The sequence below is a fragment of the Microtus oregoni genome, unplaced genomic scaffold, assembly GCF_018167655.1.
Source record: "Microtus oregoni isolate MIOR12 unplaced genomic scaffold, Mior012 000005F_ref0000423, whole genome shotgun sequence".
NCBI lineage: Eukaryota > Metazoa > Chordata > Mammalia > Rodentia > Cricetidae > Microtus > Microtus oregoni.
The window spans coordinates 23,621,774-23,745,211 of record NW_024543064.1 but is presented as its reverse complement, the minus strand read 5'-3'; the positions used below and the strand labels follow the sequence as shown (position 1 = coordinate 23,745,211).

The window sequence follows — 123,438 nt, the reverse complement described above, 5'->3', positions numbered from 1 at the left end:
TTCTACCCACTTCTCTGTAACAAGATGAATGGAAGGTTTGAGACACCATCATTTCAGAAAATTCTGAAACTTTCGGAGTCTAGGATAGAAACTGATACACAGATGAACAGGAAATAATTACCAGAAGGCGCTCTACACTTGACAGGAATAATGCACACTGAGATAAGGGTACAAATAGCTAAATGCTTATCACATTTCTGTGCAGTCTTTTGCCTTGTGTAAGACTGGTTTTGTCTAGAATACACACATAGACAAATTTTAGATAGAACTTGGCACAGCAGCACTTGCTTGTAATCTCCTTCTTTTCAGGAGATGAGGCCAGTGTGGTTTCCTAGTGAGATTCTGTCTCCAAAACACCCCCAATGGGTTGGGCGAGATGGCTGAGTGGTAAAGAGCACTGGCTGTTCTTCCAGAGGACCTATGTTCAATTCCCAGTACTCACATAGCAGCTCACAACTGTCTGTCCAAGGATCTAACAACCTCAGACAGACAGACAGACAGACATGCAGACAAAACACCAATTCACATAAATAAAAATAAATCCTTAAAAAATGTTAAAAAAAAAAAAAAACCCAGGGGGCTGGAGAGATGGCTCAGAGGTTAAGAGCATTGCCTGCTCTTCCAAAGGTCCTGAGTTCAATTCCCAGCAACCACATGGTGGCTCACAACCATATGTAGAGGGGTCTGGTGCCCTCTTCTGGCCTGCAGGCATACACACAGACAGAATATTGTATACATAATAATAATAATAATAAAAAACCCAAAATGTAAAGAACAGCAGGTTAAGGAGCCTGTCCAAGTATGTTTCTTCTTTCCTAAAAGAAGAATTTTCAGAGCACTAGCTAAAGTAGGTGACAATCTATTATTGTTGCTCTTGTGTCCTTGCTCCTAGGGGTAAATGTAGGAAGCCCACGTTCATAAACAGAATCTAAAGAATGCTGTTTCTCCATTATCTACCCACATCTGTCCAATCTTCATGCTAGATTCTTGAGCAACAATTTCTGGAGAAGTTGGGCTAAGAACAACCACCAATTTCAAATGGCTGAGTCTGGTTTCTCCTATCTTCAGAGGGAGAATGCCCTGGAATAGCATGGCTTCCTCCTCAGTCAGCGCTAAGCAGACACAGTGGCCAACCAGGGAGCCATGGGAAGGAATGCAAGGAACCGCATGCCCAATGGTGCTGCGTGGTCTTCTCCCTCTGCAAAAACAGCAGCACAGTGGTATTTCAGGCTCTGCCAATGTCAGGCTCCTGACATGCACCATATGTAGCTGCAAATCCCAATCAATCTCAACATTTCTCAGCTGCCGGAACGCCTTCCTCAACACTGTAATTTACCCTCAAAAGAGCAGGGAGCAAGCACCTCCTTCTCAGAACCATGTTCTTCTACTAAGTACTGCCACCCTCCCATATCCTACTGAACGACCTACGCAGAGGAAGGCACAGAACCCTCCTCCAAAGCCCAAAACAGACGGCCACAGTACATATGCCACTGACAAGAACTTTTATTTCTTTTTAATGACATTAAACACAACTGCTACAAGGGGAAAAACATGATAAAAAAAAAAAAAGGAGGCACCAAACTTCAGTTTCATAATTGATCCTAACAACAAGACAAGTACAGAGGCCATATCAGATGCCAAAATACTGGCTACTCAGGCTCCTTACTTACAAGTGAACTATCTAAATAGCAAATTTTTACTTTGCTTTGTCAAGACCCCTGTGATAGAAATGTCATCATGGATGATAAAAGCTAGGTAGAGTTAAATGCACATAACCCTTACTCAAATTTAAAAATACAGCATGAATTTAATCTGTAATACAAAACTTAGAGGCCAATACCAAATCTAATGTAAGAGATATGCAGAGATTAAAGTCTGGACTCTGCCCATTACCATCTTTAAGGCCAATATGCCAGATAACGAGTTTTCTTTGGCTTTGTTTTTCGCCTTAAAGAATGCCATGTTAACCAGCAGAGAACAGCTCTCCTCCCCCAGTCCAACAGATTCAATTAGGCTGCTAACACTGTGAAAAAACAGAATTATCTGAGCTAGAGGAAATGTGATTGTCACATTTTTCTAGTTAACCTGTCACTCATCTGATTTGGCAAAGGCAATGCTCCCATTATACATTCAGTCTTTAACCCCACAGTCCCAGGAGAAGAATAGCATCTCAGATTTCTCCTAAGCAAATGTTGTATTTCACTCCCTGGGCTATCTGTGGGGGCTACTACTTCAGCTAAATTAAATTTTAACTTTGTTTTGGTCCCAAAGGTGGACTACTATTTGGCATATCTCATCCTATCAGGCTAATTTACAGCATCTTGGCCAAGTAAACAATAATTATGCCAATTGAGAGGAGATTAGACTACTGCCTTTGAAGGGCTAGTCACGGGATCTAAACCAACAAATAGAAAATAGTTGCTGGGGAAAAAAAAGTCAAAAGCTGGGCATGGTAGCCCACATCTTTAGTCCCAGTACTTGAGGCAGAGGCAGGCAGATCTCTGAGTTTGAGGTCAGCCTGGTCTACAGAGCGAATTCCAGGACAGCCAGGACTCCACAGAGAAACTCTGCCTTGGGGTTTAAAAAAAAAAGAAAATTCTTGCTGGACATAGTGATACACACCTGTAATCCCAGTACTTGAGAGGTGGGGCAGGAAGATTGGAAGTTTAAGACCATCTTGGGCTAAATAGTGCATTGAAGGCCAATCTAGGCTATATAAGAGACCCAGTCTCAAAAATAAAACAACCCCCCCGACCAACACATATAAAAAGAATTAGTAAGAAAGAAAATCCTTGACTGGATAAAACCAATAAACACTTGGGAACATTTATCCAAACCCACTGAAGACTTGGGGAAAAAAAAAAATCAAGATCTTCCTAAATCAAAGTTACTTTTCTAGCCAAATGGTGGTGGCACACATTTTTAATCCCAGCACTCGGGAGGCAGAGGCAGGCGGATATGAGTGAGGTCAACCTGGTCTACAGAGCGAGTTCTAGGACAGCCAGGGCTGCACAGAGAAACCCTGTCTCAAACTTCCTTCCCCAAATCACTTTTCTAAAGTGGAGTAGAATATTTAGGATGGGTTATCCACATAAAAAAAAAAAAATGAGACTGACGAAAGAAACCCAGAGAGCAGCTGCAGAACTCTGAGTAACCTTCACAAAGGGAATGATAGCAGCATGACGTCATACTGTAAAACTTCCCAAAATGATGTCTGGAGCTGCCTGTAAGACATCCACTGATACAGACACACAAAGCCTTCAGCTTTGGTTAGAATATCAGGCAACACTGTGATGCATGGGCTCAATCCTAACTTCCCTAGATGTTCTTGAGTACTGATGTGAAATGGTAAGGGTCGGACCAAATCCTAACATCCAGAGTGTAAAGCTAGAGAGGGAAAGAGGGCCTCTCCAAAGGCTTCCCAGGAAGGAGGCCCCTGAATAACATCAACACATAAACTTGGGGTTCTGCTCATGAAACTGAAGATTCCCAGACATCTAGATTCTGGTAAAAGCTCTTCAGTAAACAGAGGGTATCTGAAAGGTGTGTCTACATCTAACAGGACACAACAACACCTCTGTAAAAACCCAGGAGCAGAGTGGTCACTGGGAGTGAGAGAAAAAAAAAAAATCCCTGAAGGGACAGAGAAACCAACTAGTCACAAGACTATGGAGTATTCAACAAGGGTTAGTCAGCTGTCTTTTGTCAGTTAAAATGTGTAAGGTTGACAAACACTGTGAGGAAGATATAGTTAACAGAGAATGAAAAAAGCCAATAATTCAAAACCATAAAGGCAGCTAACAGGTACAGAAAGGAGAGGATTGACATTTGAATCTATCCTTTCAACAGGACTTTTCTCCTACTCCATCTTATTTTAAATGTCCTGAATTACCAACCTTAAAATACTGACAAGTACTCAAGAGACTCAAATTTAAAAAGAGGAGTTGTTAAAAGTGCTCTCTCCCCATTCACGAGTCATCAACAGTAACACTGGCTTATAGCCTGCAGAACAATCCCTCCTTACAGCAGACTGGAAGATGATTTCCTTGGGATAGTACAAGTAGACTGTGCTTAGAGCTGGTATTTTACTTAAGACTGGATGTTCTGACTTAATGCAGGCCTTCAAAAGGGAGCTACCTTCATCTTAAATTCAAAAAAAAAAAAAAGAAGAAGAAAAAAAAAACCCAAAAAACTACATTGCTGAAGTTGAAACATGTATAGACAGACACAAATCAGGAGGATTCTCATTAAAAAAAAAAAAAAGAAAAAGAAAAAGACAGTTAACGGGCATTTTCAAACATCTCCAAAAGGTGACAAATTCTTTAAATAGAAATCTTGTGAAAAATAAAACTCAAAATATACAAACAAAAACAGCAGAGGAAAATAAGATGCTACTCTGGACTGGACCCTGTGTAAGGACTGTCACTGTTGATGGGATGAAACATATGGACTGTATGAGAAGTCAGGGAGACGCTGGAAACGGTGGTGGCTCCGCTTGTTTCTGTCAACCCACTGACTCAGGCTGTATCTTTGTAGAGGTTTCTGTCGGAACCGGGCGTAATTTCTATTGAGAAGAGAATAAAAACAGGAAGGATTTTCAGTTGGAATGGTCATTTGTATACAAAACAGTTACTATAACTAATCTTTTTGTCTGTTTGTTTGATCTTGTTTTTCAAGACAGGGCTTCTCTGTGTAATAGTCCTGGCTGTCCTGGAACTCGCATTGTAGACCAGGCTAGCCTTTAACTCACAGAGATCCTCTGCCTCCCAAGTGCTGGGACTAAAGGCGTGCACTACCATGCCTGGCTGCTATCACAACCATTTTTTTAAAAATATTTATTTATTTATTTATTTATTTATTTATTTATTATGTATACAATGTTCTGTCTGTATGCCTGCAGGCCAGAAGAGGGCACCAGACCTCATTACAGATGGTTGTGAGCCACCATGTGGTTGCTGGGAATTGAACTCAGGACCTTTGGAAGAGCAGGCAATGCTCTTAACCACTGAGCCATCTCTCCAGCCCTATCACAACCATTTTTAAAGATATTTTTATTCCTAGAAATCAGTTTATATGTTGCCTTTTGTTTATTTGAGACAGGATCTCTCTACATAGCCTTAGCTTTCCTGGAACTCACCAGAGTAGACCAGGCTAGCCTCAAATTCATAGTGATCTACCTGATTTTGACTCCTGAGTATTGAGAGTATTTGCCACCATGCAGGACTAATATTATATTTTGATGTTACAATTTTAGAAATTTATACTATTTTAATTATATGAAAGCCATCTCATAAATGCTATTTCTTTCCAACTCTCAAAGTCACCTCATTCCTAGAGGTACTGTTCTAAGGAAAATCAATGTGCAATGTTTAAGAGCCAGGAATGGTAGTATATCCCTGTAATCCCCAGCACCGTGAGGTAAAGGCATCCTCAGCTACACAGAGGCCAGTGTGAGCTTTAAGTAAGGCTCTGTCTCAAAAAGCCAAGAATAAAGTAGAATTGTTTTTTCTCCCCCTAGCAGTGTTCAGAGCAGGATGTGTATCTCATTGATTCACCAGAACTAGACCTCCAACAGGACTGCACTGTACACAGATCAAGGGTGCTTAGGCCGCATCGGTTAAAATCAGATAAAAAGAGAGTCCCAGAGAAAATAGGTCATCATGTGAGTGTCATAGGCTAAGTTTAGAGACAGAATAACTAACAACATAGACCTATAGTAAGATTTGAGGGTCACCTGTTCTGGGTGTGGGTTCTAAGAAAGATCCTTAAGAATGTGACCCAATCTTAATTCCAAAAATGCTGCCAAAGAACCACGTAGGAAGCTTGCCAAAGATACTGATTCTAGCTGGGCGTAGTGGGATCACACATGGAATCCCAGTATTGGGGAGGCCAAGGCAGAGGCGTTCAACAAGACAGCCCCATGGCTAAAAGTACCTGTAAGTAAACCTAACAAAGCTGAACTCAACCCCCAGGATTGACATGAGGGAAGAGGGTTGCTGTGGTACAAGTATTCAGCCAGACTTTACAATAATACTGACTCAAAAAAGGATTCTTAGACCCTTTGTCCCCTGGAGTTAAGGCCGGGACATCACACAGCTGGTTGTGAGAATCAGCCAAGGGTCAAAATAATTTTAGCAGTATTTGACCCCCCCCCTTTTTTATAAAGATCTATTTATTTATCATATATACAGTGTTCTACCTGAAGGCCAGAAGAGGGCACCAGATCTCATTACAGATGGTCGTGAGCCATCATGTGGTTGCTGGGAATTGAACTCAGAACCTCTGGATGGGCAGCCAGTGCTCTTAACCACTAAGCCATCTCTCCAGCCCAGTATCTGACTTTTATCTATCACTATATGAGACTATCTGCTGAATCCTTTAACCACCCCATCTAAGTTAATATTAGTGAAATCCTACTAGGGAAGTACTGACATTAACTTCTACACTAGCAAGGAAATTAAGCCTCAGATTAAGTAACTTTCCCAATGCCACATAGAGGAGTAGGGAGAAAAGTGTGGATTATAATTCATTTATCTGACTCCAAAATGTATTTAGTAACAATTATGTTACACTGCCCCTTCTTTAGTGAGAGGTGTGTGTGTGTGTGTGTGTGTGTGTGTGCGCGCGCGCTTACAACTGAGCTACCTTCCCATCCCCACACCATCTGAGAACTGCTTGTTTTCTTGTTGATTTTGCTTTACTTATTTGAGAGTCTTGCTATGTAGTCTGGAATTTGCTATGTGCCACAAGATAGCTTAGAATTTATAGCAATTATCCTGCTTCTGCCTCCAGGGTGCTGGGATTAAGTGCTGTGGTTCTGATAGAAGCCAGCATAACTAGAACAGAGTAAGCAGTAACAGTATAGATGAGATTGGTGAGCCCAGCAAAGCACACAGACATTCTTAGAGGACTGAGGATGGCCAGCTGGTTGGAAGCCAGTGGAAAGAGTGAAAAAGAAAGGAACCTAACTTGTGCTTTAAAAGAATCTCTCTGGCTTCCAAGGTAAGAAAAGTAAGCAAGTAATGACACATAGGATACTTGTAAGAATCCAGGTAAAATGGTAAGATATGGTCAGCTTTGGGTGTATATGTAAAGTATATATGATTTCCTGATGCCCTAATATGGAAGGTGAGAAAAAAATGTTACAGTAACACCAAGGTTTGAATGTTTTATGTTTTTGTTTCTTTAAAGACAGGATCTCACTATGTACACTTGGCTGGCCTGGAACTATGTAGACAGGAGTGACCTTGAATTCACAGAGATCTGCCTGCCTACCCAGCTTCAGTATCTGGGATCCTACTCTAGGTAGGGTAGTACACATCTTTAATCATAGCAGAGACCAATGGATCTCTGAGTTTGGGGCCAGTCTGATCTACAGAACAAGTTACATAGCAAGTTTTAGGTCAGCCAGGGTTGTATACTGAGAGTCTGTCTCAAACAAACAAACAAACAAACAAATAAAATAAAATCTAGAGTTCTGTGTTTGTTAAAATCATGATCCTTCTGTTTCTACTTGCTGGGTGGGAAGATTAATTACGGGCATGTACTATCACATGTAAACTAAACTAAAACCTGGGTTCTTAAGCTGGCAACATTGCTCAATGAGTATAGGCAACTGGTGCCATGCTTATCTATCAACTTGTGTTCAACCCTAGAACCCACGTGGTAGAAGAGAGAACCACATAAGACTTAGGAAGCTGAGACTGGCCTGAATAGCAAGACCTTGTCATGTTGGAGGAGGAAAAGAGGAGGAAGAGGAGGTGATTCCTGACTCTGGAGCCAGCAAGATGGCTCAGTGGGCAAAAGCACTTCCTGCAAAAACCCAACAACCTGAATTAAATCCCTGGAACTCATATAAAGGAAGAAGGAGAACTGACTCCACTACACATACCACACATGCAGGCTTTTCCCCCATACACATCACATGTACCAAACATGCAGGCATTTCCCCCATACATTACACATGTACCACACATGCAGGCGTTCCCCATACACATCACATGTACCACACATGCAGGCGTTCCCCATACACATCACATGTACCACACATGCAGGCGTTCCCCATACACATCACATGCACACAGTAATAAACTAGAAACCAGATTTTTATTTTTATTTTTTTTTATTTTTTATTTTTTTTGTTTTTTCGAGACAGGGTTTCTCTGTGGCTTTGGAGCCTGTCCTGGAACTAGCTCTCTAGACCAGGCTGGTCTCGAACTCACAGAGATCCGCCTACCTCTGCCTCCCGAGTGCTGGGATTAAAGGCGTGCGCCACCATTGCCCGGCTGGTAGAAACCAGATTTTTAGAACCAGAAATTTTACTGATAACCATAGAATTGAAGTAAATCAATCATAATCATAGAGCTAGTTAGTTAAACATTGTGTGTGCATCTAGTACTAAAACCTGAACTTTGGTTCAATCCTTAGCTCATTCTAAGACCATGTTTCTTCTTCTGGAAATAAGCAACTCATATTTTCCTTGCAACCAAACTCCGGCCTTCCCTCCTTTAGAAGGAAGGAGATCCACTTACCGTGTAGTGAGATCCGAAGGATGCTGCCAGTCTGGGTTCTGCATATGCACTTGATCCATCAGGGTATCTAACTCTCCCAAGGGACCTGTGATAGAGGGATTAGTGCTTAGTAAGCAGCAGAGTATACTATGTTCGCCTCAATCAAAGCCAAACACATGCTTCAGAGGAAAAGAAAGAGGCACTTGACCTTACAATACCCGCTATGACTAACACAAGCAACCAGCACAGAACTTCCTACGTCAGACCGAGGCACTGCTTTTGGAAAATGATGGGGAAACAACATGGCAACGATCATTTCCTACCACTTATCCTATAAGGTACGACACACTTCACAGGTACCTAAGAATGTGGCGGTGAACAAGACATTATGTCTATCCCTGCCCTCATTTAATGTGGGAGATAAGTAGTTTTTATAAGGGTTATAAGGAGATAAGCGGCTACTGGGATTGGGGTATGGGAACTAGGAGACTAGTCAGGGATGGAAAAGATGCATAGAAATTAGTAAGTTAACAGGCTGTAGGAGGCTTGTTTAAGAACAGTAACTAAGGGCTGGAGAGATGGCTCAGAGGTTAAGAGAACTAACTGCTGTTCCGGAGGTCCTGAGTTCAATTCCCAGCAACCACATGGTGACACACACCCATCTATAATGAGATCTGGTGCCCAGAACACTATATACATAATAAATAAATTTAAAAAAAAAAGAACAGTAGCCAATACAAAGGCTCAGAGACAAAGGACAGTAAAATAGGAGTTTAGAACAGATGGAGACAAGCAATCTTTGCTAACAAGAAAAATTGTTAAAGATAATTTTCCACAATCTTTGAGAACCTAACAATGTACTAAGTACTTCTACATACTTCATGTTACAAAATCAAAAACTATATATGTTCAAACAGATATTCTAACTTGTCTTAGGCAATAGTATTCTGTTGCTGTGTAGAGACACAATGACCAAGGCAACTCTTATAAAAGAAAGCATGTGCGGCCGGGCGGTGGTGGCGCACGCCTTTAATCCCAGCACTCGGGAGGCAGAGGCAGGCGGATCTCTGTGAGTTCGAGACCAGCCTGGTCTACAGAGCTAGTTCCAGGACAGGCTCCAAAGCCACAGAGAAACCCTGTCTTGAAAAACCAAAAAAAAAAAAGAAAGCATGTAACTGATGGGTTGTTTAGTTTTAGAGGGTTTTTAGAGGGTTAGTCCATGATCAGCATGGCAGGAAGCAGATAGGGATGGCACTAGAGCAGTAGCTGAGAGCTTTAGATCCTAATTTGCAGAGAGACTGGGCCTGGCATCGACTTAGGAAAACTCAAAGTCCACCCTTAGTGACTCGCTCCACCCAACAAGGCCACACCTCCTAATCATTCTAAAACAGTTCCACTAACTGGGAGGGGGACCAACTAGTCAAACATATGAGTGTAGTGATATTTTATCTGTATTTTATATTTTAATAAATAAAGTTTGGGGGCTGGAGAGATGGCTCAGAGGTTGAGAGCATTGCCTGCTCTTCCAAAGATCCTGAGTTCAATTCCCAGCAACCACATGGTGGCTCACAACCATCTGTAATGGGGTCTGGTGCCCTCTTCTGGCCTGCAGGTATACACACAGACAGAATATTGTATACATAATAAATAAATATAAAAAAAGAATTAAAAAAAAATAAAGTTTGCCTGAAAATCAGAGTGCAAAACTAAGCCAATAGTCACGCAGGAGACCGGGGTTCGATTCCCCGAGACAGAGGTGATGGATCCCTGTGAGTTCAAGGCTACCCTGAGCTACACAAGATAGATCCAAAACAGATTCAAGGGGTGGTGATTCACACACCTTTAACCCCAGCACTGGAGAGATGGAGACTGGAGCAATATGACTCAGCAGAGAGAGAGGGATATAAAGGGGAAGAAAAAGGAACTCAGTGGAGTATGGAGTTTGAGGAATTGTAGAGACTGGATCTTGCCCTTTCGGGCTGAAGATTTGGTAGAGGTAAAAGGTCTCTGTAGTGGCTGGCTGCTTTGCTTTTCTGACCTTCATCTTGAACCCCAATATCTGTCTCTGGGTTTTTAATTATTCATACTGTATATGAGCTTATGGAGGCCTTCTCATTCAAACTACTACATAATTTTGCAGAGGTTCTCTGAAATATAACTTCACTGCGTGGGTTTTTATCTGTAAGTTCTTGTTATTAAGATTTTATTAAAAATCATATGAAGATAAATGTTCTTAATATCACTTGAAAGATAAAAAATTACAGGTGAAAAAAGTAAACTTGTTTTAACTGTTTAATAACCCAATTCAACTTGTTCTTTTTGTTTTGTTTTGTTTTTCAAGATAGGGCTTCTCTGTGCAAGTCCTAGCTGTCCTAGAACTTGCTTTGCAGACCAGGCTGCCCACGAACTCACCGAGATCCATTTGTCTCTGCCTCATAAGTGTGGGGATTCAAGGTGTATGCCACCACTGCCCAGCTTAAACTTATTCTTGTGTGAGCCGGGCGGTGGTGGCGCACGCCTTTAATCCCAGCACTCGGGAGGCAGAGGCAGGTGGATCTCTGTGAGTTCGAGACCAGCCTGGTCTACAAGAGCTAGTGCCAGGACAGGCTCCAAAGCCACAGAGAAACCCTGTCTCGAAAAACCAAAAAAAAAAAAAAAAAAAAAAACAAACTTATTCAAACTTATTCTTGTGTGACACCATGCTCTTGTCACTATGTGAACTGCTTTTTTAAAAAATGTATTTTATGCTGGGTGGTGGCACTGGATGTCATTGGCTTCCCTGAAACTGGAGTTATGGACAGTTGTTACCTACCCTACTAGTACTCATACTAGAAACAAGAGCAATTAAGTCCTAGTTTTAACAGGGCAAAAGTTCCTTCATCTTGTCTCAGCTGCAGCTGTCTTTTATTTAACCTGAAATTGACTCTGCCCCCTTTGCTACTCCCAAGCTCCCAGCTGTGAAAAGCCCCATAGGAAAACACCCAACCTGTTCTAGAAACTCAGGGTTGAAATGCCCCAGCTAATGGCATGTTTTGGCTTCTGTTAAACTGCTTGCTTGCTTTACTTCCTTCTGCAACTGCTGATCAGGATGTAGTCTTTCTGTGTTTTTTGCCTTTAAAAGCTCCCCATAAAATGCATTTAGGGATGCTCTACAAGAAGTGTTTCTCAGCTGGGTGGCAGCAGCACACACCTCTAATCCCAGCACTTGGGAGGCAGAAGCAGGCGGATTTCTGAGGTAGAGGCCATCCTGGTCTACAAGAGCTAGTTCCAGGATAGGCTCCAAAGATGTACAGAGAAACCCTGTCTTGAAAAAAAAAAATCCAAACCAAACCAAACCAAACCAAAAACCAAGCAAAAAAAGAAGTGCTTCTCTCCAGACAGTCTCCAGCTGGTCTGATACAGAACCTCAGTTCAGACTCTGGTCATGCCACCAACCACCAGCCTTGAAATGCTCGTAGTCTTAACCCTTGGGAAGGTGAGGCAGGAGGACCTACATGGGTTCAAGGCTACCCTGGGCGACAGAGGCCACACCTCAAAAATAAACAAACAAAAACCCAAAAATGAAAAATAAAGAAAACCAGTACCAGTAACACCACCACCACCACCACCCTGAAACCTGGGGCTGGAAAAGAGACTGCTCAGCGCTCACTTTCTTGCAGAGGACCTGGGTTTGGTTCCCAGTATCCACATAGCTAACAGCTATTTGTCACTCCAGTTTCAGAGAATCTGACACCCTCTTATGCTTTCCACGGGCACCATGCATGCATGCATGTGGTACAGACATATCCAGAGACAAAAAATACCCATGTACATAAAATCAAAATAAATCTTTTTTTTTTTTTTTTGTTTTTTTTTTTTAAATATTTATTTACTTATTATGTATACAATATTCAGTTTGTGTGTATGCCTGCAGGCCAGAAGAGGGCACCAGACCTCATTACAGATGGTTGTGAGCCACCATGTGGTTGCTGGGAATTGAACTCAGGACCTTTGGAAGAGCAGGCAGTGCTCTTAACCGCTGAGCCATCTCTCCAGCCCCAAAATAAATCTTAAAGAAAAAAAAAAAAACAAACCCCAAAACCTTAAACAAGCTAAAACTGCACAAAAACAGAAATAAAAATTAAACCCTAGTTTGGAAACAATTTCCCTAGACCAGCAGTTCTCAAATTTTAAGATGTATGTAATCAGATGGAGATTACAAAACAGAGTGCTGGTGGCTAACACCCCAGAGTTGTATAAGTCAGGGGTTTCTAACATTCTTAGTGCTGCTGATCTTGCTAAGAACTGCTTTTCTTTCTAATTACCTTAAAAATGTTAAAATCATCTTTATGTTATCATGTATATATAATATGTATGAAGTATATTAAAATACCTTTTCATAATTAAGAGAGCATTTTTAGGTATGGAAAACTGTAGTTCACTAAGTATATCAATCACACTCCAGGGTCCACGCCCAGGACTACACAAAACAGACTTCTGTGGGGTTTTCTGTGTGCTTTTTGTTGTTGTTATTTTTTATCATATTAGTTTTTTTGTTTGTCTTGATTTTCATTTTTTTTTTGTTTGGATTTGGGGAGGATTTTTTTTGAAAGAGAGAAAGAATATAAAGTTAGGTGGGGGACTGGGGGAAGGGAAAGTGTATGATCAAAATATACTGTATGAAAAAACCCTCAAAATTCTCAAAAAAAATATATACATATATATGCACATACAATTTCTTCTACATCTTTAACCATTACCTAGAACAAGGTAATGAACACAAATTGAAACTAAGGTGAATCCTGTTCATTTCTGAGACAGCAAAAAGATTCTTTTCCTAGTTTTCAAACATATTCCTATAACCAATTATACAAATCTAAACGGAAAACTCAACTTCAATAGGTTGCGACGGGGGAATATTCCCTATCTTTGTGAAAAGTTGAACATTACTAATTATATCCACTCCTCTTTAGAAAGGAAAAACAATGAAAGCTATTTTCTGCGGCAGGCTCACCACTTTTGTTGTTGTTTATTTGTTTGAGACAGGGCCTTACTATGTAGCCCCAGCTAAACTAGAACTCCCTATGTAGACCAGATTGGCCTCAAATAAAGATCTGTCTGCCTTTGTGCCCAGAGTGCTGGGATCAAAGGCATGTGTTACCACACTATATCTGGATTGGATTATGTTTTTAAATACTGTATTGTGCAGAGCTGAACAACTGAGGCAGAATGTGCAATGCCAATGGCAGTGGGCCTGACAGGCAGTCCTATCCCAGCTGTTTAACCACATAAAGGTAGGTTCTGTCATCATTTGTCCCATGATCATGGCAGGCTGGTGTCCCTTGGCACCTTCTTATATCTCAGACATGGAATTTGGGGTCAGGAACTGATTGGCAGCACTGGGAGAAACCATGATGCAGAGTGGCAGCACTTCGGGGACATTCACGGCCATCGGAATAGGTATGCAATGCTAGTCAAGACAGTAACTATGGTAACTAACATTACTAAGTATGTATGTATCAGGTTCCCCACTAGATGTTTGACAAGTATCATCGAATTCTAACAATTGCTAAGAGACAAATGTCATGATCTGTGTCATTCACAAGAAAACTGGAGTTTGGAGAAGACACTCAGCCATTATCTAGTATCTTAATTGGTGAGCCAGGATTCAATCCCAGGTGAGGCTAATAATCCAAAACCTTCTTTCAGGTCATAACTTCAATCTCTTCCTCCAGATTTAGAGATGCTAACAAGAACTGGAACATTTAGATGTTCTCTTCTCTTCACAGCCTCTAACAGATGGGCTTTCTTGGACCAACAGTCAGTATCATGATTTTATTTAAGTTGTGTCTAAAAGGTGGTGAAGATTGTCCTTTGTTCTGTGGCAAAATGGAACTCATTAAACAATAAAAATCCTCACACTTCAGTAGTTCAATGACTAATGTAAACCTTAACTTATAAATATAAAGCTGGTATTGGGGAAAATTCTATCTACTAAGTGGCCTTAAAATTTGAAAAGTGGAACTGCAAAGGCACTGGCTGCCCTTGCAGAGGACCTGAGTTCCATTCCCAGCACCTACATGGCAGCTCACAGTCATCTGCAACTTCAGTTCCATAGGATCCAATACCCTCTTTTTACGTCTGCTATCACCAGGTATATACCCAGTGCATGTACAAACATTTAGATAAAACACTCATACACATATAAAAAGAAATCTTTAAAAAAGCTAGAAAGTGAATTGTGGTATCAGAAGTGAAGAGATAGAGGCAGGTGGATCTCTGTGAGTTCAAGGCCAGCTGTGCTACAAGAGCTAGTGCCAGGACAGACTCCAAAGGTACAGAGAGACCCTGTCTCGGAAAACAAACAAACAAAAAATAGAAAACAAGAGTGAATTCAACCGAAAGCATGGAAAGAAAAGACCAGCAAGCTGAGGTACTTGTCACCGTGCCTGGTGACCTGAGTTAAATCCCTGGAACCTCACACAAGGAGAAAACTGACTCCAGCAAGCTGTCCTCTGACCACAAAGATGTTTCAGCACATGCATGCATATGTGCACACCATACACATAGACAAGTTCCTTTAAGACATAAGTTAAAGTTAGTGAGCCAGGTATAGCGGACACACCCAGCACTTGGGAGGCAGAAATAGGCAGAGCTCTGTGAGTTTGAGGCCAGCCTGGTCTACATAGTTCCAGGGCATTCAGAGTTACATATTGAGAACCCTGCCTTGAAAACAAGCAAACAAACAAACAAATAAAAAACAAACAAACAAAATGAGGTAAGCATTACCACGATCAAGAAAACTAAAGACAATACTTGTAAAAAAAAAAAAAAGTCCTCCACCCCACCCCGCCCCAGACAGGATTTTTCTATGTAGACCTGGCTATCCTGGAACTCACAGAGACTGCCTGTTTTTACCACTTGAGAGCTGGGATTAAAGAGATGCCCCAACACCACCCAGATAAAATCCTTTTAAAAGGAGATGGCAGGATGGCTGTGCTTGCTGTGTATGCCCGATGACGTGAGTTCAAGCCCTAGAACCCACAAAAAAGGGGAAGAAGAGAAGCGAGTGCAAGTTGTCCTATGATCTCCACAAGCAAGCCATGTCAGACATTCCACTTAACATCGCTGTCTACCTCACACATACACAATTTTAACAATCCTTTAAAATAAGAATGAGCAAACTGAGTAAAGGCGACTTAAGACTAAGAAAGTTTACGGAAGTTGGAGTTTTGCCTAGGAAGTGCAAGACCTTGAACTTAGTTTCTACGACCACAAAACTCAATCTATCAATAAATATAAGATAACATAATACAGAATAAAAGAAAAATACTATTAGAGTATTTGTAAATACTGTAAGTAAATGCAAAAAATGCATTTAACAAAATTTGCTAGTTGTTCATGATAAAAATTATCACTTATAATCAGAAGGATATTCCCTAACCAAGTAGGAGCGTCTATGATAAATCTGTATTATCTATAATAAACCTATATCAAATTTAATGTGCTAGAGGCCACAGGCAGTACAGTAAGGCAAGAGAAATATAAGGCTTATAAATTAAAAAGAAATTAACTTCCTTTATTTACAAATATTATAACAGCAAATTCTAAAGTATTAGAAAGTTCCCAAAAGTAACAGGAAAATTCAGCATAATTTACATGATATAGCCAAAATATATATATAAAAAAAAATCAGTGTGACCAAATAAATAGATATTGAAAAAATTGAAATATCATTTAACACAGCATAAATAAGCATTAAATACTTACAAATGAACTTAACAAAATGTGTACAAGACCTGTAATATAAAAGCCAAAACATTGTTGAGAGAAATTTATAAATACATTAATAAATGAAGAAATATATCACAGATGTTCATAGATGGAAGCTGAGGAGAATCAGCAGTCCAGGTCACCTCCAAATACATGAGTTCAAGGTCAGCCTAGGCTATAGGCCGATCCTGTCTCAAAAAACAGCCAGGTATGGTGGTGTACACTTTAGTTCCAGCACTTGGGAGGCAGAGGCAGGTGAACCTGAGTTAGAGGCCAGCTGGTCTACAGAGTGAGTTACAGGACAGTCAGTACTATACAGAGAAACTCAATACCAAACCAACTGAACAAAAAAACCAAGTAAAAATATATTTGCTAACAACAGAGCTATCTGTATAGACTTGTTAATAGCCTAGGCATGGTGGCACATGCATACATAGGCAGGCAGATCTCTATAGGCCTAGTCTACATGAGCCTATCTTTTAAAACAAAACAAAAACACCTGCTACAGAGTGGGGAAAAGAGAACCTGAGTTTGAACCCCCAGCAACTAAGCTGGGATCAGAGGTGGTAGTGCAGGCCTTTAATACCAGCATCTGGGAAGCAGAGGCAGGCAGATCTCCGAATGTACGACCCGCCTAGTCTACATTTAGCAATCCAGGACAGCCAGGGCTAAACAGAGAAACCCTATCTTGAAAAACAAAAACAAACAAAGGGTGTGTGTGTGTGGTTACGCGAACCTACAACCACAGACCTAGAGGCAGGGACAGATCTAGAGAGCTTGTTCAGCTAGCCTAATCTAACCTAGGGGCTTTAATTAGGTAAGAGACCAAAGTAAGATAGAGGAAGTAAGGCCAAGGATGATTAAAGGAGATCAGCAGTCTTCCTCAGGCCTCTGCACAGGTACCCCCCCCACACACACACACACTCAAAAGAAAGAAATTTTTTTCATTTTATTATTATTTTTGAGATATGGTCTTTTTACATATCCCCAGCTATCCAGGAACTCACTATGTAAACCAGGATAGCTTCAATCTACAGAGATCCATCGGCCTTTGCCTCCCTGGTGCTGGGATTAACTGTGTGTCACCACACACAGTTCCTTACTGAAATCTACCTAAAAACCTAGCAAGTGAGTTTTAATTAATATATAAGAATCAAATGAATTTTTATATACTACCACAGAACAGACAGGAATACACAAAGAAACCCTGTCTCAAAGACAGACAAAAAAGTTCAAGGCCAGTCTGGGCTACATAAAAGCTTGAAGACACTGAGGGTTACAAAATACTGCTGAAAAAAATTAAAGATTTGAATAAGTAAGGATCAAAACATTCAAGATACTCATTCTTGCTTAGTTTTATCCAATTTTCTTTTCGGGGGGGGGGGGTTGAGACAGGGTTTCTCTGTGTAGCCCTGGCTGTCCTAGAACTCGCTCTGTAGACTGGGCAGGCCTAGAATTCACTGAGATTTGCCTGCCTCTGCCTCCCAAATATAGGGATTAAAGGTGTGTGTCACCATTGCCCAGCAATTTTACCTAATTTCTATAAATACAATGCAATTTAAATAAAATCCCAGGAGACTTTTTAAATAAATTGACAGGCTGATTCTAAAATGTATACAACTGGGGATTGGAATAATGGCTCAGAGGTTAAGAGCACTGGCTGCTCTTACAGAGATCCTGGGTTCAATTCCCAGCACCCCTATGGCACCTCACAACCATCTGTAACTCCAGTCTTAGGGAATCTAATGCCCTCTTCTGGCTCCTATGATACTGCCCACACACAGTGCACAGACATATATGCAGGCAAAACACCCCTACACATAATAAAATAAAAAGTAAACATAAAATTTATGCATTAAAACAAAGAAAATATAATAGCCAAAATAACTACAAAGTAAAATTAATGGAACATACTAGACTTTTTTTTTCTGTTTTTCAACAAAGGTGCAAAAGGTAAATCAGTCAAAAATTAGTAGTCCTCACAATAAACAGTAAAGAAGCAACTAAAATTCCATCCACAAAAATAATACAAATTTAAAAAAGGAGGAGGAGGGGCTGACAAGACGGCTTGGAGGTGTTTAATCTCTGAGACAGACATGGTGAAGGGAGAATTGATTCCTGCAAGCTGTCCTCTGGTTTTCACCTTCATACTACGTACACATACACTCACACAAAATAATAAATGTAACTTTCAAAAATGAAAAGATAAAGGAAAAAGCAACAAGAAGCAACTTTGGTTTCTATCTTCTACTATGTACAAAGTAATTTCAGAGGGATAACAGAACAGATCTGACTCTAACAGCTAACATTCAAACATATTTGAGCCAGGCAAAGATTTCTTAGCACACAAAAATATAGAATTCATAAAATGAGAAGCTAGAAACAATAACAAAAATTAGATAAATGGTATGGAGATTCTTCAAAACATATAAAAATAAAACTAACCTTTGATCTACTTTAGATAAGTTTATATTATGTATCACAAAGAGCTAAGCATGGCAGCTCATATGTGTAATCCCCATTCAGGAAGAAGCAAAATTTAGGAGGAAAATCACCAATTTTAGGCTGGCCTATATAGTGAGTTTCAAGCCAGTCTGGATTACAGAGTGACATGACACCCCCATCACCCTCCAGACAAAACAAGGCTGTCCGGGAACTACCACAACCTAGAGAGAACCTATCTTAAACAAACAGACTACAAACAACCCAGAAATTCTCAAATGGAGATACTTACAGACCCATTTTTACAGCAGCACTATTCACATCACCCAGGCCAACTAGCTGCATACATACACAACACAATAGGTTAAAAAGGGTGTCTGTCACATGCCATAAAAGAGTCATGGATATATTAAATGAAAAAAGCCACTCCTAAGAAAACAAAGTCTAGGGCTGGAGAGATGGCTCAGAGGGTAAGAGCACTGGCTGCTCTTCCAGAGGCTCTGAGTTCAATTCCCAGCAACCACATGGTGGCACAACCATATATAATGGGATCTGATGTCCTCTTCTGGCATAAAAGTGTACACAGAGCATTCATATAGATAAAATACATAAATCTAAAAAAAGGAGAATCACATGACTAAATGACTCATGTGACACTTACAAATGGGTTAATATAGTGGGCTAATATAGTAAATTTTATACTTTTGAACAGTAATTAAAAAATAAAAAAGAAGCCCGGCAATGGTGGTGCACGCCTTTAATCCCAGCACTTCGGAGGCAGAGGCAGGCAAATCTCAGTGAGTTTGAGGTCAGCCTGGTCTACAAAGTGAGCCAGGATAGTTACACAGAGAAACCCTGCCTCAAAAGTCAGCAAATAAATAAACGAATGAATAACTAAATACATATTAATGGTGGTATGAGAATAGAAGCCAGTCTGAAGGAAATCCCAGTGGTCAAATTTGAAATAAACTGAGCATCAAAAAGAATAGGAGCTGGGGCTGGAAAGATGGCTCTCCAGTTAAGAGCAACTGCTGCTCATGTAGAGGACCTGGGTTCAATTCCCAGCACCCATATGGTAGCTCACAACCATCCATAATTCCAGTTCCAAGGGATCCAACCTTCTCTTTTGGCGTCTAAGTACACACACAATGCACAAAAATACACAAAAGCAGAGCAATTGCACATATAATTAATTTTTAAAAAAGAATAGAACTATAAATAATTACAACTTTAAAATCCATTAGGGCTGAAATACAGCTCACTGGGAGAAGAGGTATTTAAAACATGCAAGCACTTAGGATGGAGTTGTAGGTGGATATGATTGCCTACATGCATAAAATTGTCAAATTAAAAATATTCTAAAAACGAATAAAGATTATATTGAGGTGGAGGTAGGACTCTCTATGTTGTAGTGTAAGGTAATTCAGATGAAGATCATCAATGAATTCTTAAACCATTAGGTAAAGTAAGTTGCTGGGGAATAGGATATTCGTAAGATACTAAGACATCACCCCATAAATGACAGTAATTAGATGGTAAAAATGTACCTTACAATGAAAAAGTTATGTCCATGAACATCTTCACAAACTCGGCAACGTTAGTGTAACAGCCTGTCGCTGTGTCACATATGCCTCCAAGGGTTACGGAACACAAACACGAGACCCTCTAACCGTGGTACGCCCAGAATGCTCAATCTGAACCTAATTCTGCTTCTAGTTTACAGAAACACAGGATATTAATATCAAACTAAATGGCACTACAGAAACAATCAGGGGGCTGAAAAGATGACTCAGCGGTTAAGAGCACCGACTGCTCTTCCAGAGGACCAGGGTTCAATTCCTAGCAGCCACAGGGCAGCTCAGAACTGTCTGTATGCATATGTCCCCCCAGTTGCAGGGAACCCGATACCCTCACAGAGACATACAAGTAGGCAAAGTACTAAACTCAAAAAAAAAAAAAAAAAGGAAAAAAAAGGAAGGAAGGAAGGAAGGAAAAACAGTCAAAGTTTAGAATATGGACGTACCTCTGAAAGAAGTGACTTACACTAAAAGAGATTGAGACAATAACTAAAGATGTGAACCTTCATCAGATTCTGCCTCAAGTTACATTTGAAACACTTATGAAGTAATATTTAAGCCAGGCAGTGGTATGCACGCCTTTAATCCAGCACTCAGGAGGGAGAACCAGGCAGGTCTATATGAGTTCCAGGACAGCCAGGACTACACAAAGAAACCCGTCTCAAAAAACAAAAATAATAAATAAACATAAAAATCTAACCTTATTAATTGAAACATTAAATTTATCTATCATTATCAATGGCAATAAAAAATTTCAGTTTCTGATCAGGACAACTGGTAACATATAACAAGAGTTTTTAAAATGTTTATATACTTTACCTAGTAATTCCACTTCTAGGCATTCATCCTATAGAAATAAGAGTTGTACATAAACATTTATTGACTGAATGTTAACTACAACATTATTAATGAAAATACATATAACCTAATATTCAAAGACAGAATACTTTGTAATTAATACAGAATTTATTCTGATATTTGAGACAGGATTTCATGTAACACAGGCTGCCCTCAAACACTATTTTTTTTTTGTTTGTTTGTTTTTGTTTTTGTTTTTTTGTTTTTCGAGATAGGGTTTCTCTGTGGCTTTGGAGCCTGTCCTGGAACTAGCTCTATAGACCAGGCTGGTCTCAAACTCACAGAGATCCGCCTACCTCTGCCTCCCAAGTGCTGGGATTAAAGGCGTGCGCCACCATCGCCCGGCTCAAACACTATTTTTTAAAAACTATGTTTTTAATGGGGAAAGGGTGGCACTCAAACACAAAGTAAAGCTTTTTTTTTCTTCCACCATGTGGATTCTGCAAATCAAACTCAAGTCATCAAGTTCGGCTGACACAGACTTTTCTCACTGGGCCTCTTCACTGGCTCAGTGTTACTGCTTTATTTGGAGACAGGATATCTCATTCTGTTGTCCAGGCTCCTAAATTCTGGGATTACAGGTATGTACCACCACCCGCTCTTGACTATATATCTTTATTTACTTACTCATTTTTTTTATTTTACTTATTATTTAAAGACTTATTTTTATTTTATGTCTGTTTGCCTACAGTGATCCTCAATCCATGAGTTACAATCCTTTCATAGATCCTAAGATCACTAGGAAACACAGATATTTACATTATGATTCATAACAGTAGCAAAATTACAGTTATGAAGTAGCAACAAAAATAATTTTATGGTTGGGGATCACCAAAACATGAGGAACTGTACTAAAGGGTCACAGCTTTAGGAAGTCTGAGAACCACTGGTCTACATATGTGTACACTAGATGCATTCCTGGTGCTAGCAAAAGCACTGTCTACTACAGCACTGGATCCCTGAACTGGAGTTAAAAAAGATTGTGAGCTGCCAAGTGGGTACTGGGCATTAAACCTGGTCTTCAACAAAATAAGTTAAGTATACTTAATAACTGAGCCATCTCTTAAGATGTTTGTTTGTTTTGATGTTTTGAGACAGAAGGTTTCTCTGTATAGCTCTGGCTGTCCTAGAACTCACTCTGTAAACCAGGCTGGCCTCAAAATGAAAGATCCGCCTGCCTCTGCCTCCCAAGTGCTGGGATTAAAGGTGTGCACTGTCACTGCCTGGCAAGACCCTTGTGTTTAAATTACTGGATATGTGTGTGATATGTGTAGGTGCATGACCCATGACACATCAGTGGAGGTCAGTAGACTTTGATGGAGTCAGTTATCTCCTTCTACTTTGACACGACTCTGGGGATTAAACTCAGACCACCATGCTAATGCAGCAAGCACCTTTACTCACTGAGCTATCTAACTGGCCCTTGGCTAAAAAGATTAATGTGTAAATCAGACATGGTGATGTACCCATGTTATCCCAGCACTAGAGGATTATAAACTGGAAGATTAAGGACAGCCTGGGCCATACAGCAACATCTTGCCTCAAAAAAAAAAAATTAAAATATAGAATAACTAACATGGAAGAGTCCTTAAATAAATTGAGTACAGCTGGATAGTGGTGTACTAAAGATGCACACCTTTAATCCCAGCACTTGGGAGCTTGGGAGGCAGAGGTAGGTGGATCTCTCAGTTTGAGGCCAGCCTGGTCTACAGAGTTGAGTGCCAGGACAGTCAGGACTACAATCAATAAATAAACAAACAAACAAACAAACAAATAAATAAAATCCACAAAAAAGGGGGGGGGACAATTTACAAATTAAGATAGTCCCTTTATAGGCTCTACTTTATAGGAAAATACAATATCCAAATGTTAATTTTTATATTTCTAGGTGGCAGAGTGGATCGAGAGGTTGAAAGAATTGCTGTGAGTTCAAGAATGTCTAGGATGCACTATAAAACCGTATCTCAGAAAAGAAACAAACAAAAAGGGAAAGATGAAGACTATATCAGTACTGTCCTCATTTGTAATATGGAATACAAAATTCTCAAAACTTCAGTGGCTAGGTATGGTGGTTTGAATGAGAATGGCCCCTACAGATCTGTATGTTTGAATGCTTGACCTTCAGCCAGAGATAACCAGTAAGAAAGACTCTTGTCTAAAAAGTTCAAACTCATCTTCGGCTACAAAGTGGTAAGAGGCCAGCCTGGCATAGATGAAGCTCCATCTCAAAGAATCTCCAAAAAGCCTAAGATGGTGCGTTTATGTACACTGAATACTGTATAGGGAAAGAGACATAAAAACGTAGTACTAGGCTAGGGAGATGGCTCACTGGGTAAAGTGACTGGTGTAGAAGCATAAGGACCTCAATTTGGATCACTAATACCCATGTAAAAAGAGCTGAGAAAGACAGTAAATATCTGTAACTCCAGCATTGGCAAGACAGAAAAGTGGATCCCAAGGCTTTGCTGGCCAGCCAGTCTAACTAAAATGGCTGTCAGCTCCATGTTCAGTGAAAGAGCCTGTCTAGAAAAGTAAGGTACAGAATGAAAAGGAAGACATCAGATCACCAATTCCTAGGCTCCATATGCATATGTATGTGTGTGTGTGTGCATGCACACAAACACAGGAAAAAACTAAGGACTGGTGAAATGGTTTGGTGGGTAAAGGCACTTACTTAATCATCATTTATATAACAATTTATATATCTATATACAAATCCAGTTTACTTGAATTCAAAGCCCTGGAACCCACATTAAGGTGAAAGGAAAGAACTGACTCAAAAAAGCTGCCACTTGCCCAACACATGTATATAAACCCACATATCATGAACACCCACACAACAGTAATGAATACAATTTAAAAGCAATAACAACAAACTTTAATACCATTACTGAAAGGAAGACAGAAATATCAGAGACCCAAAAAAATTTTAGAATAACTATATGGGAAAATATTATTAGATGCCAAAAAAGAATTTCCTAAAAGTCAGTTTTTAAAAATCTCATTACAGAACTTTTTCAGTATATACAAAAGTTAAACAGGGAGTGGGGGATAACTTATATACTCCTATGTACTCATAACTCAGTGTAGTGGGAAATTTAGAAGAGTCACTGATTCTGGTTTAAACATCAGAATGAAGTCACTGTTTTTAGGTTTACTTAGGCTTTGAAAAAATCATTTGAGCTGGGCTGTGGTGGCGCACACCTTTAATCCCAGCACTCAGGAGGCAGAGGCAGGCGGATCTCTGTGAGTTCGAGGTCAGCCTGGTCTACAGGAGCTAGTTCCAGGACAGGCTCCAAAGCTACAGAGAAACCCTGTCTCGAAAAGCCAAAAAGAAAAAAAAAAAAAAAAAAGAGCACACCCAATGATATAGTTCAAAATTATGAATTTTGCTCTTCCAGTTCATTTACTATGAAAATTAAGCATTCATTTAAGCATTAATTAGATGATCAGGAAAAGAGAACATCCTCCATATATGAATACTAATACCTCCAGCAATTTAAAGTGTTGGCTTAGTACATTATGCCATGGCTGTGATTGTTTCTGCACTAGAAGTAGGGTTTAATTGTTTTCTCCTATGAAAGGACCGCTGACACTGATACAAGGGGGGAAAAACATTTCCCATAAAGGAACTTTTAATATTGAGTTATTCACACTACGAGGAAAAAACAAAAAACACTTAAAACGAAAACCAAACAAGAAAATTCTAAGTTCTGGGTCAGCTGTGCTAGCTCATGCTGCAGCAGTAGAGCCCCACCTATCACTCCTTGGAACTCAGATGTTGCCTCCTACACTGATGGGGCCCTAGGCAGAAAGGGTTGACAGGCAGCTAGCAGCCAGAGAGCTCCGAGTTTCCTCTGAATCTTTCAGAATTCTATTCTGGGTAGTCCAGTTATTTAAAATCTGTCTTACATAGGGTAAATGCATTTCCATATGCCACTGCTTCTTCTTCTTTTTTTTCCCCCAAGACAGGGTTTCTCTGCAGCTTTGGAGCTTGTTCTGGAACTAGCTCTTGTAGACCAGGCCAGACTTGAACTCACAGAGATCCGCCTGCCTCTGCCTCCCGACTGCTGGGATTAAAGGCGTGCGCCACTACCGCCTGGCTGGATTCCAGGATTTTGGCAGGGACTTGGGGAATTCCCCACATCAGGAGCAGCAGCAAGTGCAATTGTTAAATGTTTACTGCAAGGAAATGGAGTGAAAGTGAAGGAAAAACAGGTGACCCGGCTTTCTTCCGGCAACTCCTCATGTTGCAAGCTTAGAGAGAGGAGGCTATACCATTAAAGACTTGGTCTTTCTGTAACTTAATTCCCAATGTTCTAGAGCCGCTGCAGGATGAAAAGTCAGAAAAGGCTGGGTCAAATGTAGAAAATACACTTGTATTTGCACAAACTAAACTACATTACTCTCACTTGCAAACAGGTTCTTGGTGGCTCAAGTTCCATCTAGTCAACAGCAGTGCTAGGATATACCCAGAAGTCGCGCCAGTGGGATGGCTCATCAGGTGAAGGCACTTGCTGCTATGCCTAATGACCTGAGGTCAATATTTGGGACCCACATGGTAGAGAAAACTGACTCCTACAAGTTAAGTTGTCCTTCATACACGCATTGTGGCTGCACACCCCCACCTACATGCACACATATGTACAAAAGAGATCAAATGTAATAAAAATTAAATAAAAATAAGCCTAGACTTTTGTTTTTTCGGCCACTGAAGTGTTGCTTTCTCATTGCATCTCTAGCTAGTCTTTGCAAACAGGGCATAAATTGTAATTTTGAAGAGGGACTGCTGCATGAGAAAGATGCTAAAATGTGAGCAACTGCACATACCTCAAATGAAAAAGGAAACTATAACTAGATTACCAGTGCCAATTCCTAAGTCATAAAAGAAGGAGAAAAATAACAACTAGGGTTTTTGTTTGTTTGTTTTTTTAACAAGCTTGAAGATGCACAAATTTCTCTAAGGCCTGCCCTCCGACGATATGGGTAGGAAAATATCTTTATTTCCAACAGACCTAACAGTTCCAACAAAATAATTTCACAAGCAGAGAACTAAGAAATGAACACCAGTGATATCAAATTGCTTTATAAAATCTTGAGTAAAAAAAGAAAGGAACTTATTTTTTAATGATTTCTCCTGACGGATGTCAGCATTCTACCTTTCATGTGTAGCCTTAAAAACAGAAATTACTATTTAAGGTCTTTTCAAGAGAAAGAAGACTCCTCTCTGCAGAACATCCTCCAAATCTCTCACAGAACAGATCTGGAGTCCGATGATAGCTTATGCCTTTTCTATGGAACACACCTAGAACATCTTTCTCAATCATCTCCATTCTTCCCAAACACAAATCCCTCCTCGTTTCTACATTACTTTAAGTGTATTTCTTTAGAAAAATAAACATTTCGTTAGTGCAATGATCTTCTCTAGTCTAAGAATTCCCAGCAGGTCAAGCAAGACCCACTGCTACTATTCCTAATCTTCAAACTTAATACTTGTAGAAGTATTCCACAAAAGTCTGTTGAACAAGGAAAGAAGCTAAACATTTCAAAAGACAGAGTGACCTCTATGGGAAGAATTCTTTTATCAGTATAAAGCCTCCTAATATCCCATGCCTTCAATTCTGCTCCTTTCTCTTTAGGAATTTCCCATTAACCCTAGGTCAAACTGAATAAAACAGTATAGTAAGTATCCTGAGGGCTGGAGAAAGAATTTCTCCACTTTGACTTGCAACAGTTTCAGATGAAGTACCTGGAGATTATCTTGAAGGATCTAGGAAATAGTTCAGAATTATTTTAAGAGCTTGTACTGAGAAGCCATGACACAGGATGAGGCTTTAAATGCTCAGGTAACAGAGAAAATAATTCCACATTTTAAAGTCACAAAACTAGATGGGCGGCGGAGGCACATGCCTTTAATCCCAGCCCTCAGGAGGCAGAGGCAGGCGTATCTCTGAGTTTGAGGCCAGCATGATCTACAAGAGCTAGTTTCCAGGACAGGCTCCAAAACTATGGAGAAATCCTGTCTCAAAAGAACCAAAAGAAAAAAGAAAAAGTCCCCAAACAATAATTAGTAAAGAACATCACTTCATCTACTTCTACTAGTTAGCAGAGAAAATAATAACGACAACCTCCAGTTTAAAAAAAGCATTAAGATCTGTGTTATAGCCCTCAACTATAGGGGAGAAACTTGTTGGCCTTTGCACAATTATTTGCTTAAATAAACCTTAGAAGTAAATTCTGGGATAAAGATTTCTTCTTCATAATTTAAGAAAATTCAAAACATTCATGGAAAGAAAATACATGTTTTATAAGCCATTCATTGGTTACCATTACCTTGGTTGGATTCCCCTGGGTCTTCTATATGAGCAATGACTTTGCTGAGATAAATGTCCTTCTTTTTTTCTAGATCTGACTGTGAAAACATCCTTGAAAAAAGCAAACCAGGTGGAAAAGTAGTCCATTAGAGCCATGAGCACAGTGCTTTGTAGAAATGTCACAAACTGATGATTGTCAACCAACTTCCAGAGGCAATGTTAGTCAGTACAAAAGTGAAATCAAGTGTAGAATTTAGAAGTCAAGGAAGAAAAGAAATGTAACTCCTGATAACAAAGACTATCAGAAGGTAAAAATAAAGTAGCTCATAGAGAGAGAAAGCATTTGTTGAGTAATTCAAGTTTGGCCACACAGAAAAAGTTGAAGGAGATTAAGGCAATCATGGTCCTAGCAAGAGCAATTTCTGGTCCTCACTCATATTGACAGCTCTGCTTAAAAAGAATCAGTAGATGAAAATATTGACACTGTAAATTTATTAGTGTTCCAAGTGGCTTGGTTTATGTGTTTTGGTATAATTTCACTCTTAAATTCACAAAGTGGGGCTGGAGAGATGGTTTAGCAGTTAACCATGCTGGCTGCTCTTCTAAAGAATCTGTTCAATTCCTGCTACCCACAAAGCAGCTCACAACTGTAGCCCCAGTTCCAGAGGATCTGACACCCTCTTCTGGCTTCTTGTGGGCACTGTACACACATGATATACAAATATACACATAAGTAAAACACCTATACACAAAAAATAAAAATAAGATCTTGCCAGGCAATGGTAGCACATGCCTTTAATCCCAGTACTTGAAGGCAGAGACAGGCAGATCTAAGTGAGTTCAAGGCCAGCCTGATCAACAAAGCAAGTACCAGGACAGCCAAGAATGCTACACAGAGAAACACTGTCTTGAAAAAAGAAAAAACAAACCAAAAAGGACTGGAAAAAACAGAGTTTTCCTCAATTAAGTGGAAAAAGAAATAAAACAAAACCCATAAAACTAAAATTTAATGGCAAATAATCTTATTTGTCATTTTAAAAATGTTTAAGGCAGAATAAATATGCCGTAAGTGTATAACAAATTTTCTTTTTTCTCAATTGTACTTTAAGTAAAGGAATTGGATTCAATCTATAAAGTAGCTTCTCCAGTACATTCAACTGAAAATGGCCATGTATAGATACTGCCATCTCCTGGTAACAAAAAGGTAAACTAAAAAGATGCCTCAAATTTGCAACCCTAATATTTGCCTCCAGTTGTATGTAAGAAAAGAGAAATAAGACTAAACGGTCTAATAAGTAATTTTAGCCTTTTTGGTTAATATTCTGACTTCTCATCAAATATGTGATCAGGCCTCTTCATACATGAAAGAAATTTTGTATTTATATAATGTTTTACTAGCATGCCTTTTTTAGTTTCAAAATAACCTTGGGAGGTTGTAGAAAGGGCATCATTAGTTTCATTCTGACACAGAAACTAAACTGAAGTGAGGGATTATTTGATTTGCTCAAGATAACACAAATAGGTAGCTTCAGAATTTCAAGTTTGCTTATTCTTCCTGCAGGATTTCCTGCCCACCTCCCACCCCCATACTGAGAACATACTGGGAAGGGAAGAAAGAAATGAAAAGAGAACCACCAAAAACTCAAATGGGGAGGGGGCTGGAGAGATGGCTCAGTGGTTAAGAGCACTGACTGCTCTTCCAGAGGTCGTGGGTTCAGTTCCCAGCAACCATATGATGGCTCGCGACCATCTGTAATGAGATCTGGTGCCCTTTTCTGGTGTGTGGGTATACATGGAAGCAAAATGTTGTATACATAATAAATAAATCTTAAAAAAAAAAAAAAAAAACTCAAATGGTTCTATGTCACACTACCTGGTTCTGGTCTGCAGGACAGGAATGACTTTGCCCAATCTTCTCTCAGCTTTCACCTCCCCAGGGTCCTTGTCAGGGGCATGCTGATTTGTTGTTGTTGGTTTCCAGGGCAGAAGGGAGGAAAACAATAGGAAAGATAATTACCAGTTATAAGCAATTTATAATTTCAGCTGTATCAGATAGCTGAAAACATCATTATGAGAATATAATTTTTTTAGTTGCTTTGTTTTTCAAGACAGGGTTTCTCTGTGTAGCTCTGGCTGTACTACAATTCGCTCTGTAGACCAGGTTGGCCTCGAACTCACAGAGATGCGCCTACCTCTGCCTCCCAAGTGCTGGGATTAAAGGTGAGCACAACCACCACCCAGCAAAATTCTTTCCTTTTTTTGGTACTAGGGATTGATGCTAGCACATGCTAGTCAATACTCTACTGGGGAATTAAGTACATAGGAACTCTTTCTGAGTGAAAATAATAATTTCATGTCTACTGTGTTGAGAAAAATGTACTTACTCTGTTCGATGAACTGGACACAACTGGATTTCTCACTTCACACCCCGATTTATGTGATCCACTATTTTTCCAGGATGATCCCCTGTTAGGTACCTCTGAATGGTTGGAGATCTGAGAGAACACAGGGTTAGGTTTCTTACTTTCAGGTACATTTTTATCAGAGACAGTTTGTTCGATGTTATTGTTTGAAGGAGAAGAAAGCAGGGGCCCATCCCAAGCAGAGTTACTGGGACTGACCCCTTCAGGCTCAGTGCAACGTTTACTCTCATTAGGATGAAGGTCATCTTCTCTCGTCTGTTCCCCAAGGGAGGCAGGTTTTTCCGTATCTTTGGAGGAATCGATCTTGTTCTTATCAAGCACAGGATCACAAACTGTTGGATTAAACGGTGCAACAACAGTTACTTTTATAAGATTCTTTTCAAGTACAAAGTGTCTGTTCAATGATTTACTAGGAGTTGGTCCATGACCAATTGATGTACTTAATTGAGGTAGTTTGAAGAAACCAGGGGTCACAGCTGCTGGTCCCAAGCTGCGCAAAGGATTTTCTTGAGGAGTACCAGGTAGGGTCTGACACTTTCTGTCTCTACACTCATCATGCCCACCGTCATCCTTCAACAGCATCTCAATCTCTTCCTCTGTGAAACTGAAATGGCCATCGTCTTCCTCTCCATCGGAAAACTCCAACAAGGAGTCATCCAAGTCATCTTCAGCGAAGGAACCCCAAGGACATGAGGCACTTGCTTCAGGCAAGAAAGAGGAGCCAGAAGACTGTTCAGAGGGCAATAGTGAGCACGTCATATCTGAAAAAAAACGAGAAGGTTTTGTTAAACAACAACAAGAAGTAACTTAAACTAACCCAAACCCACTAAATATACAGAGGAAGCATCCTAGTATCTCAAATCCTGTGCTTGCACTGTGGTTTTTAACTTGAGAAATAATTAAGATATTATCCTTACCAGCATTATGGAAATAAAAAGTTTGAATAAGATACTTTTTTCTGATTATGACAAAATTAAGATGAATGATAATCAAGGTTAGTGAGGCTGTAGAGACAAGCACTCACTACTAGTAAGAGTATAAATTAATATAATACTTTGCAAAGAGTAACTTGGCAATACCATCTAATCTAGCAATCTCACTTCTGGAAATTTATCATATAAAACTACCTACTACAAACATACATAAAAACACATACGGATGGTCAAAGCAGTATTATTCAAAGTGGTCAAATATTAGAGGCAATCTAAATGCCCACCTCTAAAAGAAATGTTTAATAAAATCATTCATGTCAAATACATTCAACTATTTAAAAGCACATTAAAGCACATATGTACTACCATGGGATGACTATAATATACAAGCAATTTACATGTTTTTAAAAATGTTCAGATACCAAGTTTACACTTTTAAAAAAGAAAACACATATTACTTTCCTATTTTAGTGGCTAAACCTGGAGCCTCACACATGTAATTCAAGACCTCTACACTGAATTACATCCTAGACTATTTTTTACTTTTTAATTTTAGAAAGGGTACTACTAAGATGCTCAGACTGGACCTAACTTGCCCTATAGCAAAACCAAACTTTGAATTTGCAATCCTCCTGCCTCAGCCTCCATAGAAGCTGGGATTCCAGGCCTGTGATCCAACTGAAACATACTATTTTTTTTTTAAATAAAAAAAAAAAATCAGGAGGAAAGTGGGGGAAATAGATAAATGTTACTGGGTATAGCGGTACATGCCTTTAATCCCAGCACTCAGGAGGTAAAAGCAGGGGAATATTACAGGACAGACAGAGCTATACAGTGAGACCCTGCTTCAAAAAACAAAAATTAAAATGTCTTCCATACTGTGTGGAGCTGCTGGAGCAATCTCTGCCTCTGCCACGAGACCAAATGGAAAAAGGTTTCAACTCCTGCCGTTGTTCCTTTCAGGAGACTTGTCAAAGTGATTGACTCCCACCTTCCTGCAGGCACAAAGAAAATTAAAGGATCTTCTCATCACTTTCAACTTAGCTAATTACAAAGTCAACTGCATTATGCTTCAAGGTGTTCCATCTATTAATTTTGATCTTGATTTTTTTAAAAATACCAGCAAGTTGGATTATTTTCAGTAAAGAACACCAAAGAGAAATCTTTAGAAGAAAAAATTATGCAACTAAGAACTGGTTTAGTTCCTCCCAACAACTGTCACTTTCTTAAGATTATTGTCTGCTTTAGTGGGGTAAATAAGAACTGGGAGTCCTCAACCCTAAGACCTGGCACTGTCACTAACAAGCCCGATCCACTTGTCGCTAAGCCATTTGGTTTCTTTCCTTGTAAAACAGAAAAGCGTAGGAGAAAGAGGACGTCAAAGATTCTACCAAATTCTAAAAATTATGACTATACCAAAAACCAATAAACCCCTTTCCTACTTTTAATATATAAAAATACAAAGAAAAAGTCAACAAAGATATAAACACAAATATTGACTATTACAGGGTCAAGCATCAACATCGTTCTATTCTTTTTCTTCTTGGATGTTTACTTGTATAAATAAAATGTAACATGGGGGTAAGGGATATGGCTGAGTAGTTTAGTGCTTGCTTAGTATACATAAGGGAGCTGGGATTACAGACACACACCTTCACACCTACTTATGTGATACAGGAGATCCCGTAGAAGGCTTTGCTCATGCTAGGCAAGTGCTTGTTTTCCGAGAGTCTCACACAGCTCAGGCTGGCATCCAAATCGCTGTGTAGTAGAGGATGGCCTTGAACTGATCCTCCTCCCTCCAACTCCCAAGTGCTAGAATTAAAGAAATTACCTCTACACTGGTTTCCTTTACAGCTTTTTTGTTTTGTTTTGTTTTTCGAGACAGGGTTTCTCTATAGCTTTGGAGCCTGTCCTGGAACTAGCTCTTGTAGACCAGGCTGGCCTCAAACTCACAGAGATCCTCCTGCCTCTGCCACCACTGCCCTTTTTAAACTGTAAAGTTTCCTTCACTTTACTAGTCTCTATATCTTTGACTTTCAGCTTTAATTCATATATTCCTTCAGTAATAATTTTCCGAGCTACACAGTATGTCTCCATGATGTCCGAGCTACACAGTATGTCTGCCTGCATGCCAAAAGATGGCACCAGATTTCATTAAAGATGGTTGTGACCATGTGGTCACTGGGAATTGAATTCAGGACCTCTGGAAGAGCAGTCAGTGCTCTTAACTTCTGAGCCATCTTTCCAGCCCATCTCTATGATTTTTTAAAAAAAATATATATAATTCCCAAATTCCCAAAACATATAAGTCTTAAGGTTTTTGGTTGTTGTTTGTTTGTTTTTTGAAACAACAGTTTTCAGAACAGCCCTGGCTGTTCTAGAACTTAATCTGCTGACCAGGCTGTCCTCAGACTCAGAGATCCACCAGGTTCTACCTCCCAAGTACTGGGATTAAAGGTGTGCACCATCATGCCTGGCAACATATAATAATGTTAGCAAGGAAACACCAAATATTAAGTTCTAATATGAGATAATATAAAATGGTCTAGACAATAAAGCACTAAAGAAAAAAGAGGAGAAAATACAGTATTTTATAATTAGAAGGGATCTAGTTAACTCAGAGTGGTGGGCCATGCATGGTGGTGCATGCCTTTAATCCCAGCACTAAGGAGAAATGGGCAAACTCTGAGTTCTAAGTCAGCCTGGTCTTCATACAGATTCAGCCAAAGCTATAGAATCTCAAAACATCCTGCATCTAAATAAATAAATAAAAGTAAAATAAAATAAAATAGTGTGACTAGGGTAAAAAGTAAAAGTGTATTTTTGGTCTAGTGACTAAGTTGTTTTCTAGATTAAAATCATCTTTTTTGACAGCAGTAATAGTGCTCACTTTTAGAAAGCTGAAAGTACTGATAAATTTAAGAAACCTTGTGCCTAGGGTGGTGGTGGTTCATACCATTAATCCCAACGCTCAGGAGGCAGAGACAGGTAGATCTGAGTGAGGCCAGAGTGGACTACCAAGTGAGTTCCAGGACAGCCATGGCTGTTACACAAAGAAATCCTGTCTCAAAAATCCAAAAAGGAAAGGAAAGAAAAGAAAAGAGAAAAAGAAAACTTGTGCCAGCTGTAGTAGTGCACACTATAATCCCCTACTTGGAAACCAGAATGGGCTACAGCAAGGATCATTACTACCACCACCCCAAAAACCAACAATTTCAGATTATTAAACAGAAATATCAAGGCACTGAACTCAAGCAACTTTCTTGTGTTTTCGAGAATGGGTTTCTTTGTGTAACCCTAGCTGTTCTGGAACTTGCTCTATAACCAGGCTGGCCTTTAATTCAGAGATCCACCTCCCAATGGCTGTGATTAAAGGTGTGCACCATTACCACCTATTTGACAACTACATTTCTTAGAAACCCTTCCTGGGCCACTGCCCCCTCATCCCAATCACTCCAAAAAATATAGTTCAAGCACTTGTGTGGCCAAATGCACTGTTTACTAAGTTTTCATAGTGAAAGCTGGGAGAAATAAAGTAACTTAAGTTCACTAGAAAATAATGCCAGGACAAGAATCCAAACCAAAGACTAATTCCAAAGGCAATCTTTTCCTAACTCCTGTGACAGACTTACCTCCAGGGTCAGTTAGCAAATGGAAACATTAGAATTCAAATATTGGCTTCTAAATTTGGTATGCTTGCTAATAAACTATGGATATGTAGATATTGAAGGCAAATTTTTATTACTTGGAAAAATAATTTAGGATACCTTAAAATGAATCAGAAGCTGCTCTTGACCTCACAGATGTTGGCCATCATCCAAAGACACAAAACTGGCTCTTTCGAGCTTCTTTCATAATGTCCCAAATGGCAAAAGCATCCAAAACAACATCATAAAGAAAGACAGAAATAAATTTTAGCTCACACAAATCATTTTCTTTGCAAATTTCCTGAGTTTCAAAAATTTTTATTATCATTTAAAACAAGTAAGTAGTTGTTTGGTGGTGCGTGCCTTTAATTCCAGCACCCGGGAAGCAGAGGCAGGTGGATCTCTGTGAGTTCAAGGCCAGCTTGGTCTGCAGAGCTAGTTCCAGGACAGGCTCCAAAGCTACAGAAAAACCCTGTCTCGAAAAACCAAAAAAGACAAAATAACAATAAAACCTTGTAACATAATGAACCTTCACAGTAACCACTCAGCCACCTGAACTACAACCTACTGCCAACCTCTAACTCCATTCATTTCTTCCCTTTACTGGATTATTCTGAAACAAAGCTCAGGCACTACATCATTAGTTCAATGGCTAAAAGCACTGGCTGCTCTTCTAAAGGACCTGGGTACCATTCCCAGCACCCACATGGAGGCTCACAACTGTCTGTAACTCTGGTTTCAAGAGATTCCACAACCTCTTCTGATCGCTGCAGATACCAGACATACATATAGGCAAAGCATCTATACACAAACATACACACACAAAAACAATAAAAATCTTAAACTCCTAAACTCCTGTTCAAATTTCTAATTATCTTATTCATATTTTTCAGGCTCAAGGAAAAGCAAACACACTAGCATCTAAATAAGGCCTACAAAAATGCAACAGACTAATGTCTTCTAAAGATTTCCCACCTTTTCCCCACCGCAATTATCTATTAAAGGAAGTTTCTATGGACACATATACACATCATGAAATTATAAAATACACCAAATTCAGGATAGCAAGAACCAGTAGTGGCAAGAAAGTAAGAATAGCAGGAGATATAAAATCAGTCTTGTTATTTTTTTGTTTTGTTTTTTGAGACAAGGTCTCATATAGCCCAGGCTATTCTGAAACTTGCCAAGGATGTGGCCAAGGATGACCTAAATTTCCTGATTCTCCTTCCTTTTGTTGCCTCCATAGAACTATGGGAACCATACCAAGTTTTTTTAATCAGTAACAAGAAACTCAACAAATATAGAGATGAAAGATAAACCTGGACAGTAAGTATAATTATTATGCTACCTTGCTTAATTTTTTATATATTTGAAATATGTAATAAACATTACTTTTAGGGTAGGGGATGGCTGGATGGCTCAGTGAGGAAAGGTACTTGCCCCATAGGACTGGTGATCTGAATCCAATCTCTAGTGCCCAGGTAAAGACAGAAAGAACTGAATAGGTTTTTGGACCTCAACTCCCACACCACGCACAGAAATTCACAAACCACACACTACATAAATTAATAAAAAAAAAATGGAGCCAAGTGGTGGTAGCTCATGCCTTTAATCCCAGCACTTAGAAAGTAGAGGCAGGCAGATCTCTGAGTTCTGAGTTCAAGGCCAGCTTGGTCTACAGCAAGTTCCAAGACAGTCAGGTATAGAGAAACACTGTATTGAAAAATAAAAAACAAAACAAAAGAATTTGGTTTTGGCCTTTTTGAGACAGGGTCTCACTGTGTATCACTGGTTGGCTTGGTACTCACTATGTAGACAAGGCTAGTCTTAAAATTCTATATGGGTATGGTAGAATACACCTTTAGTCCCATTACTCAAGAGGCAGAAACAGGTGGATCTTTGTGAGTTCAATGCCAGCCTGGTCTACAATGTTAGTTCCGGGCCAACCAGGGCAGCGGAGACCCTGTCTCAGAAAAATAAAGCACAACACCAAAAACTATAAAGCCAGTGTAAAAAATACATCAAATATACCCCAAGTCTCAATATTTCTCCCTATAAAATAGGAAACTTCACAGCACATCAGTTTCACAAGGTTATTAACAAGAATTAAGAATTAGCACACTACAGATACAATTAAGTGGTGGCTACGGTTATTATCTCAACCCACAACCTACATCTCACATCGAAAAGCTTAAGCAAAGGGGGTGGTAGGAAAACAGCTAAACTGGTAAGAAACTTCCCCTAGACCCATTTTAGAAATTATTCAGCATAATCTACTGAGTGAAAAATTTAGCCATTGTCACCAAACCAAACTGGATGGATAACTGAAACATCAGATAAATTCTCCAAATTAATGACCCATGAAATATCTTGCATTAGAGGAACTGGGCTAAATTCCAAAGACCTCATTCATTTGAACTCTCTGAACTTCAATATAAATGAGCCCATTCATTGTATTCCTAGCATTTAGGAGGGTGAGTTCAGGGCTACCTGAGGCTCCACTTCCAATTTCAAACCAGTATGGGCTACACACGTGAAAGGAGGGAAGGGGAGGATCTCTGTAAGTTCGAGACCAGCCTGGTCTACAGAGGGGATGGGGGTTTTTGAGATAAAGTCAATTTGAACTTTCAAGGGAGGAAAACCTTCAATAAAGCTGAAGCTATAGCAAGGTATTGTGGCACACGCCTTTAACCCCAGCATCTGGGAGATAGAGGCAGGTGGGCTTCTGAATTCCACCCTAGCCTCATCTACGCAAGCGCAAGCGAGCTCCAGGCTAGCCAGTACATAATAAGGCCCTGTCTCGAAATATTAACAATAAACAACCGGAAGCTCTTAAGTTCCACAATCACTTCTCTCCCATCACCTGCACTTGGCACTTGCCTGGTAAATCCTTTAAATATGGTGGATTCTTTATTTTTAAGGGGGGAATATTCTCTTAGTCCCAAATTCTCCTAATTCTGCTCCCCATCTCTGCGTGACCCTATTCTGTCCTTCCACGTCTCTCACCTGTCCACCCCCTTCTCCACACGTTAGTGTACCGCCCCCTCTCTGTTCTCTAACCTCCTGGTTGCAACCTCAGAAACTGCTTCCCTATCTATTTTTATCTTACCTCAAAAAACCTACTGCCTTCGAGCACAAAGCCTCATTGTATTTAGGACAGTAAGACTCCCATGCCAGGTGTACACTACACATCCTCTTTCAAGACTCTTAAAACCAAAACCATTACCAAACTGGCTCTGAGACGCAGGGTCAAAAGCAAGGATCATTTTGCGGAGGGGGACTTCTCGCGGGCCTGTGAGTTCCAATCTCTCCAAAGCACAACACACGTTAAGCACACAGCACACCAAAAAAAAAAAAAAAAGCCTTATCACTGGAATGAAGCCAACTGTACAAACTAAAACAAAGTGAACTGGAATTATCAGAAAGAATTTTGCAACTCCCTCCGTGGAACGGCAAACGCTGTAAAACTCAAAGACAATCCGTTTGGAAATCTCTGCTTTGGGTAACAATTTCCAAGACTCCAGTGCCAAGAGTCCCACACCGGCCACAGGCAGCAGGATTCTTCTACCCTGAAGCAACAGGTCTCTTCTACGAGAATGGTCTATTTAAAAGCTTGGGGCCCCGAACAACCACGAAAAGAACAAAAATGAGGGCAGCCAGGGAACTAGGTCCCTCTTGGTGGCCTTCTTCCGGGCTCATCCTGAGATGTCTGGGGTCGTTCCCTAAGGCCCTGGATGGAAACGAGCGAGGGTGGCCCAGGGATGCCTTCGCTAAGCTCCCGCCTGGCCTCCCCTGAAGGAGCAGCACCGCCACCGCGCCCAGGGCCTTTGCACTTCCCTCCTCCCACTCGGGAGAGCGAGTACTCGCCTCCCTGCGGATAACGGGAGAAGCGCGGCTTTTTCCCGCGCCCCTCCCCCCCAGGGGGGAGACACAGGTCCCCGCCGGCATGGGCGGTGCACCCAACCTCCCGAGCACCGGCGTCGACAGCCACACCTCAGCGGGCTGCGACCCGCGGCGGCGGGGAATGGGTCGTCCTCCTCCCGCCCCGACGCGCCGCGGGAAGCCCGCCATCCTCGCTCTCCCTAGCAACACCCACCGCGGCACGAGCCCTGGGGCGAACTAGACCCCTTCCTTCCCCCACGGGCAGGGCCGGCGACCACGCTCGCGGCCCGAGGACCTGACAGCTCTTTCCCTCCTCGGGATGAGGGGCGTCACTCGCCCACGGAGGCGGAGGTGGGGGGCAGGGACAACCTCCCCGCCCGCCATCACCTCAGGAGCGAGAGCCAGCCCTTCCCTCAGCGAGGCGAGGACCTCCCTACTCCACGCGGGGGGGAGACGATGTTCGCGGCCCCGTGGAGAAGCAACAGGCGACCCCGACCCGCCGCCCAGACGACGAAAAGCCGTCCCTCCCGCTCTTCACCTTCGGAAGCCGGGCCAAAGCCTGGGCGAGCGGCTGCACCTCACTCCGCCCCCTGCGCCATTTTATCGCCCCCTTCTCGACCTCCCCCACCCCGAGGCAGCGAGGCCACCACCAGGGGGAGGGCAACTAAACAGTGATTGGCAGGAAACCGCCCCGCCCCCCGAGAGGGTTGCGTCCCGGGCAGTCTTCCCAACCCCGCCTTCCGCACCGCCTACCCGGACCGATGGCTCCGCCTCTTCCTGTTTCATCGATCCGTTCGACTCTCTGCTGCTCCTGACTCCGGGCTACTCCTAGGCGGAAGTGCAGCTAGGCCTAGCAAGCGGAGCTACGAGCTCAGCTGATGCAACCTGAAGGGACTAGCGTGACAGTTCCCGGCACGCGGCGGCGGCGGCGGGCGAGGAAAGGGCGCGGGTGCCAGCTGAGCGCGGGAAGCGGAGAAAGCGGAGCCATGGGGGATGCTCCTAGCCTTGAAGAGAAGCTGCACCTTATCACCCGGAACCTGCAGGTCGGGCCTTGGGATTGGAATGCGCCATTGGGTACTGGGGACTCCAGTCCAGTGATCCGGAGTCCAGCCCCGGGTCCTAAGTGTGTAGGGCCTCGGTCTCCGCGCCTGGGCGGCTTTAAGGTCCTCTGCTAATTGATCAGTAAGTCAATCAAGCAGCCATTCCCAGGATGCAAAAGAAACCACCACAACGGGCTCGCCTTTTGTGTGCACTTATCTTGTGCTGTAGCCATCCTGGGGCTAGGAACCACATTCCATCATCCTATTATATGCCGGGGGACTCTAGGGAGTCAGGGCCGCGTCCTCTCAGAGCTCTTGTGGAAAGAACTAGAAGTTTAAAACGACTCATAACTCCAAACACTAAAGATAAAGCAAGTCGTGAAAGTTCCTGTGGCTGGAATTCTGAAAAGAAATGGGGCCGGGTGGGCTGAAAGGATAGCTCAGAGGTTCAAAGCTCTTGCTTTTACCGAACCCCGATTCCGTTCCCAGCACCCATGTCAGGCAGCTCAACAAGGCTGCAGAGGACCTGGCATCCCCTTCAGGCCTCCATGTGTACACACACACGTTAGAAATAAAGAGCCGGGCGGTGGTGGCGCACGCCTTTAATCCCACCTCACAGGAGGCAGAGGCAGGTGGATCTGTGAGTTCGAAGCCAGCCTGGTAGCTACACACAGAGAAACCCTGTCTTGGGGGGAGGGGGAGGAAAGAGAGAAGAGAAAGAAAGAGAAAAAGAAGAGGATGAAGGAAGGCTTCCTCTGAGGATGTGTCCTCCAAACTGCCCAACAACATGTGTGTCTTCCGTTCAGTTCTCAGGTGCTTCTGTTGTCAGCAACTACAAGTGTAGGGGTTACCCAGAAAAATCCTGAACAGCAATTTCAGAGGGACCCAAGGGGAGCAAGAATCTTGTGGTTCAGAGAGAAGGCTAGGGGTGTGGCTCACTGGTCGAGCAACTGGGAGGCAGGCTCTGGGCTCGGTCCTCAGAGCCCTCACACACTCCTCCAAGAAGACATTTCTCTGGAGTAGGGCAAGGAGCGTGCTGCTCAGACAAACTCTCTGCCACAACGCCGTCTCCATCCTGCTCTTCCTCCCCAGAACTTACCACTGTCATTTGACTTGTCCGTTTAGGAGAGGCAGACAGGAGCCCAGTCATGAGCGTCTTGTAAAGTTTGTTTTACAGGCCAGATCAAGACTAGATCAGACTTACGCTAAGGGCAGGTGCAGTAATGAAGCGTCTTTCTGGCCTTTATTTTTTTATTTTATTTAAGCTATAAATCACAGTTCCTGGGTGTGATGTGGTACATGCTCCTGTAATTTCAGCACCTGAGAGGCAGAGACAGGAGACTCACTTCAACTTGGAGGCCAGCCTAGTTTACATAGCTCCCGGAGAGCTAGGGCTATTTATGGAGACCCTGTGTCTAAGAGTGCTCACCCCTTTAAAGGGGGAAGTTTAGTCAACGTCTGTATATCCACAGGGTTGGTTATTTCCCCCAGAGGAACCCACCTGAGCATGGTGGCACAGGCCTGTAGCCCCAGCATGTACTATACGGTGACTATGTTTCCGTTGTTTCAATGATAAAAAAAAAATGTGCTCAGAACACCTATATAAAGGTGACCCTAGGTGGTCCATCCCTGGGAAGCAGGAGAACATGTGTCCTAGACTACTGGGCAATACAGAAGGACCCTGTCTCAAAACAGGTGAACAAAAGATATGAAAAATGAACTATGGGGGCTGGAGAGATGGCTCAGGTGAGGATCAGGGGTTCAAGGCCACTTTCACTTACCTTGCTGAATTCAGGGTCAGCTTGGAGTGTCTCGAAGAAAAAGAAAAACCTGTAACATTAGCTAACCAGTACCCATTCCCCACCCCTAATCCCAGCCCTAGGGAAGCACTAATCGACTCTATGTCTCCTATGTATATACCTCTCTTGGACCCCTAATCCCAGCCCTAGGGAAGCACTAATCGACTCTATGTCTCCTATGTATATACCTCTCTTGGTCAGTTCTAGCCCTTTCCTAACATGTCCTCTCCCTCGTCCCCTTCCACGTTCTCTCCCCTCCCCAGACCTCTGTGTCCCTTACCTCATCCCACTGGCCTATTCTGACCTTTGATCTCTTTCAGGAAACTGCTTCCCCGTGGGAAAGGGCTCTGGTACGTAGGCGAGAATTAGGGGGAAACAGAAACCCAGAGACAAAGACACCCCAAAGAGAGAGTGAGAGCACACACTGACCAGGCATTTATAGAGACAGAAACATGGACAGAGACAACAAGAAGCAGATGCCTCTGCTCTTTATTTATTGTTTAAACCTTTTTTAAAAAAAGAAAATGGGGGGGGGGGCTGGAGAGATGGCTCAAAGGTTAAGAGCATTGCCTCCTCTTCCAAAGGTCCTGAGTTCAATTCCCAGCAACCATATGGTGGCTCACAACCATCTGTAATGGGGTCTGGTGCCTTCTTCTGGCCTGCAGGCATACACACAGAATATTGTATACATAATAAATAAATAAATAAATAAATAAATAAATTTTTTTTTTAGAAAAAAAAGAAAATGGGAGGCTAGAGAGCTGGCTCGAACTTTAAGAGCACTTGCCGTTCTTGCAGACAACCCAAGTTCTTCCCAACACCTACATCAGGTGTCTTGCAGCCACGTAAAACTCCAGTTCCAAGGGGTCTGATGCCTCTGGCTTCTGCAGGCACCTGCACTCATACACATATACTCAAACGCAGAGACACTTAATAAAAATAACTCTTTAAAAAGAAAAGAGCCGGGCGGTGGTGGCGTACGCCTTTAATCCCAGCACTCAGGAGGCAGGCGGATCTCTGTGAGTTCGAGGCCAGCCTGGTCTACAAGAGCTAGTTCCAGGACAGGAACCAAAAACTATGGAGAAACCTTATCTCGAAAAATCCAAAAAAGAAAAAAAAAGAAAAGAGCCGGGTGGTGGTGGCGCACGCCTTTAATCCCAGCACTCAGGAGGCAGAGACAGGTGGATCTCTGTGAGTTTGAGGCCAGCCTGATCTACAAGAGTTAGTTCCAGGACAGGCTCCAAAGCTTCAGAGAAACCCTGTCTTGAAAAACCAGAAAAAAAAAAAAAAAAGAAAAGAGAATGATTTCTACTACTTGCTGTCAAGGCTCAAGCTCAGACATCTCGGACCTGGGATCCCCTTGTCTCCTCTCTCTTAAGCCTCTGCCCAGGCTAACAGTAATTGGGTCTGATCTACCTTCAAAATAGATTCCCACACAGATCTGTAGTCTGCCTTTCTCTTTCCTTTTTGAGGCTAATATTCCATTATATGAACATACCATATTGTATTTATCCATCCATTAACTGATGGACATTGGAGTTGGAGTTATTCTACTCACAACTTGTTGGTCTTTTTTTTATCTTTTATTTTTTTGAGACAGAGCTTACATCAATGGTAGAATTAAAGAATTAAAGAAAGATAATTCCTCTTAGAATAGTTTAGAACAAGAGAGAAGCCAAAATCTGAATTCTTTACCTCTCTCCCTGTGTCTTCATTCTGTCTGTAGTTTGCGGTCTGTGGCCTGTCTGCTGTCTGGTTGTGTGTGTCTGATGTCTGTTCCTGTTGCCTGTCTCTAACAAAGGGGCTTGCTCTGAATCTACTCAACAGCACAGGAACGGAATGAGGAACACTTTCCTCCAGAGATCTTTAGCAGAGTTTTACAAAGGAAGAAGTTACGTCATTGACTCAGAATAGCGCTCAAAGCCTCACACAGGTGTTGGGTCTGCTTTCAGTAAATGACTAACACACAGATACACAGATTGTTCTGGGTCAGGGGAATGGGAAAGTATATAACTTAAAAGAGTAAAAAAAGCTCTGTATTTAGCTTGGATTGTAACAGCTGACCTCATGGGGAATCCAAGGGTAATAAGGCTGGTTACATTGTTTTCTTAAGGCAGGTTAAACTTACACAGAGTACACAGTAGGATAGCAGATTGAATACATGGTCTTCAGTGGTCTCAAGGCATATTAACTCCGCAGCTAGGTTCGGGAAAAGTTCTGTCTCTTTGCAAATGGGTTATTTTCAGAAGTGGATATTATCACATGGTCTCTCTATGTAGTTCAAGGCACCTGGCTTCGCTTGAAACTTACTTTGGTTTGCTAAACAGGCAGTTCAGCAATTAAGAGCATCTGCTGCTCTTGCATAGGACCCAAGTTCAGTTCCCAGCACCCACATCAGGTAGCTCACAACTACCTGTAACTCCAGCACCAAGGAGGCTGAATGGGCTTCAAAGACACTTGAATACACCGATATACATACATACATATACTTTTTGGCCAGACGGTGGTGGTGCATCTCTTTAATCCCAGCACTCAGGAGGCAGAGGCAGACGAATCTCTATAAGTTTGAGGCCAGCCTGGTCTACAGAGCAAGTTTCAGGACAGCCAAGGCTACTCTGAGAAGCTCTGTTTTGAAAAACAAAATAAAACAAACAAAAAAATCATTCAAAAATTGAAGATAATGCTCGTTTACCATTCCCCAAATACTAGGAATGATTGAATTAATAATTGTACTAAACATTTGTTTTTTCTTTTTTTTTTTTTTTTTTTCGAGACAGGGTTTCTCTGTGGCTTTGGAGCCTGTCCTGGAACTCACTCTGTAGACCAGGCTGGTCTCGAACCCACAGAGATCCACCTGCCTCTGCCTCCCGAGTGCTGGGATTAAAGGCGTACACCACCATCGCCCGGCACATTTGTTTTTTCTAACTTTTGGATTTTGAGCTGGTTTCTGATATAATCCAGGATGGCCTCCAGAAACTGCAAGTGTGTACCTTACCATCACACCTGGTTTTATCCGGTGCTGAGGATCAAACCTAGGGCTTTCTTCGTACTAGGCAAGCACTCTACCCCTCGAGCCACATCTCCAGCCATGTTTAAAACGTACAAAAGCCATACAGTAATGTAGACCTGTCATGCTTCAAAGCAGCTGAAGGGAGTAATTTAGGCTGAATATGAAATTAGGAACTAGATATGAAGTGCTTGCCTAGTGGGCTGGAGAGGTGGCTCAACAGTTAAGAGCGCTGGCTGCTCTTCCACAGGTTCTGAGTTCAATTCCCAGCACCCACATGGTAGCTCACAACCATCTGTAATGAGATCTGGTGCCTTCTCCTAGCTTGCAGGCAGAACACTATACATAATAAATAAATAAAATCTTTTAAAAAAAGTGTTTGCCAATGGCCAGTGGGCTGTGAAGCACTCGGCAATTAGGATGTCCACATGAGATTTACCTTCGAGTACACTCGGTTTATTCACATAAACATCTCCTTATGATGCTTTGCTGTTAGAAAGATTACAGTAGTTTCATGCTAATAGATCTCTCACGATCTGGAAACAGTAGGGCAGGAAATGCTGAGGCTTCCACTAGACTCCTGTGAGGGTACTTCAGGAGCAGGCTTGACCTGAGTCCTTCAGCTGTGGCAAGCTGGGAGGATGGCACTTCTGAAAATACTTTAGAGTTTCAGTCATCAGCTAGGGCTGAAGGTGGGTGGGTGTGAAGTCACCAATAACGCCAGGAACTCGATGGTCCCTGGAGACAGAGTCACAGTGGCCTGTCTCAAAGTTACCTTGCCTATGGGGCTCAGCACAGGGGGTGTTTTGGGAGCATGGTGATGCAATCCTGGGGTCCACTATCTGGTTTCAGGGGGGGTGGTTTCTGTTGTTATTTTTTAAGATTTATTTATGTGGGTGTGTGTGTATATGGGCGGGTGTTTTGTCTGCATGTATGTTTGCATTGCCGGAAGAGGGCATCAGCTCTCATGAGACTACAGTTATAGACAGTTGTGAGCCTGCAGGTGGGAACTGAACCCAGGACCTCTAGAAGAGCAGCCAGTACTCATAACCACTGAGCCATCTCTCCAGCCCGTTTGTAGTTCTTAAACTCTTTGGGTGTGCCAGCCCATAACTTTATCAGGCTCACCATTTTAACATATTATTTTTCTATATTAACAGTCAAAACTTTATGCTCACGTTGTTTGCTTACGGCAGCATCTTTTAAGTCAAAACATATTATATTCATTTTGTCAAAACAAATTTTCTGTTCAAAACAATATGTTTTCAACATAGTTTCCAGGTTACACAAGAATGGCTTTTCTCGCTGTAGCATACACAAAGGCCTGGGTTTGATGCATGACAAGGCATGGCCTGGAGTACACACCTGGACTCTAAGCACTTAGAAGTTAGAGGCTAGCCTGGGTTACATGAGACCCTGACTCAAAACAAAACAAAACAGAATGTAGGGTCAGAGGAGAATTGCTGACCCTTAATGATGGCAAGAGCAGTGGCAAAGATGCCTAAGCAGAAAGAGGAGGGAAGTAAGTGTTCAGCTGCTTCAGGGTCCTCTGTGAACCTCAGAGGAGTATGGAGTGCCGGGTCGTGATGGCATATGGGAGGCAGAGGCGTGGAGCTCGCTGAAGTGAGACTGAAGCAGATGACAGCAGAAGAGATGACTAAATTAAGGTGGCTCCAGGGTCTGATGAGATGGTCCAGTAGTTAAAATCACTGGCTGCTCTTCCGGACCTGGGCTTGGCTTTCATTCCTGGCTCCTTTCCTTTTTTGTTTTGTTTTCTTTGCTTTGTTTTTCAAGATAGAGTTTCTCTGCATAACTCTAGCTGTCCTGGAACTCACTCTGGCTGGCCTCGGAACTCAGAGGTCTACCTGTCTCTGCCTCCCAAGTTCTGAGATCAAAGGTGTGTGCCACCACTGCCAGCATGATTCCTACCTCCTATATGGAGGCTTACAACCATCTGTAATTCCCATTCCAGGGGATCTGACACCCCCTTCAAGCCTTCTGGGTCACTGCACACATATGGTGCACAGACATATATGCAGGAAAAACACCTATATACATAAAATTTAAAAAGGAAAAGTGTTTGTTGAGGTGACTACAAAAGGAGGGAGGGTAACTGGGGGGTAGAGGGTAGATGGGCAGATCTGTGCCTTCATACCCTAGCATCAGTGTCATTTCCTGGAAGAGGCACTAGCAGCAACAGGAACAGCTTAGGTTGACTCTCAGCACTGAGAACATGTTTGGACTCCAGTGACATTTGCCCACAGGCTCTGAGCCTGAAACCCCAGTGACACACGACTTTGTTTACAGGGTAAAGGATGAGCAAGATAAGGGATCAGCATTAAACCGGCTCTTCTGCTTCCACAACAGGAGGTTCTGGGGGAAGAGAAGCTGAAGGAGATACTGAAGGAGCGGGAACTCAAAGTTTACTGGGGCACGGCCACCACGGGGAAGCCACATGTGGCTTACTTTGTGCCCATGTCCAAGATTGCTGACTTCTTGAAGGCAGGGTGTGAGGTAAGAACGCTTGCTATGAACCAAGCTGTTGTCATTGTTAAATGACCAAAAGAGACCCTTAACAAGGGTGGGGGTGGGGAGGGAGTGGAAATCACTGGGGCCGATTTACATTTTGGTGGCTTCTTATTGTTTTTGTCAAGGTAACAATTCTGTTTGCGGACCTTCATGCTTATCTGGACAACATGAAAGCTCCCTGGGACCTTCTAGAACTTCGAACCAGTTACTATGAGAATGTGATCAAGGCAATGCTGGAGAGCATTGGCGTACCCTTGGAGAAGCTCAAGTTTGTCAAAGGCACCGACTACCAGCTCAGCAAGTAAGCACGTGATCGCTCCTTATGGATTTGGTATGCCTTTCTAATTACAGGGTGGTGCAGTCCAGGTACTCTTTAAATTTGGGTTGGGAGCTACTTGATACTACCTGTTAAGACCCATTAAACAAACAGTCTATACCCTTTGTTGGTTTAATTCACCCAGCAAAAATGTACTGGCTTGGAAACGCCTAGGTTCTATCCTGTTTGCTACAGATACAAATGTAACCCTAACCCTAACCAAGCCTCAGCCTTGGACCCATAGCCTGTGGCAAAGGGATGGGAAATGACCAGCCTCCCTTTCTCCTTCGGCCTCAGCAAATAATGATGAAAGAAATATGAGAGGAGGCAGCCATCTTCCAACAATTCTTACGTTGCATGGAGATGCTAAGCCACCTTATGTCAGGGACAGATGTGGGCATTGGTGGCCCTTGGTATAGATGGGGCATCCTGAGATGCGAGGGGGTGTCTATACCTCAAAATAACTGCTAAGTCATGGGCACAGCATTGCTTGTGAGAGCCGATTTTAAAGATGTTAAAGCATATGCTCTCAGGAGGTGTAGAGTACTGTCTCAGAAGCGGAGCACAGTTGACTGCTTGACCCTGGGAGAGTTAGAATCTCAGAGTCGGTCCAATGAGACAAGGTGCACCAAAGCACAGGAAAAGACTGAAAAATGAACTATATTAAAGTGGAGGCTTTGTAAGCCGGGTGGTGGTAGCACATGACTTTAATCCCAGCACTCAGCAGCAGAGGCAGAAGGATCTCTAAATTCGAGGACAGCCAGGGCTGCTACACAAGGAAACCCTGTCTCGAAAAACAGAGAGAGAGAGAGAGAGAGAGAGAGAGAGAGCGCTATTTTATGAAGTCCTGCATAGAGAGAGAGAGAGAGAGAGAGAGAGAGAGAGAGCTATTTTATGAAGTCCTGCATGGAACTCCCAGAAAACTCCCATATCAAATTAAGACCTCTACCACATCAAAAGTAAAATTAAAAAAATATCAAGTCACAGGCTGGGATGTGATTCTGTGGTAAAATAAATACTTAACACACATAAATTCTTGATCTCAAGCATACACACACACACAAATACAAATGCAAGTCCACAAATGACCCAAATCCTTGTGACACATATAACTTTATATCCAGTTTTTCAAAACTTACAGAATCAGAGGCATAGTGGTATATGCCTTTAATCCCAGCACTCAGGAGGCAGAAACAGGCAAATTTCTATGAGTTCAGGATTAGTCTGAGCTATATGGTTCTAGGCCAGCTAGGGATACATAGTGAAAGACTGCGTCAAAAAATAAATAAGCAAAAATGATGATTAATTTTTTTAGTGACTCAATCACATAAAAAAAGTTCAATTGAGTATTTCTTAGAATTCTCAAGTGATTAGTAATCATATGGAAAAGAATAATGGCCCCTGGTTGTTATTCAGAAAAATCGAGATTAAAATCATTGTGAAAAATCACAATGTAGTTAGTAAATGGAAAAAAATTTAAGAGGCAAAATAGATAATAAAATTCACAATAATTGGTCTGAAGAGATGGCTCTGTGGTTAAGAGCACCAGCTGCTCTTCTAAAGACCTAGGTTCAATTCCAGCACCAACATGGCAGTTCACGGCTGTCTGTAATTCCAGTTCCAGGGGATCCAACCCCCTCACACAGACAAAACACCAATGCCATAAAATAGAAATAAATAGATCTTTTTAAAAAAAAATTGACAAAATCACATTGGGAAATGGTTTGGCCTTATCTGCTGCAATTTGAGATGCAAATCCCCCATGACCCTGGGACTCCAGGCCAGTAGGGGGATTTGCCAGTGTATACCTGTATAGACGCTTGTTTCCCGGCAACTGCTTACAGAAACAAATGCAAAGCTGAAGAGCAGCAACAGGCTTAAGATAAGGTTCCTTGGGCTGGAGAGATGGCTCAGTGGTTAAGAGCATTGCCTGCTCTTCCAAAGGTCCTGAGTTCAATTCCCAGCAACCACATGGTGGCTCACAATCATCTGTAAAGACGTCTGGCGCCCTCAACTGGCCTTCAGGCATACAGACAGAATATTGTATACATAATAAGTAAATAAATATTAAAAAAAAAAGATAAGGTTCCTTTAGTGGGGGCAGAACTGGGTAGAATTAGGAGAGGACACTGGGTACTGCTGAGGTTTTCTTTATTTCTTTTTGAGGTTTTTGAGATAATTCTGTGTGTAGCTTTGGAGCCTGCCCTGGAACTCACTCTGTGAACCAGGCTGGCCTTGAACTCACAAAGATCTGCCTGCCTCTGCCCCTGAGTGCTGGGATTAAAGGTGTGTACCACCACGCCCGGCCCCCCAAGGGTGATATTTTTAAAATTTATTTATTTTATGTGTATGAGTGTTTTGTTTGTGTGCATATATTCACACCCCTTGGATGCCTGTGCCCCTGGAACTGGACTTATGTACAGTTGTGAGCTACTGTGTGGGTGCTGGGAACCAACCCAAGTCCTTTGCAAGAATAAGTGTTCTTAACCACTGAGCCACCTTGCCAGCCATATACCATATATTTAAAACTTTTTTTTTTTGATGGTATGGAAGAAAGATTGGAAAATTGTAGTATTTATTGATTAGGGATTCCAGAAGAGAGAAGGGGTTGGCAAAGACGCAGTGTGCCACGAGATAATAGTAGAACATTTTCAAGAACCAAAAGGAAAAACAGAAATTTATTTATTTTTTTTTTAAAAAACTTTATTTAACCTTATTTCATGCACATTGATATAACGATGTTAGATTCTCTGGAACAGGGGTTACAGATAGCTGCGAGCTGCCATGTGGTTGCTGGGAATTGAACCCAGGTCCTCCGGAAGAGCAGTCAGTGCTCTTAGCCACTGAGCCATCTCACCAGCCCAAAAAACAGAAATTTAAAGTAAGAGTTTGGATGAATGGATGGATCTCACGTTGTGGAAGTGATGGCAGTGCTATATTATTATTATTATTATTATTATTAATACAATAGTCTATCTGTGTATATGCCTGCAGGCCAGAAGAGGGCACCAGACCTCATTACAGATGGCTATGAGCCACCATGTGGTTGCTGGGAATTGAACACAGGTCCTCTGGAAGAGCAGTCAGTGCTCTTTACCACTGAGCCGTCTCTCCAGCCCCTTTTTTTCTGTTTTGTTTTGTTTTTGTTTTTGGAGACAGGGTTTCTCTGTAGCTTTGGTTCCTGTCCTGGAACTAGCTCTTGTAGACCAGGCTGGCCTCGAACTCACAGAGATCCGCATGCCTCTGCTTCCCCAGAGCTGGGATTAAAGGTGTGCGCCACCACCGCCCGGCAGTGCTGTCTTTAGGACATCCTAAGATTGGGGGGCTGTCCTGGGACACTGAGGCCTAGGCTCAGTCTTACAGCTGTCTCCTCTGCCTTTCTTCTTAAGAGAGTACACGCTGGATGTGTACCGTCTGTCCTCTGTGGTCACACAACATGATGCCAAGAAAGCCGGAGCTGAGGTCGTGAAACAGGTGGAGCACCCTTTACTGAGTGGCCTGCTGTACCCTGGACTGCAGGTATGCAAGAGAGAGGGGAGGGTACCAGTTGCCTTTCTGTACTCTTTCATTCGTTTTTCTAAGGGTTTTTTTTTAATGCATATTGCTATTTTGCCTGTGTGTGTGTGTGTGTGTGTGTATGAAGTGATGGCAGTGCTGTCTTTTTTTATTATTGTTATTATGTATACAATAGTCTATCTGTATGTATGTCTATAGGCCAGAAGAGGGCACCAGACCTCATTACAGATGGTTGTGAGCCATCTGTATGTGTAGGGGGGGTGTGGGTGTCCAATCCCCTAAAACTCTGGAGTTATAGACAGTTGTAAGCTGCCATGTGTGTGCTGGGAATTGAACCTGGGTCCTTTGGAAGAGCAGCTGGTGCTCTTAGCCACTGAGCCACCTCTCCAGCCCTCTGCATTGTTTCTAATGAGTGTTCAGAAGCTTCTCAGGCACTGGCTGTACCCTGTACTCACTCTTCAGGTACCCTGGCTCTTCTCCTTCCTGGATACTTCTTTACTGTAAGCCCCTGTCTCCTGTTTCCTTTCTGGTTTTTTGGGTTTTGTTTTGTTTTGTTTGTTTTTGAGACACCACCATGCCTGGTTCCTTTTTGTTTTTAAGACTGCTCCATTGTAAGTTCAAGGTTGACCTTGATTACATAGCCAGAGTATAGATGGATGGATGGACAGAGCGAGAGGGGGAGAGAGAGAGAGATAATAGTGCTAATTAAAGCTATGGACTTCAGCCGGGCGATGGTGGCGCATGCCTTTAATCCCAGCACTCGGGAGGCAGAGGCAGGCGGATCTCTGTGAGTTCGAGACCAGCCTGGTCTACAGAGCTAGTTCCAGGACAGGCTCCAAAGCTACAGAGAAACCCTGTCTCGAAACCCCCCCCCCCCCCAAAAAAAAAAAAAAAGCTATGGACTTCAAATATTGCACAGTAGCAGAATGTTTGCTTAGGTTTGATCCCTAATACTATAAGGAGGGAAAAAGTTATTAAAATTTTAGCTCGACGCTGGGCATAGTGGGGTATGCCTTTAATCCCAGCACTCAGGAGGCAGAGACAGGTAGGTGGATCTCTATGAGTTTGAGCCTAGGCTGGTCTACCAAGCAAGTTCCAGGACAGCCAGCACTACACAGAGAAACCCTGTCTCAAACCCCCCCACCACCACCACCAAAAAAAATTTTTTTTCTTAGCTGAGGAAGGTGGCACATAAGTCTGTAGGATTAGCTACTAAAGAAACTAAGGCGGCTGAGTGTGGAGGCGCACACCTTTAACCCCAGCCCTCAGGAGGCAAAAGTAAATGGAAGTCTTTAAGGTCAAATCCAGCCTAGGAATTCCAAGCAAGCCCGGCAACAGAATGAACAAAAATTTGTTGTTTGTTGATTGTTTGTTTCAAGACAGGATCCCTCTGTGTAGCCCTGGCTGTCTTGGAACTCACAGAGACAGGAAGATCCTGAGTTCAAGGTGATTAGGCCTGTCTGGGCTACAGGAGGAAATTATCCTCATTCCAGTTGTGTGTTTGTTTTAAGTACCAAGTAGTCTCCCAGTTGCTGAGAAGTGTTTTGTTTTACTCAATTTAACTATTTGTTTGTTTGATGTGTATGAGTGACCTGTCTTCACCCATACCAGAAGATCCCATTATAGGTGGTTGTGAGCCCCCATGTAGTTGCTGTGAATTGAACTCAGGACCTCTGGAGGAGAAGCCAGTGCTTTTAACTGCCAAGTCATCTCTCCAGTCCCTGGTTTTTGTTCTTTTAAGATAAGGTTATGCTATGTACTTCTGCCTGGCCAAAAATTTGCACGAAGTTTCCTGGCTTTGCCTTCAGAGTGCTAAGATTAGAGGTATGCACCACCATACCCAACCTTTTTTAATTTTAGTTCTTCAATCAAATGGTGTAGATTTCTAGTCTGTGGTAACCATGTGTGGTTACTGCTAGGAGGTGCTAGAACAGACAGCCCAGAGAGAACATGCTCATGGTTACAGAGAAGTTCTGTGGACAGTGCTGGTGTAGCTAGTTTTTTACTCAGCCTTTCCGTGTGTCCTCTTCCTCACTCCTAACCTCAACTAATTATGATCTAAATTTTACCAGTGTTGCTTTTTAAAACTCTTAAACTCAGGTCTAGGGAGATGATTCAGTAGATAAGGGTGCTTGCTCTTTCAAACCCCCAGCACCAACATTTAAAAAAAAAAAGGCGGGCAGTGGTGGCGCACGCCTTTAATCCCAGCACTCGGGAGGCAGAGGCAGGCGGATCTCTGTATGTTCGAGGCCAGCCTAGTCTAGAAGAGCTAGTTCCAGGACAGGAACCAGAAAGCTACGGAGAAACCCTGTCTCGAAAATGAATTAAAAAAAAAAAAGAAATCAATAAAATGCCATTTAAAAAGGGGGGGGGGGGCAGGCAGTAGTGAGTTTGAGGCAACCTGTTCTACAGAGCAAGTTCCAGGATAGCCAGGGCTACCCAGAGAAACCCTGTCTCAAAGAAGCAAAACAAAACAAAACAAAAAAGCCAGGCAGGTGTAGGAACCTGCCTGTGAATCCCAGCACTTGGGAGGCAAAGACAGGGAATCCCCAGGCAAGCTAACTATTAATCCCACTTTATGAGAGTAAAGATCACCAACCCAAAATGTTCGGTCAAATTAAGCAAGCTTTATTTTCTGTCACACAACTCCCTAAAGCTGTGTTTGAGATAATAGGGGTGTGATAACCCCAAAACTACAAGGCTAGGTGTTTCCAAGGGTTTTTGGTTATGTAGGAACTTGGTAGAACATCTTACCAGGGTGGAGGTCAAGGTATGGGGTGTGGAATGTCAAATTTCAGAAAATGGGTCAAGACATGATCAAATAGTAATGAATTTATTTTGACCTCAGCTTCTTTCTCGTCAGGCTGGTCCATTACTAACTAGCAAGACTAGCCAAGTTTGTGAGCTCCAATTTCAGTGAGAGTGACTGCCTCAGGTGGAGCGATGGAGGAAGACACCTGGCAGCCATCCCTGGCCTCCACACGCATGTATGCACACACACTTACACACACATACCAGCTCTTAAACTGGGTCTTGCTCCACATCTCCACTGCTTTGGATCATGGGTGTGTTTCAACTAGACTCTTACAATAGCCTGCTAGTGATGCTGTCTGTCTCTAGCCTACATAGGCCTCTGGTCCATGCCCAGCCGTGTCTGTAACTGATGTCTTTCTTCAGTGCTGGTCACATTTCTCCTTAAAACTGTTCCCTGACAGGACAGTAGTAAGGCACCCTCGTATGATACTCGTGGTCTTATCTACTTTTCTTTCTTCTGTTATTACTATTTTTGAGACAGGTTCTTGCTTTATATAGCTTTGGCTAGTCTGGACCTCACTCTGTGAACCAGACTGGCCTTGAGCTCACAGAGATCCACCTATCCCTCCCTGGTGCTAGGATTAAAGGTGTGCACCACCACGACCAGGTATTTTAATTTCAAGTCTGTGTTGGTCAAGCTGACTTTGAACTCGTTCCTTAGACCTGGCTGACCTTGAACTCTTGGGGATGTGTCCGCCTCTGCCTCCAGTCCTGAGATTGCAGTCACAAGCCACCAAACCTTGCCTTCCCCTCCTTGTCTAATCTTTACACTCAGTGCGCTCTACATCTCTTGAAGTTTGCTTTTGAAGACTGAATCAGTCGCGTTTTCCTAAACACTTCTCAGCCCTCTGCCCTCTCACACCGTCTCCTCTTTGTGGTAGAAAACCTCTACAGCAGTGGTTCTCAGCCCTTTAATCTCGTCCTCATGTGGTGACCCCAGCCATACAGGCACTGTCATTGCTACTTCCTAGCTGTAACTTTACCACAGTTAGGAACCTAATGTAAGTATCTAGTGGTCTCAGGCGACCCCTGGGAAAAGGTTGGTTGATAATCCCAGGGGTTACGACCCACAGGTTGAGAACCACCACTCTAGTTTTTTTGGTGGTTTGATTGATTGATTGATTGATTGATTGATTTGGAAACAGGGTTTCTCTGTGTAGCCCCAGCACTTGCTCTGGCTGGCCTAGAACTCACAGAGATCTGCCTGCCTCTGTCTCCCACAGTGCTGGAATTAAAGGCGTGCACTACCAAGGCCAGCTCTAGATGGTCTTAAACCAAGTCCACCCCGCAGTCTGATTCAAGGAAGACTTCCCCACAGCCTGCTGACTGGAGCACAGGAATCGTTTCTTCCTTGGTGTTTGGTCCTGCTCCTTACGTGAACATGTAGTTAGCCTTTACACGCTGTATGAAGTGATTCATTTCCATGTCTCTCCCCAAGTAGGTAATTGAGCTTCTTACAGGAAGGATGTGGATCTGATTCATCCCTGAATCCACAGGCTGGCACCAGGCCTGACAAGTAACAAGTAGTAGACACTGTTCAGCTTGTAGTCCCTGGTTTACTGCTTTGGGGGCTTGGGTTTGCTGTTGTTGTTGTCGTCTTGTTTGTTTTTGTTGTCGTTTGCTATTGGGAAAGAGTGGGACAGTTGACCTGCAATCCACTTTATAGCATAAATTGATCCAAAACTCACAACAATCTCTGTGTCTCAGACTCTTGATTGCTGGGATTGTAGTCGTGAGCCCTATACCAAGTGCAGTGTTACGGTCCGCATGCATAAAGAGTATCAAGGAAACTGTACTCAAAAGCAAAGCAGTAGAAAGACTCTGAATACTGGGCCAGTGAGATTGCTCAGGAAGTTAAGGCACTTGCCAACCAGCCCCATATCCCAAGACCCACAGGGTAAAGGGAAAGAATCCGCTCTTCCAAGTTGTAGGAGAGCATCAGGCCTCATGTGTGAGGAACCTGTTCTCCCTTTCATATAAGTCATCATAAGCCTTTAGTTTCTTTCGAGGTTTGGTGCTAGGGACTGAATCCAGGACCTTAAACAAGCTCAGCATATGCTCTTATCACAGACTCAACCTCCCCCAACTTTTTTCCCCCCCAAACAGCATCTATATTGTTCAGGCTGGTCTTGACCTCATGACTTCAGGATAACCTCTTGCTTCTACCTCCCAAGTAGAAGTAGATGTCATGGCAAGCAGACAGTTCTTTGATGTGACACAAGCTGTCTTATTCAGTGAGGGACCTCCAGCATCCCTCCCTCCCCACTGAATTAGATAAACTAGGAGCATCCTGAGAGCAGAGCCTACACCATATGCAGTAATGTCCACACACGCAAGTTACTCAGCAGCTGTTTCTGAACCACCGAGGGCTCTGTGTTATTTATTTCCCTCCTGGCTCTACCCTGTTTTAAAAAAAATAAATCACATGATTTCAAATTTTCTGTATCAGACCCGTAGGGGACAAATACAGCAGATGTTTACACTCGTGTTTCTCTCCACAGGCTTTGGATGAAGAGTACTTAAAAGTAGATGCCCAGTTTGGTGGTGTTGATCAGAGGAAAATTTTTACCTTTGCAGAGAAGGTGAGTGGCCACCTCTCTCTCCCTTATCTCTAAGAGATACACAGCTGAAGCTAAGTCAGTTGTGGTGCGCAGTCACGCTGGTCAGACACACACTGGACAGGGGGCATCCTGGCTCTGCAGTGTCTGGGACAGCACAGGTGTGAGCCAGCCAGGTCTGTCTGCCTCACCAGCCCACACTGTCTCGGTGCCTACCCAAAAGCTGCTCCAGGTCTTGCTGGATTTGATTCCTCCTGTTGCTCTTCTTTCCTAGAGCGTTTGGTTTGCCCTGCTCTGAGTTTCGTAGAAACCGCAGATCTCAGAGATGAGGTTTACCAGGGTTCAGGGGTCCGCACAAACACATAGTTCTTTTGTCAGAAAGAGCTTGAATATATTGAGAGGGTTGTTGTGATTTTAGTTTGGGAGTTGGGGGGTTTGTTGTTGTTGCTGTTGTTTTCTTAATGTCCAGGGTATTACACTTGCGTATGTGGCTATGCACCAGAAGCCAGAGAAGGGTGTCAGATACCCTAAGCCTGAAGTCACAAGTGGTTGTAAGCCACCATGTAGACGCTGGGAACTGGACCCAGGTTTTCTAAAAGAGCAGTCAGTGCTGTTAATCACTGAGCCATCTCCAGCCTCTGAAGTTGGTCATTTTAGGCAAGGTGTAAAGAAAACAACTTAATCAGAAATATAAATTCCTAGAATACTTTGGCAACTCTAAACCGTTCCTATCCTCTGACCTAATAACATCTGCTCCTGGAGACCTGACCTGAGGAAACAAGAACAAACAGACAAAACTTGAGCTGTGTGTGAGAGTACTTACCACGTTAGGAATTTAAAGCAAATATTTAGAAATAAACATATCCAGTGGCAAAGAATTAGATAAAACTGTTCCACGGGTTGAAGAGATGGTTTAGTGGGTAAAGTGCTTGCTTTGCAAACAGGAAGACTTGACTATGAGTTACCACCACTCATTTAGATGCCTGCTGTCGTGGCGTGTGTCTGTGTCGCAGTCTAGGAAGACCCACGGACTCTGGGGCTCACTAGCAGCCAGTGTAGGCAAAACAACGAAACCCTGTCTCAAAAAACGTAATGGAAAGGCAATTGAAAAACACATCCCAATGTCATCCTCCGGGCTTTATATGTACCCACACAGGTGAATGTACCCTCATATGCATATACGTGCGTGCATACACATACACACACACATATAAAATACGAATATTTGTTAAAGTCTGCTAACATAATGATGACTGTTGAAAACTATATATGTTTACTAGAAAGGCAAGGAAGAATGTCTGGTACATAGTGCCCTGAAGTTGCTGGTCAGACCAGATGAGAACAGAGTACCGAGGAGAAATTTATATTAATATCTGCTATTGTTGTGCTTTTATTCCAGTACCTCCCTGCACTTGGCTACTCAAAACGGATCCATCTGATGAATCCCATGGTCCCGGGATTAACTGGGAGCAAAATGAGCTCATCAGAGGAGGTAAACTACTAACCATCTTTACATTTATTTTATCTATTTGGTATGTGTGTTTGTATGTGTGTGTGCATGTGTGTCCATGTGCCTTTACCAAAGATTACACACCTCCTTTCCCTTTTATTTAGAACTGGGGATTGAACCTAAAGCCTCTCATGTCGGGCATGCACCCTTCCATAGCTCCATCCCCAGGCCACAACCACTTTCCCTTTTTACACTGATTTATTTGTTTGTATGTGTGTGTGGGTCCATACCTGCAGTGACCCATGTATATAGGTCAAGACTACGTAGGGAAGTTGGTTCTCTCCTCCTACCATGTGGGGACCAGGGATTGAACTCAAGTCATCAGGCTTGGTTTAGCAAGCCCTTTTACCCACCAAATCTTGCTAGCCCCCTACGACCATTTCTTGAATCTAGAAAGCTTCAGCAAAAGACAGATTGAAGACTCCGAAGAACAGTGCCCTAGCTAACTAGAGTCTGGATGTCCGTGCTGTGAGGCAAACTGTCATCCTGTTGTCAACTGTGCAGCTGACGACCAGGGTGATCAGGTTACATGTCTCCCATCATAGGGCTGTGGTATAGGGCTGTGGTCAAGTTCAAACCTATTGCTCTGGGCTTGGGGATGTCATCTACTCTGAAGGCTGAAGCAGGAGGATGGAAAGTATAAGGCAGCCTGGGTGGCAGACCCTTTACCTGCTGAGGCATCTCTCTAGCCCTGGGCGGCAGACCCTTTTACCTGCTGAGGCATCTCTCTAGCCCTGGGCGGCAGAACCCTTTACCTGCTGAGGCATCTCGCTAGCCCTGGGCGGCAGACCCTTTTACCTGCTGAGGCATCTCGCTAGCCCTGGGCGGCAGACCCTTTTACCTGCTGAGGCATCTCGCTAGCCCTCGGTGGCAGACCCCTTTACCTGCTGAGGCATCTCTCTAGCCCTGGGCGGCAGACCCTTTTACCTGCTGAGGCATCTCGCTAGCCCTGGGCGGCAGACCCCTTTACCTGCTGAGGCATCTCGCTAGCCCTGGGCGGCAGACCCCTTTACCTGCTGAGGCATCTCGCTAGCCCTGGCTTCATACTGTTAATGAGTGATGTGCCACCTCACATAACTAAAATCTCCAAATTTGTTCTTAGCCAAGAGATGGTAGCACACGCCTTTAATCCCAGCACTTAGAAGGCAGAGGCAGACCGATCTCTTTGAGTTCAAGGCTAGCCTGATCTACAAAGTGAGTTCTGGGACAGCCAGGGCTTCTCAGAGAAACCTTGTCTCAAAAAAAGGAATAAGAAATGTATATGGGACTAGAGAGATGGCTCAGTGGTTAAGAATATTTGCTATTTGGGATTTTTTGGTTGTTGTTTTTGTTTTTAAGATTTATTATTTATTTTATGTGTATGAGTGTTCTATTTACATGAACAACTTTATGCCAGAAGAGGGCATCAGATCCCAACATAGATGGTTGTGAGCTACCATGTGGTTGCTGGAAATTGACCTTAGGACCTCTGGAAGAGCAGCCAGTGCTCTTAACTGCTAAGCCATCTCTCCAGCCCAAACACTCGCTGTTCTTGAAGATGACCCAGGTTCAGTTTCCAGGACCCACATCAGGTGGCTTACAACCGCTTCTTGTTAACTCCAGTTCCAGACATCCAACATCCTCTCCTGGCCCCTGTAGGCACCTGTATGCGTGTGGTACACATACACTGTTTTTTTTAATGGATGGATAAATAGTTAGGGCTTGGGATATAGCTTAGTTGAAAGAGTGTTTACCTAGCATACATGAAGCTCTGGGTTTGAACAATGCATAATGCAGGCCTCCTAGTACATATCTGTAATTCTAGCACTGGGGAGGTAAAGGCGGTAAGATCAGTTCAAGAATATCCTTCACTACATAGCAGGTTTGAGGCCAGCCTCAGTTACAGAGACCCTAGCTCAAAAGAAGACAGAAAGAGTATGTAATCCATGGTGGGGGAGGGAGGTGGATAGATCTGACTTCATTAAAATAAACTTTTTTAAGATTATGTTGTATGTTAAAGCTAGTTATATGTGTTCTCATTTTCAACCACAAGAGGTCTCTTTCCTCATGACTTCCAGGAGTCTAAAATCGACCTCCTTGATCGGAAGGAGGATGTGAAGAAGAAGCTGAAGAAAGCTTTCTGTGAGCCAGGCAATGTGGAGAACAACGGGGTTCTGTCCTTCATCAAGCATGTCCTCTTTCCTCTCAAGTCTGGTAAGAGTCCCCTGCTTGTTTCTCAGGGGCCAAGCTGGGAGCTCCAAGTTCCTGCTATGACCTTGCTTAGGACTGTCATAGTCCTGATGCCATATATACGATGCGCACTGTGAGCCGTCCCTCAGCTGTCTGGTGTGCATTACCAGGAAGGATCTGAGAGACTGTCGGCCTGCGGAGGATGTCAGAAATGAGAGAGGAGACAAACATGCTGAACTAGAGTTCTTTTTTCTTTTGCTTGTTTTTCAAGACACAGTTTCTTGTAGCCCTGACTGTCCTGGAACTCATTCCAAGCTGGCCTAGAACTCACTGAGATGAACTTGCCTCTGCTTGCTGGGTGCAGGGATTCAATGTGTGCACCACCACTGCCCAGCTGAATACAAAATAATTCTAAGCCATGATTTTTGTTGAATACACAGTGTGGCTGCTTATCCAATTAAAGAACAGGAAGGCTCGTTGTAGGGAGCTTATCTAATGCGAGTCAGCTCCTAGGAAGGCTCATTGTAGAGTTCACGACTAGATAATCCCAGCACCAAAACATGAAAAAATCGGATGCCAGGGCTGGTGAGAAGACTGGTGAAAGTAAAACGCTTTAAATACGATGCGTGTGCACATGTGTGTGCACAGACACATACACACAAATTAAATAGCGAATCTACAAATAGTGATGCGTTGGGTGGAGGAATATTGTGTCTGCAGTCACTGACTGGTTTCTTGGTATGTTGTAGAGTTTGTGATCCTGAGAGATGAGAAGTGGGGTGGAAACAAAACCTACACCGTTTACCTGGAGCTGGAAAAGGACTTTGCTGCCGAGGTAAGGCTAGAGGAAGAGTGAATACACCCTGAAGTCTAACAGTCTCTCCCTCCCGACAGCCAATCTAGTGAACGAGCCACACACCTCTGTCCTGATTTCCTCTGAGACTGTTTGGTTAACGACTTAGATTTGGATTCAAGTAGTTTATTAAATAGATGGGCAAATGCCTAAAATAGTGATCTTCATCACCCTCCAAGGAGCTAGATGCATTGCAATAAAGAGCCTTTCTCCATGGCTGCACCTACAGGCACATACCCATACCAGACATTTATATACTGGTATAGGAGGTACTTCTGTATTTATGTTGCTTTCATTGGTTGAATAAAGATACTGGCTTGGTCTTTTGATATGGCAGAATTTAGATAGGTGGAGTAGACCGAACAGGATGCTGGGAAGAAGGACAGACTGGAAGCTGCCATGATTCTCCTGGTTAGACTCATGCCAGTAAGCCACAGTCAAGTGGCAATACACATTAATGGAAATGAATTAATCAAGATGTAAGAGTTAGCCAATAAGAGGCTAGAAATAACGGGCCAGGCAGTGTTTTAATTAATACAATTTCCGTGTGGTTATTTCAGGGGTTAAGATAGACTGGCGGGGGGCTGAAGAGATGGTTCAGTGGTTAAGAGCATTGCCTGCTCTTTCAAAGGTCCTGAGTTCAATTCCCAGCAACCACATGGTGGCTCACAACCATCTGTAATGAGGTCTGATGCCCTCTTCTGGCCTTCAGGCATACACACAGAAAGAATATCGTATACATAATAAATAAATAAATATTTTACCAAAAAAAAAAAAAAAAAAAGATGGGCAGCCAGGACAAAAAGCAGGCCTGCCGGGCAGCCAGGAGCTGGGCGGCAGGACACGGCCCGCACCTCTTTCTACAATATACATAATTAAAAATAAAAATCAAATCCTTCGTTTAAGAAGAGGAAGTAGGCATGTTTAGCTAGAAAACAAGTCTATATTCTGTCTTCACTATAAGAAGAGTTTCCCAGAGGAGAGACTAGGTTTTCTTGTGACTCCAGAGGATCAATACAATACTGTGGGTTGGGAGAGAAGGGTTGGAGACAGTTCAGTGGTTAAGAGCACTTTCTGCTCTTACAGAGGACTGGGGTTCAGTTACCCACATCAGGCAGCTCACAACTGCCTGTGACTCCAGCTGCAGACTCTGCTGTGCTCCTCTTGCCTCCACAGGCAGTAGTGTACAGACACACACATGTAACTTTTAAAAGATGAAAAAGATTTATATATGTATATTGAATTTGTTTTGGGGTTTTTTGTTTGTTTTGGTTTTTGGAGAAAAGGGTTATATTGGATTTTTAAAACGCGGTCCTTCTATGTAGCCCTGACTACCCTGGAACTTACTGGTCTCTGCCTCCCCAGTGCTAGGTTTAAGGTAGGTACCAATATGCCCCAACTAAGAGGAAGTTTCTAATAGACTGGAGAGTTGGTGACAGTGGGCTGACTCACTTGGCTTTGCATTCCCTTCCCGTAGAGATGGGGGGGCAACAGCTGGGGAACAACTTGGGGGAAGCTAGATGTAAGCAGGTTTGAGTGGCAGCCGAGAGACTCTGATCTCTGAGGTCTGGAAGCTCGTGTGGCCCATTTAGGGATGTGTTGAAAATATTACTCTGAAACCCTTCTCTGTTGTCTGAGGCAGGCCACAGAACCCACACCACTGAAAGCAGTTCTTTGTGGGAATGCTGAGCAGAATTAGAAGGAATGCTTCTGGAAAGTTCTGCAGCCGCATATTCCCACAGTACTTGCCACAGTGGAATTTCAAGTCTGGTGTGTCTATGTATTTTAGATTTTCATTGCCTGGGACACAAGCCACTCTGGTGACATGTGGCTGTGGAGCACTTATGGTGTGGATACTGCAAGCAAGAAACTGAATTTTAATTTACATCTGGATAGCTTCAGGCCTAAAGCTTTCATTCAAAGTTAACTATTCCCAAGGAAATGAAGACATAGCATCAGAAACAGAAATGCTGTCATTAACGTATTACAATATTCATACTTAAGGATGTCCCTTCAGAATATCTAAGTACTTCCAGATTAGATTTAGGTACAAAAAGGTAACTTCAGGATATACACAAAATACTGAATTTCAACTTGGAGGTGGTGGCACATGCCTTTAATCCCAGCACTGTCCTGGTCTGAAGACCAACGTGGCTTCTGAACTCACAGAGCTGCACCTGCCTCTGCCCTGAGTGCTGGGATTAAAAGTGTGCGCCACCACACCGGGCAATGTGCCTGTGTTTTGACAGCAGCATTTCATGTGAGGTTGTATGTGGAACTTTTCTTGTGTTACCGTTGATGCTCAGACTTTGGAGCATTCCAGATCTGCCCTGCAGGTGAGGATGCTCAGCTGCACTACCACGGAGCAGTGCCACTCAGCACCGCCACCATGTTGTATGGCTCGGTCCTCACTCTGACTCAGATATACCTGCTGTCCTCCTCATTTTTATTTATTAATGGTTTAATTTTTTTTTGCTTGTTTATTGTTTTCTGAGTCTGAAGCTTGCACAATGCCTAGGCTGGCCTTGACATAAGCAACCTTCCTGCCTCAGCTTTTCGAGGGTTGAGATTACGGGTATGAGTCGCACGTGCCCAACCTGTTTTTCTCATTTTATAAGTGAACCGAGACTGGGCTGAGGATGTAGCTCAGTGGTAGAGAGCTTGCCTAGCATGTACAAGACACTGGGCTCAACCCCCAGTACCTCAAAAGAAAGAAAGGAAGAAAATAGTAAAAGTCATCATCATCAAAACTTAAAAGGGGTTACACCACTAACCAGAACGTTAATCCTTACAAGTCTAACTTGGTTTTCAGACCTAGGGTTACCTGGGTGAACATTTTCTTGTGGGTAACATTTGGCTTATGGCTCAAAGCATAAACAGAAAAACAAGAAGAATAGCAGAATTAGAATAATGAGTGCCAGGTAAAGATGGTGCACACCTTTAATCCCAGCACTTGGAAGACAGAGGCAGGTGGATCTCTGTGAGTTTGAGGCCAGCCTGGTCTATAGAATAAGTTCCAGGAGAACCAGGGCTATGCAGAAAAACCCTGTTTCAAAAAACAAAAACAGGGCTGGAGAGATAGCTCAGAGGTTAAGAGCACTGACTGCTCTTCTGGAGGTCCTGAGTTCAATTCCCAGCAACCACATGGTGGCTCACAACCATCTGTACTGAGATCTGGTGCCCTCTTCTGGCGTGCGGGCATACATTGAGGCAGAATGTTGTATACATAATAAATAAATAAATCTTAAAAAAAAACAAAAACAAAAACAGAAACAACAAAAAAAGAATGACAAGCACATTCAACCTATGAAAATCCTTAAGCTAGAACAAAATGCAAAGTCAAAAGATCTGGATGCCAGGCTGAGTGCAGTGGCAAGCGTTTGTAATTCCAAACTGAGGCAGGAGGGTTGTAGGTTTGAGAGTAACCTAGGCTACATAGTGAAACTTGTCTAGACAGTCAGGCACCTGACTTTGGGACCAGTCATCTTTCTCTTTTCTACCTTGTCTTATAAGAATGTTGTAAATCGGCCGGGCGGTTGGTGGCGCACGCCTTTAATCCCAACACTCGGGAGGCAGAGGCAGGTGGATCTCTGGGAGTTCGAGGCCAGCCTGGTCTACAAGAGCTAGTTCCGGGACAGGCACCAAAGCTACAGAGAAACCCTGTCTCCAAAAAAACAAAAAAAAAAAGAATGTTGTAAATCTCAAGACTGCTGGGAACATATGTCTGTCTCCCGGGTCGCCTCTCTCTAATAGATTCTGGCGTCCAGGCCTCATCTCAACAGGCCTTGTCTTCTTCTGTAGGTTGTACACCCAGGAGACCTAAAGAATTCTGTTGAAGTCGCCCTGAACAAGTTGCTGGACCCCATTCGAGAAAAGTTTAATACCCCAGCCCTGAAGAAGCTAGCCAGTGCTGCCTACCCAGATCCTTCAAAACAGAGTAAGGCCAGCTGGAAAGGCGCCTGGAACTGGGACTGCACATAGAACCTCCTAGTCTAGTCTGTGTTCACTCAACCTGCCCCTTGGGTTTGGTGAACTTGTCCCCAGTTGGTATTCACAGTGGTGGTCTGTTCACAGTTGCTCAGGCTTCCTGAAAAATGGCATCTTAACAGCCTCCCTGCTCCTTTCTCTCTGCTTCTGTCTTGTGAGTTGGTCCTCCAGTTACCCATGATGCTGAGGTGCTGCTGTAGATACCTTTGTGTGACCCATCCAGAAGAGACAAAGTCTGCATGGATTTTTATAAGCAGAAATACCCATAGGTGGCCAGACTGCTACAGGCCCTGCCTTGCAGCTTACTTAGTAATAGAGAAAAGGCGAGGTGGGAATTGTGGTGTCCCTTCTGCAAGGCTGCTGGGTCTGTGGTAAAGTGTAGCTTGGTGGGTGGGCTCTGTGCTTCTCTCCTAAATCCTGCCTGGTTTCAGTAGTCTCATCCAGCGCAGTCAAAACTGGCCTGCCATTGGGGTGGGAGAGGAAGAGAGTCCTGACTCCGTGGCGTTCTTCTCATTTCTAGAGCCCACTGCTAAAGGCCCTGCCAAGAATTCAGAACCAGAGGAAATCATCCCGTCCCGGCTGGATATGCGTGTAGGCAAAATCATCAGTGTGGAGAAGGTACTCATTTTTCACTACTACCCAGAGAAGCAGAGGAGGGTTAGGTTTGTATTTCCATTTGGAGGAAACCTAGCTAGAGAAGGGAAGTAGCATCCCTGGGGTCATATTGCAAAGCAGAAGCCAGGTGTCTAATTGCAGGCAGTCTCTGAACTTTATACAACACAGCTAGGAACCTGGAGAGACGGACACGGGTCAGAGAACTTAGCCATTAATGTGGCCCGGTGTACTATGTACCAGCTTGCCTGGACTAGCTTCTGGTCTTACCTTAGGTCGGCCAATTGCCCCTTAGACAGTGGCTGCAGGGAGGTGGACTTCCATTTCTGCAGACAGGTCATGTGATCAGTCATTGGCTGAGAACCATTGTTCTAGGCCTTTTTAACACTGGTGTTGATTTGCTTGACACTGTATGGCCATAAGCCTCCCAACCACTGGACAGACTACTTGATGTGGCTGCTGGTGCTCCCACCTGAGATAGTGAAGCCAAGATTCATCCACTCTACCTCCCAGACATCTGGAACCCTTGGTGTGGTACTTGGGGCACAATGGTGGTCACTAACAGTCCAGGCTACCTAATTTCTGCTAAGAGATTTTTCCACAAGCCATTAGGGTCATTTTCTCAACTCTAGCCCCTTGAGGAGTAAATGTTCCTTCAAGGCATGTTCTCAAAGCCAGGCATGATAACACATGCCTGTAATCCTAGGACTTGAAAACTGAGGCAGGAGAATCACTGCAAGTTAAAAGCCATCCTTCGCTACATAAATGAAAAAAGAAAAAGACAGGTGCAGGGGAGCTTTGGAGAGAGCAGATGCGGCAATGGCTCACCAGGCGTTTGGCCTACTCCACTCTGATCATCTCCCGTTTGCTTGTCTATTAGGGGTTGAAGGGAATGTGCCACGTGTGGAGGTTAGAGGACTCATTTCTCTCCTTCCCCGATATGGCACCTGGGAAGCTAACAGGTGGTCGGGCTTGGCCGCAAGCACCTTTACCCACTGAGTGACAAGAATTTCTTGCTGGCAGCACCCAGATGCAGATAGCCTGTATGTGGAGAAGATTGATGTGGGGGAAGCTGAACCCAGGACTGTGGTGAGCGGCCTCGTACAGTTTGTGCCCAAGGAAGAACTACAGGACAGGCTGGTGGTGGTACTGTGCAATCTGAAACCCCAGAAGATGAGAGGAGTAGACTCCCAAGGCATGCTTCTCTGTGCATCCATGTGAGTGAGGATGGGGAGGTCAAGCGTGAGGAATTAGTCTGTATGATGCCCTCTGTATGCCTTGTGCAAGCCCTAAGAAAATGCCCCTTCCACACTGATGCTAAAAGATAAGGCATGAGCCAGGTGGTGGTGGTGCACGCCTTTAATCCCAGCACTGGGGAGGCAGAAGTAGGCAGATCTCTGTGAGTTTGAGGCCAACCTGGTCTACAAGAGCTAATTCCAGGACAGCTAGAGCTACATACAGAGAAACCTTGTCTCAAGAAAGGAAGGAAGGGGGCTGGAGAGATGGCTCAGAGGTTAAGAGCATTGCCTGCTCTTCCAAAGGTCCTGAGTTCAATTCCCAGCAACCACATGGTGGCTCACAACCATCTGTAATGAGGTCTGATGCCCTCTTCTGGCCTGCAGGCATACACACAGAAAGAATATTGTATACATAGTAAATAAATAAATATTTAAAAAAAAAAAAGAAAGAAAGGAAGGAAGGACGGGAGGGAGGGAGGGAGGGAGGGAGGGAGGGAGGAAGGAAGGAAAAGGTTAAGGCTTGAAAAGGGTTGCTGTGCCAGGCGGTGGTGGCGCACGCCTTTAATCCCAGCACTCGAGAGGCAGAGGCAGGCGGATCTCTGTGAGTTCCAGACCAGCCTGGTCTACAAGAGCTAGTTCCAGGACAGGAACCAAAAAGCTACGGAGAAACCCTGTCTCGAAAATCCAAAAAAAAGAAAGAAAGAAAAGAAAAGGGTTGCTGTGCGTAAAAGATACACTGTTAAGATAAAACTAGATCAGTAGTATGGCACAGTAGCACACATCTTTAATTCCAAAAGATCACCAAGAGTTCAAGGCCAGCCTGGTCTACATAGCAAGTCCCAGAGCAACATAGTGAGACCCTGCCTTGAAAAAAAATTTTTTTAGTTAAAAAGTAAAATGAAAATGGACAGATGCTGGGCATGGCAGCACCTACCTTTAATCCCAGCACTTAGTGGGGAAGGTCTCTATAAGCCTAGTTTACATATCAAGTTCTAGGCCAACCTGAGCTACACGACTCAGGTTGGTGGATGGAGCTCTTGCCAGGCTGGCGAGCTCAGAGTTTGTTCTCTGGCACCTCATAAGAGTGAGTATGGTACCCACACCTGTGATCCCAGCACTAGGGAAGTAGCGGCAGGTGAATCAGTTCAGGTACAGCCTGGGCTACATGAGACTCTCCAAACAAACAAACATAAATGAAGGTGTCACACTACAAATAAGAGGTGGATCCCAAATGCAAACCTGTTGTGACTGGGTACAGATCATTGCTGGAGACCCAGATATTACTCTTTCCAGAAAAAGAGGTATTGAATCCTGGGCTAAGTGTTCAGAGATGTGGAAAAGTGACCAGGACCTTCTGGGCTATGGCACTAAGGACATCCTAAATCCCTTTAGGGTCCCGAACACTTTAACATCCAAAGCTGTTGGGAAATCCATCATCTTGCCTTTTGTCCTGTTTTTCCAGAGAAGGGGTGAGCCGCCAGGTTGAACCTCTGGACCCTCCGGCAGGCTCTGCTCCTGGAGAGCGAGTATTTGTGAAGGGTTACGAGAAGGGCCAGCCAGATGAGGAGCTCAAGCCCAAGAAGAAAGTCTTTGAGAAACTGCAGGTAAAATGCTACTGTCCTCCCTTGCCCAGGTTGCCCCAATGAGCTGTTAGAATTAGCAGTTGCCAGCCGGGCGGTGGTGGCGCACGCCTTTAATCCCAGCACTCGGGAGGCAGAGGCAGGCGGATCTCTGTGAGTTCGAGGCCAGCCTGGTCTACAAGAGCTAGTTCCAGGACAGGCTCCAAAGCTACAGAGAAACCCTGTCTCGAAAAACTAAAAAAAAAAAAAAAAAAAAAAAAGAATTAGCAGTTGCCTCGTTCCCACTTCCGCACTGAGTGAGGGACTTCAGACACTTGCTTGTCCATTTGATCACAGTCTGAGAAAGCAGCAGATGGGAGCTCATCCCCATTTTACCTCAGGCTTTGACCTTCCAGGCCAGAGCAAATAAATGAATCTTGAGTAAGGCACTCACTAATCCGAATATGGCCTGCCCCAGTTGTCCTGGACTCACACATTAATGTTTTCAATAAATATCACGTTCAGAAAAAATAGTCACGTTCAGAATATATGTGTCAGGCACTATTCTAAATTTCTGAACTATACCAGTGTAACAAATTAGCGCTCTATTTATAATAACAAATATTATAGTAACTGTGTTAAAGAGAGAAAATATCCATGGTCCTGCTGGGTATGTTGGTGCCTTTATGTAATTCCAATACTTAAGAAGCAGAGATAGGAAGAATGCCCCAAATTCATGCCAATCCGGTTTTAAAAAGGAGGTCCAGGCCAACCCGGGGCTAGGGCTACACAGTGAGACCTTCTCAAAACAAAAACATAGACATTTATTTCCAGTCCTGTCAATCAAGGCTACTAAAATAAGCCTTGATTGCCTCCTTCAGATCTTCTGCTGGACAGAGGAGCATTTGGGTTATTCTGCTTTTCATTCCTGAGGAATCATGTGTATGGTGTATTGAGGCCTATAAGCTGCTATAACCAGCTTGGGGAATCGTGTATGGTGTATTGAGGCCTATAAGCTGCTATAACCGGCTTGGGGTGCATTTCAAGCAAGACCCTAGGTATGATCCCTGGCATCATCACACATACCAGGGCTGCAGTGATATCAGTAATCTAGAAGTCTTTGTATTTATTCATAGAAGTGAATGTGCTTATCAAAAGATAAAAACATGGGAGCCTTTGGGAAACCACTCAGAAACGCTGAGCCAGGGATCATGTGTTGTAGAGCACACCTTCAATCCCAACACTCAAGAGCAGAGGCAGGAGGCCAGCCTGGTCTACACAGTGAGTTCCAGGACAGCCAAGACTACTCAGGGAGATCCTGTCTCAAAAACCAAAGTCAAAAAGTTGGGCCAGTTCATGTTAATAATGTAGTAATAATTTTTTTTGTTTGTTTGTCTTGTCCAGGCCGATTTTAAGATTTCTGAAGAATGCGTTGCACAATGGAAACAAACCAACTTCATGACCAAGCTGGGGTCCATCTCCTGTAAATCACTAAAAGGAGGTAACATTAGCTAGCTGGCCCAGCATCCTCCTCACATTATCCGCCGTCTCAACTTGTGGTACCCATCACCTGTTCCCACCTCAGGACACTGAACCTCCAAGTCTGGAACTGTTGATTAGACATGGGACTTGGTAAGGGACGGCTTACCTTCCTACCATCTGGGATCATCCCATCTGACTGCAAGGAAATTGACTGCTTGGGGTAAGGACGGCTGCCCAGTGCAGGCAGCTGTACCTCTTTCCCTTGGCAGCTGACTTGAGAAACCTGGTTTCAATAGAACCAAGAGAAAAAGTTTATTCCACCATCCTTGTAATTGGAAAAACACGGGTTTCCAAGCTGGAATCTAGTGCCTGATCTGGGCTAATTACAGTTTCTCCCCAACAGGAAATTGTGGGATTTGAAAAGAAGGAAAAACGGCCTAGAGGTCTACCAAGCATCCTTAGGGCTTGGCAGCATTCTCAAGGCCTGCCTACCCTGAGGCTTGGCACCAGTGGCAGGGTCTGCCCCAGCTCTGGGGTTTCCCTGGATCTGGCTAGGTTGGGACTCCCTAAAGCAGATGTGTCAGCAGCAGGATGGGCATGGACTGACACAGTGTGGTGCTTTCTTCAGAATGGGATACTTCATAAGGCATCTCAATCCAATCACCACCACTGTCAAATTCAAATAAAGTGTCTGAACAAGGGTGTCTGGGTGGATGTGTCTGAACCACACTAACTAGGAGGTGGCAGCGGCTATATCACCTAACCTAGGACCGCTGACTTTGGGATGGGGCAGACATGTAGATGACAGACACCGAGTTTCCCCCTGCTTAGTACTAAGCAGGAGGCAGGAGACCACCTCTTCTGACTGCAGCTCCAGAGCACTGCCTGTCCTAGCACAACCAGGCCTTGTGTGGTTCATCAGCAGGGGATCGGGTTCATACTGTTGTGAGACGTGCGCTCCGCAAACCTCGTTACATACATTACTCAGCGTCACCTGTGTCACGTCTGGAAAAAGTAGTCACAGCCAAGTTTCAATCATTTAATTAATACCTTTTAATGAAACAACTTTGTCACGTGTCTCAAGCTTCTGAGAGGGAGTGGGGAGGACTGTTTATATAGACATATCAAAGACTCAAAAATTTATGGAAATATATATATATTTCTCTCTTCTAACATTCTTATGCAAATTACAAATCAGAGGCTTTTATCTCTCTATTTGCACAAGGTCAAGCTTATCTACCCCAGAGGACAAATATTAATTGCCCCTCTTAAGAGTCTCCTTTCTTTGTACAAGCAGAGAAGATCCCAAATTAGGGCAAGAGCTCCAGTAACCCTGGAGGGGGAAGATGCTGCTTCCCACCCCCAGCAGCTCCCAGATCACTGCTACCAGGGCCTGGTTTGGATCCTGGGGCAGAACAGTGCTTACTGAATGATTGTCCTCCCTCCCCACCTCATGGGACAGTGACATCCGCCTAGCAGCAGCCCCCATCACACACTGGGCAAGGGAAAGACAGCGACAAACAAGCAATCCTAACAAGGGGCTAAGGGTCCTGACCTCTCACATTTCCCCATTTTTCGACAAGAAAGTCAGTAGCAAGGAGTAGTGTGTCGCTCTTGGTAGTGGAGAAGCTAAAGGCCAAGATCTCTTGCCAGGCTCAAGCCCCCCTTGAAAAAGACTCAAGAGGTGGCACAGGCTGACAGTGAGTCACTAAATTCCAGGAAGAGATTAGTAGCAGAGGCTGCCATCTGGGGATAGCCACCAGCCTGCCTACTTAGGATCACTGGGTATCTCCCTTGGACTTCCCATCCTTGCTGCTCAGCCTCGGCTCCCTTCACCTGGCTGAATGGCAGCTGCAGAAAGGACATGCACCAAAGAGTAGAGACAGGTCAGAGAAGGAATGAGGACCGGGCCTGGGCCCACTGCCCAAGTAAGTCCCTGCCAGGCTCTCCTCCCACCTTGGCAGTATCCCCTGCCAAGATAAAACAGACACATCCCATGAGCTCTTGGCTCTGAAGTTGTGCCCATCTACCCAAACCCAATCAAGTGTCACAGGACAGGTGTCCAGCATGCCAAGATCCCAGATGGCTTCCTTCTCTGGTCTGGTTTTTGGTTTCTTAGGGCAGTGCCCACAGACCTCTGGTTCTTCCTCCCCTCATCCATGAGTCCCCTATAAGGAGGAGCACCTGACAGAACTGGAAGGCAGAGGAGTGGTTGGTGGTAAGTTGAGGCACAGGAAGGCTAGCCCCCTCTGTACCTTTTGTGCTTTGGAATTCCACAGCCCCACCCCTGCCACCAGCCTGGGAAGCCTGTGGGGATGACTAGCCCATCTCCAAGAACTAAGGAAAGGCGTGGACTGGACTGGCAGAATGGATAGACTGGTCCCAGCTAAGGACTGATTCTGCCACCATGTAAACAGGCTCTTGGAATGTGGTTTCGTGAGCCCTGGAGGATGGACATGCAGTCACTTTGCAAAGGGCTTTGATTCTGGACTACAACATACATGATTCCCGACATGAAACAAACACATGTTCTGCTCCCACCTCTGTGGCCTTGAGGTGGGAGTGGGCGGTGGAGGGCTGGGGGCACAGCCACCCACTCCCACCAGCTACCTTCTTCAAGATGAGGCTAAGGCCAAGGCTGAAGGACTGCTGGAGGAAAAGGCATGAGGGCGGGGTGACCTGGAGGATGGGCAACATCCTTGCATAAACATGGAAGGCTGTGGAGATTAAGGCTGCAGGCATCCTTCCTTAGGCTAAGTGCCATGTCCTCTCTTCCTTGGAGCTGCTCGGGTCCCTGAGAGATTGTGTTCCTGGGATGGGTCAGCAGTGCCAGGTGATGATGGCCAGACCAGTCTCTTCTAGGGATCTGTGAGGAAAGCGACATTCAGCAGGCCTGACAAGAAAGCCTAAGACACGTGCTCACCCAACCTTTCTGTATCCCCTCCCTTACTTCACCGATGCTGCGCAACACTTTTTTTCAAGACAGGGTTTCTCTGTATAGCCCTAACTGTCCTGGAATTAGCTCTGTAGACCAGACTAGCCTCAACTCAGAGATCCACCTGCCTCTGCCTCCAAAGTGCTCGGGATTAGAGGTGTGCTCCACCACTGCCCCCCCCAGCACTGGGTGAAACACTTTCAACAGACTAAAACATGGGTGTCTCTGCCCAATTTTACAACATGAGATGGGAAATGATGTGAACTGGAATATACTCAGCTGCCAGAGTGTTTGTATCCCATGTACCCCTCCTCCCTCCGATTCCTCTCACTAGTGACTCCAGAGAACCGATTCTGCACCAGTGCCTACAGTACCTGAACCAGCGGGGGGCATCTTCTCTGTACCCGCCAGCTGCACACCTCCATTCTCTGCCAGCTCCCCCTTAGTCCTGTCCTCAGCGTGAGGGAGCCCGTTGGTGGATGGAGCAGTGGGAGACTCAGCCCTAGGAAAACTGGGGGAGGGAGGAGGAACTCCCACAGAGGGTTTGCGGGCCACAGGTGGAGGAGCCTTGGAAGGCTTTTTCTGGGTCTGGGATGGCCGCTGCTCTGAAATGCTCCGAAGTTCAGCCACCAGATTGCGCTGGAGGTCAGCCTGGGCCTCGGGGGACACGGGCCGCTCAAGCTGCAGTTTTCTGGTGCCCTTGGAGAAGATGAAGCTGGCCTTGGAGGCAGGAGATTGTGGAGACCGTGGCTCTGCCTCTGGTGGTCCAATAGGCAGAGAACTTCCAGGGCTCTCAGTAGCAGCCAAGCTGGAGGCTTTGAGTCGGACGGCAGCATGGAGCCCAGAGGAGGGGGCAGGCACTGGGCTGGCCCGCCCTGACAGGGCTCTTCGCAGTGGCTTCTGGGGGGCTGATGACCCTGGAGATGAACTTGGAACCCCTGTGGAAGCACCCACAGAGCGAAGCCGTACCATCTGCAGGAGTGAGGGTGTGACCAGAGGTGTGCCAGCATCCTCCTTAGGAGCCCCACTGTTCTTGCCCACAGAATCCTTCTGAGGGAGCTTGGCCAGAGGTTCTGAAACAGAACTAGCTGGAGGTGGAGGTGGAGCTGGTGGAGCTGGAGGAGCTGGTGGAGGGTTTTGGGTATGCTGGGGTGAGGTTTGGGATGAGCTAGCAGCTGAAGGAGTGGTAGCCAGGGAGCTGCAGGGCTCCAGAGGGCCAGGCTCCAGGCCTGCAAAGAAGACCTCTTCAGGTGGAGGAAAGTCAGCCATGGACAGGTCCTGTTGTTCCTCAGGGGCAGGAGGTGGTGGTGGCGGCCAGCTGGAATCTGGGAGGGACTCCTCAGCAGTCTCTGGAGCAGGGGGGACTTCCTCAACCACCTCAGGTTTCTTACTAGGAGGTGGGGGTGGGTGATAAGATGGGGGTGGGGATGGTGGGGGTGACTGGTCTTTGGAGGCAATGGGAGACTCCTGGAGTGAAGTCAGGGTTGTCTGAGGCATGGAAGGGGATGCAGGACTGGTGTCAATGGTAGAAGCTAGCCCAGGAGCCACAGCAGGGGCAGCCACAGCAGGGGCATCTTGGTTAGAGCTCTTGGTCTTGGACGGTGGTGGAGAGAAAGGAGCAGGCACCTTAGGATGAGGAGGTATGACAAACCTGTCACCCACGGGGGTGGACATCTGTGGACCAGAACGGTCAGAGGGAGTAGGGTCTGAGGAAGAGGAACACAGAGAGGTGAGGGAAGAGGATACAGAGGCCCCAGGAGATCGAAGGGATGTCACTCGATCTGGTTTAGGGGGCTGAGCCTTGCCTGGGGAAGCAGGAGCACCTGCCAGACCCTTGTGAGGGAGAGTTGGGGTACCGCTTTGGCTCGAGTATCCACTAGAAGGTGAAAGTGTCCGTTCTGGGGAACGTGGAGGACGCCTGGAGCCACCTGGAGACAAGCCAGAGCCCCAGCTGCCTGCTGAGCTGGGTGGACAAGCTGCTGCTCCCACTCCCGAAGACCCACCTGTGGTGGGTGGCCGAGGCAGCTGTGGTTGCAGCTTCCGCTCAGGTTTGGGCGGCAGCCCCAAGGGCCCATCGGGTACTGCGGAGCCCCGCTGATGGAGGGAGTAGGTCCGGCGGGGAGGCGGGGGAGGCCGTTTCATCTTACGCAGCGACACACTCCTGCCAGACAACTGCCCACTGCTGCGGATGCTGGCTGTGTCTGAGACCTCAGCAGTGCTACCCCCACTGGGGGATCCCCTCCCACTACCCCCTGGAGGAGGGGATACTACATTATTGCTAGCTACAGAGCCCTCTGGCTGGCCCTCAGAGCCCCCCTTAGAGGAGAGAGTGGACCCGTCAGAGACAATGGTCTCCGAGGATTGAGAGTGACTCCAGGTGTCACTGGACGAGGAAGCATGGCGGCTGCGGGGCCGTGGACTTGAGGCTGAGGAGAAGCGGCCCAGTGAGCGAACAGAAGCTGGACTAGCAGACAGCAGGCTGCAGCGGCTCAAAGTGCGCAGGCTGCTGCGGCCCAGAGCCACCACATCCACTGTGGGCGGCAACACAGCATGTGGGATCAGCTTGGACAGGTAGGTGGCTTGGGGCGAGATAGACATGGCTGGACTCAACGGCTCTGGAGGTCCTGCCCCTCCTGTCAGTCCAGGCACCGCGAGAGACATAGGCCGGATCAATGGTGGTGGCCGGGTTCCCGTGGATCGACCAACAAGCGTGTCATCACGGTAAACACGGTCAATGTGGCGCTGTAGAATAGTCTCAGCATCAGTGCCAGCCTCCGTTTCTGCCTCCAGAGCCTGCAGGGACACCCGGACCCCCGTCCCTAAAGCCAGGCCCGGGGGACGACCATCCACTGTGGGAATGCGGACAGCATCCCGTGGACCATGAGGCTGTGGAGTGCCTGGAGCCTCACGATTGTTCCGCAGGCCTGAAACGGACAAGGAGATGGAGTGAGCAGAGGGGCTGGCCAGGCTCTCCGTCTCTCACCACCGCCCACCTAACAAAGGCTCACCAAGTTCCTTCTGCACATGCTGAGGCAGCCCCAGCACCGTGCTCCTCCGCTCCCTCCGTCGCCGCCCTGACTTTCCAGATTTGGGAAATGAGTCATGGGGTCTGAAGGTGGAGCCTAAGAACCAGTGCAGGGGAGAAAAGCCATTAGCGCAAGGTTCTGAGCACTCCAGAGCACGCTCTGTGCTGATGCAGTACTAGTAAATGCTCGGCAAGGCTAGGGTTAAGACCTCTGGAAATCCCCTAAGTCAACAATGATCTTTCCATTCAGTGAACAGTTCTTATTACTTAGTGAAATATTATGTCATCATATTAAATGCTTGATAGTCATTACAATAAGGTAAATGTTCTTAATATCCTGATTTTTTTTGGGGAGCAAGGGGTACTACTAGAGATTGAACCCAGAGTCTTACACCTGCCCCCTGAGGCAGACCCTAGCCAGTCCTTTGGCTTCTGATTTGAGATGGGGTCTCATACAGTCTAGGCCAGCCTCTAACTCACTATGTAGCTGAGGACCTTGAATTTCTGATCCTCATAGTTCTATTTCCCAAGTGCTAGGATTACAGATGTGTACTAACACAAGGTTTTATATAATGCCAGGGACTGAACTTAGGACTTCCTGAATGCTAGTGCAAGCACAATCCCAACTGAGCTGTATCCCGAGCCATCCTTTATCATTTGTAGAACTTCAGTCAGACTCTCAAACAAGTGAAGGGTTTATATTCCTGGCCACACTGCAGCTAGGTTACCACAAATCCAGGTTCTCAAACCCTTAACTACCTTGCTTTGGATCAGTGTCCACCATGGACCTCCAAGAGGAGTGTCTCCTAAATTCCCTAAATCACTAAGCCTAGACAAGGAGGAAAAGGGGAAGCCCAAGGTACTCCCTGGCCTAGGAATCCCAGCAGGTGGAACACACCTCTGCGCTGGATCATCTCTGAACGGACAGAGAGAGCATCCTCTGCCGTGGAGCTCTCGGTCATGTAGGACTTCTGACTGCAGAAGGAAATGGTGTCTTCATCCGGCCCCGTCCGGGACGACTGTTGGAAGAAGATCAGCTTGGACAGGATGCCTCAGGCCTCTCACTGGAATTTTCCCTCACAGATTCTCCCAGCATCACCGAGCACTGAGCAGGTACCAGATGGAGCAAGCCTGGACTAGCTGTCAGAGGTCATTTGATCTACCTCTTCAACATACAGAAGAAATCAATCCAGGGAGGCCCAAAGCCATGCATGCCAGAAGCTAAGTCAGAAGGGAAGAGCAGGGCAGAGCTGGGCACAGGGCTCACCTGGATGCTCTGGGTGTCTCCATGGTCCCAGCCACCCTTGCTCAGTTTCTGTCTTTCTAGAAGATACCAGAAGGGTGTGTTGGCCTAGGCCCCTGACCCCCAGGAGCTGAGAGCAGCACCAGAACAGGGCAGCGGAGAGTTACCTTGGTGCTGCAGGGAGCGGAGCCCCTCCTGGGCCTGTGTGTGCAGCTCCTCCAGGTGAGGTGGCCTCCCACTGGGGAAGAAGACGTTGTCCTGGTGTTCATCTACCGCAGACCCTGGCCCCTGGCTGGGCCCTGCACTCTGCCGTTTGTCACTCTCAGCCTTGGCAGAGCCTGATGGGATGGGAGGAGGAGGTGAGACCCAAAGACATACAGGTCCTGAAGATTCCTAAGTACAGTAACACAGGCAGGTAGCGCACCTACAGTCGCTGTCTACCCCATGTACGTACACTAACTATGCCCAAGGGTGCGTATATCTGAGTAATCACAACACATAATGGACCAACACACAGGCCCACTACATCGACAAATTCCCAGGCTTCTGTCATTTTACACATGAACACCATTCAAGTATAAACCCATGACTGCACCTACGCCGGCTTCCACAGACCCACATGACACTATTCTGTGTACATACAGACAGTGTCTAAGGTTCACAAACTGCATCCGCAAGTCACTCGGGGCTCTACACAGAAGCCCCTGAAACACGCAGCGCCCACAGCAATTACATTTCTTGTCTCTGAGACCTGAAGCTTCATTTTAAAGGAAAACAAACCACCTTCTTCAAACCATCCCTTGGCCAGAGTCCAAGGAGAAGATGCCACGGAAAACCAGGGAGCTGTCAGTCACAATGGGGAGGATAGGCCAGGGACACCTACTCACCCATATGGCTGCCCTCTGGGGGGATGGGCAGGAGAGGGAAGAAGAGGGCTCAGGTCCCTCAGCTCCCACTGGGAGCTTATCCTCTCTTGGGGGAACAGGCCAGGTATGGGCTCTCCTGGAGGCCCTGGCCTGGCCCAGGTCCAGAGGAGCCAGGGCTCCATTACAGAGGATCCTGTTACAGGCTCTGCCAAAGAGGGGCTAGTCATCTAATCCTGAGGATGGGGGCTGCATCAGCACTTTGCAGTCCCAGCCCCTCTTTAAATGAAAGCCACAACATAAGCAAAAGTGCTGGGCGAGTCATGTGACCTTGGCAGTACCCTGAAGAGGGGCAGAAGCAAAACAAGGCCTTTAGCAGCCCCGCCCCAAGAACTGGGTCCCTAGTGCAGAGGCCTGCCATTCCCTGCTTCAGTGTTCTTCAGCAGAGAACCTGCCCCCAGAAGTCACAGGAGTCTCCCAAGTCAGAGATAAGAGGTGCCCCAGGGGGTCTTGGGCGTCCTGCCACCCCCCCAATACTATGATTTTGCCAGTGGAGAAACAGGCTCCAGTGGAACTGTAGCTACAGTCACAGCAAGCGGCTAGGGCAGCCGGGACAAGTCTGCATTCCCAGAAGGGACCCTACCCTTGAAAAGCCAAGAAACTCTTCCTCCAGTCAGAATCCAGGTCTGACCGCTGGCTCCCAGGCAGAGAAGTGCACCTGGTCTCCTCCTCCAAGTGAGGTCCCAGGGCACTCTTTCCTTGCTGCTCCCACACATCCTCCCACCCCTGGGATGACTCAGGAGGGGGCTTCCTTCTCTCTAAGCTGGGATATTGAGTCACACCTCATAAGGGAGTGGGCACCCCAGCAGGGAGGCAGTCTGGCCCTAGGGCAGCAGATTCCAAGGTCAGAACACCTGGTCCGTCCTCCCGGATCCCAGGCAGCACTCAGACAAAGGCGGCAACAAAGCCGCTGGACAGAAGCATGGCTGCACACTCACAGTGTGGCCAGCCTGGTGACCAGCACCCCCAGCCTCATCATTCTTCCTAGCCTTGGTCCCCACAAAACTAAGGGTCTGGCAAATGGAGCTGTCACCCCTTCCCTACCCTACCCCCACAGCCACACCCACTCACCCTTCTTAAACACCTCAAGAAGGGCCGAGAGGTGTCGGCCCAAGAACACTACCATGCTGCAGCAGATGGTCCCCAGAGCACCGAACAGCACTTTCAATACAGCCCAGCCCCAAGGGGACTCGGGAGATGCAGGGATGCAAAGCAAACTCCCTGCCAGCCAGCTGCACAGCACAGTTCCAGCAGGAGGGGGAGGGGCTGCTCCAGATTCTCCTCCCACCTTTGAGAAAGATCCCGCCCATCCACTAACCCCACCCCCCTAACCACACACACACACACACACACACACACACACACACACACACACAGGAGGCAGGGAAACCGAGGCCCAGAGACTGGGTGCTTTGCTACTGAGGACTGGAGGCAGCAGAGAGAAGACACACAATACTAGCTGTGGATCGCTGACTTTGCCCCCAAGTTCTTGTCAAAACATTTGAGCGCCAGAGCTAAGGGAAGGGTCAGGTGGTAGGTGGAAGAGCCACCAGATCAGACTTGGCATGGTGCCTGTGAGGACCCAGCCATCCTGGCTAATAAGATAATTTTCTGAGGAAAGAGTTCAGCTCACGGAAAATGAGGCTTGTGAGGGTGGCAGGGACAGAGCTGGCTTCAGAATAAAACACACACACAGTGTGAGGCCAGGGAAATGCCCAGAGAATGGGGCAGCCGAGGGCAACAGCCACTCCACCCACTTGCCTGAGGAAGAACTTTCTTCCCACTCCCGCAATGCGATTAGAAAGGCTGAGAAACAGACCTGTTCCTTCAGCTACAGCTCCTCCCAGGCGCCACCCAGAGAAGTGCTCACCAGGCACCAAAGTAAAGAATTAGCCCAGGCGGGCGGTGGTGGTGTACGCCTTTAATCCCAGCACTTGGGAGGCAGAGGCAGGAGGATCTTTGTGAGTTCGAGGCCAGCCTGGTCTACAAGAGCTAGTTCCAGGACAGGCACCAAAAACTAGAGAAACCCTGTCTCAAAAATCCAAACCAAAAAAAAAAAAAGAGAATTAGCCCAGAAGCAACCCTTAGGTGGAGTTCAGAAAAACAACCAGAGGTGTGCAGGGGAGGGAAGAGGAGTTAGGAAGAATGTCCGGTTCGGGTACAGACTCAAATTTACCACAATGACTTTAATCCTAGCACTCAGGAGGCAGAGGCAGGTGGAGTTCTGAGTTTGAGGCCAGCCTGGTCTACAGATCGAGTTCCAGATACCAAAATTACACAGAGAAACCCTGTTTCGAAAAGAAAAGAAAAGAAAAGAAAAGAGAGGGGAGCAGAGGGGTGGGGAGGGGAGGGGAGGAGAGGAGAGGAGAGGAGAGGAAAAATTAAATGAATAAACTAGCCACGTGAAGTAACACATACCTGTTTCCTGAGGTTAGGACAAACATAGGGTCACAAGTTCTAGACTACATGGTCTACAAAATGAAACCCTGTCTCAAAGAAAGCAAAAACAAACATACAAAGAGAGAGAGAGAGAGTGTGTGTGTGTGTGTTGAAGAGATGGCTGAGCATTTTAGGGCACTGGCTGCTCTTTCAGGACACGGGCTCCCGACCACCCCAGAAACTCCAGTTTCTGGGGATCTGACTGACAGACAGCTGCTCCTGGCCTCTGAGCACCGGACACACATATGCACATCCATACACACAAGCAAAACATTCACTTACATAAAAAATTAAAACAAAATTTAAACCAATGTAAAGAAAAAGAAAGGACACGAGAGCAGAGCCGCCCTGAATCACGAGATGATGGCCAGGGCAGGCCTACTGCCTACTGCAAAAGCCTTGAGGGAGAGTGGTGGTTTCTCTAACCAGGGAGCCAGCACAGCTGGAACACACACAGTGAGCTGGGGGAGGGGGGGGGGAGGAGTGGTAGGTCAGGTGACTTTAGCCCTTACCCTGGGACATCAAAGAAGGTTTCAGCTGGGCAGTGACAGCTACTGTGAGATCCTCCGGAAAAGTCCACAGTAGTTGTGACGAACGGATCTGTGACCTGTATCCTACTGCAATCCAATCCTGTCCCTCACTGTACCCCTCCCTTAAGAGCTAAGAATTCAGCGGCTCCAAAGCTTCAAGACCCCTCAACTCCTCCTTCTCCATTTAGCTCTGGCCTCTCAGGGACTACTCAAGCACTGACTAGAATCTCATTCTAGAAAAACAAACATTTAGCCAGACAACAGTGGCACACATCTTCAGCTGGGAAGCAGAGGCCAGCCTGGTCTACAGAGTTCCAGGACAAACTAAGGTACACAGAAAAACCCTGTCTCAAGAAAGAAAAGAAGAAAAGAAAAGAAACAAACATTTACGGGTCAGGTTATGTGGCGTCGAAGCAAGTGTCTACACAACAACCTCAAGAAGTGTTTAGTTTGGTTTTACAAGACAGGGTTTCTCTGAGTAGCTCTGTGTTCTGGAACAGTCTGGCCTCAAACCCACGGAGATCCGCTAGCCTGGGCCTCTGGTGTGAAAGGCAAAACCTGCTTCAATAGCCCTGGAGGCAGGTACTATCCTAGTAACTCAACAACAACCCAGGAGGCTTGGGAGCTAAAGATTTCCTTTCACAGAGCAGGGCAGTTTCCCTTAAACAGAGAAAAAGGGGCTGGGCTCCTGCTAAATTGGGGGTAGGATGATTTTAGCTCAGACCTAGCCCTCACAGTTGGCATTCAAAGTCACAGCTGCAAGGAAAAAAAATCCCCAGCCAGAACCAAGGTGCTTGTACCTGATAACATCTAGTGACCCCAAAGCCTCTCCCCCTGTTCTGACAGCAGCTAACTTGGGAAGGGGCTCTACTAGGGAAGGGTATCTATTAAGGAGGGGCACCTCACAGAGCTGATAATGGGGTATGGGAGGAGCTTTCCAGGGCCACTTCTGTCTCCAGCCTGCAGAGACCTTGAGGCACAGGCTCTAGCTGCCACCACCCCCACCCGCCTAGGGAAAGAGGCCTACAGATCTCAGAAGCCTTCCTGCTCCCAGCCGTGTCCCATCAACTGTGGCACACCAGGAAGTACACAGTAAGCTCTTGAGTGCAGACACAGCCCATGGCCAGGGGCAGAGGATGTGCCCTGAGAACGTCCCACGGCGGCCACCTCAACACATGGATACATCCAGGACTACACCAACAAAGCTTGCTCAGTTGTCCCCTCCAGCCCACACCCTGCTCACCGAAGGCAGCACTGCTGCAGACCCAAGCGGGGCCTGCCAAGTGGCTGCCTGTACAGGAAGGCAGGTGTGTGTACTTGCTACCCAGGGGCTTTCCTGAGCCTGGGGACAGGGACAAGGGCCTGTCTCCCTCCCTCCAGAGCCACTCACTTGTGCGCATGTGCGCATATTCTCTTGGCAACATCCTCTATAGGGTGAGGTCTCAACCTGCCCCATTCCAGAACAAGGGGCGGGGGTGGCGCACCCACAAGTGAACAGGCCTGACTCAGGGGAGAAGAATGAGGGGGGAGGGTACAGCTGGCCAGGTGGCCTTGCTCAGGAGCTGGCACCCTCCAGCCAACTCTCTGCTCCTGTCTTTTCTGCCCTTGACCACCTCTCTGGCCAGGATTCAGGGTATTTAAAGGGTCTTGGTCTCAACCCCTCACTACATCCAGGTAGACAAGTTGGGGAGCGGGAGAGAGGGAGGTTTCTTCCAGACAGACAGAGGAAGGAACCAAGCGTCCATCCTACTTGCTCTTCCCCAAGGAAGCAAGACAACAAAGGGACTAACCCTACAGGCTAACTCAGTGGAGACACCTTGATGCTAACAAACACTCCTCTCTTCCACCATCAGTCAACAAGGTGAAGTCTGCCTTTTTATAAAGAGCACAAGGAGATTCAAGGGGAAGAGACTTCACTCGCTGAAGACCACCCAACCAGAAAGTTGTAGATCCCACATTTAAATCACACCAAATGCCATGGCAGTCCCAAATCTGTTAATGGGCAAAGAATAGCTAGAGCCTCAGAACCTCCCTGACCAAAAAAGGTGCACCCCACCTCTGAAAATGAAAAGGTTCCTTCCCTTCTCCCAGAGTCCAGCTCCACCTCCGCAGGGGCTGAGCTGACAGGCCAGGCCAGTTCTAATGTAAATATTGGGGGGCAGGGAGTACCTGGAACAGAAGGGGAGGATCATCCCACAGGGTGCCCTAGGGGGACAGGCCATAGTAAAGGGAGGAATTAGCTACAATAATATAATAAATGTCATAATGAGTTTCCAGGTCAGCATTTGCCCCAACAATGACATAATCACCCCCTTCGGCCAGGGAATTCCGAATTTCCAAGTCCTTTCTTTCATTCCCTGGAAGCATGATTATCCCCATTTTATGGATGCCAGAGAAGCAGCCAGCATGAATCAGTGGAGAAAAGGCTGAGTCAAAAACACTGGATTCCAGGCTCTGGACAAATAAATTAGGTCTCTCCGCCTCTGTCTGCTCTTCTCTGAAGTAGGACTGATGTCCACCTCCCCTCAGAGTGCCTGGGGACACTAAAGAAAGTCACTCACCAACTGCTGTGGTGATGACACCTATAATCTCAGCACCTGCGGCAGAGACAGGAGGACTACCATGCGGTTCAAGACAGCCTGTCTCAAAGAGAGGGCTAGAGAGCTGGCTCGGCAGTAAAGAGCTGGCTGTTCTTCCGAAGAACTGGGGTTCAGCTCCCAACACCCACATGGAGGCTCACTATCATCTATAACTGCAGTCCCCAGGGAATATTCTGGTGGCACAGCACACCTGGTGAACAGATAGATCTACAAGCACTCCATAACTACAGGCAGTCAAGACACCCCTCCACACAAAGTAAGAAGACAATTTGAGAGAGAGAGAAAAGTAGCTAGCTACACACGGGAGATAGAGCTCAGTGGTAGAGCACTTGCCAGGGCCGCATGAGAGGTTCTGGGTCTGATACCCAACACTGCCCATAAAAAAAGAAGAAAAAAAAGAGTCGATTGGACTGGAGATGTAGCTCTCCATTGGTAGAGTGCTTACAGGAAGCCCTGGGTTTGATTACCAGTACCGCATAAACCGCAGCACAGTGGCCTACGTCTGTAATACCTGCACTCAGGATTTGAGGCCAGCCTGGCTATGCAAAGCCCTGTCCAGAAAGAGAAAACTCCACAACCCAGCATAAACACAGTGTTGGGTCAGATCTGGCCTCAGCCTGTCCAGGGCGTGGGCAGAACAGAAAAGGCCTTTCCACTCACAACACCTCAGCAACTAGTATTCCTGAAGACCAGCCAAGCGGACACTAAGTCCTTTTGTTTCTGAGGCACACCTCAAGGGTCAGTGACTTGCCCAGGTCACTCAGCTCATAAAGACAGAAGAGTCATGCTGTGAACCAGCTCAGACTAGCTGCAGAGCCACGGTCTTCCCTCGCAACCAGCTGCTCACAGCCTCTGCCCACTTCCGGAGCTCTCCTCCAATCTCAAGTGGAGTTAATGACCATTAAGATAAAGTTTGATAAAGCACACTTAACACCAGCTTCCTCAGTGACCTCGCCCCTTCTGGCAGTCCAGGCTCAAGCACAGGCCGGCTCCAACCCTGAGAGTCAGACCTAGCCTGCACTCTGGCTGCCCTTAACTGCAGCTTCTCCATTGTTTGTAAGCTTGTTTCTCCAACACTCTCTAAAAGGTCCTTTTGCACGTCTTATTCTGCTCCTAATCCCCATTCAGGATCATGCATGAAATATAAAGGTGCCCCAGGGGCTGGAGGGATGGCTCAGCAGTTAAGAGCTCTGACTGCTCTTCAAGAGGACCCAGGTTCAATTCCCAGCACCCACATGGCAGCTCAAACTGAACTGCCTGGAACTCCAGTTCTAGAGGATCCAACACCCTCACACAGACATACTGCAAGCAAAACATCAGTGCACATAAAATAAAAATAAATCATAAAAAAATGAAAGGTGGTTCAGCTTATCACAAACACCTCAGATAAATCCCTTATCTGGAAGCCCAGCGCTTCCATAGGCAAGTTCAGATATCACACAGTTGGTCACAAGTCTCCCCCAAAAGAGGAAGGGGGACAGAGGGAGTGGCCTCTGCCTCCTCCCAGTCTTGGAACTTGGAAGACCTTAGGCTCTCCAGTTCCAGAAGCAAGGAGAGGTCACAGGAAGTCCAGACAGTCTGACCCACCAGCCCCTTCCCTTGGTCTCTCCACCTGCAAACTGGAAATGGTAACTCCCCCAGGCCTTGTGTGCCTGACAGGACAGTGCAAGAGAACCAGAAAGAGGGTGGGAAGACAGGTGGCTCTCCTGAACTCTCAGTCTACAGTGCTTAGTCCCCAAACTGCCCTAAACCAGGCACCCTGCTAGCCTGGGAGGACAAGTTGTACTGGACACTAAAACACAGGATGCAATGTCTTTTTAGCCCAGAGGAGGCTTTGCCTTAGCCACCCTCCCAGGACATTCGATCAAGGCAGTCCTTCACCTTCCTTAGATCAGGGCTTCCCTGTCTCTAAGCCCTGGGGGCTTCAAAACCTAACTCCTGCCCCTCTCCCACAGTGCTTTCTAGTCTCATGGGCTCCATAGCACCCAAATCTCCCAGGGCTCAGGTTTTTTCTGTGTCAGACCTGTGCACCATAGTTACAATGTGAAACCCATGCACGCATGAACTGAGAGACTTGGGCTGGAATCACACTTTAGCTATCTCCTCCCTCGAAGCATTGTGCAAGTGATTTCACTTATCCGAGTTCTGCCTTACCCTACATAAAACAGAGCGAAGACGAGTTCTCTCTTGTTAACTGTTGCAAGAGAAATGAATTAAAGAAGAGAGCGAGCAGTATTTTTCTCTACATAACATCTCTGATGCCATCCCACGGTCAAGCAGTCCTCTGTAGGCCTTGCTCTCAACATCTGATTAATCCCAGGTATTGTCAATTCTGCTGCCTCCTCCCCTCCGCTCCCACAGCCCCCACCCTGTCCCAGCCCTCACCTCATCACCTCTCCCCTGAATTACAGCAATAGGTTCTGAGTTTCCACTCTCACAACCCCACCCCCTACCCTAACCTGCCCTACCTGCACCTGTTACCCTGGAGCCATCTTCCTAACACACCAGTTTTGTGGGCTCCTCCCTTTTTTCAAACACCTTCACTAGCTCCCAATGACCTGGATTCTCCAGTGATCTCCGGCCACCTTACACTTCCTCAGTCCCCTTTTCACAGACTAATAAAGTGTGCAAGCATTCAAATTTCAGTCCTACACCTGGGCCCCTTATACAGAGAGAAGGAACGACCTTGAATCTTCAGGACAAAGGGACTGAAACTTAGCTGGGCCTAGTCACCCACGCTTTGAATCCCAGCACTTGGGTGGCAGAGGCAGGTGGATCTCTGTAAATTGAGGCCAGCCGGGTCTACAGAGCGAGTTCCAGGACAGCCAGGGCTACATACTGAGATCATGTCTCAAAAAACCAAAAATAGGGCTGGAGAGATGGCTCAGCGGTTAAGAGCATTGCCTGCTCTTCCAAAGGTCCTGAGTTCAATTCCTAGCAACCACATGGTGGCTGACAACCATCTGTAATGAGGTCTGGACAGAATATTGTATGCATAATAAATAAATAAATATTTTAAAAAAAACCAAAAATATAAACAAACACATAAACACAAGGCACTGAAACTTGACAAGTGAATCTCTTCTCCCAGGCACAAAGAAGGAGCCTCCACTATTTCTCCCTCACCTCCATGCCCAGGCCCAACTATGCCACGCCACACTTCACAGGTACAAAAGGGTCCTCCGGCTTCATTAGCAATCCAGAACTAATCTCAATCCTGTAGTTACTCCAAAACTGAGTTCAGAACTTCGCCTTCGCTGTCTAAAACTCACCCCAGCACAACAGATTTGATGTACAGCCTGGGATAGTTCCCAGCCCTGGCACTGGTGTTGCCTTGACAATGCTTCTGGCTTCTTAGCAACACCTTGGAGCCTGATTAGCGGTGGAGTTGCAGCAGGTCAGTAGAACACCAGAGTCGCTGGAAGCCAGAGTGAAACAGGATGTCAAAGCCAGGCCTAGGGATTAGTGGTAAAAGGATGAGGCCAGCCTTAGCAAGGTGAGACCCTATCTCAGAGACAACACTCCATCCTTCAGGCCCTCACTGTCATGACCAGCTCCAAAACAGTTTTCTTATGCCTTCCTTCAGTCACAAGCTTGTACCAACACTTGGTTCTCAGGAAACAAACACATCAGATCAACCATCAGAGAGCCAATGAGAAGCCCTGCCCAAGCCCAGTCCTGGTGGCTCAGTGTGGCTCCAGAGTGAGAAAGAGCCGCAGCCAGAACTTCACAGTTGACAGAGCGGGAAAACGACTGGAATTTCTGTGAGTGCACATGAGCAATATTAACCCTTTCCTACTGGTTTGGCCATCATTACAATAACTCAAACATTCGAATGCAAATGACCTTGAATCAAGGGAGGCCCTTTTCTCTAGACCCCCCATCTCTTCATCCTTGAAATGGCCTGCCAGAACCATAAGGGTCCCAGGTCACCAATGCAGAGGTTCCCTCCTTTCAGACAAGCCCAGTGGAGGAACCAAGGAAATCCAGGAGACCAAAAGAATCTGAGCAAAGTCACCAGCACCTCTGGCAGTGCCACACTAAGAACAGACCCCCCCTATTCTCCCCATCTAGGCTTCCTATCACCCTCATGTGGAGAGCTGATGAAGAATGAGATCACCACGCACCGAAAGTGGGCCATCCTGAGAACAGAGGTCGATATTCCCACTACAAGGACTCCCCATCCCACTTCCTCTTGGATTCCTCCTTACCCCAGATCAGAAGGTACCATTCTTACAACACCTGCCTCTATTGAAGACCCCCTTTTTTGAGGGGGGTGCAGTTTTAAATCCATCACCTTGCCCCTCCCCAGTCTCTGCGTTTACAAGGTGAGAAAACCGGGCACCCCCTCCAGAACCCCTTGGGACTCTCTGGGTTATCCAGAACTGCCGCACTGACTGAGAGGCCATCTCTCAGCCTTGGGATTGGAGGCCTTCCTCATTCCCTAGCCCCCACCCTTGGAGACTGGAATGTGACCCGCGGAGGGATCCCGCAGCACGCTGGGAAGGGCTGCAACAGCGTTCCAGCCCGGTGGCTGCATTGAAAGGGGGGGTAGACGGGGAGGCAACCTCGGGAACTGCGGGGGTCTGGAATGACGGAGCGAGGATGCGGTAGCGAAGTGGGGTGGGTTCAGAGAAACAGTAGGACTCCCGATCGCCAGATGGAAGAGGTCCCCAGCCTTCAGCCCTAGTTTTCTGCTTCTCCCTCCCACCTTTGTCTCCCCTCCCTTATGCAAACTTTCAGGCTGTTGGGGCAAAGGTTTGGAGAACAAGTGTGTGTGTGTGGTGTGTGCACATCCTGTGTGTCTTAGGATCTGTCTGTGAACCTGTGTGTACAGTTGAGTGCCTAAGACGTTGGACAACTGTACCTACATGACTCATGTGTGTGCCTATGTGTCAACCTGAGCGTGGGTGTAGCTCATGTGGCCATGTATGTAAACCGTGTGCACAGGTAAATATGTACCTGTGCCTCAGGAACTGTGTCCTGGTGCCAGTGTGTGGGTGTGACTGTATGCGGTTTTGGTCACTGCAGCGACATACATGAGAATGGGTGTTGTATGCAAATGTAAAAATATACGCGTGCCCGCCCGCGGTCATGAGTGGGTACGTGTGTGTCCGTGCGCAAGTGAGGGGTGGTATCTGAGCGGACTCCCGGCCCCCCACTCACGCCCACCAGGCCCTGGGAGGGGATAATACGGCGGCGGCAGGGACTGCAGGGACCCTCCTCCCCGCCTGCCCCGCCCCCACCCCTACCTGCCGGCCGCTTCGCCGATCGCCCGAAGCGCCAGAAGCTGCGGGTCCGGGGGCCGCTGGGGGCCTTCCTCTTGTGGTGTGAGTTGCCCATGACGAGTGCGGGAGCTGGCGTAGGCACCCGAGCTCAGCCCAGCCAGCCCGGCCGCCGGGCCCGCAGCCCGCGGAGGGAGGTAGCGAGACGCGCGGGCGGCCACCGCGGGCGCCCCCAGCCCCAGTCCGGCCACGCCCCCTAGTGCTGCGGCCAATGGTCACGCCGAGGGCGGGGCCGGAGGGGCGGGGCCTGGCGCGCGGCCCTTCCGCTCCACCCCTCCAAGAGACCAGGGAGACCTGCTGAGCCGCCCCGCCCTGAGCGTCAGGGAAAGGGCTCCGGAGGTCCAGGTTGGGTAGGCGGGTCGCGGGTTCTCCCAGCCCAGCGTGCCCTGCCTTTCGGGGAGGATTGAGGAGGAACTAGAAGAACTAGGGGCAGTCCTGTCGTCCAGACAAGCGGGGGTCGGACCCCTGCTGCTGCTGCTGAGCCCACCACTCCGTGAGTGTCAAGTGTTTTTGTATCGCTTTTCTCCTGTTACTTGCACACGTATCCAACTAACTGTATCTCTGTACTTGGGATGTTGAAAATTATAGTAGCATCTTTTTACTTCGTGCTTAATGTGTGCGAAGCACTGTGCTACCAGCTTTCATGCGGTGTTTCACTTCCTCTACAAAATAATTCTACAAGGTAGATACTTTTGTCGTGTGCATTTTACCGATGGGGAAACTAGGATTCCTTAACGTCAGCTGACTGAGAGCATCCATTAAGTACAGAGATAGGAGCCACATCCTGACTCAGCCGAACCTACAGCTTTCCAAGCCTTTCTCTTTGTTTATCTGTCTTTGACCTTGAAGAATGAGTACCTGGACAACTAAGTGTAACTGCAGAAAATATAGCTACATATTTGTGTAGATGGACATATATAACCTCTAACCTAAACATTTGTGTTGTCTCTGACTAGTATAACCATGTATGGTGCATGTGTGTCCATGTAACTCTGCCTTCATGTCTGAATGTGTACTTTGTTTTGTTTTGTTTGCTTTTCTAGACAGGGTTTCTGTATAGTTTTGGTGCCTATCCTGGAACTCTCTCTCTCTCTCTCTGTAGACCAGGCTGGCCTTGAACTCACAGAGATCCACCTACCTCTGCCTCCCAAGTACTGGGATTAAAGTGGTGTGCCACCACCACTGGGCCTGAATGTGTACTTTTTGTGTGTGTCTGTTTGCTTAGCACTGTGACTGTATTGCTCAGGGCAGCTGAATATCACTGATTTGTATTTGCGTTTGTAACCATCTGTCTGTGTGGATATATATGCATAATGTTTGTCAATAAGACTGTGTATGTTTTGTGTATAAGTATGAATGCAATCGTGTCTGATGCCTGTGTGTACATGTAATCTGAAGTCACCCATGTATCACAATGCAAAGTTGTGTGCCCCTTCCAGAAGTCTCTTTTCAAAACCCACATTAAGCCTGACCATTTCTGAAAGTCTCCTAGGCTACCCAAGGGCCTTACCTCTGTCCTCACAGCTGCCCTCGAGCAATGCACTGCATACCACTGCCTCACAGCGTCAACAGCAACTCTCCATCACCATCATTTTTACCTAACCTCTCAAACTGGGCTAGGAGTTCAAAGCCCTTGGCTCTAGTTTCTGTGTAGTTCTGCCAGCTGAGCAAGCCTTTCTACTACACTATACCACACTGCTGGAATGCCCAGGGATTCCAGGACATTCGACTCCCTTCTTGCAAAATGAGAGAGGGTCAAAGCTGATCTCAACCCTCCCAGAGGTCCTGTGCTTACCAAGAACCTGAGGTTAACAACGGTGCTGTCCCTGAAGAGCTGGCATTTTACTCCTGTACAGAAAACAACATTGTATACCAAGCAGTATGCAGTCTCGCCATTCTGCATAGAGAACAGAATCCTGTACCGAGCGAGGAGAGGACTGGCTGGCTGGCTAGCAGGTAAAAGCACCAGCTGACATGCTTTCCCAAATGAGTTACAGTTCCCATGAGCCACTCGGGAGAAGGACACCAACTCCCATTAGTTGTCTCTGCCCTCCACACACATGCTGTGGCATGCACACACAACAAATATATAAATAAATGAGCACGTCGAAAGGAAAGAGGCGGGAAAGATGGAAGAAGGCCGTACAGATCTACTGCCTCAACTCTGTTCACAGATGAGGAAACTAAAGCACCTAATGGAGACAGGCGGTGCGTGGGAGCAGAGCAGAGAACACTCGCAAAGTAAGTGCACATCTGTCCTTTGGCATGAATTGAGTGTGGACAGGTAGGCACGCGCCTGGGAGGGTATCTGGAATGGAGGGTGCCTTGGGCACCAGAGGCCCCTGCCTATCCCAGAAGCCCTCTCTCCAGCCATGTCCTCATTCTCAGAGCTCTAACTACACCAAGGGACTTGGCCCTCTCTAGTATGCACCTCCAAACTCCACATCTGCTGGCCGCTCTCCTTGCCTGGAAGACTCCTTTTCATTTCCTTATCAAAGCCTTGCTTGACCCCTGGCTCTTCCATGTACCCTTCTCTCTGGCCCAACTTTCAGTACTTCCCCAGGTGCTACCCTGTGAATGCTGAGCATACCTGAGGGCTTTCCAGCACCTCCTCCAAGACATCAGATTATTTAGGTATTTGCTTTACCAACTACAAAAATATCCACACTAGTCATCCTCGGCAACCCAAGCTCGGCACATAGCAGGTGTGCCCTGTGTGATGCTGAGGCTGGCAAAGATGGAGATGGTGAGGCCTGCTTACTGTGGACAGAAGCAATAATGTGGCTCTTGTGTCTGTCTGGTGGTGGTAGTGGCGGTACGGATGGGGGTAGCGGCAATGGCACATTAGTGCTTTTTGTTTCAAAGACAAGACCCGGCTGCAGGATCAGGGAAGAGATTTAGCCCCTAGCTGCCACATATGGCTAAGCAGGTGGTTCAAGAGCCCAGGAACCACATGATTAGCCTTGGGTACCTTGTGACTCCACCCCCACTTGCAGAATGGGGGCTAGAGGCTTGCAGGAGAGAACATCCTAAGCAGACAGGAGGCCTGACATGGTTATCTCCTCCCACCCCAGAAACCCAGTAGGTAGCATACCCTGCCACAAGATTCAGGTTCGGTGCCTGTGCAGGCCAAGCTGTCCCCATAGCAGCTGTGCGCGTGGCTAGGACTGCAGCAGCAGTACTTTGCAGAACCAGCCGGAGGACGGAGGAGCAGAAAGACAGAGTGGGCTGGAACACTGGGCGAGGTGGAGGATTTCATTCCTCCTGCCCGAGGCAGCTGCTTTCACCTCCTTCCTTCCTGCATTTAGCCAAGCAGCTGGATGTGGCCCTGGGGGCTGCAGACCCACTCTTCCCCCCCACCCCACCATGCTTAAGCCAAACACTACACAATGCTTCCTCTTATTCCAGTTCTTCAGCATGTGACAGGCCAGGAGCAGCTGAGAGGGCTCTGAGGGTTTGGGAGAGGGGATTTCCAGGAGTAGGGGAGGGTGTCCTGCTCTGCTCCCTGCTGATGTCATCGAGGGGAGGCGGTAGATTTTCCTGGTCATGGTGTCAGGCTACCCCCATACTCCAAGTTCAACAGACCGACCCTGTGGCCAATGCTGCTTCCGGAACTTGGGGCGAGGGGGCAGGTAGCAGTTGGGGAAAGCTCATAGACTGCAGCCTCTTCCCAGGCCTGAGGGAGGTTCAAGCAAATGGCTGGATGCAGGAGGCAAGAGAACTGGAACAAGGCCTGAAGGTGTCTGAGAGAGGGAAGGGGAGGTTCCCTGGGCTCCTCCTGGCTTCCTTCCTGCTCTTCCCTCCCTGGTAAAGGCACCTTTCTGGGAAGGGCTTTTCTGTTTGAAGTCTGAACAAAGGCCTGGGGGGGGGGGGAAGCTAAAGTCAGCCTGCCCCCCGCCATGGCTGGGATGGGCTCCAGTCCCTCACTAAGACCCAGCCAGTTCAGGTCAGCCTCCCAGAGGAGGTAGGTCCTTGAGCAAGTCAGACCCTCCTCCTCCGGGGCCTACCTGTAAGTACCATGGGGGTTCAGGTCCTTGAGCAAACCACCCCTCCTCCGGGGCCTATCTGTAAGCACCATGGGGGTTCCTTATGATAGCAGTTTTAACCATCTAGGATTTAAAGCTGCCCATGCTAGATCATCAATGACCCAAAGTCACTTAGTGCTGGGCCCTGTACTTGGCAAGACCAAGGCAAGAGCCATTCCACCCAGCTCCTGTCCTCAGGGTACCTGGATAGTAAGGTATAGTGACAGGTTTCCCCACAAAACTCCAGAGAGTCAGCGATGACCACCTAACCCCAGTGCCACGAGTCCCTTTTCCCCAGCATCCTCTCACCCCTCAGTTCTCCTGCACAGGTCACCTCAGGGAGGCTGTCCTTGATCTCCCCAAAGGATCTCTGGTTTAGGTCTTTTCAAACAGGGTCTTATGTAGCCCAGGATGGCCCCCAACTTGCTGTAGAACTGAAGGTGACTTTAAATTCCTGGTCCTTCTGCCTCTATCAGCCAAGTGCTAGGACTGCAGACTCTGCCCCCACACCTACCTCTGGTCATGATTTCTGGCCCTTCGATTATTTGTTCAGCGGATTGATTCATCCTTCCTAGCTGGCACTCTCCCAGATTCTGAGGTTCAAGAGGGCTGAGACTTCGCCTCTCTTGTTGATGCCCGGTTCAGTGCCTGACACACAGGAGGTACTGAGCATTTGCAAAGTTAGTTGTCTCCCTTTGCTGTCTAGACCCAAGGCAGGCAATACCCATCCAAGCACAGGGACTAGAAGATGCACAGAACAGCCACTCTACTATAGTGGAGGGAACCCTGCCTCCATAACCATGGCCTGGGCCCCAAGCTAAAAACCTGGGCAGAGACGCCACAAAAACTCTCCTAACGGTCAGTCTCTTAGACAGGGTACTCTAAAGGTTGGGGTGGTATGTACTGTTCCCCAGGAGTATCCAAGAGATGGGGACAGTGGTGCTGGTGCCCTCAAGGATGACTCAATAGATAGAAAGATGAAGGCCAAAACATGCTGGGGAAGGAATGCACATCAAGTGACCGCACCTGAGAATACAGGAGATGCTACGGAAAGGCAAACAGATCCAGCCTCAAGCAAAATGTGCCCAGAGACTTTGGTCATCACTTTGTTTTAGGTGATAAAGACAGCCAGGCGATGGTGGTCTTTAATCCCAGCACGCAGGAGACAGGTGAATCTCTGAGTTTGAGGCCAGCCTGGTCTACAGAGTGAGTTCCAGGACAGCCAGGGCTACACAGAGAACCCTGTCTCTCAAACAAAACAAAGCAGAAAAAAAAAAACAAAACAGAATGTTATGGACTATTGCTGAACATGATGGCATGTGCCCTTAATCCCAGAACATGAAAGGCAAAGGTCGGCAGGTGTCTGTGAGCTCAAGGCCAACCTAATCTACATGACAAGTTCCAGGACAGCCAGGGTGACACAGTGAGACCCTGTCTCAAAAAAAAAAAAAAAAAAAAACCAAGAAACTAACTTTGGGGCTAGAGAGATGGGGAGATGGGTCAGCAGTTAAGAGCACTGGCTGCTGTTCCAGAGGATCTAAGTTCCATCCCAGCACCCATACGTTGGCTCACAACCATCTCTAACTCCAGTCCCAGGAGAGCTGACATGTCTTCCAGCTGCCATAGGCACTGTGTGTAAGTTCTGCACAGACATACATGCAGGCAAAAACCCATACATAGAAAACAAGTGAATGAAATAAAATTTAGAACCACATAGTTCAGCATAGAGAGGTGGCATTGCCAGGCTACTGGGTCTCCTTTCCTGGACACAGTTCCTAAGCCACACTCTCAAATCCCAAGATATGGAGTCAGAAGTCACAGCACTTCCTGTATGTTAAGCCAGGGCACACCTAGCCAGACTGAGGGCAGCTCAGTCAGGGTCATACAGCACAGCAGAGCACCAAACCCAGGCACGGCAGGGGTTTAATGTACAGGCCTTTAAACCCCCCCCCCTGCGAGGGAGGGGGAGGCTGGCAGATCTGAGTTTGAGACCAGCCTGGTCTACATAGTGAGTTCCAAGTCAGCCAGGACTACTTAGTGAAACTCTGTCTCAAAAAAAAGAAAGGAGGGAGGGGAGGGGAGGGGAGTGGTCTAGAGAAATGACTCAATGTTTTAGAGTATTGTTGCTCTTACAGAGGACTCCAGTTCAATTCCCAGCACCCATGTGGTGGCTCATGACTATTAGTAACTCCAATTCCAAGGGATTCGACACCCTAACACACTCTTCTGATCTCTGCCAGCACCAGCCAGGCACACACATGCACATAACATACATACATTCATACACATAAATAAATCTAAAATGTGAAATTTAAAAAAACTGTTTATGTGCATTGATGTTTTGACTATATATATATATATAGACATATATATATGTCTGTGTGAGGGTGTCGGGTCCCCTGGAATTGGGGTTGCAGACAGTACGGAGCTGCCTTGAGGGTGCTGGGAATTGAACCCAGGTCCCTATGGAAAAGCAGCCAGTGCTCTTAACCACTGAGCCATCTCTCCAGCCCTGTTTGTTTTTTTTGAGATGGGGTCTCTCTGTGTAGTCCTGCTGTCCTGGAACTCATTCTGTAGACCAGGCTGGCCTCAAACTCAGAGATCTACATTCCTCTGCCTCCTCAGTGGTGGGATCAAAGGTGTGCGCCAAAAAAAAAAAAAAAAGAAAAAAGAAAGAAAAAAAATTAAGGCTGAAGGACAGGGTGACGCCAGTGGAGTCTAGGATCTACTCTGGAAACAAACAGTCATCCCAGACTCTCCTACACCAAGGACAGCCCTCCTGCAGCGAGTGGCCAAATGGAAGGTAAGGAGTTCCTAGGGTGACCTCTGCTGGGCCTCTAGGGTGAACTCTGCTGAAGGAGTTCCTGAATTCTATCACTGCCCAAAGGGACCGGGAGGAAAACAAACCCCTCCCCCAAGGATAGTCCTGCCGAGAGCTCTCTCCTTAGGAACTCATCTACAATCACATCACTAGGGAAAGTATGGCCCTTGAAGATTGTCATGCAGTGCCGTGACAGATGTCATTCATCATTTACACCGACAAGGAAGAGTCTCAAGTGTCCCAGGCTGGCCTAACCTCCCTGTGTCCGTGAAATGACCTTGAACTCCTGACACCTCTGGCTGCCACCTCCCAAGCCCTAGGCTGATAGGTGTGTACCACCACACCCAGTTCATTCAGTACAGCGGCTGTAGAGATCAGAGCCAGTGCCCGACTTGAGCTAGATGAACTCTACCCACTGGACTACGGCCCTAGCCCCAAGCTGCCCAGCTGCCAGTCTTCAGGAAAAAAAAATATTTTATGTATAAGAGTGCTCTGTCGCCGGGCGATGGTGGCGCACACCTTTAATCCCAGCACTCGGGAGGCAGAGGCAGGTGGATCTCTGTGAGTTCGAGACCAGCCGCTCCAAAGCCACAGAGAAACCCTGTCTCGAAAAAGCAAAAAAAAAAAAAAAAAAAAGAGTGCTCTGTCATTCTGGGTATCAGATCCATTTCAGATGTGAGCCCTGAGACACCAGGTGCGTGCTGGGAATTGAACTCAGGACCTTGGGAAAAGCAGCCAACACTCTTAATCACTGAGCCACCTCCCCAGCCCCCAAGCTATCAGCCTTGGCCTCAGGCATTCCCATCACTTTCAGCAATGCCTGACTGTGTGAGTACTAAAGACACTTTCTCAAATGCAAGAGACCAGTGGACCTTGGGCAACTTGCTTCCAACCTGAGGACTTTTCCACCTGTACTGGTGAAAACTGCTTACCTCCAAACACAGAAAAGCCTGCAGTGTCTGTTGATTCTCCTCCCCCCCTTCAAACTGGCCCTTCTTCCTGCTGGCCACCTCCAGAAAGCCTTCCCTGGCTAGCCTCCGGACCTGTCCTGGCCTCGGTCCCAGAACACTCCATCCCCACATACTCAACAAGTGTGATCTTTCCGGAAAATATGGATTCCTGTTTGCTTTTGCTTTTTCAACTTCCTCTTATGTCAGACACGGGAAGACTCCACCTTCTGTGACTCCACGTCAGTAAGAGCATGTGTGTCTGAGATGTGACTGAAACAAGGACTAAAAGGAACTAAACCAATGTCCAAGTCCTCAGCATCCCACATGAGAGGACTGCCATCGCTGGACCGCAGCTATCTAATGGGTTCTTGAACACCCTAGTTTTACAGATATAGAAGAGTAAATAGGCACCCTGTGTCTTGGAGCTCCAGGGACAGCAGGGTATTTCTCATTGGCCTCCAAACCTACTCCTACCAGACTCATGTTAACTAAACTTCTAACAGAATCTAATAACCCCTGCCTTCTGCATTGACTTCTCTTTCCTGTAAGTTTTCTGTCCTCTCTTGTAAGAACCTTGGATCAAGGCTGCATCCAGGGAAAGGTCGCAGAGAAGTTGTCTGTCCAGTGTCACGGGTCTTAGTAGCTGTATGAGAACTGAACTGCCTGACTCTGGTACTGTTCCCACTCTATCGAGTTCCCTCAGCTCTCTCTGGGCTGACTCCTGTCCATACAGCGAGCTGTGTAAGATCACCAAGTCTCGGCCCGGCAGTGGTGGCACACACCTTTAATCCCAGCACTCGGGAGGCAAAAGCAGGTGATCTCTGTAAAGTCGAGGCCAGCTTGGTCTACAGAGTTCCAGGACAGCCAAGACTGATTCACAGGGGAACCCAGTCTCAATAAATAAACAAATAAATAAAACACAAAACAAAACAACAACAACAAAAAGCTCTCTAGGTCTCAGTCCTGGGTCTTCTGGAGAGTCATGTTAGTTTGGGAGACTTCTGATTTTCATTTTCAATCTCAGCCTGGTTAAATTAGCCATTCACTGTCACTAAGCCTCAGGGTTTTCACCGGCAAAGGAGATTTTTGTTGTTGTTGCTATGTAGCCTGGGCTGGCCTCAAATTTATTCTCCTGCCTTAGCAGCTCCAGTGCCGGGATTCTAAGTGTGCTGCCACCATGCAGGGCTCTGCAAATGGGCTCTAGTGAGGAAATGGATGTAAGTCTCCCGACACATCCAGGGTAGTCAATCAATGTCAGATTTCTTCCTTTCCATGTCTGAAAGGGGAAGTGCAAGAGTCCTGGGGGAAGATGTGCAGCTCAAAACTCCACTGCGAGCACCGGCTCCCACTTTACAGTACAACAGTGATGGGAACGGGACCGTGCCTCTCACATCTCTGGCTCTCAGAATGAGATGACCTAATGAGCTTCCCACAGAGCCTTCCTGTTCTTCCAGAAAGTTCCCTCCTGTATTCCTCCTTCCCCAAGCTCCATCCTGATGGCCATTTGCTCTGAAAGAGTTAAGCCTCCAGCCTTTCCTTCTTGGCCAGTGGAGATTAGAGAGATCGGATTTATTTCTCTTAATAAACAGAAAAGAAGTTGGGCCAGACAGGTGACAAGGAAACAATTGGAACAATAGAAGGCTGGAGCAAAAAGGAACAAGGCTGCCCTTGGAAGGACCCGGGGCCACCTCCAGACCTGAGAAGACAACAGCTCAGGGCAGAGGGTGTCACCCATGCACGTGGACTCGGTGAGGCTGACATGCTGCCCAGAAAGCCCAGTGCCACTTAATACCAAACATAAGGCAGGATGACCCCCAGGAGGCCAGAGTACTAACCTACAACTCAGTATTGGCAGCCCTCTGCCTCCAGGCTGCTTGCCTGGAAAATAAGAAAGGAATCCACTCCCCTTGGGGTAGACCACCATCCCCTGACAACCTGACCACAACCCATTCAGCTGCAGTTCTAACTCAAGCTCTCCTAAAGGAGAGGGGAATGACTTCACCCTCAACCCCAGTGGGGAACCCCGGGACAAACTTCTCCAGTTCGGGGTTGCAGAACACCTGGAAACACCCCTCATCCAAACCTTCCCTCAGGGCTTGGCTCATTCATCTCAGTCCCAGCGCCCTAACTTCTATTTGTGGCTGGCCCGCAGGGAAACAGGGCCCTTATCCAAAAGGAAGATCAGGCCGGATGCAATGCACAAGAGGTTTTCCACCCTTTTCCTGACCCCTAAAGTTCCTTCTAATTCTCCAGAGGTGGTTAAAGGACACTGGAAAGGTAAACACGGCTAGATGGGACGGGCCCTGACCCCTCCATTCCCTCACCTTCAGCACTGTGTCTGGGCAGTACAGGAGAGACGCTTCCAGGGGCAGCCTGCCTTCTACTCCCCAGCAGAGCCTAAAGGTCTCCCCACCAAACTGAAGACAGAAGCAGATGCAGGAAAAGCCAAACAAGTGGCCAACATACAGTGACCCTAACAGGCATGGGCCAGGTCCTTCCCCGTTTCTCAGGCTGCCCATCCCTTAGGTTCCAGGAAGAGCCATGGGCTCAAAACTGCATGAAGACTAGCAAACAGCTGCTAGACTTCATCCACCCAGCCTAGGCACAGCCTCTCGATTTAACTTGGACCTCAGTTTCCCCCTTTCTCCACAGCAGCAAGTCCCTACCAGGACTAGGGAAAGGAGTGAGTGAGGAGGATAGGCCTTTGGTGATCTCACCACCCCGGGAGGTGGATGTTTGTGGTTTGGCCCAGGTAAGGAGGGGGTGGGGGCTGAGAAAAGCTAACTGTGCTGAACGACCTAAGGTAAAGGCCTCTAAGCTGAGTCCTTTGTGGGGCTGGGAACCAGGATCTACCCGGAGGGCAAAAACTCCTTTGGAGCAGGTTGACCTTAAAGACCCAAAGAGACTGCCACCCCAAGACCCAAGGCCACCTGCCTCTCCCTTTGGCCCCAGGCCAGAGTCACGTCTCTGACCCCCTGACTCAGCAGAGGGCAGAACCTGGGAGAGCAAGGGAGAAGTGTATCTCCACCAGGAGGGCCAAGGAGCCGACACTTCCTGCTTCAGTCAGGGGATCCCTGCCCCAGACGGGGGTCTCGACCCCTCAAAGTTGGATAGACTGTGTCTCTGGAGCGACGCAGGATCTATGTTGGGGTACCCTAGGTTCTTCACTTCCTCCAACACTACTGCCTAGGAGACAACCTTTCTACACAGGTCGACCCCCCAGAGGACCCACCCTGCCACACCCTCGGAGCGCTCAACCCAGGTGCCCAGCCACCTTACCCCGGCCTTTGCCCTTGGCCCGCTTGGCCTTGTCGTCCGCCTTCTTGGCCCGGGGGGTGGCCGAGTCGGCGCCCTCGGCCCCGGCCGCCTTCTTCTTGCGCCGTTTGCCCCGCAGCCAGCTGAAGGCGCGGCGGAGGCCGGAGCGGGACTTCTTTCTGCGCGGGGGGCCGCCGGGGCTCCCGGGCTCCTCGGCCGCAGGTGCGGCGGGGGGCGCGCGGGCCGCCATGGCGCGGGGCTGGGGGCGCGCGGTGCCAGCGGCGGGGGTCAGGCCCCCTGCGGCGCGGCGCCCATGCGCGGGGGCGGCCGCCGCTGGAGACGCGCCCGGAGAAAAGTTTGGGCGGCGGAGGACGAACGAGCGCTGCGGGGGCGGGGGCAGCGCGGGCGGGGCCGCGGGGCGGGCGGGGCGCGAGCGGTGGGAGCGGCCGTCGGGGGGGGGGGCGGCGGTGGCAGCGCAGTGGCAAACCGCCCCTCCCCGCCAGCAGAGCCCCGAGGACGAGGTCAGGCTACAGACGAGGGGGTCTCCCCAGTTGTGCAAGTCCGCCCGCGGAGGACCCCGAGAAAGTTGGGGATCCCTAGGGCAAGAAGGGGCTGTAGGGAAGGGCTAGGCTAGGACCACCCCAGGAGAGCTGGTCGTCTGGAGTACGTTTGAGGAAGACTTTTTCCCCAACACCTGGGACCTGTGGCAGGGAGCAGGTATTCCCCTGGCTCAGGACCACAGCAGACCCAGCCTCCAGCGACGCTCTGCGTTCCTGATTGTACCAGCTACTTTCGTGCGTTCCTGGAGTGGGTTGATAAGACCTCAGTTTACCCTTTATTGACCTTCGATTGCCCTAGGGCACCCTCGTTTAGAGTCGGGCTTTCCCACTGAGGAGGTGCTCGAGGGAGATAAATTAGGGTGGGTCTTGACGTAGGTGCCTAGAATGTCTGGAGTAGCTAGTAAGAGAAAGCCTTTAGAAATCTGGAAAATGCTGTGTTCATTTCCTTGCAGGCCTCTGGTGCTGACCAAGCCCTTTTATATCTCTGACTCTACAAGCTCTGAGGAAAGCAAGGTAGGGAATGTTACCCTTTAGGACAGAAGGAAGCTCATCTCCGCCTAGAGGCTAGAAATCCTACTCCTTGATCCCCAGAAAGGGCTTGTGGGTCGCCCCACAGTTAGAGTTGTCCAGCATTATCAGCTTGAAACATCACACAGCTTGATCCTTGTCCTGGTCACGGCCTAATCTGCTCTGGCATGCAATAGACCTCACTCTAAGAGAGCTGACTGCACCTGCCTTAGCCCCTGGATGTTCCAAGGCTCCAGCAAGTGGAGAACCTGGGCCCTCAGGCAGATCACCTGCTACCCACGCTGGGACTCAGTTTCCTGATAACACTACTCAAGCCTACAGAGTGTAGGCTTCATTCCCAAAGAGGCAATGGGCCCTGCCCTCAGGGGGCTTCTGACCAAACCTCCAGGACCTCAGCTCTTCCTGTGTTTACTGTCAAAGGAAAGGTGTCAAAGGCAGTACTGAGACTTGCAGAGAAAAGTGAGCAAGGTCTCAGGAAAGGGATAGTCTGCACACACTCAGGAGTATGAAGGCAAACACCCTGGCTTTTCCATTTGTTTGTTTTCACGTGTAAACAAGTCTTTTCTTAATGCCAGCCACGCACAGCAGGAGGGGAAAGGTGGACTAAGAGATCCAACTGCTTGCAGCCCTTGCTCTGGTTTTTGGCAGGAGCCAGGAGCCTTAGAAGAGTGTTCATTATTTCTTGCCCACCACCAACTCTTTCGATACTCTTCCCAGTGGCAGAGTTTAGCTGTATAATTTGCAAGGCCCCTTGTTCAACTATCATATCATCATCTTATGATGGACCTAGGTAAGCTGCTACCACCACCACGCCTGACTGCAAAGGAGGACCCGGGTTCATGGCAACTTTCAGCTCTCTGTAACACCAGTTCCAGAGAATCCAGCAACCCTCACACAAATACACATGCAGGCAAAACACAAATGCACATAAATCATTAAAGTTGTATTATTTAAAATTTAAAAAAAAAATCATCGCTTTCCATGAACTTGCAGCAATGGCAGGCAGAGTGCTTGCCTCCCTTGCCTGAGGCCCTGGGCTCACCACTGTGCAGAAGGAAGAGAAAGAAAAAGACTTCAGGAAACGAGGGTGCTGGTAGCTCAGAGTGCTTGCACCAGCACAGAGTCCTGTCTCCAGCCCCAGCTCTCTCTTGAGATCTGTATAGTCCAGTTGTGCTAGTGCTGTCTGTAACCCCAGCTCTCAGGAGGTGGAAGCAGGAAGGTCAGTTCAAGATCATCCTGAGCTACTGAGGGAATCTGAGGCCAGCCTGGATTTTATGAGAACTTTGGTGGGTGGGGCGACGCCAAAAGGTTCTACCTAGCCCAGGACCTTTCTGAGTTCAAGACCATTATGTGACTCGGACAGAACCCCCTGGAATTAACCCACAGAGCAGAGCCTCTGGTTCAGAGAGGAAGGAAAGAATACAGAAAAGTCAGGATTATATTCCATTCCCTCCTCCTTGTTCCAGTGCACAGCCGGCCTCCCCAGGCTCAGAGCAGCGGCCCAGCGCTCTGTCTACTGTTTAAATACGCTTCTGGGACACCCAGCATGGGAAGGGCCAACCTGGGCCCCAGCTGTGGCTGAGTGCTCCCCTGGATTCATGATTGCCTGGCTGGGCTCCCTTACTTCCGTGGCAGGACCTGGAAGAGACTTCCCAGCAGTCCCTGTAACCCACGCACAAAGTCCAACCTGGAGCCAGGCTGTCACCTGACCCAGCAGGAAGTTGCCAACCTGTCCCCGGAGAGGAACTAGCAATAACCAGACTTAGGGCCGCAGCCCAAGGTCCCTCTAGCTTTGTTCTAATGTTTTTGGAAAGCTCAGGACTAGATCTGCCGCCCACAGGCACCTGCTTTTGTCTCTGTCTGGGCCTGACTTGTCCAAGTACAGATTTCTCTCTCGGCCAGGCGGAGGTGTGAAATGTCCCTCGTTTCATTTGGATACTAGAAAGGGGTTGGGAGCTCCTGTGCCTACCCCCTCCCCTGTTGGCTTTTGGACCAATTGGAAGGGCTAGAATCTTAGTGAAGGGTGGAACAGTCCTGCTAAATTGCAGGCCCCCAGTAAACCCTTGGAAGAGAAACACACACACACACACCCCACAGAGGCCATGCCACCCCCACCTACCAGCATGCCCACGCCAAGTGCCCCCCCACCCTACCCCATCTAGCAGATCTGTTAACATTTCAAACAACCTCCCTGCAGAGAACTTCTTTGATCTTCCCTGCAGAGCCCCAGACTAATTCCACCCATTCAGCCTCTCCCTGCCCTTTCTGGGCTAAGAGGTGAAGTAACTGCCCAGGGTCATGGGTAGTGGCCCAGTGCAGGTGCGCCCAGCTCCCAGCTGATGCCAGCTTACTAGAAGCTAAAGGAATGAGAAGATTTAAGAACAGAGAGAAGAGGTCACAGCCAGCAGCCTCCCCTGTGGAATGGGTGGTGGTTCCCTCCATTGTCTCAGTAGATAGCCTGACAGCCTGTTCTGGGTTCCAAGCATCCAGAAATGGGCCACAATCACTGGTTATTATTCGCTTATTAAAAATAATGATTAATTTCCTGTGTATGAGTGTTTTGTCTGCATGTATGTATGGGTATCACGTGTGTGCCTGGTACCCATGGGGGCCAGGAAAGGGTGTTGGGTCCCCTGGAACTGGAGTTACAGAGGGTCATGAGCCACCCTGTAGGTGCTGGGAACCGAAGCCAGTTCTCTTAACCTCCGGGCCCTCTCTCCAGCCCCTATTATTCGCTTGTAACCGAGTGCAGTAATTGGTCTGGCAGCTGTATTGTCAGCAGCTGTAATCCAGCTACTCAGAAAGAGCATGGCTTAGGACATTCAAGTCCAGGGCAGCACTGAGAACCCTGTCTCAAAAAGAGGTGCTGGAGATGAGGAATACAACTCCTCAGTGGTAGAGCGCAGACCTAGCGTGGCCGTGAGTTCAATTCCCAGTCCATACTGATTCTTTTTCAGTGATGCCACATGTTTCCTCTCTCAGGGCCCATTATTTCTACATCCTCCCCAGTCAAATGAACAAAACTCTTTATGTCGCTGAGGAGGAGGATAACCTATGTTCCTGACTTGACTTCCTGATCCTCCCGTCTCTATCTCCCAAATGCTAGGATTACAAGTGTCTGCCACCACTCCTGGCTTACACTGCAGAGGAACCAACTTGGTCCTCAAAAGTGCTCATCAACCTCAAAAGTGTATACCCAGGCCTTGTGGGGTTTCCAAGAATTTTGTTGTTTTGTTTTGTTTTTGTTTTTCAAGACAGGATTTCTCTGCGGCTTTGGAGCCTCTCCTGGAACTAGCTCTGTAGACCAGGCTGGTCTCGAACTCACAGAGATCCACCTGCCTCTGCCTTTGGAGTGCTGGGATTAAAGGCGTGCGCCGCCACCGCCCGGCGCTGAACTATTTTATTTTTATTTCTGTGTATGTCTCTATGTGCATACCTCAGAGAGGGTGTTGGATGCCCTGAAGCTAGAGTTCTGTGTGGGTTGTGGCCTGTCCCTTGAGAGTCCTGGAAATCAGACTCAGATGCTCTACGAGAGAGCAAGCACGCTAAGCTGCTGAGCCATCTTTCCAGCCCTCTCAACCCTTGTGCAGTTTTTGTTTTGTTGATTTTCTTTTTTGAGTCAGAGTTTCAGATTGTAGCTCAGGCTAGCCTCAATCCTCCCACTTCAATTTTCTGAGTACTGGAAACACAGGTATGACCCATCATTCTGGACTTCCTTTTTATTTTTAGTTATTTGGGTTTTGGTTTTTTTTTTTTTGTATTTTTTTGGTTTTTCAAGACAGGGTTTCTCTGAAGATTTGGAGCCTGTCCTGGGACTCACTCTGTAGACCAGGCTAGCCTCAAACTCACAGAGATCTGTGTGCCTCTCCTCCTGAGTGCTGGGATTAAAGGTATACACCATCACCACCAGGTATATTTTTTTATTTTTATAAATTGTATTATGTCCCAGCACTCGGGAGGCAGAGGCAGGTGGATCTCTGTGAGTTCGAGACCAGCCTGGTCTACAAGAGCTAGTTCCAGGACAGGCACCAAAACCACAGAGAAACCCTGTCTCGAAAAACCAAAAAAATAAAAATAAAAAAATAAAAAATTGTATTGTGAGCCGGGCGGTGGTGGCGCATGCCTTTAATCCCAGCACTCGGGAGGCAGAGGCAGACGGATCTCTGTGAGTTCGAGACCAGCCTGGTCTACAAGAGCTAGTTCCAGGAGAGGCTCCAAAACCACAGAGAAACCCTGTCTCGAAAAACCAAAAAAAAAAAAAAATTGTATTGTGTGTGTGTGTGTGTGTGTATGTGTGCGTGCACGCATGCAGGAGTGTGTGTACCGTAATATGTGTGGTCAAATATAATTTTCAGAAGTTGGTTCTTTCCTTTCACGAGGTGGGTTCAAGGAATGGAACCTGTCAGGCCTGGTGACAGATGTCTTTATCTGCTGACCCACCTTGCCCAGCCCTTGTATTTCTGGAGAAGGAGTCTCCCTGCGTAGCTCAGGTTATCTTCAAACTCGTGATCACCTGCCTCCACACACAGCCCACCCCCACGTTCTAACAGATAAAATAGGTAAAAGCCGTGCTCTGTATGAATCGATTTTATTTTATAAATCAAAACTTTCAGGCTCTGAGAGTAAAGAGCCTCCTGTACAAGGATAAGGACCTGAGCTCAAATCCCCAGAACCCATGTCAAGTTGGACACAGTGTCTGCAGTATACAGGAAGTGGGGGGATAGAGACAGGAGAGCCCACAGAAGCTCTTAGGCCAGACTGCCTGGGCAAAGATGCATGGCGAAGAAGAGATCTTGCCTCAAACAAGGTTAAGAGGCAAGGATGACATGTGAGCCTGCCCTCTGACCTCCATAAAGTGCACAAACACACTTCTTTAAAGATTTGTGTATTCATATATTTTATGTTTATGCGTGCTCTGTCTTTATGCACACCAGAAGAAGAAATCTGATCCCATTACGAATGGTTGTGAGCCACCATGTGGTTGCTAGGAGTTGAACTCAGAATCTCTGAAGGAGCAGTCAAGTGCTCTTAACAACTGAATCATCTCTCCAGCCCCTGAGCCATCTCTCCAGCCCCTAAGCCATCTCTCCAGCCCCACATACATACTTTTAAAAAATCAAAACTTTATAGCTTTGGCTGGGTATGATAACTAACACGCCCGTGTGTGTATCCCCAGCCCCTGAGAGATAAAGGCAAGGAGGATCATGAGTCCAAGGCCAGCTGAGTACCTTCTACCCTGTCAGGAAAAATAAAAAGAAAGCCCACGTTGTAATATTAACTTGCCATAAAGTGAGTCAGGAAGCGCAGTGATGACATTTTGATGGCTTCAAACTGTGAAACGCTGAGTTATAGGTGGTGGTTATGGTTTTAAATGAGTGCCGGTATTTAATTTATTTCTGCTACAGTTGTGTTAGGCAGTAATTAGAAAATGCTGAGTCTCAGAGACAAGCAGGGACAAATGGGGAGAGTTTTAACAACTTGGTAGAAATGCCGGCTTTCTTTTGAGTTCTGCCTAGGCTCTCATCACCTAATCAACCAAGCTTAAAGCTATGCGTGGTGGCATAGCTGGAGCCCAGCCTGATCTACATAGTGAAACCCTATCTCAAGAAAAACAAAAAGGATTTGGAGGTCCTGGCACACACCTTTAATCCCAGCACCTGGGAGGCAGAGGCAGGTGGATCTCTGTGAGTTCAAGGCCAGCCTGGTCTACAAGAGATAGTTCCAGAACAGGCTCCAAAATTGCAGATAAACCCTGTCTCAAAAAACAAAACAAAATAAGTCCTTATTGCTTGAGGGGACAAGCAGGTTCTTAGAAGGGTCCCGCGCTGGCCTCTGGCTCCTGTTCTGGGACTAAAGGCTTGCGCCACCACACTCAGCAATTGACTCTGGCAGAGGACTTTAGGACTTTAGTTTGGTCCTCAGCATCCACATGGTGGCTCACAGCCATCTGCAACTCCAGTTCCAAGGGACCCAATAGGCACCACATAGCACACATACCTATATGCAGGCAAAATATTCATACACATAAAATAAGAAAATATTTTCAGGACTAGAGAGATAACTCTGCTGTTAAAAATGTAAGAGCACTGGCTGCTAGTCCAGAGGTCCTGAATTCAATTCCCAGCAACCACATGGTGGCTCACAACCATCTGTAATGAGATCTGGCACCCTCTTCTGGCATGCAGGCACACATGGAGGCAGAATGTTGTATAAATAATAAATAAATCTTTAAAAAAATGTATATCATACCTACGAACACCTGATTTTTTGACAAAGAAGCTAAAAATATAAAATGGAAAAATGAAAGCATATTCAACAAGTGGTGCTGGCATATCTGGATATCAACATGTGGAAGAATGAAAATAGATCCATATCTACTTCCATGCACAAAACTCAAGTCCAGGGAGCTGGAGAGATGGCTCAGTGGTTAAGAGCATTGCCTGCTCTTCCAAAGGTCCTGAGTTCAATTCCCAGCAACCACATGGTGGTTCACAACCATCTGTAAAGATGTCTGGCGCCCTCATCTGGCCTTCAGGCATACAGACAGAATATTGTATACATAATAAATAAATAAATATTTAAAAAAAAAACAAAAACAAAAAAAACTCAAGTCCAGATGGATCAACGACCTCAACATAAAACCAACCACACTGAACCTCATAGAAGAGAAAGTGAGAAGTACACTTGAATACATTGGCACAGGAAACCACTTCCTAAATATAACCCCAGTAGCACAGACACTGAGAGAAACAATTAATAAGTGGGACCTCCTGAAACTAAGAAGCTTCTATAAAGCAAAGGACATGGTCAACAAGACAAAACGGCAGCCTATAGAATGGGAAAAGATCTTCACTAACCAAACCCACATCAGAGGGCTGATCTCCAAAATGTACAAAGGACTCAAGAAATTGGTCATCAAAAGAACAAATAGTCCAATAAAGAAATATGGGTACAGACCTAAACAGAGAACTCTCAACAGACAAATCTCAAATGGCTGGAAGACACTTAAGGAAATGCTCAACATCCTTAGCCATCAGAGAAATACAAATCAACTCTGAGATTCCATCTTACACCTGTCAGAATGGCCAAGATCAATAACACTGATGACAGCTTGTGCTGAGGAGGATGAGGGGTAAAAGGAACACTCCTCCCTTGCTTGTAGTAGTGCAAGCTGGTACAGCTGCTTTGGAAATCAGTGTGGAAATTTCTCAGAAAATTAGGAAACAACCTACCTCAAGACCCAGCAATACCACCTTTAGGTATATACCCAAAGGATGCTTAAAATCATACCACAAGCACATGTGCTCAACTATGTTCATAGCAGCATTATTTGCAATAGCCAGAACCTGGAAACAACCTAGGTGCCCTCAACTACAGAATGGATAGAGAAAATGTGGTCCATTTACACAATGGAGTGTTACTCAGTGGTAAAAAATAATGACATCTTGAAATCTGCAGGCAAATGAATGGATCTAGAAAAAAAAACATATTGAGTGAGGTAACCCAGACCCAGAAAGACAAATATAGTATATACTCATTCATAAGTGACTTTTAGACATAAAGCAAAAAAGAAAAAAAAAACAGCCTATAATTCACAACCCCAAAGAATGTAGACAACAAAGAGGACCTTAAGAGAGACATACATGGATCTACATAGGAAGGAGAAAAAGACAAGATCTCCTGAGTAAATTGAGAGCGTGGAGGTTTGGGAGGGGGTAGAAGGGGAGAGGAGAGGAAGGGAGGAGGACGTACAAAAAATGTATAGCTCAATAAAACAATTTTTAAAAAAGAATGTATATCATCCTTACAGAGGAGCAGAGTTCGATTCCCAGCACCGACACTGGGTGGTTCACAACTGCCAGCAACTCTGCTTCAGGAGGCTCCAGTGCCCCTTCTGGTATCCGAGGGCATCAGCCTTCATGCTCACATAGCGTACACATCACACACACACACACACACACACACACACACACACACACTTAAAAATGAAACCTTTTTAGAGATTTATCTTGAGCATGGGAGTGTTTTGCTTGACATGTAAGTATGCACACCACATGCATGCCTAGAACCTGACAAAGTCAGAAAGCGCCATTGGCTATCCTGAAGCTAGACTTCCAGGTGGTTGTAATCTACCACGTGGGTGCTGGGAACCAAACCCAGGTCCTCTGCAAGAGCAACGAGTGCTCTTAACTACTAAGCCATGTGCCCAGCCCCAAAAATTCAAAGAAAGAAAACTGTTATGTTTTCCTATCCTGGTATGATGGCCCATGCCGAATACCCAGCCCTCAGAAGGCTGGAGCAAGAGGGTCTGAACGTGCAAGGCTGGTCTGGACTTCACTGTAGTGAGTTTGAAAGTAGGGAGGCTGGTTATAGAGGGAGCCTCAGCCTCCAAATAACATCTTTTTTTTTTTAATTTATTTATTTATTATGTATACAACATTCTGCCTCAATGTATGCCTGCACACCAGAGGAGGGCGCCAGATCTCAGTACAGATGGTTGTGAGCCACCATGTGGTCGCTGGGAATTGAACTCAGGACCGCTGGAAGAGCAGCCAGTGCTCCTAACCTCTGAGCCATCTCTCCAGCCCATAACATCTTATTTTAATATTGTTTTTGAGATAGGGTTTCTCTGTGTAGCCCCGGCTGTCCTGGAGCTCACTCTGTAGACCAGGTTTGTCCCCCTCCCCTCAGAGATCTGCCCACTTTTGCCTTCCGCGTGCTGGGAGTACAGGTGTGCATCACCGCTGCCTGGCCTTATTTTAATTTAAAATGTTTTACTTTTATTATGGTTGGAGTGAAGGCGCATACTTGTGCCAAAATGTGTGTGTGTGAGTGTGTGTGGCAGAGGACAACTTTTGGGAGTTGGCTCTCTCCTTCTGGAACTCGGGTTTGTCAGGCTTTCGCAAAAAACACCTTAATCTGCTGAGTCAATTTGCTGTCCTCCAAATAAACGGAGTGAATGAGTGAGAATGTACGTGTGTGTGTGCGTGTGCGTGCGTGTGCGTGTGTGGTCTCAGATGGTTGTTGAATTTCTAGTCGTTCTCAATCTTCTTAATGCTGCGACCCTTTAATACAGTTCCTCGTGTTGTGGTGACTCCCAACCATACAATTATTTTTGTTGCTGCTTCATAACTATAATTTTGCTACTGTTATGAATTGCAATGTAAATATTTTTGGAGATAGAGGTTTGACAAAGGAGTCTCGACCCACAGACTGAGAACCACTGCTTTACATGAACCCACAAAAGGAGCCCTGAAGCCAACCTCATTCCCATACCCTCCTCCCAACTTGTCCCTAATTGCTGGGTGTCCTTGGGCAAGGAACTTGCCTCGACTGGACACAGCTCTCCCTGCTTGAAGATCTGATTCGCAGATGAGCCCTGCCACTGGAAGTGTCTGAGGGTGCAGCCCACATATGCAGAAATCTTATCAATTTCCACTCACCCCCATCCCAGAGCTGGGCCCAACTTGGGCCCCATGAAACCACTGAACTGCCCAAGTTGGAAGGCAGAGGCGGGTTGCCATGGAGAGAGGCTTTGTTTCCCCCAACTGTCTGACAGTATCTGAGACACACACAAAACCCATCCAGATGGAGGATGACCTAGCCTGGGAGAGCCGGCGTTTCCTGACCTGAGGGGCTCAAGGCTTACCGCTCTCCAAACACAGGGGTCAGCACTCCTGTGACACAGGGCTGTGAGTAGCCTGGTCTGTCAGCTGGAAGAGCTTCCTGGAGGGAGTGTGGAAGGGGCCCCTCTCTAGGCGTTTGCTGACACTCCACCAGTCCTCAGCAGCACCGCTGGCCCTGTGCCCAAAGGCAGGCCTAGGAGGGCAACACCCCCATGTTGCTGGGGAAGTGGGGGGTAAAGCTTCCTGCCATCACCACCGGGAAAGAGACAGATGAGGGTTCTCAAAGACAGCTTCCCCAGCCTTCCGTCTACAGTGGGACAGCAACACCGCGGGACACACCCACATACTATGATGATTCATAGTAGCACATCTAGACACATGAAAACACAAACTCAGATATGCTAAGACCGACAGATATCTAAACATGTGTAAACAGAACAGAAACGTTCTGAAACACTCAGATGCCCACACACTTATAGTACACACACACACACACACACACACACACACACGCTGCCAGCACACCCGCTCCATCCGTTTCCTCAGGCACACTCAGATGACATCAGTGCACAAGTCCCCAGATACACAGATGTTCACTGATACATACTGAATACACGCATGCTCTGCAGCCCATGACCCACACAGGGAGACATCCACGGGTTGGCGACACAAACGTAGACACCAAGACACAAACAGCTGACAAGTAGCAACACAGGCCCAGGCAATGGAGAGCAAAGGGGAGAGGGCTAATCCTTAGCTAGGGCCAATGCTTCAGCAGGCGGCATGAAAGGATGTTTATCTGTCAGATCTTTTTAAAACTCTTCCAGCAAGCTGTGTGGTTGGTAGCATCATCCCTACTTTATACAAATGTGATTATGTAAAACATACAGGCTTGGGCTACCGAGTGGAGAACTCGCCTGGAGGACACAAGGCCCTGGAGTAGGCCCCCTGGCCGAATGAAAAATAGTAAGGGAAAGAGGTGAAAGGAAGAAAGGAAGAGCATGAGGGAGAGAGGGGAGGGAGGAAGAATGGACAGAGGGGCAGACAAAACGCCAAGAGCTGCGGAACTAGCTCAGGGTAAACTGCTTGCTGCATAAGCGTGAGGACCGGAGTTCAGATCCCCAGCGCCCATGTAAAAAGCCAGGGCCTGGGCTAGGGAGATGGCTCAGCTATTTAGAGCACTGGCTGCTCTTCCAGAGGACCCAAGTTCAGTTCCCTGTGCCTACAGGGCAACTCAAACTGCCTGTAACTCCGGTTCTAGGGGGTCTGACACCCTCACCAGACACACATGCAGGCAAAACATTAGTGCACATAAAATAAAAATAAATCATTAAAAAAAAAGCCAGGACATTGCTATCACCCTAGAGTCCTGCCAGTGTTAGGGGGTAGGAGACAGGTGGTGGGTCCTAGAACTCTCTAGCCCCGCCCCTCAGTTCATTTTCCAGTGAATGAGCTCCAGGTAAGCTCTAGGTTCTGCAAGAGAGAGCTCTGCCTCAAAAACAACCATGGTGGAGAGCAACTGAAGGAGACACTAGCATTGACCTCTGACCTCCACATGTGTAGGTTTGTGCACCATACCCAAGCACACACGCACGCACGCACACACACACACACACATACACACACACACGCATACACACACACACACACACACACACACACACACACACTGCAGAAATCAAGACGGTAAATTACAGAAACGCCTCTTTAAATACCCTTCTCCACTGCAGCCTGGCCACTATCCATTTACTCCCTTTCTACCAGGCAGTCTCTATTCTTATAGTCTCCTGTACACAGGCATGGGAAGATATTGCTAATTTGACCATTTTCCACAAAACTGGCTCAGGGAGGATGAGCTAATTGACCGAGGTCAGACAGCTAGTTAGTAGTAGAATCAGGCTTTGGATTTAGCCCTGACAGGGCTCACTTCAAAATGCCGTTTCTGCTGCCTCAGCCAGAAGACAACCACAGAGATACAAATCCACAGAGGAGAGGCCAGCCAGAGGGGCAGGAGGAGGGGCAGAGGGAGAGGCAGAATCTCTGCGGTGGAAACAAAGCTCCCTCCAGCCCCCCTGACGGCTGGATCCCTCTGAGGCACGGAGCCCTGATCTAATCCCTGGGGAGGGTTCTGGCCATTGTTCCTTCCTGTCCATTCCTATTAAGCGGAGACACATCCCTGGGAAGGGAATCTTTGAGTCACTGACTTTAGGTGAGCATTCAGATGACTAAAGATGGCCCTCACAGCTGCAACTCCTAGGCCCTCACACCAGCGACCTCTGTCTCCTAAACCCTCCTCTCCTCAAACCATTATCTCCCCAGTCCCAGGGGGGTTTCAGTCAAGCTGGAGGTTGGCCTTCTGCTGCCTGCCTAAATCTTTTCTTGTTGTTTCTGGGGTCCCCCAGTCTCCTGGGGCATAGAGCTCCTCACACTTCCGCCCTTACTTCACTCACTCGTGTGTGTGTGTGTGTGTGTGTGTGTGTGTGTGTGTGTGTTGTGTGTGTGTCTGTGTGTCTGTGTGTGTGTGTTGTGTGTGTGTGTCTGTGTGTGTGTGTTGTGTGTCTGTGTGTGTGTGTTGTGTGTGTGTCTGTGTGTGTGTGATGTGTGTGTGTGTTGTGTGTGGTGTCTGTGTGTGTGTTGTGTGTGTGTGTTGTGTGTCTGTGTGTGTTGTGTGTGTGTGTCTGTGTGGTGTGTGTGTGTGTATGCGTGTGTGTGTGGTGTGTGTGTGTGTGTGGTGTGTGTGTGTGTGTGTGTTTTGTGTGTGTGTGTATGTGGATGGTTTTGGTTTTTTGAGACAGGGTTTCTCTGTGTAACAGTCCTGGCTGTCCTGGAACTCACTCTGTAGACCAGGCTGGCCTTAAACTCACAGAGATCCACCTGCCTCTGCCTCCTGAGTGCTGGGATTAAAGGCCTGGACCACCACCTCCCAGTTTACCTTTGTTTTTTGGTTGGCAAAGTATTTCTCGTCCTTTAGGATCACGTGTTAAAGAGACATCTTCTCACGTACCCAAGGCTGGCCTTGAACCTTGAACTTTCTAATCCTCTGCACCTCCACTTTCCGAGTGTTGGGAGTATAGGCATGGACCCCCACTCTCAGTTTGTGCCGTGCTGAGGCAGGACCCAGAGCTCCAGGAAGACCCCACAAACACTGTACACACAGAGCTACATCCCCAGCCCTGTCACGTGTCTGTTGAGCCTTCTGACGTCAGTCAGGATCCTGCCCTGTGGGACTGTTCCTTAATTTCCACAACCCTGTGGAGGTCAGCATTATTGTTCCCATTTTATAGACAGGTAAATGAAGGCCTGGAGCAAGAAGTTCCTTTCTCCCAGGCTCTTGGTGAAGACACATGCAATCATAATCAGCAAACATGTTTTCTATTGTTCTCCCAGGTAGGCCACAGGGCCTGAAGTCACAAAGTCTGGTGCCTTTTGTCTCTGTATGTGCAGTGCCACCATAGACCTGGCACAGTGAGAGGACTTAGACAATGGTTGTTGGGAGGCATAGCCATCTATTTCCTGTCCCCTTGAGTGGCAGAAGAGAGAATAGGAGGGACATGTTGGAGGGTAGGGTATCCTGGGGTCCTGCTGGCTGGCTCCTTGGGTATGACAGAGTTTTCCCTTCAGGAGCTGCCCCTGGGTCCCCAGGAAAGCTCGCCAGCCCTACTGGGGAAGCATCTGGCTCTGGTACATCCCCCTTGAGTAGAAGGTCTCAACCAACGCGTCCTTAAACATTCGCGATTTCCTTGTCTATTCAGTGTGGTCCTAGGGCCCAGGGGAGATGACAGGGGACAGGGAAGGTCCCTAGTTACCGGTCACATACCCTCCCCAAAGTCCTGCAGCCTGAGCTTCCAGCCAGGGTAAGGACACTAGCCCCAAGTCACATGGTCAGTGAGCCAGGCCCCACAGTCAGGTGTGGCCCATCCTTCTTCTTCTTCATCCTGCATCCCCGCCACCAGCCAGGGAGGATGTGGGCCAGACTTGGAGGAAGCTCAGGGAAGCCATTTTTGAGGTGGGGCTGTGGCTGGACACAGCCTGCGATAACAAGGGCTTTATCCTGGCCCAGCACTTTCCCTGCCGTTAGCTCACTCAGCCCTCCCCAGCGGCTGTCCCGTGGGTGCCTATTATTATCTCCATTAGACAAACGAGGGGAGGAAGCTCAGTGCGGTCGAGTGACTTTCCCAAGGTTGCACAGCCCAGACCTAGCAGAGCACACACATTGGAGTCCTCGTTTTATACTGGGGGGAGGGGGGCAGGGGGAGGCAAGAGATGCAGTAGCTCACAGAGTTCTTGACCAGGGCTCAGGATGGCCTGGGTCCTGCTGCCTTGGGCTTCTGTCCCCTCCACCCTCCGCACCGCACCACCCCACAGCAGCTCTCTCTGGAGAAGGAGAGTGAGCTCCTAATCCCTGCTCCCTCAGACCTCATGCTAATGCCCGGGGATGTTTTTTCAGCCTCGCCCTGACTTGTCCACCTTTCTAACTCCTCTTCTGCCTGCAAGTGCCAGGCCACCTACTGACTTCCATGAAAAGGCTTCCTGGATTGACTCACCCAAGCTTATAGACTCCTCCTAAGGCACAATGTCCTATATAGAATTTTTTTTTTTCTTTGAGAGAGAGTTTCTCTGCATAGCCCTGTCTTGTCTGTCACTATCTAGGCCAGGCTGGCCTCAAACTTAGAAAGCCACTTGCCTCTGCCTCCCAAGTGCTGGGACTAAAGGTATGATCCACCACCACTCAGCAAGAGAATTTGTTTGTTTGTTTTTTGAGACAGGGTTTCTCTGTGTAACTCTGGTTGTCCTGGATCTCATTCTATAGACCAGGCTGGCCTCTAATCCACAGAGATCTACCTGCATCTGCCTCCCAAGTGCTGGAATTACTGGCCTGCATAACCACACCTGACTCAATCCTCCATATAAAATTTTAATGGACCAATTATCTTATTACATTGTTCATCTGCCTGCCTGCCTCTCTCATCAGAAAGGCTCCTTCAGGGCAGGGATAATGGTTTCCCACCCTGTCTACCCCGCACACAGCTGGAAATCTTTGCTGAGTGCTTGTTGAATGAATGCATAACACCCCTGAGGGCTGGAGGAGGCCAACAGCGGTAGAGCTCTAGCAGAGCTGAGGCCTGAGAGAAACTGATGTGTAGCATGGTGAATGTTTCCAGGCTTTTGGGATCTGATGTGTCACTGAGATACATCCAGCCCAGCATTTCCCATGGGCAAGAGTTGGGGGCAGGGGGTGAGAAAATGGAGCAGAAGAAGAAAGACTAGGACTGACGACCTGCTGTGTGCCAGAGCTCAAGCACTAAAAGCTGTAGCTCTGGCGAACCTGCTCCAGGAGGAACAAAGTATCCATCTGTTCAAAGGAGGAGGAAACTGAGCCTTGGAGAAGAAACTAATTCCCCAAAGTTACACAGCCAGAAAAGGCAGAGGCAAGGGCCTTGACAAGGCCCTGGGTTCCAACTCTAGCACCACAGCAGGTAAAACCAAACCGGGCCCAGGCTAATAACAGCAGCACACAGCAGGAGGCAAGAAGGTCAGAAGTTCAAGGTCATCCTTGACTGGTAAGTCCTTTAAGTCACTAAGTCAACCCCAGCTTCAAAAAAAAAAAATCTCACAGGGCGGTGGCACACACCTTTACTCCCAAGCTCTGGGGAGGCAGGCTGGTATCTGAGGTTGAGGCCAGCCTGGTCTACAGAGTGAGTTCCAGGAAAGCCAGAGAAACCCTGTCTCAGACCAAACAAAACAAAAAACAAAACCAAACTCTCTTGGGAGGTTTTTCAGTCAGGTGTGGGAATGCCTATCTTTAAAACCAATATTTGGAAGGCAGAGGCATGATGATCAGGAATTCAAGGCTAGTTTTGGCTATACAGCAAGTTCAAAACCAGCCTTGGCTACCTGAGACCCTGTTTCAAAAATAACACCAAAGAAACAAACTCAGAACTTGAACCCAGTTCCATATGGTACCGAACACCCCAATCCCACAGGCACGTGGTAGGTGGGGAAAGAGGGAGAGGAGGTGGACACCAGCAGGGTGACAGCAGGGTGACATTGGAGACCAAGAAAAGAGCTCAGAGAAGGGCCTGATCTGGTCCCTGGGCCCCCGAGGGATCCTGGGGTGCAGTGGGAGATCTGGGCGGTAGGAAGCCACCTTCCTTAGCTTAGCACTGTCCCCAGCCTCCACCGGCAGCAGTAAGGGGCCGGTGCTGTGGGCGCTGAGGAAGTAGAGGCTGTTGGCTGGGGAAGGGACCTGAAGAAAGGAAGCTCTCTGTGGCTACGTAGGCCCTGGAGAGCAGGACAGATGGTCTGCACCGGTTTGGGAAAGACAGGCATGGATGTGAGCAGGCAGGAGTGGGAGGGGGAGCTTGAACAGGCTTGCTTTGCACGGGTGTTCCGGGACCATCTTCACTTTCTTTGGAAAGCATGGATCCCACCTCCTCTACCCCACGTTGCAGGCCTAGCCTGTGCTGTCCTCACACCTTCCACTGCCCCTACCACCGTCCCCACCCAAGGCTCCCCTGGCTACCCAGGACCAGCTACTCCCACGCCAGCTCCAGCCTGCTGTCTCACCCTCCCTGGCCCAGCCTGGTGAGGCAGGAGGGAGGAGTTTCCAGGCAGGAAAGAGCTGAGTCACTTGGTGGCACATCTGGTCTCAAATCTTGATACCCAGCTGGAAGGGGCAGGAAGGAAGAGGCCACCTCCCCCACAAGCTCTCCTATGTCCTAGGCTGCTGCCAACTGTGTGGGGAGCCGCCTCTGGCAGGGCAGCAACAGACTTCGCCAGGCTGCCTCGCCTGCTCGGCTGGGTCCTTGGCTACTGTGATTGCCACTCATGTTCCCAAAAGCCTGGGAAGTCGGGCCGATTGTCTCTATTGTGCAGGTGAGGTTACCCAGACAAAGCAGCTTGCTCAAGAGCATGTCTTGGAGAGCTGGCTTGTGGGTGTGTCCACTCCCAAGTGGATATGCAAGAGGGAGCGGTATTCAGGGACTCAGAGACAATGGACCACGTCTGAGAAGCTCGAGACACACTAGTGGGTGATGACCGCAAAAACCATGACTGGAATGTAGCTGATTGGTAGAGCGAAGGGCCCTGCACTCCATCCTGACAGCGCAGGGATTTACTCTGGGTGGCAGGAAATCCAAGTCACTGGCCAAATGCTTCCTTCCCAAAGTCACAGTGTAGGAGGTCCATCCTCCCTCTCCCCTCCACCCTTTTGTCTCTCCTGTTCTGCTCTGCTCTGGGAGACCTTGCTCACAGAAAGTCACTCCCCCTCCCCACTCTCTGACACACTTACCCAGCCTCACACACACACACATGCACACACATATGCATATACACATACACACATGCACACACACATGCACACATATGCATATACACATACACACATGCACACACACGCGCACACACATACATATACACACATACACACATGCACGCACATGCGCACACACACATACATATACACACACGCATATACATATACACACATACGCACACACATACGCACACACATATACACACATATGCATATGCACATACACAGATACACACATGCACACACATATATACATGCATACACACATGCATGCATATACACACACACACCCTCAGATTGATTCCGCAGCATGATTTTGTCCTCTCTCCACTCCCCCTTGCTGAGAAGAGCTTTGGCAGAGGTGTCCCGTCATCTAGTCCTCTGAGGGGGCATAGGGACATAGTGTTCTCATTGTCCTGAGTGGAAAGAGGTGTCTGGTCCTGGGGAGAGGAGGGCATCATGCCAAGGCCTCTGATTTCTCTCCGGGCTGTCCTACAGCCTTCTCTCAGAGCCCCAGCTGTGTTTCTACACAACATCCTGCAAGAAACTGGCCAGGTCACTTCCCTTCTCCCGGCAGAGCCATCCCACATACATACATCAGACCAGGCAAATCTTCGCAGTTCCCTGGATCCAACCCACCTGTAGCATTAACTTTGGATTGATTTCATTGTATATAAGGCGGCCAAGAGTCATAAATGTATCCTGGCCGCGTGACCTTCAGACTTGCCTGAGTCATAATTTCCTCCTCTTCTACTTTTTCTTTTTTTGTTTTGCTCTTTTGGGGGGCAGGGTTCAGGTTTTGTAGCCCAAGCTGACCTGGAGCTGTCCACCCAGGCCTGAACTCATGGTGTGCCTCCTGCTTCATCTGCCTGAGCTAATCAAGGACGGCAAGTCGATTAGGCCCCACATGCCAGCTGCTGCCCTGAATGAAGAGGCTCTAGGCTGAGAGTGTGAAGAGTCCATGATCAATTAGTGATGCCTGTCACGGGAACAGAAGGTAGTGGAGGTGTATATGCTGTGTGCCAGGCGCTGAGTGTAAGAGGCACTGAGGGTCTCTTCCATCTGATATATATATATATATATATTTTCTTTTTCAAGACTGGGTTTTTCTGTGTAACAGCCCTAACTGTCCCAAAACTAGCACTGTACACCAGTCTGGCCTCGAACTCACGGAGATCTGCCTGCCTCTGCCTCCAAGTGCTGAGATTAAAAGGTGTATGCCACAACCGCCTGGCTGACTTTTTTTTTTAGAATTTTATTTATTTATTATGTATACAATATTCTGTCTGCGTGTATGCTTGCAGGCCAGAAGAGGGCACCAGACCTCATTACAGATGGTTGTGAGACACCATGTGGTTGCTGGGAATTGAACTCAGGACCTTTGGAAGAGCAGGCAAAGCTCTTAACCTCTGAGCCATCTCTCCAGCCCTGACTTTTTTTTTTTAGTTTTACTTTTATTTTAATTTATTTTATGTTGAATTTATTCCCAGGCCATATGTTTTTTGTTTCTTCGGGGACATCTTTTTCTTCTGTGCAACCTCCTCTCTGGCTTTGAAACAATTTGTCCTTATCAGTGGGTGTCATCTCGGTGAGGCAGGGGAGTCCATGTACAGGTTAATCTCGCCAACGGCTCTGTAGATTCATCAGCGCATCATGGGTGGTCTGTGCTCCTCAATACATTCAGGGACCGGAGACTCGAAAACCTTAAACTCGGCATTATTCTCTACATTTTCAAGGGTGTCCGGAAAAACTTCAGCGCTCTTTTTGGGCTCTAACCCTGTCTCCAGCCCCACTGTTTGTCCTGGATGCCCCTACCAGCTCTACCATCAAACCCACTGCCAGAACGGCACACGTGACGTCTCTAAAGTCCGTCTTTCAGACACTTGGCAGCTTTTTGAATAAAAATACTCTTGATAACTGGGCAGCTTCACAGGTGTTTTTGGCTTTGTTTGTTTGCTTTTTTAATTTTTTTTTTAAGACAGGGTTTCTCTGTGTGTAGCCCTGGCTGTCCTGGAACTTGCTCTGTAAGCCAGGCTGGCCTCTGACTCAGAGAGATCCCCCCCTGTCTCTGGCTCCCGATTACTGGGATTAAAGGTGTGTGCTACAGTCACTTGTCCTTCACAGGCATTCTTTTGTTTTAAATTGTTTTTATTGAGCTATATATTTTTCTTCACTCCCCTCCTCTCCCCTCCCCTTCTTTTTTTTTTCTCTCCCCTCCCCTTCTGCCCTCTCCCAAGGTCCCGAAGCTCCCCAATTTACTCAGGAGATCTAGTCTTTTTCTATTTCCCCTGTAGATTAGATCCTTATATGTCTCTTTCGGGTCCTCTTTGTTGTTTAGGTTCTCTGGGATTGTGAATTGTAGGCTGGTTTTTCTTTACTTTATATCTAAAAGTCACTTATGAGTGAGTACATATGATATTTGTCTTTCTGGGTCTGGGTGACCTCACTCAATGTTTTCTAGACCCATCCATTTGCCCATAAATTTCAAGATGTCATTTTTTTCTGCTGTATAGTACTCCATTTTGTAAATGTCCTTATCCATTCTTTGGTAGAAAGATATTTAGGCTGTTTCCAGGTTCTGGCTATGACAAACAAAGCTGCTGTGAACATAGTTGAGCACATGTCCTTGTGGCACGATTGAGCATCCTTTGGATATATACCCAAAAGTGGTATTGCTGGGCCTTAAGGAAGGTTGTTTCCTAATTTTCTGAGAAATCACCACACTGATATCTAAAGTGGCTGTACCAGTTTGCACTCCCATCAGCAGTGGAGGAGTGTTCCCTTTACCCCACAACCTCTCCAGCATAAGTTGTCATCAGTGTTTTTGATCTTGGCCATTCTGACAGGTGTAAGATAGAATCTCAGAGTTGTTTTGATTTGCATTTCTCTGATGGCTAAGGATGTTGAGCATTTCCTTAAGTGTCTTTCAGCCATTTTAGATTCCTCTGTTGAGAGTTTTCTGTTTAGATCTGTACCCCATTTTTTTATTGGATTATTTGTTCTTTTGATGACCAATTTCTTGAGTTCTTTTTATATTTTGGAGATCAGGGGTTGGTGAAGATCTTTTCCCACAGGCATTAGGCAAACGGGAAGATTTGATTCTCTTGATTTGCATGATTGTGTATAGTCTTCTGGATCAAGAGAGTAGTGACCCGTCTTCACAGGTCACCTCAGGCCTCTTACAGGAAAAGGCTCCTGACCTTCCAGGCCTTTCTGCTGCACACGCTGGAGCTTGCCTTTCTCTGAGGGTCAGGAAGGAGATCTTTGCATTTTCCCTCAGTACCAAGACACCTGTGTGGAGGCCTCTCAATAACTTACTGAGTTGGTTCCTTCCTTCTACCAGAGGGGTCCCAGGGATCGAACTCGGGTCTTCGGACTTAGTGGCAGGTGCCTTTATGGAGGTAGGCAAGGCTACCCTAAACTTCCGAGTCTCCCTCCTTTGCCTCCCAGTTGCTGGGGTTACAGGCATGTGCCATTCTTACGTCTAGCTTTTCATGTTGCTGGGATCTAAGCCCCAGGCTTTGTATATGCCAGGCAAACCCTGTACCAGATGAACCATATCCCCAGTCTTACTCTGTCACCTTTGGCATTATTGTGTCTTCTCTGCAGATCCCAGCCAGACTCCCAACATGGTGACCTTGGGGAGCTAGAAGAGGGAACGTGTGTGTTTGCGCACACGCGCATGCACAAGCATATGTGTGTGTGTACATTTCCAGTAAAAGAGAAATATGCAAATGGCATACTTTAGAGTCAGTCCTCTTCAGCCTAGGCATAAACATTTGAATATTAAATTATCCTGTGCAAATTAATGCAAATGAGCGGTTGTCGCAGACAATAGGCCTAAGGAGGGCAGAGTGGATGGAGCCAGTGTCGCCAGACCTCTCCACAGGGGAAGCAGGGTGGCACCTGCACATCTCAGCTCAGGGATGGCTCCAGTTCTGGTGACAAGACTGTGGGGGAGGCTCGGGGCTCCCTAAGAGGACAGAGACTCAGAGCTGCGGGTTGGGTGTAGATTCCAGCAAAGCAGAGATCACCAATGAGAGATGAGGGGCTTAGTCCTGGGGGAGGTCGGTGCTTGGAAGAAAGCCTGGGGAGGAGAGACTTGACCAGAGGTGAGCTTTGCATTAACATATGAACTCCTGTGGACCTGCGGCCCATTCCCTTCTCCCCTCCCAGTCCTGAAGGGTTGATAAGAATAGGTTACCTCGCCAGGCAGTGGTGGTGCATGCCTTTAATCCCAGCACTTGGGAGGCAGAGGCAGGCGGATCTCTGTGAGTTCAAGACCAGCCTGGTCTACAAGAGCTAGTTCCAGGATAGGCTCCAAAACCACAGAGAAACCCTGTCTTGAAAAACCAAAAAAAAAAAAAAAAAAGAAAGAAAAAGAATAGGTGACCTGACCTGAGTGTTTAGGGGTCTAGCGCTGAGGATCACACTGTTCCCAGAATTCCAAATGCTTTTCTGGGAGCTGCCCCCCAACTGTAGACTCTTACAGATGGGAGGAGCCATCAGGAAAGCAAGAAAAACTGGGTAAGGCCTGACGTCCTTCCTGGCTTTCCAGGCCTTCTTTTCTGTCTCCAGGGCTGATTCTCAGCCTTGGTCCTGGCCCCTAAGGCCTCCCATTTGAATGCTCTGCTCAGGCCTGTTTGGTGTGGCCTGTCGTATCCTATCCCCACAATACCGGTTTCTAGTGTCCCACCCCTCATTCCCAATTGTTTGAGGGACACCAAGGTGCCCAGCCGAGTTCCCCAGGATCAGACTGAGTACACAGGGGTCGGGGTGGGGCGGAGGAGTATCCTTTGGAATCCTAGTTTGAATAGGATGGGAACACGCCTCCTAGTCTGGCCTACCTGATTTCTTACTTTGGAATATCTCTGTGTCCTTATCCCTTCTTCCCTAAGCATGACCAGCTACCAGAGATCCACCCCCTCTAGCCCCATCCCTTGTCGGTTCCCTAGTTCCCTGAACAAGTCTTGTTCCCATGAGCTCCAGGTCCCATAGAAGACATATCAAAGAGCAGCCCTGGAGTCAGCTGAGCAATTCAGCAGCCTTTGCCTTGCTGTACCACAGCCATTTTACCTCATCTCAGGGCACAGGCTGTGAAACAGAGGAGCCAGAGGCAAAGGGATCAATGAAAGCTTGGGAGGCAGAGCCCAGCTGATGTTGTCTGGGGGATCCAGGGTAGCCAGGCTTCCTGGGGCGCTCACCCCAGTGTGCTGCTACTCCCTCGCTTGCCAAGACTGAAGCCAGGGGCTGGAGTCCAGAGCAGGACAGGCCCCACCCAGGTCACCTGAACAAGAGCTGCGCTGTGCAAACCCTCAACCCCTACCCCACCCTTCAGGTCAGGCCGGGGTCAGGGAGGCCACCCATGGAGCTGGAAATAAGATACTCTGGAAGGGAGGGAGCCAGGAAGAAGACTCCGGTGGGGAACCACCTGCAGGCTGAGGTGGTCTGTACCTGGAGTCAGGGGTGGTGGGCAGCACCAAAGAGCTCCTAGTGCCCCAGGAGTCTCAGGACTTGAAAAACCAGGCTCATGTAAGAGACCCAAACCCAGACTCAGGGGTTGTCAGGCCCAGATGGTGGGAAACCTCGAGGATTCCAAACAGGACACACTACAGGGCTGTAGCTTTCAGCTCTTGGGCTCCTGGCTGACTCCACTCTGTCTTTTCTTATTTGTTGTTGTTCTTCCAGACAGGGTTTCTCTGTGTAGCTTTGGAGCCTGGCCTGGAACTCCCTTTATAGACCAAGATGACCTCGAACTCACAGAAATACACCTGCCTCTGCCTCTTGGGTGCAGGGATGAAAGGCGTGCACCACGATCATGGCCCAGCACCATTCACTGAAGCTCTACCCGGGGAGCCCCTTACTGGACCCTTAAAGGCAAAGAGAAAAGGTACCCTGGTGTCTGATCTTCATTCTCAACAGGAAGGAATTTAGTCACCATGGAAACACACTTCTGGGTGTGTCTATTTGGGTGTGTCTAGAAGTGTTTAGAGCAGAAAGACCCACTATGAATGTAGGCAGCCCCATCCTGTTGGCTGGGGCCCTGGAC

The 123,438-nt window shown here is 46.7% G+C and overlaps 3 protein-coding genes across 11 annotated transcripts; 1 reads left to right on the top strand and 2 right to left on the bottom strand.

Moving 5' to 3' along the window:
- Nucleotides 1-4,136: 4,136 nt before the first annotated feature.
- LOC121448473 (S100P binding protein) lies at nt 4,137-39,012 on the bottom strand. 6 transcript variants are annotated; one of them, XM_041652532.1, is made up of 9 exons: nt 38,879-39,012; nt 31,688-31,803; nt 30,317-30,637; nt 30,075-30,208; nt 29,838-29,948; nt 29,327-29,409; nt 27,473-27,564; nt 8,532-8,616; nt 4,137-4,564 (listed from the first exon to the last, which is right to left on the bottom strand). In XM_041652532.1, the coding sequence occupies exons 3-9, from the start codon at nt 30,633-30,635 to the stop codon at nt 4,423-4,425; spliced, it is 966 nt and encodes a 321-aa protein (XP_041508466.1). In that variant the 5' UTR covers nt 30,636-30,637; nt 31,688-31,803; nt 38,879-39,012; the 3' UTR covers nt 4,137-4,422. The 6 variants fall into 6 exon arrangements, with proteins under 6 accessions (XP_041508466.1, XP_041508462.1, XP_041508465.1 ...); XM_041652528.1 differs by adding exons at nt 32,461-32,623; nt 34,579-34,659 and having other exon boundaries at nt 29,838-30,637; nt 38,879-38,965; XM_041652531.1 differs by having other exon boundaries at nt 30,075-30,637.
- Nucleotides 39,013-39,178: 166 nt separating this feature from the next.
- On the top strand, nt 39,179-70,030 carry Yars1 (tyrosyl-tRNA synthetase 1). Its single transcript, XM_041652526.1, has 13 exons — nt 39,179-39,383; nt 46,554-46,700; nt 46,841-47,016; nt 50,421-50,550; nt 55,863-55,943; nt 57,319-57,411; nt 59,487-59,622; nt 60,348-60,433; nt 64,253-64,388; nt 64,959-65,056; nt 66,074-66,267; nt 67,751-67,892; nt 69,252-70,030. Exons 1-13 carry the CDS (start codon nt 39,219-39,221, stop codon nt 69,360-69,362), a joined length of 1,695 nt encoding a protein of 564 aa, XP_041508460.1. The 5' UTR covers nt 39,179-39,218; the 3' UTR covers nt 69,363-70,030.
- Nucleotides 70,031-70,356: 326 nt separating this feature from the next.
- Nucleotides 70,357-99,732, bottom strand: Kiaa1522 (KIAA1522 ortholog). Of its 4 annotated transcripts, XM_041652522.1 has the most exons (8): nt 99,385-99,732; nt 76,700-76,870; nt 76,557-76,612; nt 76,188-76,308; nt 75,273-75,386; nt 74,268-75,188; nt 72,639-74,192; nt 70,357-72,195 (listed from the first exon to the last, which is right to left on the bottom strand). In XM_041652522.1, the coding sequence occupies exons 1-8, from the start codon at nt 99,608-99,610 to the stop codon at nt 72,188-72,190; spliced, it is 3,171 nt and encodes a 1,056-aa protein (XP_041508456.1). In that variant the 5' UTR covers nt 99,611-99,732; the 3' UTR covers nt 70,357-72,187. The 4 variants fall into 4 exon arrangements, with proteins under 4 accessions (XP_041508456.1, XP_041508455.1, XP_041508457.1 ...); XM_041652521.1 differs by having other exon boundaries at nt 72,639-75,188; XM_041652523.1 differs by lacking the exon at nt 99,385-99,732 and adding an exon at nt 88,277-88,469 and having other exon boundaries at nt 72,639-75,188.
- Nucleotides 99,733-123,438: the final 23,706 nt, after the last annotated feature.

Coding starts and splice junctions, on each gene's coding strand:
- LOC121448473 (XM_041652527.1), bottom strand. CDS start 30,635: ATGACGTGCTCACTATTGCCCTCTGAACAGTCTTCTGGCTCCTCTTTC. Junction 29,410..29,837: donor TGTCCAGTTCATCGAACAGA/GTAAGTACATTT, acceptor ACAACAAATCAG/CATGCCCCTGACAAGGACCC. Junction 27,565..29,326: donor GTCCTGCAGACCAGAACCAG/GTAGTGTGACAT, acceptor GCTTTTTTCAAG/GATGTTTTCACAGTCAGATC.
- Yars1 (XM_041652526.1), top strand. CDS start 39,219: ATGCAACCTGAAGGGACTAGCGTGACAGTTCCCGGCACGCGGCGGCGG. Junction 46,701..46,840: donor TCTTGAAGGCAGGGTGTGAG/GTAAGAACGCTT, acceptor GTTTTTGTCAAG/GTAACAATTCTGTTTGCGGA. Junction 47,017..50,420: donor ACCGACTACCAGCTCAGCAA/GTAAGCACGTGA, acceptor TTTCTTCTTAAG/AGAGTACACGCTGGATGTGT.
- Kiaa1522 (XM_041652521.1), bottom strand. CDS start 99,610: ATGGCGGCCCGCGCGCCCCCCGCCGCACCTGCGGCCGAGGAGCCCGGG. Junction 75,387..76,187: donor AGAGATGATCCAGCGCAGAG/GTGTGTTCCACC, acceptor ACTGGTTCTTAG/GCTCCACCTTCAGACCCCAT. Junction 75,189..75,272: donor GCATGTGCAGAAGGAACTTG/GTGAGCCTTTGT, acceptor TGTCCGTTTCAG/GCCTGCGGAACAATCGTGAG.